The sequence below is a fragment of the Dendropsophus ebraccatus genome, chromosome 13 (genome assembly GCF_027789765.1).
Source record: "Dendropsophus ebraccatus isolate aDenEbr1 chromosome 13, aDenEbr1.pat, whole genome shotgun sequence".
Lineage (NCBI taxonomy): Eukaryota > Metazoa > Chordata > Amphibia > Anura > Hylidae > Dendropsophus > Dendropsophus ebraccatus.
The window spans coordinates 66,923,409-67,064,025 of NC_091466.1; the positions used below are offsets into that span (position 1 = coordinate 66,923,409).

General features: G+C 42.8%; 2 protein-coding genes across 8 annotated transcripts; both read right to left on the reverse strand.

The window, feature by feature from the left end:
• Nucleotides 1–206: 206 nt before the first annotated feature.
• On the reverse strand, nucleotides 207–84,871 carry TRAF3 (TNF receptor associated factor 3). 6 transcript variants are annotated; one of them, XM_069949226.1, is made up of 11 exons: nucleotides 84,830–84,871; nucleotides 21,431–21,677; nucleotides 21,084–21,135; nucleotides 16,171–16,275; nucleotides 13,811–13,978; nucleotides 12,573–12,653; nucleotides 9,764–9,838; nucleotides 8,047–8,139; nucleotides 6,544–6,684; nucleotides 1,163–1,331; nucleotides 207–1,057 (listed from the first exon to the last, which is right to left on the reverse strand). In XM_069949226.1, the coding sequence occupies exons 2-11, from the start codon at nucleotides 21,658–21,660 to the stop codon at nucleotides 486–488; spliced, it is 1,686 nt and encodes a 561-aa protein (XP_069805327.1). In that variant the 5' UTR covers nucleotides 21,661–21,677; nucleotides 84,830–84,871; the 3' UTR covers nucleotides 207–485. The 6 variants fall into 6 exon arrangements, with proteins under 6 accessions (XP_069805327.1, XP_069805328.1, XP_069805325.1 ...); XM_069949227.1 differs by lacking the exon at nucleotides 84,830–84,871 and adding an exon at nucleotides 74,356–74,400; XM_069949224.1 differs by lacking the exon at nucleotides 84,830–84,871 and adding an exon at nucleotides 48,679–48,798.
• Nucleotides 84,872–95,288: 10,417 nt separating this feature from the next.
• RCOR1 (REST corepressor 1) lies at nucleotides 95,289–121,147 on the reverse strand. 2 transcript variants are annotated; one of them, XM_069949213.1, is made up of 13 exons: nucleotides 120,745–121,147; nucleotides 120,588–120,647; nucleotides 107,465–107,545; nucleotides 104,749–104,801; nucleotides 103,849–104,010; nucleotides 103,302–103,420; nucleotides 102,507–102,585; nucleotides 100,730–100,924; nucleotides 100,393–100,470; nucleotides 99,641–99,698; nucleotides 99,189–99,418; nucleotides 98,386–98,472; nucleotides 95,289–95,521 (listed from the first exon to the last, which is right to left on the reverse strand). In XM_069949213.1, exons 1-12 carry the CDS (start codon nucleotides 120,902–120,904, stop codon nucleotides 98,434–98,436), a joined length of 1,314 nt encoding a protein of 437 aa, XP_069805314.1. In that variant the 5' UTR covers nucleotides 120,905–121,147; the 3' UTR covers nucleotides 95,289–95,521; nucleotides 98,386–98,433. The 2 variants fall into 2 exon arrangements, with proteins under 2 accessions (XP_069805314.1, XP_069805313.1); XM_069949212.1 differs by having other exon boundaries at nucleotides 95,289–98,472.
• Between the last annotated feature and the right edge of the window lie 19,470 nt (nucleotides 121,148–140,617).

Here is a 140,617-nt window from a genome sequence, read left to right on the forward strand (position 1 = left end):
GCGGCAAAGTCTAGCACCCAATGGGTTAATAGGAAGAACTTAAGATTAAAAAAAAAAAAAATTATTAAATTTTTATAATGCCTGTTTCTTAAAAAAATTGGATAACAAAAAGAAAATTATTCTCCATTATTTAGGAATTTTGACCCCAGGCAAATCTTTGCTCTATATGTATACACCCCCATCCCTAAATCCCCCCCCCCCCTCGGAAAAAAAAAAAGTTACATTGCAACTTTCACAATGGTCACACTACTCTTAAAGTTTTTAAGAAATCCAACATTCTCATTAACACAACAAAGAAATTTCGATCTTTTGCACGGAAAGTTGTGGCCTCGCGCGCTGGACCCCACATCCTTGTTCCTTCAGCCTTCTCTTCAAGCACCGTCGGGTCCTCGTCTAAACCTGCGGACCTCCCTCCTTCAAGACTGACGTACAAAACACCCCGAAGCTGGTCTGTCTTCTACCTGACAACACCCGGCTACCTACTATCAAGGGTCTGGCAGGTCCGAGGTATCCACTATGACTTTAATAAAAATAGTATCATCTTTAATGTACGTCCCACTCTCTAAGACAGACTGGGCGACAAATACGGGACATCCAGAGGCAATGTTCATTTCCCCGGTGGGTTTTTTGAAGCTACTGCTGTTTGGGTCCGGTTTGAACGCGTCTCCTAAATGACGCCTGGATGGTCCCTGGTCCATGAGCATGAGGCTGACTTTTTGTTTGAAGGGCCAAGGCAGCAGTGCATCGTACTCTCCTCTCATGATGACGAAGAACAGTGACAAGTGCGTGTTCTTCCCCATGCCGTCCCCGTTCAGATATACCCTTGCGCACATCTTATATCCAAAGTATCCAGTGTAAAAGGGCTGGCTGTACAAAGATAACGTCTTCCCCATAACAGCCTCCTGCTTCCGTCTCTTGTAATCCCGGATCTTCCAGATTAGGACTCCGTTGTAACTTGCCGTCTCCAGAACTTGGAACCTGAGATCCATATCGGCCAGGCGAATGTCATGGACGCTCAGCATCTGATCGTGTCTGTTGATTTGAGTCTCCAAGACACCTTAGAAGAGGAAAGAAAGAAACATTTAGGACTCAATGGCCCATGCCAACCCAATATAACTTTCCCCATCACTTTCTTATATAAATAAATGGACGTGACTCTCACCAGGATTCCACGCAGCTGCAGTTTTACTGAGGGCTTCCATTTGCGCCATACGAGCTTTTAATGCTTCCAGGCCAGTTTTCACACCATCGTCATCATCTCCTGTCTGCCGCAAGCTTCGAATTTCCTTGTCCAAGTCCTTCAGTTTGTCTGCTTGGCCTTCAATCACTCTCTGTGCATAGGGAAGAAAAAAAAATTTAAATGTATGTACGCAGTGACCCTACCAGCAGAATAGTGAGTGCAGCTCTGGGGTATAATGAAGGATAAGTAACTATAATATTTTTAATCCAAGTTCATGACAGGTATTTGCACCCAAACCACAGCGGCTATTTCCTGCAAGTTTGGCAGCCAGAAGTAAAGCTCAAATAATAAAGCGCTATAAAAATTTTGTAGGTCAAACACTAATGCACCAGAACTGTGGCCGACGTACATAGAAATATATAAAATATACCAGTATGTCGAAACCTTGACTGTACATGAATTAGATCCCAAATTGCTATCAATGGGGGTCCAATAAACAAAGACGATAACGCTTCAGGTAAAGTGTCCCTTTAAGGTGACATGGAGAATTCTTCAACACCAAAAATGTATACACTCATTGAAGTCACTTACAGACTTCTGGGTCTATAGGAAGAAATGCAAATCTTTTCAAAGAAATTGCCCATTTAAGACAATGTGAAACTGTTATGTCAGAACGAGAAAAGGTTTGAGCCGCGTTGGTTCCTTGTTCTTGCTACTAGCTCATATAATCCCCGGCATCACTACAGTCCTCATAGTGACAGTGATTATGGGGAGGATTTCCAGTGACATAGAAATAGAATAATGTAACATAGAAAGTGGTTGGGGTCAGGCTCGGACTGGCCCCTGGAAATCAAGGGAATTGCCCAATGGGGGCCCCAATGGGCAGGATATGGGCTCCCCTCTTTAGCAGCTCCAGGATGGCATATAATCCCCCAGCACTGCCTCTATAAAGTAACTTGGGGTGTCATCCTATTATATAGACAAACAATATCCTCCCCCACTCCAAGACGGGTAAAAATAGGTCCAATATTAATATATAATAAAATTTATTTACAGAATTATGCCAACGTGTTTCGAGACAGGTCTGGTCTCTTTATCAAGTGTCCTTAGACACCGGGGAGAGAGAGGAGACATTCCAGCTATTCAGGAGCTCGGAGAAGCCTCTTTGACTTTTGGTACTATAAAATAGAGGCATTTTCTATGCTTTGGAAGCACAGACAAATATAATAAAGGTACCATGTGTCTTTTTGACCTAACAGCAGTTTAAAACATGAATTACAGCTGACCAATTTTCAGGAGAGGTCTTGTGAACTTAAATGACAGGCAGGCGGGTGCGGGAACATAAAGTATACTTACAAGTCCCTGCAAAGCCGCTCTCGGGTGTCTCCCACAGGCACCAGAGGTAATTTTCGCTCAGGTTCTGTGTACGTCATAGCCTCTGGTTCTCCATCACGGACCAGTTGATGGATAGGCCGCTCAGTGACTGCAGCGGTGTCCTGTCCCAGTCACTGATTGGCTGAGCGGGTACTCCATCAGCCTAGTATGTGAGGTTGCAACTGGTGAAAGTGCAGAAGGCTGTTGGACATCATTAAGAAAGCACTACGGGGGCACGAGGACTGGTAAGTATACTTTCTTCATTATGCTTGCACACCACCTGCATAGAGTGACTGACAAGTTACTAGCAATGAGCTAGCATCGCTAGTCACATACACAGCTCTGTGCAAAGTCGCTATAGTAATGTGAAAGGTTAGGAGTTGGTTATATCTGGTGTATGTAGGGCAGCACCCTAGAATCAAATTCCCTGGTGGGCCAGAGGTACCCAAGTCCGACATGGATTGGGGTCTATTAGAAATCCACTAATTTAGAAATGCCAGACTATTAACCGATGGCCATTGACTGTACAGTAGCGCTAGACTACAGGGTAGTTTCACTACAACCTGCGCTGGTGTTCGCTGTACTGAATTAGCAGAGATCCCAGATAGATAGATACCTGAGTTCGTTCTATTTATGGGGAACACACTTATTCCAGGCAAATTTTTCAGTCCTTCCTGTCAGTGCATGTAAAGGTCCCGTTTATGTTTTATTTCTTTAAAGCCAAGTCTTACCCCTTTGGGACCCCGTCGTGTTTCTTTTAAGATACTTTCATGTCCCTTTAAGGCCTGGTTCTGTCGGTTACGGACACCATACACGGTCAAACCTGCAGCCCTCCAGCTGCTGCAAAGCTTTTGCTGTGCAGGCATGATAAGAAGTGCAATTTTGCAACAGCTAGAGTGCCATGAGTTTGACACCACTGTTTTAGGACAACGTGCCCTGTCCCTTTAAATGGATAGGATATGGCACCCTGAATAGATTGGGCAAGAAGCCCTAGAAGGACTGAGGGCCCTAAAGCTTCGGGACCTTAAAGCAGGGATGAGGAACCATCGGGCCTCCAGCTGTTGCAAAACTACAATTCCAATCATGCCTGGACAGCCAAAGCTTTGGCTTTATGGGTATTGTAGTTTTGCAACAGCTGGAGAGCCAAAGGTTCCCCATCTCTGCCTTAAAGGGACTCAGGGATTCAGCCTTGCCTTCTTAAGGTCCTATTCTGCCCTGTCCTGCCCAATTTTCTTATGTTAAGGTCTCCTCCTGTCCTTTTAAGCTCCTGTAACTTTAGGGTTTGGTTGCTTTAGGGAGCCCTACCCCATCCTTTTAAAGTCTTCTTCTATCCCTTTAACCCTTTAAGGTCCTGTAACTTTACGGTGATGTAACCAATGACAGTTAATAGCCATGTATAGTACAGCTGACAAATGTATGGTTGCCGTGAGCTCCACCGAACATGTGTATAGAAAATACATTTTATTACTGGAAAAAGATGCAATAACAAAAATTTTTTCCTATAAAACAATCACTTAAAGAAAGATGAAAAAGGCCCCTTAAAATGAGCAGCATCTGAATCTTTTATCTTAGACCCAACTTCCTTTCTCCGATGTTTGATCACCTTTGAACCCTGCTATTACTAGTCTACGATTCTCATCTGTGTAATGAATGGGCCGGTGGCAGGATGAGCCAGTGGGGAACTTTTTGTGAATGAAAGAACAGAAACAAAAATCTAGAAGTGACTGGTCTGAGAATGATCCCCCCACTGCTGAGATCTTCAGGAAGACTAGCAGAAATACTTCTAAGGGCCCTATTCCAGCGGACGATTATCGTACAGATTATTGTTAAATCGTTCGAATCTAAACGATAATAGTTTGGTTAAAATGCAGTTAACGATTAACGACCGAACGAGAAATCGTTGATCGTTTTATAAGACCTGGACCTATTTTTATCGTTGCTCGTTCGCAAAACGTTCGCACTGAATAAGACGTCATTCACAGTAGATACGAAGGCAATAGCGAAGAAAAAAACAATCGCAAATATGATCATAAGTAACGATTATCGTTCCATGGAAAGGAGTGAACGTTTCCAGGTCTTTCACAATAGCAGTCGTTTGAGATCGTTAATCGTTAACGATTATGCAAACGATAATTGTGCGGTGGAATGGGGCCCTAAGACTTAGTGACACAAGAGTCTAGCCCCAACAAAAGGCAGGTAACAGATTCCTGGAGGAAGCGGTATTCATGTGGCAGGTGGAAGCTGGCCCAGGGTAAGTATTAAAGGTTGGCAAACTGGGCAACTGCCTATGGTCCTCTTTTCCTGGGAAAGCCCAGAAAATAGGAAGACATTTTAAGTCGCTCAGTTTTTAGTAGTGTGTGGTAGTAATATTTTTGCTAAGAATTGCCTGGACAGCTTTATGAACAGTTTAGGCCGACAATAAAAGTATCAGCAGCAAGACTGACCGCTCAGTCTCTACAGTCTCTGTGCGCATAGACAGCTTGGCACCAGGGAAAGCATTCAGTTCCACATTTCAGCCTGCACTATTAATCATTAAAAAAAAAAAAAAGACATGAACAACTTGGGCTAAAAATAAAACTCCTATCTTTTCATTTTCACTTTTGGTTTTGAGTTACAATCACTATAATTGTGCAAAAAATATACAAAAAAAGGCTATTTCCAGGTGGGAAAAATTAAAAGTTAACATTACAGACTAAAACTATTTTTAAAATAAATGAATATATTATCCATAAAAAAATAAAAAAAATAATTCCAAAAATTAAGTATATGTAAACCTTGTGAGGAAATGAAATCTTGACTCATACCAATAGAAGTCAGTCTATCTATCTATCTATCTCTCTATATCTATCTCTCTATATCTATCTCTCTATATCTATCTCTCTATATCTATCTCTCTATATCTATCTCTATCCAGTGGCGTAGCTACCATGAAGGCAGGGAAGGCGACTGCTATGGGGCCCCTGCAGGAAAGAGGCCCGAGGAAGCCTGCCCTGCCTTCATGCTAGGTACCGACCACTGTACCCCCAGGGGTCCAGAGAGGAAGAGGGACCCCCACTGCACTGTTCAGCCCCCTCACTGTAGTGCCGGGTGAGCGGGCTGAACAGAGGAGCAGGACCTGCCAGGTCCTGCACGGCACAGGAGAGGAGTGAAGGACCTTTGGGTCACATGACCCAAAGGTCCTGAATACTTCTATGTGAAGATCAGCCCGGACTACAGGAGGAGAAGGGGGAAAGCCTGGGAGCTGTAAGTGCTGTGCATGTGTGTCAGTGAGTGTATATATGTATCTGTGTATATATTTATATGTCACTATGTGTATGTATCTGTGGCTATATGTGTGTGTATGTCAGTAGTGTCTGTAACACTGGTGTGCATGTGTGTGTTTGTGTATGTCAGCAGTGTCTCAAGTGATTGACAGGTTTGCTCCCAAAGATGTTCTGCAGCAGCTTCTAATAATGTTGGGCTCTAATAAAAGAACCCACCACTAATATCTGCTGCATTTTCTTTTATTTCTGGTTGAGTATTTCTTATTACACTGAGATGATTTCCCTGTGTACAGTCTACTCATGGTGTATACATCTGTACTAGTGTAATCACATTATAGTGTAAATGTGTGTATGTCAGTGGCGTATCTGTATATATGTTAATGGCGCCTCTGTGTGTGTATATATGTGCGTCATTGTCTGTGTTTGGCGAGGGGGGGGGGGGGGGGTTGGGGAGAGTACAGGATTCATGGGGCCCCGTACAGTTGTTTTTTTCTCTCTCTCTCTCTCTCTCTATCTCTCTATCTATCTCTATCTATCTCTATCTATCTCTATCTATCTCTATCTATCTCTATCTATCTCTATCTATCTCTATCTATCTCTATCTATCTCTATCTATCTCTATCTATCTCTATCTATCTCTATCTATCTATTTACATACCGACATACCGTCCACTCACTCATTCATTGACTGGGACTCTTAGAAACCAAACTTTTTTGCACTTTTACCTGTAACTGGTGAATTTTTGCTTCATTGTTTCTTAAAAGCTCTTTATGTCTTTCAATCTCTACTTCAAAGTTACACATCTGGTTATGTAATATCTGGATACTTTTATTCTTATCAGAGCTTTCATTTTGTAATTTCGACACCTAGGGTAGAAAAAAAAAAGAAAATTTAATTCTTATTGTTGGTTCACAGCGAAAAATTATAAACATCATTAAGTTACAACAAGCTAATTCCATGTGGATTTAAAAGGGGAGCAGGTTAGACAATTCTAACCTGCTGATAGTTCCCTAGAAAGCACAGGGCCCTGAGGATGAAGGTATGTCGCTTTCTTTCATCCTTGCTGGCACTTCCGTGCTGTTGATTCCGAAACAGTCTTCCTTGTAAGCAGTTAGGAGCACTGCCCCCTCCACTGATGATCATTGGAGGGGGCGGGCAGGCAGCAGATTGCCGCATGGGAGTGGTTGGGATCAGTGCTCAAAGGGGGGGCCCACCCCCAGAGCTCCTGACAGCTTATTGGCCAGAGGATTTCCAAATAGTCAGCACAGAAACATATCAGGGAAGAAGGAAACAAACATATGTTCATCCTCAGCACCCCGTGCCCACTAGGGAGCTTTCATCAGACTACATTTGTGTAACATGCCGATAGTTCCCCTTTAAGGACAACAGGGACAAAACGGAAGTTATTTTCATGGAGCAGACGTACTCTTTCCACCATGCTTTACACAGCTGCCCGATGTGTCTCAAAAAACAAGAAAACTCATAATGGGGTAAAATTTATCATCAATCTTTTCAAAACCTAACTTAAAAAATATATATATATATATTTTATATATATATATATATATATATATATATATATATATATACACACACATATACACACACGCACACACTATTATTGTATTATGAGGAGGAGGCGACAAGTCTGCTAAATGAATGTATTTGCAATAAAATTTACTTTGATGAGTCCTATGCATAACTACACAAGTTAAGATGGGAATATCCCTTTAAATTTTGCAATGTGAGCCGTGTACATTTAACTATTTACTTAATTGATTAAACTGGAGTTTGTTTTCACAACTTTGTTTATATGAAACAAAAAAGAAAAAAAAAAAAAAAAGGTAAAAAAAAAAGAAGAAAACCTAAGAATAAATATCTGCGAGATGAAGAAAAGACATGGTTCCGTATTGATTGTTGTCTTGTACAAACAGAGAACAGGGTTGTGGTCGGACTGGCAAATCCTGGGATTTCCAGTGATTCACAACCATCAAGTAAAAGGAAGCAAACCCCATAATAACAAAGTCAACAAAGAAACAGAAATAACCCCTAAGCATTACGGTTAATAAACTATTCATTTGACCTTTGGTGGGGGAAAAAATGCGATGGCAGCGTTTATACAAGTGTCTCTTCTGCTCAATTTTTTTTTATAATTTTGGCGCATTTTATCAGTACTTCCACACATCGTCTACATCTTTACTGTGAGCCACAGGGAAACTATAAATTACCTTGGTTTCCAAAAAGCTGCTCCATTCTTTCATTAAGTTAACATGCTGTACAGCAGAGCTGGATTCATGAGCTTTAATTTGCTGGTTTGTTCCCTGAAAGCATAAAAAAGGCAAAAAAAATCAAAATAAAATAAATGTTTACACAGAAATTGCTTGCTTTACAATAAAGTTACATTAATAAAGTAATATTCTTGTACATGGGGGCAATATTATAGTAGTTATATTCTTGTATATAAGAGCAGTATTATAGTAGTTATATTCTTGTATATAGGAGCAGTATTATAGTAGTTATATTCTTGTATATAGAAGCAGTATTATAGTAGTTATATTCTTGTATATAGGAGCAGTATTATAGTAGTTATATTCTTGTATATAGGAGCAGTATTATAGTAGTTATGCGGCTCAGGGAAGAAACAGAGTGCTGCACCTCACACCTATGGCTGATACTAGTGCCCCTAGGCTAAATAAAAAACACATCAGAATTTTGTGTATGAATTGATCAAGCCATACTGCCCCATGTACCTGAACCGCATTATAGTAGTTATATTCTTGTATATAGGAGGTGGTATTATAGTAGTTATATTCTTGTATATACTGTAGGAGCAGTATTATAGTAGTTATGTTCCTGTATACAGGGGGCAGTATTATAGTAGTTATATTCTTGTATATAGGAGCAGTATTATAGTAGTTATATTCTTGTATATAGGAGCAGTATTATAGTAGTTATATTCTTGTATATAGGAGCAGTATTATAGTAGTTATATACTTGTATATAGGAGCAGTATTATAGTAGTTATATTCTTATACATAGGAGCAGTATTATAGTAGTTATATTCCTGTATATAGGAGCAGTATTATAGTAGTTATATTCCTGTATATAGGAGCAGTATTATAGTAGTTATATACTTGTATATAGGAGCAGTATTATAGTATTTATATTCTTTTATATACTGTAGGAGCTGTATTATAGTATATTATTGTATATAGGGGCAGTATTATAGTAGTTATATTCTTGTATATAGGAGCAGTATTATAGTAGTTATATTCTTGTATATAGGAGGAGCAGTATTATAGTAGTTATATTACTGTATATAGGAGCAGTATTATAGTAGCTATATTCTTGTACATGGGAGGCAGTATTAAACCAATAATATGTCCAAGAGGTAAGATCTTACAATTAAACTAATGTAGAACAATTCTGGACTGACCAGCGGGACCCAGTAAGCGTAACTTTAATTTGTACATGGCTGAGTAACTGCATGTGTTCCACCACAATTGACATTGGAGCGGCTGTCGTGCCTTTGTAATGGTTGTCTCTGGTTAACATTTCAAAAGGAATCTTACTGGGTCCCCTTGGTCCATCCAGGATTGTCTACATTTCGTTCCACACATCAGTCCTTGTCTGGTGGATAGTGGTCCTCGGAGAGCTGCGGTGGTTTGCAAGGTTCTCAACAGAGTTGTGCCTATTATTGCACAACTATACGGGTTGAGTGTGTACGATTCACATATCACCTGCATAACATCTAGCCTTACTAAGGGCACTAAACCAGAATTGGCTTGTTCTTTTTAGGATCATAAACTGATGGAATACACCACACAAATCATTATTTGTACTGTTTTGGGAACTCTTTTTTTTTTTACTAGTCGTTTTTTCCAAGCAATAAATGCGAACTTGGTGGATTAGCCCCAAAATATACAGAAATACAAAAATACTGACCTTAAAACTGCAGCCATAACGTTTAAAACTACAGGTACTGGGGGCATTCACACATTCTAATAAATGAAGACTCAACTGCAACAAGAGGAAAAGAAATATTACTGATAAAATAAATGCATAAAGTCCACAAAATATTTCTTAAATATGGTCAATGCAAACCCAATGTCACAGATAACACAGCAACTTAATATATAGTTTACGTCATGGAGAGAAAGGAGCGGCTGCACATCCCATCTATGGCTGATACTAATGCCGCTAGGCCTATTTTAAAAACCAACGCCAGGATGTTAGTATGTAATTTGATCGAAAACATATTGCCCCGTGTACCACGTGCAGGTCCCCTGGTTCACACGGGTCCCTACGCTAACTCCACACTGTGTCAGTCAACGACCGCCAACCCTGCAAAGCGTGCACAAACAGGGAAGGGAGGCCATGGAATGGCCCTGCAACCCCAATGTCACAGGACCAAATCCTCCTTTCTCTCAATGTCGTATTAATATATAGTTTCCTGCATTACTTCCCATGTTGTCATTGCGTTTCGTATATACTGCCCAGAGTGCTCAGCTAATAAGCCAAGGTCTCTCAGTATCACCATTGTTATGTACAATGCACCTGCAGGGGAAAGCAGGGCAGGAAACCTGTGGGGTGAAACCTTAGCCAATAGCTGCAGAGCAGGAAGTGATGTCACTTTGCCAACTTCGGCTGTGTTGTCTATTATTGAGCAGCATTGGTTAATTTTGTTGGTGTTAAAGGAGAAGTCTGGCAAAAATTTTTTATTAAAGTATTGTATTGCCCCCAATAGTTATACAAATCCCCAATATACACTTATTACGGGAAATGCTTATAAAGTGCTTTTTTTCTCTGCACTTACTACTGCATCAAGGCTTCACTTCCTGAATAACATGGTGATGTCATGACCCGACTCCCAGAGCTGTGCGGGCTGTGGCTGTTGGAGAGGATGATGGCAGAGGGATGCTCAGTGTCCCTCAGTGTCCCCCTGCAATCATCCTCTCCAGCAGCCACAGCCCGCACAGCTCTGGGAGTCAGGTCGTGACATCATTATGTTATCCAGGAAGTGACATCACCATGTTATCCAGGAAGTGACATCACCATTTTATCCAGGAAGTGACATCACCATGTTATCCAGGAAGTGAAGCCTTGATGCAGTAGTAAGTGCAGGGAAAATAACACTTTATGTCCATTTCCCGTAATAAGTGTATATTGGGGATTTGTATATCTTTTGGGGGGGGGGGGCAGTACAATACTTTAATAAAAATGTTCACCGAACTTGTCCTTTACAGATCTATAGCGTACAAAGCAGCTTGTATTTATAAGACCAGTGTATAGAAAAAAATATATATGACCGCCTCTGGTATATCACAAGACCCTCAAGGTTATACAAATTATTGAAATTGGATTTTTAATTCCACAGCCCAAGCAGAATCTCCCACCACTGGGATCCATTCAGTTACCTGGAAACATTAACTATATAGAATCAGTCAATGATTAACAAGTCTAATGGACCCAGGAAAGGAACTTTAATTAATTTTTCCGGCAATTAGTATTAGTTTGGCGCAATCTCATCGGTTTTAAATGAAATAAATATTTTAAAAGCTTGTAATTACATTTAAGTATGAGATGTGGACTTGGCTTTCATGTAAGGATAACACTCTACGGAGGACGGGGCTTACGAGTGTGGGCAGAATGCATTCACTCCACATCTTGTAACCCTAGAGGTAACTACCAACTGTATATGCCTCATCTCTTATGTATAATACTTATCTGCCCCTTGGGCAGATCATCCGTGTATAGATGATTTTATAATGTATTGCTTAAATCATGCACAGGTTTGCCCGCTGAGTGCACAGTTAGGCTCCCCAAAATTTAATCTAATGAATAGTAGTTAAAAATTGTCATTTTTCCCAATTCCCGGTCAAAGTCCAAAATGAGACAGTCCAGAGCCTTATTCCATATTTCTCCAGGGATTCTGGACACTTGAAAAATGTGTTCCACTTTCAAAGACTATGTGAAGCGATGTCTAATTCAGTAGATTTGATTTTGGTGAATCTTCAGTAGAAAAGTATAGGATCATGACTGACTGCCAGGAAGAGCTGAGAAGACCAGAAAAGAACACTCTTGGTGACCAGGTGACAACAGAACTCATATGGCGGACCAGCTACCTCTCTTTCCAGAAGCTAAACATCTAGGAGCCCTTTTAGTTGGGCCATCAGGGGTCACAAAACGAGCATCGATCTTGCTGATCAGCATTAGTTTGTTAAGGCTTCACAATCATTAGTGCGGCCTGGCCATCCAAACATTCTTGGATCATCCAATCGGCCCTCTAATATCATCAGTCAACATCACATTTCCGTTTGCACTGGAAGATGTGCGACCAACTAGCAATGACAAAAAGACGCGATCCAGGACATTGCAAATAAAGATGGATGCAAGTTAAGAAAAATATTGTCCAAATTATCCAACCATATTCAGAATTAAGAATTTAGAATATATGATCCAATAATGTAGCACTGCCCCAATGGCGCTCTTCTTGTCCACCATGTTTATTGAGCAGCAATAGCAGACACAGGCAATGGACAGGAGTGGTGCAGGGGAAGGGAAGCATTAGATATCATCCCCTTCTGCAGGGTTCAGTTATGGAACAGGTTGATGATGACTTGTTGTCATGTTGCAGAGAAGAAGGCCGGTCAGCTGGAGGTGTCACTACCGAGGATCATAAGCGATTGTCTTTCTTTTTTAATCTTCCCGAAGGTTCAAGACATAAAAGTATATTAAAAGGCAATTCACCTACCTCACTTCTTAGTAAACTTTTTACACTACATTTATGAGGACAGGGCACTACGACTGATGGGCAATCCATGTCTTCATGCTTCTGCAAAAGAAAAAACAACTACATATAAGAGGAGAAAACACATTAAAATATCCCTTTCACTTGCTTTAGCTATGAAATGTCATCAGATTTTATCAGGATTAAAGGGGTATTCCAGTGACAGAAAACTGTATTTACAACTAAAGCTATTATCCTAAGATATATAACTTACTAATATAGTAGTACCACTAGAGCGGAGCGCACCTCGAGCATGGCTATGGCTGCATCCATGTTTTCCAGGATTCCCTAGGGCTGCACCCAATATTTTTAGCCACCGCTAATCCTATGCCACTCACTCAGGTTCTGATGGACCCAAGCATGCTCAGGTTGCGCTCATCTCATGTTACCATAGTACTGGCTTTAGTCTGTTTTTGCTTGGTTTAGTTGTCATTGTGTATTGTCTCTAGCTCCTCCCTCCTTCATGAGACAATGAACCATCATCCTCTGTCTCAGGAGCCTTGGCTCGCCCTGCACCTTGACTGAAGTCACCTCTGCCCAGCCCCTATAGCCTACATTTCTATGCCATATACAGATATATCTCTATATATTTACATACAATATATAGTATGCTGCTTTGTGCTGAACAATGCCGCATACAGAAGGGCAGACAGGTAATGATGTAGCAAACTTGCTGTGTGAAGAGACAGTCTACTGTGTAGAGCATGGGTCTCCAAACTCAGGCCTTGGTTGCAAAACCACAATTCCCATCATGCCCGGACAGCCAAAGCTTTAAATTTGGCTGTCCAGGAATGATGGGAAATGTAGTGTTGCAACAGCTGGAGGGCCGCAGTTTGGAGGCCCATGGTGTAGAGCAATATTCTGCAGCAGATTTGGGCTGGGAACTGGCAGGAGTGCTGTGGGAGGGGAGTAGGCAGGGTGGGAGAGCTGAGGGAAAGCAATGCATTCTGGGCATTGTTGAGGATTACAGGCACCTAAACCAAGTAGATTTTTGGTGGTAGACAGCTAAGCAATGCTATATGTTTCTACAGCATTTACATAAGTTCTAAACTGATATTGGAGTGCCCTCTTAAGTACAGAATCCATTTTGGTTACCATACACTAAGCTAGCATAATGCACAGCTACTATTAAATACGTGGAGCAAAACAAAGTTACAAAACAAAGCTGCAGAGGTGACGTCTGCGTCATCTTACAACTTTACCTGCATTTCTACCAGTGGTACTTGGTTTTTGCAGTACTGACAGGGTGTTTCTCTGTATTTGCATGTCTTCTCTATGTGGTCACTGAGATCCTTGCGGATGACTCTTTCTTTGCAGTCTGCGCGAGGACAAGCGAGTTCTTCGAATTGACAATCACTTTTTAAGTGTATCTAAAAGAAACAAAATAGGAGTAATATTAGAAACCAGTCTCTAGGCCGGACCCTTCCTGCGGCACACTGTTCGGCAGCTGTCTAAATATTATTTTACTGAATTTCTACAACCTACGTTAGGGTATTGTGAATCTGATACCGCCGTGCCAGCTCCTAAGAGAGAAGAGGTAAACTATGCCAGCTGCTCGGACGGGTGATTCACCATTTATACAAGGCTGGTGTGTAAATATTCCTTTAAAAAGCTTTCTAAAGGCCAGCTGGATTCACAAAGCCGGCCTTCCACTGACTCCAGCTTTACTGAATGATTAGAGAGAAAAGCCAACTAGTGACTCAAAATTTTTGTAGAACTACAAATTCTAACATGCCTTGGCAGCAGCTACTTGGCATTAGGAGCTCAGAATGGCTTAATGTGAAATATTTGTTTAAAAAAAAAAAAAAAAAAAAAAGACTTTCTATCCGAAGGGAGTGTAATACCTATGTGAGGGCTTTACTAAAACCTATGGAAGATGTATGGGGGTCACAAAGAGAGACTGGAAAGGGGACACAGACACATAGGTCATAGGGAATGGATGCCGCCTTGTCTGGAGAGAAAGGGTAAGGCTGGGATGTAAGGTGAACGCCAGAAATGCTACTAATACACATTGATGCATCTCTTTCATTACTTTCCATGAATAATTCCTTGGTAATCCCAGCTATAAGGGACAGACTCACTGTCCCATCTGTAAATGTAGAGGCCACAATTCTCGGTAATGTAACTAAATCTTATTCTAGGGATAGACCGATAACATTTCTAAGGTTTAGGGTGTCGTCGCTTAAGGTTTCATTGATGTACGTTTCACTTTCTTTTCTGTCTTCTGTGGAGGACTGAGGAGTACAGGGCCCAATGCTGGGAGGAGGAATGGAACTGAAGAAAGACGGAGAAATGAAAGGAGAGAAGGAAGGAATGAATAAAGGATGGATGGTAATGGGAAGGAGTAAAGGAAAAGAAGAAAGAAGGTGGAAGAAAAGAAATAAAGGAAGAAAAAAATGAAAACCAAAAAAAAAAAAATTGTGTGGAAGAAAAAAAAAGAAGGAAGGGGTAAAAAGAAAAGGAAAAAGAAAGGGAGGCAGATTCACAGTAAGTAAAGAAAAGATAAAGTGAGGAGCAAACAAGCGCTGTCAGCACTCGTTTGCTTCTCGTTCCCCGCTCGCTGCTGCTGCTATTCCACGTGGGAGGGGAGAGCTCTCCGGGGAGAGCTGCGGGGCGGGGGGGGGGGGGGTGTCATCGCTGATCGTCTGGGCAGCCCATAGGATATGGCGGCGGTCTGCTGCCTATTCCGCAGAGCGACGGAAGCAGATCGTTGCTATACAAGTCGTTTGTCTTTCAACATGACAAACTACTTCAACGATCAGCCGACATGAACGATGTCGGCTGATCATTGCCTCCTATTCCACGGGATGATTATCAGCTGTAATGGCCGAATACGGCAGATAATCATTCCGTGGAATAGGGCCTTAAGGTAAAGAAAATAAGGAACAGAAGAAATGTGTGGAATTAAGTGAAAGGAATAAAAAAGGAGAGAGAAAGAAAAAAAAGAGGGGAAGAAAAGAAACAAAGGAAGGAAGGACAGACGGATGGAAGGAAGGGTGGATGGAAGAAAGGGAGAGAGAACGGAAGGAAGAATAGATGGACGGACGAAAGGAAGGAAAGGAGGAAGAACAGATGGACGGATGAAAGAAAGGGAGGATGGAAGAAAGGGACGGAAGGAAGGAAAAACAGATGGACGGACGAAAGGAAGGACGGAAGGAAAGTAAAGGTAAGAAAATAAGAGACAAAAGAAAAGGAAGGGGGGAACGAAGGAGGGAAGGAAAAACAAAGAGGGGTATATGAATGTAAAGAGGGGAGAAGGAACCAAAAGAGTAGAATAGGGGGAGGACAGAAAAGAAGGAGAAAAAAGAAGAGAGATGGGTAGGATGGAAGAGGAAAGAAGAAAATGTAAACAAAAAAGCAGGGACACCAAGAGACTACCATCTCAGCCTAGGATAAAACATTCACAAACAAGCCATTACTCTAGTCGCACTCTTGGCAGGTCAGGTGAGGGCAGGGTGGGAATCTGTGTCTGCGGTCAGGAATACATGGAACCGAGTGCACTTTGTACTGAGGGTAATGACAAGCAGCAATATTTACCACAAAGCTCCCATTTACAGCTCACCAATAAAGTGCCTAGTGTTATTTGCTCCTTGCAGCCTCGGCTCTCATTCCTGCAGTACATCTGAAGGGCGAGCACCTCTCTCCGACAACAGTTATCCTTAAACACCTGCAAATCAAGAGATTATTTTATTGCCGATAGAATTCATTTTCCTTCGGACGCTTTGTATAATCCGGAACAGTCACGCTTATCCCCTTGGAACTAATATGCTTAGCGGCACGGGATGCCAACTCCAGATTTTCCCTCAGCCCACCCAGAAATTATTCACTTACAAAATAAGGATTAATTTTTAGGCACCATGAGCCGGGTATTGAGCAGCGGAGGTTGGAGCTGAAAAGGGAAAACTTTTCTTTTCTGTATTATAGAAAGTCATGACCAGCTTTACGCGTATGATACTGCACCTGGGATCCAGAGACACCAACATGTGGTCCTGACCAATCTCCGCTGCAAAACACCAGACACCAGTGAATAACAATGGCTTCTCAAATAGTTTGACCAATGGTAGCCAATAATATATTACTATGTCTATGCGACAGATGACATGATTAGCAATCAGAACTAAAAGGATATCAACCTGAGTGCTGAAACTTCCATCTATTCCAACGTGAGGTAAAAATATGGAAAATACATCTATGCTAATACGACATGGATCTCAAATAATTTGTTGACCCAACTTGCTGAAAGTTTGGGTTCGCCAATGTTCGTCTGAACCCAAACGCTCAGTATTTGGTCTATGGCTGTACCCATGTTTTCTAGGACTCCCTAGGACCGCATCCAACTTCTCCAGAGTCCAATGGATGAACATTGCCGAACACCCCTTTTCTGGCATTATTTGTCCTTTAAATCTCAAACACCTAAAACTTCGACTCTTGTTTTCTGTCCTTGGTTAAGAAACTGTCGGACAACCATCCATTAAAACCAATATGGGCATACTAGTTGACCACGTGGGCTGGAAGGCCCAGTTTACGAATTTATTAGGAACCGGGGAGCATGGCTAATAAAGCACTACTCCCTGACCAAGACACGTGGCTAGAGGTAGTGATCGTAATATTTGATTGGCCCAGTTGAAGGAAAGTCTAGTGACTATGGATGGTCCGCTTCAGTACCCATCCCCAAATGCCATGAAAACAACAGAGAATGCCAAGGTGAGAATTTGAGACAGTATATAAAGTTGACAACGAGTTGGTCATACTATGACACTATGCATTATTACATGAAGTCATCGTGGAGTCGGGTTAAAAGCTAGCCGCATTTATCACTCATCATCTATGAAATTTCCCTGGCACACGGCTTCCCTTTGTTCACAGCGCCTATAGATACATCTACTATACTCCAAGGAGTTAAGATCAGATTTCGACAGAAATATCCTGTAGACACGCATCCTGTTTCTTGCTTGGGACTTTCCAAACCTTCTCAACTCAACAAGCTTATTCATACAAAACAATGCTGAAGATGTCAACTCTGTCTTGATAATGCCAGCACTCCCCAATACACCATGTACGTGTTTTCTCACATGTAAGTTGTAAGTTACTCGGAACGATGGATCACGCAAGGGACGATAGAGCTTTTCTCGCAATTATCTGGACTTCCCCATATTTCCTACTAAATCCAATTTTCAATGTCAGGAGGGTGGTATGAACCTGCAGGAAGGCACCCCTAACACTTCTAATAGCAGGCACCTGACCAGGAATTCCTCCCAGGTACCCCATACACACGCTCAGTTTTGCTGAATGTGCATGTGCTTTCAATGTGGAGAGGAGAGGAAGTCACTACCAGACTCTCTTGTTAAAACAAACGTATTGGGTGATGGCATGATTCCCTGTCAGAGTTGCTTGACCTCTATAACCATTACATAGTTAGCTGGTTAGGCTAACATTTGTCTAAGGGGCATGGGGGAAATTAGGATATATGCAGTGGACAGATCAGTATCCATATCCAAATACACTTTTCCAGCACCAATTCTTGGCACATTCTCCTTTTTAGATTTCCCCGGTATTATCCTCCTCTTTATTCCTGGGTATTATCCTCATCTTTAAAGGGAGTCTGTCAGCCCTACATCATGCTCAAGCTGAAAGCTATCATCTATTTAATCTCTACGTCGTTTAGCTGAAAATAAAAACATATTGCGTTATAGAGGGAGTGCTGAGCTGCAGCATGCGCCCTCCTCTCTCCCCCACCCCTTCCCGCCCTTCATGACTGATACACAAAGTTAGGTCACCCTTGCTTAAAGGAATGAAAGGGCCACAACAAGAGGTTAACAGCCCTTCTCCTTATACACAGTGTTAATGTTAGATTACTGATCCTCTTTGACCACCTGTAACATTGTTCCTCACTAGAGAATTGTGGTTGACGTCTGAGCATGTCTCATGCTGCGATCACACATTGTTAGCTGGTCTTAGTCACACGCGTGAGCCATGCCGAGACCTCCCAGAACTCGCATTCATGTTTACGCAGGAGGTGCTGACTTCAGTGCTGAAGTTTCTTGGCAAACTCTGTTTTGTTTTGTTTTTTCTTGCGCATCAGATGTCTTCATCTCTTCGGATTCTTCTCAATTATTTGTGAACATAGCACTCGGTGATGAAAGAGTTAACAGTCCCTGCTTAATTGCAGTTCTCCATTCTGCTCGAGTCTGAATGAGTCGCATTTTCCATTCAAACCCTCCCACATTGGCGCCGGAGCGCTGAGAAATTTATACTACAGAAAAGGGAACAATTTACTTAAGATGTTCCTAAACAGTACGAGCAAGATCAGAGACGACTCCGGGACCTGGACCCCCATCGGCTGGTATCAGCACTTCCTACAAATAACCTGGAAAAACAGAATATTCTACGTCTTGAAAGAGTTGGATCCATTTTGAGAAGAGACCTCGTGCCTGTGTTAAGACCTCTATGACCAGCACATCCAGAACTCTTTCCAATTACATCCATTGGGATTGTCTTCCATCACATCCATTAAGGTCAAAGCTAAAGACCTTGGTAAAAACCTACATTATTGTCAACATTGAGACCCATATCCATAGTATTAGTTGTTTTCATGTCTTATTTCATTTGCCATTAACTCAATTGCAATGGTGGGACCACCCAAAGCCAAACTTAATAAGGGAATCAGTAGAATCTGCACTGGTTGCCAGTACCCATCCACCCAACAGTACCCATCTCATACGCCCCAATGGCAGCAACGCCGCTACATGAAGGCAATGCTTCCCTTTTATACAAGTTGGGTATTCATTGTAAGAAACTGGGTGGATCCCATATTGCTGATAAAGAAAACATTGCTGCAATTCTTCAGCCACGTAAACAGTGATCATGTTGCACAAGAAAACTTTCCCACATTCCACCAGAAACCATGTAGCCTTACTAACCGATCGTTGTAACTGAGGTTATTAATAAATTACCAGTACCTGAAGAGATTAATGATACAATAATAATGATGCTAATCTACTAACCTATCCGCTGCCTCCATCTAAGCATTCAATGGGCGGATGCATTGGATTCTATCACTTTCACTGATTTCAGCTGGTGACGTGGCCGGACATGTGTGGTCAAGTCTTCCATGACCACATTCAAACACTTTCACCAACCTACATCAAGTACTGTATGGACTATGATCTAAAAAGTGTACTAGAGAGATGGTCTGCAGAAGGAGTTGAAAAGAGCAGCTCTATCAAGATTTTTTACAGATTGAAGTTAGTCCAAGACCACATGTTGGAATGATCTATTATTCCAGACCAAGTAAGATGGCAAACTAGCCCTATAAGCACGTCTAGCAGAGGCAAGATGGTAGATGGCCCACTTACTGGACAAAGGAGTATACAATGATAACTGTATGGATGGACGAATTCTACAAACATATCTAGCAGAGCCAAGAATGGCCATGGCACCAAATGGAAACAGTGACTACTCCAGCAGAAGACGACGACCTATGGCCTTCTCCTTGGTCACCCAAGTCTTATAAGCATTTCTAGCAAAGCAAAGATACAGCTGGATACAGGAGCTCCACAAACTACAGTAGTGGTGTAAAACTGACCCATAGTCACAACAGGAATGAATTAGTTCTATAAAATATGTCTAGAAGAGCCAATAACCTCCATGGGAACTACTACTGCCCATGGGCTCCTCACTAGACAGAGAAGTCCTATAAGCAGGTCTAGCAAGGCCAAGGTGGTTAATGGCTACCAAATGGACAATGGAGCTTTATAACTTATACTAGTGGTGTAAAGCTGGCCCACAGTCAGCATGGAGGGACAGTAGTCTAAATAGCATAGTCGATGACTCTTCTATGGTTACTACATGGATGGACGGAAGATTTAGCTAGTGATCCCAAGACAGCCATGTTGGAATATCCCTTCAATTACCATGTTCTAAAAAAAAGATGGGGAATAGAGATGAGCGAACCGGGTTCGGGTTCGTGTCAATCCGAACCCGAACGTTCGGTATTTGATTAGCTGGGGCTGCTGAACTTGGATAAAGCTCTAAGGTTGTCTGGAAAACATGGATACAGCCAATGACTATATCCATGATTTCCACATAGCCTTAGGGCTTTATCCAACTTCAGCAGCCCCCACTAATCATATGCCGAAAGTTCGGGTTCGGATCGACTCGAGCATGCTCCAGGTTCGTTCATCTCTAATGGGGAAACCTCGACCTTCCAGCTATTGCGAAACTACAATTTCCATCATACCTGGAGAACCAAGGCCTTGGCTCACCAGGCATGATAGGAGTAGTAGTTTTGCAACAGCTGGAGGGACGAAGGTTCCCCATCTCTGTTCTAAGATTTATAGAATCACTTTATAACCTCCATCTTGATACCTTATAACAAGACCCACCACCCCCTTCAAACCGACTACAGTATTGTTGCATTTTTTCAGAACTCTTTAACATGGAAAAAGTTTGAAAAGTAAAAAATAAAAGTCTTACCTTATCTTTAATAATAATTTCTTCACAAGCCAAACATTGTGGACTGGGGGAGCTGAGGGCAGAAAGATCAAAAAGATGGAATTAATACAAGAAGAAGAAGCAAAAAAAAAAGATTCCTGGGGGCATACCAGGAGGTCAGCATTAAAGCAGGGATGTCAAACTCAGGCCCTCCAGCTGTTGAAAAACCACAATTCACATCATGCTTTAGGTTTGGCTGTCCAGGCATAATGGTAATTGTAATTTTGCAACAGCTGAACCGGTAACAAAATCTGGGACCATAATTCTTTGCAGCAGGCAATTATTGTGAGTGGGTAACATGATAAGTCAGTAGTTGTCACTTTGTTCACCTTATCAGGGAGTTCATGCAGGTCTCACAATAGCGGTGTCCGCATTCTGTCTGACGGGGGTTACACAAGACCAGCCTGCACTTCTCGCACTTGTACTTCTCTTCCACCTGTTTCAGAAACTTTTCCTTGTACCCTCCTTGCTCCGGCACGTAGATGGTTGTGGCGAGACTGCGGTCGGGGTTGGCTCTCTGCTGTAGTGTTTGTTGTTCGATCCGTTTGCTGGCATCCATGATATAACAGCTAAATTCTGCAACGGGAGGGAAGAGAGACAAGAGGCAATCAGGGAGCGGCATCAATAAAGCAGGTACAATCCGAGCATGCTCTCACTTTACAGCAGTCAACGCCAATCAGCGCCATTGTCTGTAACGCCACAATCGATGACGACACATATATTATATATATATATATATATATATATATATATACACACACACACACACACACATATATACATACATACATACATACACACACACACACAGTTGTGCTCAAAAACATCCAAATGACCCTGATTAACATCAATGATAGCTTAAAGTCTCCGGCTCTGCAAATTCCTGGGCTGTCTTGCATGAACTGTGCGCTGGAGATCTCCGCAGAGCGGCTCAATGATATTGAGGTCAGGAGACTGAGATGGCCACTCCAGAACCTTCACTTTGTTCTGATATCAAAGGAATTAATAATGCCAATCAGCAGTGTTTCAACTGTGAATAACAAACCAAACCAGTCAGGTAAACCAACAAACGTTTCGGCCACAACTGCCAAGAAAATTGTTTGGGATGAAAAGGAAAACCCACAAACATCAGTGTGGCCGTTTCAGGAGGCACTTGAAGAAAAAAGGGCTGCAGAAGAAGCCATTACTGCTCAAATGCCACACAAAAGTACACCAAACAGCAATACACCAAACAGCACAGAGACAAGCCTCAAAACTTATGGAACAAGGAAATTTGGATTGATAAAACCAAAATGGTCACAACCATAAACGTTACATTTGGAAAGGTGTCAACAAGGATGAAAGGAACATCATTCCTACTGTAAAGCACGGAGGGAGTCGCTGATGTTTTGGGGGGATGTGTGAGATACAAAGGCTCAGGAAACTTGGTCAAAGTTGAAGAAAAGATGAAGGCAGACGGTTATCTGCAAATACTGGAGGCAAATTTGCACTTATCAGCCCGGAGGCTGCCTTGGACATTGATATACGTTCCAGCATGACAATGATCCAAAACACAAGGCCAAGACCACCTGTTATTGGCTACAGCAGAACAAAGTGAAGGATTTGGAGTGGCCATCTCAGTCTCCTGACCTCAGTATCATTAAGCCACACTGCGAAGATATCAAGCGCTCAGTTCATGCAAGACAGCCCAGGAATTTACAGGAACTGGAGGCTTTTTGACAAGAAGAATGGACAGCTTTACCATCTGAGAAAATAAAGAGCCTCATCCATAAGCTGCCAAATAGTTTTCTGACACCAGTTAATTTGAAATAATATTTTACCACCACAGTATCACTTTAAAAGATGCAGCTATCAAAAGATAAATTGTGGGAAAGAGATGGACAGTGGACATTTTTTGTTGTTTATATGGTTTTACATGGGACTGCAATTGAGACTTAATGAGTCTTAATGAGTTACGTGACAAACTCAGCTCCACTATATCTATATTTGTGGTTTTACACAGGACTGCATTTTGATAAATTAACAGACAAAAGAGTTATATGACAAACTCAGCTCCACTGCATCTTTTAGTAAACTTAAAGAGTCGTTAATTTTCTTTTGCAGAAATCAATAGTACAGATGATTTTAAGAAACTTTGTAATTGGGTTATTATGAAAAAGCAGTTTGAAGCTCTCCCCCCTGTCTTCATGGTTTTCCTATGGAGAGAGGGAGATGAGGCACCAAAACAGGACAACAAAGAGTCAATTTAGCTGTAAATTACCAGGTTCTCTCCTCTGATGTCACCTCTGACCTCTGAATAGCTCCCCCACTGTGTAATCCTTTGTTCTCTGCTGCCGACTAATCTCCTCCCCCCTCCCCTCTCCATAGCACAGACAGGATCCGACTGATAAAAAAACAGTAGAAATATCCTGATAATGAGCAGTGGATGACAGAAAGGAGATGGGGGACCTGTGGAAGGGCTTTTTGAATGCAGATATTAGCATATTAGCCTAATAAACCCAATTACAACGACAGCGACACTTTAAAGGGATTATCCTTGAGAAACAGCTACACCCCTGTCCTCAGTTTGGGTGTGGGGCTTTGCAGTATGGTTACAGTGAAGTGAACAGAGCCAAATTGTAATACCGCACATAACCTGAGGACAGGGGGTTGCTGTTTTTGCAAGAAAGTAGCTGTGCTTTTTCTAACTATAGATGGTAGTTCAATAAGCATAAGCAGCTAAACTATCGGTTCTAAGTAACTTATAGAGATCCTATACCGCAGGGATGGGAAACCTGCGGCCCTCCAGCTGTGGCAAAAACTAAAACTCCCATCCAGCCACAGGGGGGTTGTAGTTTTGCTACAGCTGGAGGGCAGCAGGTAACCAGCACAATCAGGCAGGTTGTTTGCCTTTGGCCACGTATGACAATAGCAAACCCTCGAGATAACACATGTAAGGCCCAGGTACAGGACGACACATGATGCGACTCGCACGTGACCACAGTTTTCTTTGTACTTTCTTCTCCCCACCCTGCACAAATGTCAGGGACAAACCTCAAGTAACATGAGATGGGGAAAAAGAAAAAAAAAAAAGTTGTGCAACTTTTTGAAATATTCCATCTTGCTGCAAAGGAAGTTGTGGGTCATGTGACTGAAATCGACCTGGAGATATTCTGACTAGTATGTAATACCTATTATCTGACACAGACAGAAAATATTCATGACTTACTGCTTCTATCTCTCATGGGTGAAGCAGCTAGGAGGGCGAGTTTCCCAGGATGTGACGGTGTCATCAGGGTAAGAATGAGGCAACGTGTGACATGAATGAATGACGCTACTAATTTCTGTGTAAAGATTGTAAAACCTTAAGCCTACTCATCTTTCTCAGAAATCCATGTGCTGCAAAGTTTGGTATAGTGGTGTGAAAATGTCAGCGATCGCCTCCGCCGTGACGCCCCGTAATGTTATACATAAGAACCGCTAGTCAGGACAAGGCTGTGAAGGGGCGCCGGTGAACACAAGCCCTGACCACGCCTCGTGACTTTCTCCCCCCCCCCCCCAAATTCTGACATTTTTATAACAAAGGCGGCAATTTCGTTTTTACAATGTGACTCAGACGTACAGTACGGACATAGTAAGACTTGTGTGGGCAACCAGGAAAAGATTGCGAATACAAAATGAGAGATCACATTCAAGAAGTACCAAAAAAATAAAATAAGATAAATAAATTTCATACACAGAGGGGGCCGTCAGTACAAGACATGCATGAACACATAAAAATTCAATACAATGTAACAAACATTTACACAATAGAATACTAGGTAATAATCAATATTTATACAATACTTTACTATATTGATTTTGTTGATTTGTTTGTGTAAAGAGAATAAAAATAACCAAACATTACACAATATAAAACAGCATTTGCAGAGAAATCTTGCCCATTCATCATGACTCCAACATTAACATCTACAAGGCAGATGTTCGCTGACTATTATATAGATGTTACACCGAAGAATAACGCTCATCATACAAGTCACAGGCCCCACCAGGAGAGCATTAAGCCCGGCTGGCCAAACGTAAATGACAATGAAGAAACGGGAAATATACGAGATAGAAAGGACATAGACATGTGGAGTCCCACCACGGGTGTTGCTATTGGTTACACCCTTAGTAAAAGCCTGTATTTTTAAGAGTAAGTGGTAATGTAGTAGTACCAGGGTTTTGCCTCAAGAGGCCGTTATTGCAAGTATGTATACCTAGGTATTGCTTGGCTGTACTACTCGAAGGGTTATTGTTTGTTTGTGTACTACATGGATCTGTACACCAATGAGAGTTCATTCTTCTCTTCACCTATCATATCTCTCTTTCCTTCTGCATACGCACTCCTCACCCACTCACAGCACACCTTACATGCCCTGTAGGAAGGAAGTCACATGGGTAGAGGAAGTGTAGGGTCTTTTGTCTTTGGATTCTGTAGAGCAGTGCTTCTTAAACTGTGAGGGGGGCCTCACCAGTGAGGTGCCCCCTAGTTGTTGGTGAGGCCCAGATGGGGAGTCAGTTTTCACAAAACTGCACAGTCCTTTTGCTGTTTGCAAAAATCTCAATTTTAGCAACATTATTAATTTATTTTGTACTTGCTTTATTAGTATCTAGAGCTTGGGAGATAGGTGAAAGGTAGCCCTAGCATTATTTTCAGCTTTTAAATGGACATTCACCACAGATAGCGAGGCCCAGGCATCCTCTTCGTCAGTCTGGTAAGGCCCAGGAATTGCCTTGGTCTTTTAGATGAGGCTCCAGTAGAAATGTGATATGATATAATTATACTCAGTGCATCAGGCATGATCACAGGTGTTATTTGTATGGGAAATCTTCAAAACATGACCTGTGGTGAGGCCTGAGGACTGAAATTGAGAAGCACTGGTCTAGACGGACAGCACATGCAGCTAGACACAGTTTTCTCTCAAGTAACCTTACTCCACACTATGCAGTGTTAAGCTTCCACTAGAGAGGACAATTCAGGAAGGACAAGGAGGAACACAATGCAGGACAGTATCCATAAAGAAGTCTGGAATTGATCCGGATAGAGCAAAGTTGCTAGAAGCCTATGTACTCTATCTCACAGCGCGGGTGCAAGCAGGAAACCCTCAGCATTCCGCTCATCCCAGGTAACAAGGTCTGGGGCTTGTGTCACCTTCTAGAAGGGGTCACTCGACACTGGTGGGCAATAGGTGGTGCAAAGGCCAAAGAGTCAAAACACAGGCACAAGTACTCTCAAGTATTCTTCTATTTCTACCTGTGAAGTTCCGGGAGAGCACAGTACTACTTGGGTTGGGACTCTCTTGACATCCTCCTTTCTACTCTTCTGATCCTCTCTTCTACCTCTCATCACTCAACTCAGTCATCTCAGTGCAGATCTGGACTCTAAAGTATTTCTCAAGTGTAAAGTATTGTATCAAGGCAAAGCTGTATTACCTGCTGCCTACCTAAAGAGACTCTGTGATTCCTTGTTAAGCACCGACACAACACACACACACACACACCTTCCTTGGGTCATCTCCCCTTTCTGTGGGTGGCAGTGCCAAAAGTCCGGGTGGGTCACTACTCCACTCCAGACCACTGTGATAAGTACCCAAGGGACCCCGCAACAGCCCGGCAGGTCACTGTCCACACGAAAACAAGGCATAGCCAGCCCATTAAAATAAAAGCAGGTGTGCCACCATACCTGTGTGCCCAACCGCCACTGGAGTCACAACAAACTACCATCACTGGGCCTGGCTATATGTCGCCCAACCACCATAGAACTGGCGTCTCGCATCACCATCTGGCAAGTGACCGGCCGTACCTCCACACCGGGGGTCACCACAGAATGATAGATAGATAGCTCCAGCTATTACTTACATGATGTATAAGGGTGACTGTACAATTTAAGAGAAGTCCTCATTATTGTCACCTATCACTATGACTCTGCATCCTGACACCGACTGGCACCTTTCCTCTTTACATGAAGAAGAAGAGAACCCAGTCACCATAGAACAGCTATTACAGTGCAAAACACAACAGCTCCTTAAATCTCTCAGATAACTTCTTTTTCACATCCTGTACTAGTCCTGCTCATGTCTGTAGGTTTGTTACAGTGTATTAGTGTAAGGAAGAGCAATCATTATACTATGTGGGTGCATCGCTGTAGTTATGACACTCAGGGGCTTGGGAGAGCCGAGTGATGAGCACCAAGATGATAAAAACGTATATGTACGGCTAATTCTTTTTTTTTTTTCTCACAGGGAAATGATCACCAATGCAAAATAGTAAGACAATATACTGAAAAGGGGAAATTCAAAGTAAAACATTTACATGAATGGCAAAGCGTGGTAAACCCCAAACAGGACTCATTTCAGGAAGGCACAGAGCAAAAACACCAAAGAGTACCTAGAGGGAAGAAGTATAAAAACCCACAAACACACATGTGCGAGCACATCCACAGACTGGGTGTGACTATATAAGTGATCAGGGCCTATAGCCAAAAGACAGATCTAATCCAGAAGTGATAAGTAACGCAAAGAGGGGAATGGCACTGTCATGGGCACCACATCTCCTACTACTGTAATACTATATAACTACTATTATACCAACTCCTATGTACAAGAATACAACTACTATAATACAGCTCCTATGTACAAGAATATAACTACTATAATACAGCTCCTATATACAGGAATATAACTACTATAATACTGCTCCTATGTACAAGAATATAACTACTATAATACTGCTCCTATATACAGGAATATAACTACTATAATACTGCTCCTATATACAGGAGTATAACTACTATAATACTGCTCCTATATACAAGAATATAACTACTATAATACTGCTCCTATATACAAGAATATAACTACTATAATACTGCTCCTATATACAGGAATATAACTACTATTATACCAACTCCTATGTACAAGAATACAACTACTATAATACAGCTCCTATGTACAAGAATATACCTACTATAATACTGCTAATATATACAAGAATACAACTACTATAATACAGCTCCTATATACAGGAATATAACTACTATAATACTGCCTCTATATACAAGAATATAACTACTATAATACAGCTCCTATATACAAGAATATAACTACTATAATACTGCTCCTATATACAAGAATATAACTACTATAATACAGTTCAGGGAAGAAAAAAGAGTGCTGCACCTGACACATATGGCTGACACTAGTGCCTCTCGGCTGCATAAAAAACATCAGAATTTTGTGTATCAATTGATCAAGCCACACTGCCCCATGTACCGCGTGCAGGTATCTGATACACATGGGTCCCTACACTAAGTCCACACTGTGGCGGTCAGTGACCACCACCCCCGCAGGCATGCATGGGCAGGGAAGGGGGGCCATGGAATGGCCCTGCAACCCCTATGCCACAGGACCAGACCCAAAATGCCCCCCCAAAAAACTTTTTGCACTCCTCCTGGTAAGACCCACATGACCGCAAATCAGCAGAAGACACCTGAGTGCATGTGCTTTTATCCCTCCTGTTTGTCCCATTCTATCTGCAGTAGCAATGGTGAGCGCGATACCTTATCTAGACTTGTGCTGTTTGGGGGCAGCTTTCTCCGCCGGTGGTGCTGGCCGGGTTCTGGTGTGGCATTTTTGGGTCTGGTCCTGTGGCATGGGGGTTGCAGAGCCGTTCCATGGCCTCCCTTCCCTGACTGTGCACCCCTGCGGGGGTGGTGGTCACTGACCGTCAGAGTGTAGGGACCAATGTGTATCCGATGGGGCAGTGTGGCTTGATCAATTCATACACAGAATTCTGATGTTTTTTATGCAGCCGAGAGGCACTAGTGTCAGCCATAGGTGTGAGGTGCAGCACTCTTTTCTCTCCTGTATTGCATAACTACTATAATACTGCCCCCTACATACAAGAATATAACTACTAGAATACTGCTCCTATATACAAAAATATAACTACTATAATACTGCTCCCTATATACAAGAATATAACTACTATAATACTGCTCCTATATACAAGAATATAACTACTATAATACTGCACCTATGTACAAGAATATTACTATCATTATACTGCTCCTATATACAGGAATATAACTACTATAATACTGCTCCTATATACAGGAATATAACTACTATAATACTGCCTCCTATATACAAGAATATAACTACTATAATACTGCTCCTATATACAGGAATATAACTACTATAATACTGCTCCTATATACAAAAATATAGCTACTATAATACTGCTCCTATATACAAAAATATAGCTACTATAATACTGCCTCCTATATACAAGAATATAAATACTATAATACTGCCCCTTATATACAAGAATATAACTACTATAATACTGCCCCTATATACAAGAATATAACTACTATAATACTGCTTCTATACACAAGAATATAACTACTATAATACTGCTCATATATACAAGAATATAACTACTATAATACTGCTCCTATATACAAGAATATAACTACTATAATACTGCTCCTATATACAAGAATATAACTACTATAATACTGCTCCTATATACAAGAATATAACTACTATAATACTGCTCCTATATACAAGAATATAACTACTATAATACTGCTCATATATACAAGAATATAACTACTATAATACTGCTCCTATATACAAAAATATAACTACTATAATACTGCTCCTATATACAAAAATATAGCTACTATAATACTGCCTCCTATATACAAGAATATAAATACTGCACCCTGCATAGTCGCTATTTAAATCTAAACTTTTTACATAATCCGTTTTAGGTAAAATGACTTCACTTGTTCCATGTCTATCATTCTTTTTCCACTTTCAGATTACATGATCTTCAAAGAATTTTAGAAATCAAATTAATGTCGCAATGCACGCCCCCCTTGGAAGACATTAGTTTCCACTAAATGCTACATCGCTGACCCCTATATCCTGTGGTCTCAGCTAAAAATGAACCATCAATCAAATCTTAGCAGCTCTGGGGTATAATACAGGATGTAACTCAGGATCAGTACAGGATCAGTAATGTAATGTATGTACACAGTGACCTCACCAGCAGAATAGTGAGTGCAGCTCTGGAGTATAATACAGGATGTAACTCAGGATCAGTACTGTAATGTATGTACATAGTGACCCCACTAGCAGAATAGTGAGTGCAGCTCTGGAGTATAATACAGGATGTAACTCAGGATCAGTACTGTAATGTATGTACATAGTGACCCCACTAGCAGAATAGTGAGTGCAGCTCTGGGGTATAATACAGGATATAACTCAGGATCAGTACTGTAATGTAAGTACATAGTGACCCCACCAGCAGAATAGTGAGTGCAGCTCTGGATTATAATACAGGATGTAACTCAGGATCAGTACAGGGCAAGTAATGTAATGTATGTACACAGTGACCTCACCAGCAGAATAGTGAGTGCAGCTCTGGATTATTATACAGGATGTAACTCAGGATCAGTACAGGGTAAGTAATGTAATGTATGTACAGAGTGACCCCACCAGCAGAACAGTGAGTGCAGCTCTGGAGTATAATACAGGAGCAGGTTAGGATAGGTAATGTATGTACAGATTAGTGATTCGCTTTTGGTATAAATTCTAAACAATTCTGTCAGAAACAAAACCAGCAGAGCAATGTACTGTGAGCAAAGATCACAAGACAAGCTGCTTCTCATGTTCAGTCAGGGGAATCCCATGTTCTAGCCCGCTGGTTTAACAGTAGTCGGCTCCGATAACCTTCCTGTAAGCACGAAAAGGTAAAAGTAAAACAATACAAAACCAAAAGTCTATAGGGGCCGAATGGCTGCACTGAAATCACAGACACATTCAGCAAGGAGCATGGATCATGTACTCAGGTGCTTTGGGAACTCCAAAGATTCACAGGGTCTCCTTATACTAGCCAGGACAAGCTGGGTTTTGTAGTTCATCTTTATCAATCAAGTCTGTATTATACTAGAACACATATAGCTAATGTTTGGTGACTTTATAACATCTTTTAGGATGGAAGGTGTGAGGACTTATGCAAGGACCTCTGGCTTCCCCTACTGCCAGGACAATGTTGTACAAAGTTTTAGACAGATACAGAGATGTAGCAGAGCCGAGTTCACTACAATTGTATTGTTACAGGCAGCCATGAGGCTTTTACTTTAATTCATAGAATACAATGTTAATGCAGTGAAGTGTAGTATGACAAATTCCAGAGGAAAAAAGATATTGTTTTCACAACCACTGGTGTCAGAAAGATTTGTAAATTCAATTCTTAAAAAAAAAAAAACTCCAGTCTTCCAGTACATATCAGCTGCTGTATGCTCTGCAGGAAGTGATGTATTATTTCCAGGTTGACACAGTGCCACCTCTGTCCATGTCAGGAACTAATAAATATATATATATATATATATATATATATATATATATATATATATATATATATTATATTACACACACACACAGAAGACCATCTTAGAGGATAATGCCAGGATCATCCTACTGCCGTTAGATACTGAGATGGATAAAAGAATAGGTTAAAAGCCTTTGTCCTCCTCAGACAATAATCCGGCACTCGCCTCTAATTGAGAGCAGCCTTCGAGGGCGTCCTCGTCACTCTTAAACTCATTTATACAGTAAACATTTCAATGTGTTAAATGCTCGAGACAAGAGAAGAAAAAAGCAGAAGACTCCACATGGAAAGACCTTGTTCTCCCCATATATGTATGGACCCCCCCCCCAACTATACAGGGTCACCGCCCCATACTGGGTGTATCCATGGGAGGGGCTCCTGTCTATATGGGCCCTATGACACCCTGATCCCTGGGACAGAAGGTCACTTTTTCTTCGGAATTCCCCCTCTAAAAGTATGTGAACCTGTTGCCTGGAACATGAAAGGTCACACTGGAGCGGAAATACCATAAAATGCAGAGACAATGCAAGAACCAAATTCCAGCCACTGACTTAGGAGCCTTCATAAAATACTTTCCGCCGTTCGTAGCGGGTTCCTTGGAGGAGTCAACCGGCCGCGCTGTCCTGTATAGGATGTCGTAAAGATGACCGACAAATCAGCTTTTAGGCTAATCCGAGAGTGTTCAATGCAGAGTCAGGAGCACAGCTCTGGAGGCTGAATGAGGAGGGTGTAAGGACATGGGACAGGTGCTGTCTGAGAACCACAAGTACCAGACATGAAATGAGCATCACTCAGTCCTGATCCTGAGTGCTGGTGGGGTCACTGTGTACATACATTACTGATCCCGAGTTAAATCCTGTATTATACTCCAGAGCTGCACTCACTATTCTGCTGGTGGGGTCACTGTGTACATACATTACATTACTTATCCTGTACTGATCCTGAGTTACATCCTGTATTATACTCCAGAGCTGCACTCACTATTCTGCTGGTGGGGTCACTGTGTACATACAATTACATTACTTATATTAATTATCATTTAGATTCGAACGATTTAACGATAATCTGAACGATAATCGTCCGGTGGAATAGAGCCCTAAGTTGACATCCTGTATTATACTCAAGAGCTGTACTCACTATTCTGCTGGTGGGGTCACTGTGTACATACATTACTGATCCAGAGTTACATCATGTATTATACTCCAGAGCTGCAATCACTGTTCTGCTGGTGCGGTCACTGTGTACATACATTACTTATCCTGCACTGATTCTGAGTAACATCCTGTATTAGAGAGATAGGTAGGTAGATCAATGTGACATGGATGGATATATAGATAGAGGTGATATGGATGGATAGATAGAGGTGATATGGATGGATATATAGATAGAGGTGATATGGATGGATAGATAGATAGAGGTGATATGGATGGATAGATAGAGGTGATATGGATGGATATATAGATAGAGGTGATATGGATGGATATATAGATAGAGGTGATATGGATGGATAGATAGATAGAGGTGATATAGATGGATAGATAGATAGAGGTGATATGGATGGATATATAGATAGAGGTGATATGGATGGATAGACAGATAGAGGTGATATGGATGGATAGACAGATAGAGGTGATATGGATGGATATATAGATAGAGGTGATATGGATGGATAGATAGATAGAGGTGATATGGATGGATAGATAGATAGAGGTGATATGGATGGATAGATAGATAGAGGTGATATGGATGGATATATAGATAGAGGTGATATAGATGGATATATAGATAGAGGTGATATAGATGGATAGATATATAGGGAGATGTACATTCCTTCAGCAGAGAATCCTACTCACCACACACACCATATAGCGGCCATTACTGGCCTGACTGCCCCCCTTCTGTCCACCATGGACCCCTCCATCTGCGTGCAGCAGTCTCGTCCTAATGTTCCTTGCAGCAGCTGAGCCCTACACAGCCTCCATGTCCCCTGCAGCTCCACTACTGCCGTCCTCTTCCTCATCCAGCTGTATTACTATGTGTGATGACTAGGGGATTACCTGCATGGAAGATTGCAGAGTCTTTTCTTTTCAGTCCTTATAACAACACACTTCCTCTGCGGAAAGTTTCTAAGAGTTGAACGTGCAATAATATATGACTAGAGTGCTTTTTTTTTATGTATCAAATTGAAAGTGAAATCCTTTGTTTCTTTGTAAAACTTGCAGAATAATAATGTATTTACAGTCAGGGATTGGCTGTGCGCCCCCCTGCTGGACAGCGGCCAGGAGCAGTCACACCGTGTGACCAGCAGAGGACGCTACAGCTGCTGCTTCATTATATACAAAAGTAGACGGCAGCTAGAAAGGCAGAATCCTGCTCGCTCTTGGACGCTTCCTCCTACACCACAACTTTTATTTGTTTCTACGACAAGATAATAAAATCAAACAAAATCTGTTGCTTGGCTGAAAAATCATGAAATTACAGCCAATAGAAGAGCTCCCCTAGTGGCCAAGAGAGAGAACACAGCTGGACGCAAACACTAAATATATATATATTTTTTTTAATTGTTGGTTATGCATATTGGTCTCCACTGTTATATGACCCTATACAATTCTATAGGGCCCTACTATACACCATACAGCTATAGGCTGTGGTATTGAGTACCATTCTCAGTCCATACGTTGCATGTAACATGTTAGTGTACATGCACATGGAAAATGTTTTCAATAACATGAAATACAGGGCAGAGATTCTTCGGGCCCTTGCTCACTATAGAAATCACGCGGATAACCTCAAGCAGATTCCCTGAACGCTCCCGATTAAACACCTGGCCGTCCCATAGGCTTCATTCTAGGCTCAGGCAGATTTCACCATGCACCCAAAGAACGGATATGTCCATTTTATTGGAGGAAGGCGGAATCTGCGGCAACTTATCCGCATGATTTCTGGAGTGTGCAAGGGCCCTTAAAGTGTCACTGTCGTTTACTTTTTTTTTTTTTTTTGCAGAAATCAGTAGTCCAGGCGATTTTAAGAAACCTTGTAATTGGGTTTACTAAACGAAAAAATGCATTTTTATCATGAAAAAGCAGTTTGAAGCTCTCCCCCCTGTCTTCTTGGTTCTCTTAAGGAGAGGGGAGGGGTGGAGGGGGACGAGGCACCAAAACAGGACAACAAAGAGTTAATTTACAGCTACAGGCCATCTCCTCTGAAGTCAGCACTGACCTCTGAATACCGGATTTCACACAGGTCCCGCTGTGTAATCCTATGTTCTTTGCTCTCTGCTGGTGACTAATCTCCCTCCTCCCCCCTCCATAGAGCAGACAAGGCCCAACTGATGTAAAAGAGTCGAGATTTCCTGATAATGAGCAGTGGATGAGATAGAGAAGGGGGGGGGGGGGACCTGGGGAAAGTCTTTTTGAATGCAGATAATGGCAGATTTGCCTAATAAACCCAATTACAAAGTTTCTTAAAGTAGCCTGGACTATTGATTAAAAAAAAAAAAAAAAAAAAAAAGACGGACGACAGTGACACTTTAAGGTTCAACATTACCCTATACAGACTGTATGTGCCGCCATATATCGGCTGTGTGTATAAGCCACCATCACCCTTTGCTTCACCTGTCAGAAGAACTGGCTCCATGCTGCCTTCATCTAGAAGGGAACTGAAAAGACAACCCCCACTATACAGTCCAATGTGGTAACAAGTACCAGAAAGTTCCTCAACCTGTAGCAAAACTACAACTCCCATCATGCCAAGGGTTCCTCTATCACAGAAGATAGTGCTCCCCACCCAGTGGCTCTCCAGCAAATTACAGCTCCTACATGCCAAGGGCCCCGCCAATACCGAAGACGTGTTCCCCAGCTGTTACAAAACTACAACTCCCATCATGCCAACACCGCCACATCACATATGGCCGTGTTCTTCACCATCATTCCGAGGGGACCCACTATCACCTTAAGACATTGTTCCCCAATCTGCGGCTTTCTAGATATTGCACGACTCCAACTCCTATCATGTTCTGGTGTGGGTAGTAGCAGGGTGATAGGGCATAATGGGAGGCAAAGGCTGGGGAACATTGTTATATGCGATAGATGGATCCTTGGTACCATGGGAGTTGTAGTTTTGCAAGACGCAGGATGTGTAACACTAGCTTATGTGATAGAGGAGTCCCTTGGCATGATGGGAGTTGTAGTTTGGAAAGCCACAGGCAGTTTTAAATCTAAAGCATGGATGGGGAACCTCAGGCCCACCAGCTGTTGCAAAACTACAATTCCCATGGGCCAAAGGTTTCCGATCCCTGATCTGGAGGCTTTACACGAGTACCTCTGGGGGGGGGGGGGGGGGGGGGGGGGGCACCATATTTTTTATAACTTTTTTTTTATATCATCACCCTGACAACATGCAGCCATCTAATGGTGCACGCTGCACGTTCTGGATCCGGCCCCTCCCCCACATCCAAACACTGCGGCATCCTGCACAACCCATTGTGAACCCGATAATAGAGCGGGCACGCTGCCCTCTCCCTGTCTTCCTTTCCCATCTATTATGAACAACTATAATCTGCGGTTTTGACTATCGGCCAAGACATTATGTCACTTTCCTTCTCTGCAAAAATTAAAAAAAAAAAAATATTTTTTTTTTATTTAAATAGTCGGCAGTTGTGGAGAGTTGGGCTTGCTGTCAGAGAATAGAAACTGTAGGTTTGTTAAGCATATGACTGAAAGGTCATATAGGGGTCAGTCTAGACCTGGAAACACTGCGACGACCCCTCAGCTGTGAGAAGCATCGGGGCAGCTCAGATTTTCCCGTTCACAGAAAGCAAACAGATCCGGTAGACCAGTGAGGAAATGAAACGCAAAGTAGATGCAGAACTTCTCATCATTGAGTGATTAAGCTTCGCTGACATGAATATGGAAAATCCCTTTAAATCTATTACCAGGAAGGGACAATGTCAGACACAATCCTGCTGGTAAGAGAAGGGGATCCGCTGTGAGCTCAGACCCCCTTCCCCAAACATTCCTAGATGGGAAGACCCCTTAAAGTGTCTGCTGTGACACCCCCAGACACTAGCACTTGGGGTCACCACCATACAGAGCCTCCATTAGGTGGTGACAGTCAGCAGGCAGGGCGGCAGGCGGTGCATTGTCTAGGTGTGAACGGCCACATTCCTCTCATATCTGGTGTACAGTTCCCCATGGCCGGGTTTTCCCAGGTAACTCATGAACCTTTGTGCTTCTTTACAAGGGGGCGATAACCATCATTATTATCACCACAGATAATACACAGGACATGGCACATTTCTATCTGTTGCTTCTCCATCTCCCACCATACCCCATAGCCCACCCGGATGCTAACAGGACCGACAATCATTGTTAAGTAAAGACCCCTAGTCCCCAGTATGGTCTAGTTAAGTGGCCTCCAACCTGCAGAAGGCATGCTGGGAGATGTAGTAAGAATCTGCTTGAAACAGGAGGCCACAGGCCACGGAATTAAAAGGGCACTCCAGCGGGGGGGCACTTTTTTGCTGGGATCGGGGAGGAGGTGGCTGAGGGAAAAGACGTCCACTCATCTCCCAGGTTCCAGGGGCGGGTCACGCATCGCGGCGCTTTGGTGCCCGGTCGCTTCCTGGTGTCTGACGCGGGCCCTGGAAGGAGGCGGGATCCGTTTCAAGTCCGCTCAGATCTCGCCTCCTTCACTGACTGGCTGAGCGGACCTGAGACATCACGTCTCGGGCCCGCGTCAGACACCAGGAAGAGGCCTGAACACAACGATCAGGATAGCAGCGATCAGCTGCCGTCGCCCGTCACTATCTTCTATGGGCTGCCCGGATATAGTGATCCCACGGGCAGCCCCCCCCCCCCCATGCTTGCTGTAAGCGCATGTAATAACACTGGCAGAGAGCGGAGAATAAGGAGCAAGCGATTGCTGACCTGACAGGTTGGTGCTCGTTTGCTCCTCTGCATTGCCCCGAGTAATAGGGGCTTTACTAATATTTTTATCATTTGGATTGTACAGTACAAAGGCAGTACAATTTATTATAATATTCACCTCAGCTGCCACAGAACCTCACACTACACCTCAGCTGCCACAGAACCTCACACTACACCTCCGCTGCCGCAGAACCTCATACTACACCTCCGCTGCCGCAGACCCTCATACTACACCTCCGCTGCCGCAGAACCTCACACTACACCTCAGCTGCCGCAGAAACTCATACTACACCTCCGCTGCCGCAGAACCTCATACTATACCTCAGCTGCCGCAGAACCTCATACTATACCTCAGCTGCTGCAGAACCTCATACTACACCTCAGCTGCCGCAGAACCTCATCCTACACCTCAGCTGCTGCAGAACCTCATACTACACCTCCGCTGCCGCAGAACCTCATACTACACCTCCGCTGCCGCAGAACCTCATACTACACACCTCAGCTGCCGCAGAACCTCATACTACACCTCAGCTGCTGCAGAACCTCATACTACACCTCAGCTGCTGCAGAACCTCATCATACACACAATATCAGACCCCAGCTTTCCCAGGAACAGATATAATATATAACTGATGAAATGTTTCTTATGACAGAAGACGCCATTCACATTAGATGTGGATGGGAATTACCCGTAACGTGTTATTTGCTCATCACTCAGCGCACTATTTAGTAGCTGCAGAGCTTATACCACTGGTTCTTCTTCTTCTTCAGATTGTTGCCTGGGGGGTCAGCTCCTCTTCCCCTTCACAGACAGCATATTCCGGACGTTTCTACATACACAAGTATAACCCCCGGGCACAGAAATAGCATCAAAGTACATTGTCTTCTTCATAAGATCCAGATCGCTAAATAAGTGATCGGTAGCCCGACTAGTATGGGTTACAATGACTACTAGAGAGGTCACCATCCAGCTTTGCTAGAGTTCTGAATGGCAAAGTAAGGCAGCAGTATGGCAACAATGGATATGTTGATGAAAACCTCTCCTGCTCTGAACAGTTCCTGACATGGACAGAGGTGGCAGCAGAGAGCATTGTGTCAGAGAAAATACACCACTTCCTGTAGGACATACAGCAGCTGACAAGTACTGGAAGACTAGAGATTTTTTGAATAGAAGTAATTTACACGTCTGTATAGTTTTCAGATTTTTTTTTCTCTGGAGAATGTTGGGGGGGGGCACTAGTTCCTTTGTGGCAAGGATTATGTAGGAATAAAGTTTAGGGAAGAGGTTGTCTGCGTGGTCATAAAAGAAGAAAAAAAAATAAAAATCTGCATACGCCGAGAAGGGAAATCCCCAGCAAAAAGAACCCAAAAACATCAACACATTAAAATGTTCCTTGAAATTCAGAGAATTTCAAGTTAAAAAAAGAAAAAAAAAAGGTACCAAAACAGTAAACAGTACAAAATCCGTGGGGATTCTATTCTCCCCCATACAAGGTTCTTTTCTACGGAGTTCCACACACACAGAGACAATTCCCCCATTAACTACGTCCTGCTGAGCCCGATGGCTTGGCGGCAGCCCACTGTCTTCACAGAGATCCATGCCTACTCTACTCACAAGCGAGAGTACAGAGAGTAGTCAACGCTGCCCACTCCAATGGAATTGCACTGACTCATTCCATCCATCTCCGACCCATGTAACCTCCGGGTCTACAAGATGTCACTCCAAAGAGTCAAACGTGAAACGCAAGGTAAGGCTAGGTTCACACTGCGCTTTCAGCATCCGTTTAACGGATCCGTTTTTTTTAACGTCCAGAAAAATAGGGTCAGCAACGTTTTTTGGTCCGTTTTGGTCCGCCAAAAAAAACGGATCCGTTTTTTTTTATAATGGAAGTCAATGGAAAAACGGATGCACACAAATGAATCAGTTTTTTGCAATCCGTTTTTCATGCGTTTTTTGCAAAAAACGGATGCGTTAAACGGATGCTGAAAACGCAGTGTTAACCTAGCCTAATGATGAAGATCAAGGCTATGCGTAGAAGGTGCAACTACCTTCAGAGAGATATCTCAGAACTTTCCTCAAAACGCAAGGTACAACTACTCTCAGAACAACATCTTGGAGGGTACAACTACTCCCAGAGCACCATTTCAGAAGGTACAACTACTGTAAGAGCACAATCTCGGAAGAGATTAGTCTCCAGCAGAGAACAAAGGATTACACAGCGGGACCTGTGTGAAAGCCGGTATTCAGAGGTCAGAGAGGTCAGTCCTGACTTCAGAGGAGATAGCCAGGTAATGTAGCTGGAAATTAACTCTTTGTTGTCCTGTTTTGGTGCCTCATCTCCCTCCACCCCTCCCCTCCCCATAAGAGGGGCAGAGCTTCAAACTGCTTTTTCATGATAAAAATGCATTTTTCGGCTAATAAACCCAATTACAAAGTTTCTTAAAAACGCCTGTACTACCGATTTCTGCACTTCATCTCAAATCATCTTGGAAGGTTGACTACTCTTTATGTAACATCTGAGAAGGTACAACTACCCTCACAGCACCTCAAATTCTTGACTTCCGTTAGTTCAGCGGCTGAAGAAGTTGGATGCAGCCCTAGGAAGTCCGGGAAAACATGGAAACAGCCTTTGGCCTATGGTTGTATCCATGGTTTCCAGGACTCTTAGGGCTGTATCTAACTTCTTCAGCCAGTTGCTCTCATCTCAACCCATGGACAAGCTCAAGTGCTTCTAATAACCAAGACTGGATCATCTGAACTATAACAGGAAATAAAGACTGGATACTGGTCGGATGAAGTGGCCAATGTGCAAAAACACAGCCCTCGCTTTGGAGCCCACTGGGCACCCAATGGTTTCTATAGGCTCTGAATTGACCCCAAACTGGTGACCTGCTTTATCCTAATCACCTCTATGGGGGAGGGAGGGTATTTTATGCCTAGATATCTTGCAAACTCTGACTTCCATAGGGCACATACTGGGTCTAAAAGTTGGGGAGAATCCAATAACCATGTCGGGCAGCTGTAGGAGAATGTAATCCCATCAGTAGAAGCAGGAAGCGGCCAGTGTCTGCTGACAGATTGCAGGGGAGACAGGTGTAATGCCACGTTCTTGCCCTATTATTTGCTCGTAAAAGGAAGAAAATACCATAATAGAAGTATATTAGGCAATGCTGATTATGACATAACCAGACATGAAAATGTGCGTTCACCTTTAAGCCATATTAAGACGCACATGGAAATTCACCTATAAGGTGTGATCATTGTGTTCACCACAATCATAGGGGAAAACTGGTGCAAAGAGAAAAGTGGATAGAGGAGGTGCCCCCAGCTTCTATTCCGATTCCTTCTGGTGCAGTATATACAGAGCTGGTGCCTGGTGTATATGTAGTGGGCATGGGCTCAGAAGCTGTATCCATGCTGTTAAAACAGGGTGCCAGCCATATGATGTCAGATATTGTAATGGTTGGGCACTGCGATAGGAAGGGATGATCCCAAAACGTTGGTTGGTTAGATATGGCTGTATTGTGGCTCTGTACACAGAACCCAATGGGCTTTCAGCTGCCTGGTTCTAGGGAGGAGTAGTCAGGCGGCAATAGCAGCTTGTAAAGAATACATGAACGCACAGCAGAGAGGAGAATGCATACGTATCAGGTGACTATGAAAAAGCTGTCCGTCAAATAAGCCCATTTTGTCATCAGGAGTATGGCCGGCTTATGGCCCTCTCCCAAACCTTAAAGTGTCACTGTTGTTTACATTTTTTTTTTTTTTTTTTTGCAGAAATCAATAGCACAGGCGATTTTTAAGAAACTTTGTATTTGGGTTTATTAGCCGAAAAATGCATTTTTATCATGATAAAAGCAGTTTGAAGCTCCCCCCCCCTGTCTTCATGATTGTCTATTGAGGGAGATGAGGCACCAAAACAGGACAACAAAGAGTTAATTTACAGCTACATCACCAGCTATCTCCTCTGACAGTCAGCACTGACCTCTCTGACCTCTTAATACCAGCTTTCACACAGGTCCGGCTGTGTTATGCTTTGTTCTGCTGCCGACTAATCTCCCTCCTCCCCCCTCCCCAGGTTACACAGGACTCCACTGATGTAAAAGAGTCGAGATTTCCTGATAATGAGCAGTGAATGAGAGAGAGGAAGGGGGGTGGGCTAGGGAAAGTCTTTTTGAATGCAGATAATGGCATATTTGCCTAATAAACCCAATTACAAATTTTCTTAAAATTGCTTGTACTATTGATTTCTGCAAAAAAATTTAACAGTGACACTTTAAGATGCCCTTGTTTTTATAAGGATGTGGTATGTGACCACTTTGCACCCTATACATATTGATAAGCATTGGCACTAGATTCAATCCACAATAAGCTGATCATCTGCAATCTGTGAGATCAGCAAGTCCTCACTTTCCCCGCAGCGCCCCTACAGGGGGAACAAAGCATTACACAATTCACACAAGCCATCATCCAGGCCACGCACAGATGTTCTCAATCCTCCAAAGAGAGAGACACTCTTTGTACTTGCTCTGGGTTCGGTATAACAGAGATATATCCTGACCAGGGAATTCCCTCTCTAATATCCATCTTACATCTAGGAAACATCCCGTCAAACTTGTCTCAAGTCACAAAAGACGATTTATCCATTTTCTTTTGAAATCTACACCCTGTTTACTGTTATCGCAAGGTTTTCCTGTTTAGGAGGTACCGGCCCTTTAAGGAAAATCCCCTAATGTTTCTCCATGGCACATGTCCATTGCAACATAGCGATCCCAGCCCTTGTGCACGCAGTGGAAAGCGAGCAAAAGTCACTCAAGCAGCCTGGTCAGGTGGATGCCATAGATTCTGCAAGAGGCAATAATAAAATGCACAACCTTCAGCTGTCAGGGCATGCTGGGAGTTGTAGTTATGAAACGGCTGGAGAGCTGTAGGTTGGAAAACACAGCAATACATGAACTATAAATACACCCCAGCTTGGCTTTCTGCCTATACATGGAAACATTCTATAATCATTCCCTACAATATATTCTATAATGGTTTAAAGGGAAACTAAACCTTTACATGTTAGAATTGGCCCTGACTAAAAATGTTTGTGACGCCAAACAATGGATTTGGCGCTGCTAGGGCTGGAAAAACGTGCTTCGAGTAGAAGCAGAGATCCCTCTATTACCTTTCCCTTTCACTTGTAGGTTTGGTTTAAAAAAAAAAAAAAAAAAAAAAACAGCATGCATCCTGAGCGTAATACAGACTGTGCTGGGGTCTGTATTATGGCCAAACAGGAAGGAATTGCACATGTTTAGAGGGGTAGTCCAGCGCTACAAAAACATGGCCACTTTTCCCCCTACTGTTGTCCCCAGTTCAGGTGTGATTTGCAATTAAGTTCCATTTACTTTAATGGAACAGAGTCCCAAACCCCATCCAATCTGGAGACAAGAGAGGGGCAAAAGCGGCCATGTTTTTGTAGCGCTGGATAACCCCTTTAAGGGCCCTTGTACACAACTGAAATCAAGCAGATAACTTGCTGTGGATTCCGCCTCATAGGCTCCATTCTAGGCTCCGGCGGATTCCGTTGTCCGCACTAAGAATTGACACGTCAATTCATTGGGTGGACGGCAGAATCTGCCAGAGCCTAGAATGAAGCCTATGGGTCAGTCAGATGTTCGAGCGGGAGTGTGCACGGAATCCGCAGCAAGTTATCCACGTGATTTCCATAGTGTGCAAGGGCCCTAAGGGTATGTACACACTACGGAATAAGCGAGGCTTGAGATTCTGCCTGTCCCATTGATTCGAAGGGATTTCTCAAGCGTGATCTGCAATCTGCCCAAAGAATTGATACGTCAATTCTTTGGGCGGAATGCAGATTGCGCTTGATAAATACCATTGAATCAATGGGACAGGCAGAATCTCAAGCCTCGCCTCTTCCGTAGTGTGTACATACCCTTAGGGCCCTATTCCACCGGACGATTATCGTTTAGATTATCGTTAAATCGTTCGAATGCAGTTAACGATTAATGACCAAACGAGAAATCGTTGATCGCTTTATTAGACCTGGACCTATTTTTATTGTTGCTCGTTCGCAAATCGTTTGCATTGAATGAGACGTCGTTCGCAGTAGATACGAACGCAATAGCGAATAAATAGCGAAGAAAAAACTATCGCAATTACGAACATAAGTAACGATTATCGTTCCATGGAAATGAGTGAACGTTTTCAGGTCTTTCGCAATAGCGGTCGTTTGAGATTGTTAATCGTTAACGATTATGCAAACGATAATCGCCCGGTGGAATAGGGCCCTTAGGCTCACCCGAAACCAACATGGTCGTGCAACCCGTCTTTGATCTCAACTTTATTACAGCTGCCAAAGTCTTACATTTAGGTCTATGTTGGCAACGATGACACCATTCACTATTACATGTAGAGATGAACGCAACTCAAGCACCAGTGGCTGAAGAAGTTGGATGCAGCCTTAGGGTGTCCAGGAAAACATGGATACAGCCTATGTTCACACTATGTAAAAACAACGGGCATATTTCAAAACAACGGCCATTATTTGCAGTGTTGGCCAGGACCCCAATATAATGCCTCTAGGACAAGTTAGAAGACGATTAAATATGCAAGGACTCTAATTAAGATGCTGCGATCATTGTTGTTTGTCTTTCAACATGTTAAAAGACAAACAGCAGCAATGTTCAGCCGACATCGTTCATGTCAGCTGATTGTTGCCTTCCATTACACAGAACAAATATTGTTCCGTGTAATAGGGCCTTTGGGTCCATTTACACAGAAAGATTATCTGACAGATTATCTGCCAAAGATTTGAAGCCAAAGCCAGAAACAGCCTATAGAAGGAGATCAGGTCATAAAGGAAAGCCTGAGATTTTGCCTCTCTTTAAATCCATTCATGGCTTTGGCTTCAAATCTTTGTCAGATAATCTTTCTGTGTAAATGGACCCTTAGGGTGCCTTTACACAGATTTATCTGACAGATTTCTGAAGCCAAAGCCAGGAATGGATTAAAAAAAAGAGGAGAAATCTCAGTCTTTCCTTTATGACCTGATCTCTGTTTATAGTTCCTGGCTTCAGCTTCATAAATCTGTCAGATAAATCTCTCAGTGTAAAGGCTCCCTTATACTTCATAATAGTATTCAATAATGGGAAAAGGTTAGAATATCGTATATATTACCAATGACCCAATAGATTTTCAATAGGTTCAGATTACTAAAGCTTTGCTTTAGGCCTCAAGCCCAGGGAATGTGTCCTGTATGTGCCCCTATGGTTCCATATAGCAGACACTATAGAGCAGGGGTAGGGGACCTTAGCTCTCCAGCTGTTGCAAAACTACAACTCCCATCATGCCTGGACAGCCAAAGCTTTAGCTTCGGCTGTCCAGGCATGATGGGAGTTGTAGTTTTACAACAGCTGGGGAGCCAAGGTCCCCTACCCCTGCTCTATATCCTCCCATCCCCAATACAAACTATATATAAAAGCAAATGGGTTTATACGCCACCAACAATCTAGCGAGAACTCTGCTAATGGACACAGATATATATATATATATATATAGGCCCTGGTCTGTGCGTATATATCAGTGAAAAAACACTGGTGTAAAGAGTTGCATGATGGGAGTTGAAGTTTTGCAACAGCTGGGGGGTCAAGAGTTAAGATACACTGCTTTAGGGTAGCTTCACACGTACCGTATCGCCGCTGTTTTTACGCAAGAAAATCGCAGATCCGCCCCTGTGATTTTAGATGCAGAAAAATCGCATGAATTGACCTTCGTATTATGTGCGTCATTTTACGCTGCGTTTTTTATACATAAATAATACGCAGGTCAATTCATGCGATTTTTCTGCATCAAAAAATCACAGGGGCGGATCTGCGATTTTCTTGCGTAAAGTTAGCAGCGATACGGTATGTGTGAAGCTACCCTTACGGTGCAGATGTCTCTTTCAAAGAGCGGCTGAACACAAATGACGGACAATTTTTTAGCTTTACATACAGAGTAAACGCAGACCACAGAGTTCCTGGCCCCAAGACAGTCCAGGGCCACACCAGAGGCCCCCATACATCTCACCGTCCACAAACAATCCCAACGCACATCCTGAACTAGATTCCATTGCTTGCTATGCTAACATGGTCCAGCTATATCAGAAATGACCACCCATGCAGAAGACGCCACGCGCTTACATATCACCACTGACCGCCTCCTGCAGGTTTCATAAACTTAACATCAGAGTGGAAAGAATGTAAAGATAAAAATTCCAGAAGAAATAAAACATCCGGGCAAAAGGTTTCTCAATGAGTGAAGAGGAGGGAACCTTCTGCTTCTCTTAGGGAGACCAGTAAGAATGACACAAGGCTGATAGTAAAGCATTGCACAAGAGCTGCAGGAACGTTACTTCACACGGCCGGCACATGACGTCTGCAGTGACGTGTCCAGAGGCCGGGCACACGCTCTCTGCACAGCTGACACCCTGCCATCCCCATACCAGTGACTTCAGAATTACACAGACCCATGTGAGCCCAGCAACAATCCACAGCTGTGCGCTCTATGGGAACAACTGCAACTACAAAGTATACAAATCAAAACTTATAAGTAATAATAACAACAACAAAACACATAACATCTAACTAAATATTTACGAATAGTAAAAAAACAACAACATGTAATGTAACTAATAGTAAATAGGAAAAAATGTACAACACATACAGTAATAAAACTATATAGCTAATAATATATAACAAAACACATAACATCTAACCTATTGAATAGTAAAATAGTAATAATAGTAAGCGTTACCTTTACACGTACCGTATCGCTGCGAGTTTCTCCCACATAAATGTACAGTAAGGGTATGTACACACTTACTGGATCCGCAGCTGATTTTCTGCAGCAGATCCGCAGCAGATTTTATTTAAATAACTGAACACAGCATCAAATCTGCTGCGGATCCTGTAGGTGTGAACGCACCCTATGGGTATAAATCCACACACCGTATACGCAGCGTATTTTCTGCTGCGATACGCAGCAAATACGCAGCAGATTAGATCTAAATAACTGAACACAGCATCAAATCTGCTGCAGATCTGCTGCGTATACGGTGTGTGTGTTTGTACCCTAAAACTGATTGCTATAAAGTCAATGTATGTGTATTCTCGCTGCGTGTTTGGTGCGATTTTTACATGCGAGTTTTGATTTTAACAGGAGAGTTTAACACCAGAAAAAACGCAGCTACTTTTGTGCGAGTTTCATGCGATTTTGGCGCGAGTTTTATGCGATAAATACGCAGTGATACGGTATGTGTGAAGGCACCCTAAATAGAAAAAAAAAACACATGATATAACTAATAATAAATAGAAAAATATACATAATTAATAGCAAAAAAAAACATAAAAATAAAAAATCTCAAGGCTGTATCCACCCAAAAACTAGTGGCGGTAGAATGCAAAGAAAACAAGAAAAAAAAAAAAAGTTTTGATATAAAAGGAATATCATATACAACCTCATGAAAACAAGTCTATCCAGGGTGAGTCAGGAAGTGGATGATCCAGAGCAAATTATGAATCACAAGGCAGCAATTACAGGTTACTGACTCTCTATAGGTGAGGGGGGGATGTATGGAGATGGGTGTGTATGTGTCTATAGGTGCGTGCGTCTTTGTTTAAAGGAAATTAAACTAGACGCGCGAGAAGTGATGTATATGTGTGTGCGTGTTTGTATGAAATATAGGTGGGTATGTATGAAATATATGTTCATAAATAACATCATATAAATATAGGCATGTATGTATGTATGTATGTATGTATTAAGAAATATAAATATAGGCTCATATATGAATGTATATATGTGCACATGTCTATAACCGTCTAGAAATATAGGCATGTATGTATGAAGGGGTAGATATATAGGTATATATGTATGAAACATGATAGATGATATAAATGTACATGTATGTTGGAAGGTACAGAAATATAGGTGCATATGTATGAATGTATATATGTGCATGCAGGATAGAAATCTAGAAACGTATGTACAATAATATATATGTGCATGTCTGTATGAAGGTACAGAAACACAGGCATGTATGTATGTATGTATAGAAACATATAAGTATATAAGGGTGCATGTGTGAAAGCATATAAACATAAGCATTTATGTATGAGGATGTACGCACATGATATATAAATGCACATAAACATAGGAGGAGTGTATGAAGGAATAAGTGAGTATGCATATATTAAAATAAAAGCATACATGTATATGTGTGTTTATGACTGTCTATAAACATAGTTGTGTATGTATGAAGCTATATATATATATATATATATATATATATATATATATACATATATATGTATAAACACAGGTGTGTATATACTGATATATATGTGTGTGTACATGTCTGTGCATCTATGAAGTTATATGTGTATGAATGAATATATAGGCGTGCAAGTATGAAGATATACATATACCAATGAAAGTATAGAAATATAGGTAGATAAGAGTTAAATGTGTGCTTATAAATGAATACACACACATATGTAACTGTATGGTTGTGTGTGTGTATATATCTATATGGTTGTGTGTGTGTGTGTGTGTGTATATATATCTATATGGTTGTGTGTGTGTGTGTGTGTGTGTGTGTATATATATATCTATATGGTTGTGTGTGTATATATATATCTATATGGTTGTGTGTGTGTGTGTATATATCTATATGGTTGTGTGTATATATATATATATGATTGTGTGTACACATTTGTGCAGTTACTAAAACCCCCATGTGAGTGTGTAAGCCTGTGCACACTCTGTATCTCCCAGTGTATATACATATACTGATGATCCCCCAGGAGCAGCAGGAGCCCCCCCCATACCGCTCATACCTCACATTACACCATCAGTCATGTAGAAACTTTTAACCCTTCGCCTGCCGCATCACAACAGCTGAGCAGGACCCCCCTCATTACAGCCTCACACCCCCATAGTAACACATTAGAAATCCAGGCTCCAAACTTAGTGTGCTCCAGCAGGCCCATCAGCCTACCGCCACCCCCCCTGCAGGAACCCGCAGGGGGACACTGGCCCTTTAAGGCCGCGGTCCTCCCACAGACAGTGCTACATTGTGAGGGCTCGCGGGATGCGTGGGGCGCCCGGCGCGGTGGGGGAGGGGAGCGGGATGCCCGGGCTCTCTCTGTGCAGCCGGAGGCCGGTGGAGGCTACTTACTATTCGGAGGACGCCCGCCCGGGTCACTGACAGCCCCTGCTCACTGCAAGTGCACCAAATCACATTGGGAGAAAGGTGAAGCAGCTCCGGCATGCGGCAAAAAGCCCCTTCCTTGCTGAGTGAGCCGGCCCACTAAGGCTGGAAAGTCCCTGCTGCTACTTCCTCTGCTGCTAGGGATGGAAATCCCCTGTGCTGCTGCCTGCACGAGTGTGCAAGAGCAACTCTGCTGCCCCCTACAATCTCACACCACTTACTGTATATACTACTAATATACAGAGAAGTGAGTGTGCAAGAGCAACTCTGCTGCCCCCTACAATCTCACACCACTTACTGTATATACTACTAATATACAGAGAAGTGAGTGTGCAAGAGCAACTCTGCTGCCCCCTACAATCTCACACCACTTACTGTATATACTACTAATATACAGAGAAGTGAGTGTGCAAGAGCAACTCTGCTGCCCCCTACAATCTCACACCACTTATATACTACTAATATACAGAGAAGTGAGTGTGCAAGAGCAACTCTGCTGCCCCCTACAATCTCACACCACTTACTGTATATACTACTAATATATAGAGAAGTGAGTGTGCAAGAGCAACTCTGCTGCCCCCTACAATCTCACACCACTTACTGTATATACTACTAATATACAGAGAAGTGAGTGTGCAAGAGCAACTCTGCTGCCCCATACAATCTCACACCACTTACTGTATATACTACTAATATATAGAGAAGTGAGTGTGCAAGAGCAACTCTGCTGCCCCCTACAGTCTCACACCACTTACTGTATATACTACTAATATATAGAGAAGTGAGTGTGCAAGAGCAACTCTGCTGCCCCCTACAATCTCACACCACTTACTGTATATACTACTAATATATAGAGAAGTGAGTGTGCAAGAGCAACTCTGCTGCCCCCTACAATCTCACACCACTTACTGTATATACTACTAATATACAGAGAAGTGAGTGTGCAAGAGCAACTCTGCTGCCCCCTACAATCTCACACCACTTACTGTATATACTACTAATATATAGAGAAGTGAGTGTGCAAGAGCAACTCTGCTGCCCCCTACAATCTCACACCACTTATATACTACTAATATACAGAGAAGTGAGTGTGCAAGAGCAACTCTGCTGCCCCCTACAATCTCACACCACTTATATACTACTAATATACAGAGAAGTGAGTGTGCAAGACCAACTCTGCTGCCCCCTACAATCTCACACCACTTACTGTATATACTACTAATATACAGAGAAGTGAGTGTGCAAGAGCAACTCTGCTGCCCCCTACAATCTCACACCACTTACTGTATATACTACTAATATATAGAGAAGTGAGTGTGCAAGAGCAACTCTGCTGCCCCCTACAATCTCACACCACTTACTGTATATACTACTAATATATAGAGAAGTGAGTGTGCAAGAGCAACTCTGCTGCCCCCTACAATCTCACACCACTTACTGTATATACTACTAATATATAGAGAAGTGAGTGTGCAAGAGCAACTCTGCTGCCCCCTACAATCTCACACCACTTACTGTATATACTACTAATATACAGAGAAGTGAGTGTGCAAGAGCAACTCTGCTGCCCCCTACAATCTCACACCACTTACTGTATATACTACTAATATAGAGAGAAGTGAGTGTGCAAGAGCAACTCTGCTGCCCCCTACAATCTCACACCACTTATATACTACTAATATACAGAGAAGTGAGTGTGCAAGACCAACTCTGCTGCCCCCTACAATCTCACACCACTTATATACTACTAATATACAGAGAAGTGAGTGTGCAAGACCAACTCTGCTGCCCCCTACAATCTCACACCACTTACTGTATATACTACTAATATACAGAGAAGTGAGTGTGCAAGAGCAACTCTGCTGCCCCTACAATCTCACACCACTTACTGTATATACTACTAATATACAGAGAAGTGAGTGTGCAAGAGCAACTCTGCTGCCCCCTACAATCTCACACCACTTACTGTATATACTACTAATATACAGAGAAGTGAGTGTGCAAGAGCAACTCTGCTGCCCCCTACAATCTCACACCACTTATATACTACTAATATACAGAGAAGTGAGTGTGCAAGAGCAACTCTGCTGCCCCCTACAATCTCACACCACTTACTGTATATACTACTAATATACAGAGAAGTGAGTGTGCAAGAGCAACTCTGCTGCCCCCTACAATCTCACACCACTTACTGTATATACTACTAATATACAGAGAAGTGAGTGTGCAAGAGCAACTCTGCTGCCCCCTACAATCTCACACCACTTACTGTATATACTACTAATATACAGAGAAGTGAGTGTGCAAGAGCAACTCTGCTGCCCCCTACAATCTCACACCACTTATATACTACTAATATACAGAGAAGTGAGTGTGCAAGACCAACTCTGCTGCCCCCTACAATCTCACACCACTTACTGTATATACTACTAATATACAGAGAAGTGAGTGTGCAAGAGCAACTCTGCTGCCCCCTACAATCTCACACCACTTACTGTATATACTACTAATATACAGAGAAGTGAGTGTGCAAGAGCAACTCTGCTGCCCCCTACAATCTCACACCACTTACTGTATATACTACTAATATATAGAGAAGTGAGTGTGCAAGAGCAACTCTGCTGCCCCCTACAATCTCACACCACTTACTGTATATACTACTAATATATAGAGAAGTGAGTGTGCAAGAGCAACTCTGCTGCCCCCTACAATCTCACACCACTTACTGTATATACTACTAATATATAGAGAAGTGAGTGTGCAAGAGCAACTCTGCTGCCCCCTACAATCTCACACCACTTACTGTATATACTACTAATATACAGAGAAGTGAGTGTGCAAGAGCAACTCTGCTGCCCCCTACAATCTCACACCACTTACTGTATATACTACTAATATATAGAGAAGTGAGTGTGCAAGAGCAACTCTGCTGCCCCCTACAATCTCACACCACTTATATACTACTAATATACAGAGAAGTGAGTGTGCAAGACCAACTCTGCTGCCCCCTACAATCTCACACCACTTATATACTACTAATATACAGAGAAGTGAGTGTGCAAGACCAACTCTGCTGCCCCCTACAATCTCACACCACTTACTGTATATACTACTAATATACAGAGAAGTGAGTGTGCAAGAGCAACTCTGCTGCCCCCTACAATCTCACACCACTTACTGTATATACTACTAATATACAGAGAAGTGAGTGTGCAAGAGCAACTCTGCTGCCCCCTACAATCTCACACCACTTACTGTATATACTACTAATATATAGAGAAGTGAGTGTGCAAGAGCAACTCTGCTGCCCCCTACAATCTCACACCACTTACTGTATATACTACTAATATATAGAGAAGTGAGTGTGCAAGAGCAACTCTGCTGCCCCCTACAATCTCACACCACTTACTGTATATACTACTAATATATAGAGAAGTGAGTGTGCAAGAGCAACTCTGCTGCCCCCTACAATCTCACACCACTTATATACTACTAATATACAGAGAAGTGAGTGTGCAAGACCAACTCTGCTGCCCCCTACAATCTCACACCACTTATATACTACTAATATACAGAGAAGTGAGTGTGCAAGACCAACTCTGCTGCCCCCTACAATCTCACACCACTTACTGTATATACTACTAATATATAGAGAAGTGAGTGTGCAAGAGCAACTCTGCTGCCCCCTACAATCTCACACCACTTACTGTATATACTACTAATATACAGAGAAGTGAGTGTGCAAGAGCAACTCTGCTGCCCCCTACAATCTCACACCACTTACTGTATATACTACTAATATATAGAGAAGTGAGTGTGCAAGACCAACTCTGCTGCCCCCTACAATCTCACACCACTTATATACTACTAATATACAGAGAAGTGAGTGTGCAAGACCAACTCTGCTGCCCCCTACAATCTCACACCACTTATATACTACTAATATACAGAGAAGTGAGTGTGCAAGACCAACTCTGCTGCCCCCTACAATCTCACACCACTTACTGTATATACTACTAATATATAGAGAAGTGAGTGTGCAAGAGCAACTCTGCTGCCCCCTACAATCTCACACCACTTACTGTATATACTACTAATATATAGAGAAGTGAGTGTGCAAGAGCAACTCTGCTGCCCCCTACAATCTCACACCACTTACTGTATATACTACTAATATATAGAGAAGTGAGTGTGCAAGAGCAACTCTGCTGCCCCCTACAATCTCACACCACTTACTGTATATACTACTAATATACAGAGAAGTGAGTGTGCAAGAGCAACTCTGCTGCCCCCTACAATCTCACACCACTTACTGTATATACTACTAATATATAGAGAAGTGAGTGTGCAAGAGCAACTCTGCTGCCCCCCTACAAACTCACACCACTTATATACTACTAATATACAGAGAAGTGAGTGTGCAAGACCAACTCTGCTGCCCCCTACAATCTCACACCACTTATATACTACTAATATACAGAGAAGTGAGTGTGCAAGACCAACTCTGCTGCCCCCTACAATCTCACACCACTTACTGTATATACTACTAATATATAGAGAAGTGAGTGTGCAAGAGCAACTCCGCTGCCCGCTACAATCTCACACCACTTATATACTACTAATATACAGAGAAGTGAGTGTGCAAGAGCAACTCTGCTGCCCCCTACAATCTCACACCACTTACTGTATATACTACTAATATATAGAGAAGTGAGTGTGCAAGAGCAACTCTGCTGCCCCCCTACAATCTCACACCACTTACTGTATATACTACTAATATATAGAGAAGTGAGTGTGCAAGAGCAACTCTGCTGCCCCCTACAATCTCACACCACTTACTGTATATACTACTAATATACAGAGAAGTGAGTGTGCAAGAGCAACTCTGCTGCCCCCTACAATCTCACACCACTTATATACTACTAATATACAGAGAAGTGAGTGTGCAAGACCAACTCTGCTGCCCCCTACAATCTCACACCACTTATATACTACTAATATACAGAGAAGTGAGTGTGCAAGACCAACTCTGCTGCCCCCTACAATCTCACACCACTTACTGTATATACTACTAATATATAGAGAAGTGAGTGTGCAAGAGCAACTCTGCTGCCCCCTACAATCTCACACCACTTACTGTATATACTACTAATATATAGAGAAGTGAGTGTGCAAGAGCAACTCTGCTGCCCCTACAATCTCACACCACTTACTGTATATACTACTAATATACAGAGAAGTGAGTGTGCAAGAGCAACTCTGCTGCCCCCTACAATCTCACACCACTTACTGTATATACTACTAATATATAGAGAAGTGAGTGTGCAAGAGCAACTCTGCTGCCCCCTACAATCTCACACCACTTACTGTATATACTACTAATATATAGAGAAGTGAGTGTGCAAGAGCAACTCTGCTGCCCCTACAATCTCACACCACTTATATACTACTAATATATAGAGAAGTGAGTGTGCAAGAGCAACTCTGCTGCCCCTACAATCTCACACCACTTACTGTATATACTACTAATATATAGAGAAGTGAGTGTGCAAGAGCAACTCTGCTGCCCCCTACAATCTCACACCACTTATATACTACTAATATACAGAGAAGTGAGTGTGCAAGAGCAACTCTGCTGCCCCCTACATTCTCACACCACTTATATACTACTAATATATAGAGAAGTGAGTGTGCAAGAGCAACTCTGCTGCCCCCTACAATCTCACACCACTTACTGTATATACTACTAATATATAGAGAAGTGAGTGTGCAAGAGCAACTCTGCTGCCCCCTACAATCTCACACCACTTATATACTACTAATATACAGAGAAGTGAGTGTGCAAGAGCAACTCTGCTGCCCCCTACAATCTCACACCACTTATATACTACTAATATATAGAGAAGTGAGTGTGCAAGAGCAACTCTGCTGCCCCCTACAATCTCACACCACTTACTGTATATACTACTAATATATAGAGAAGTGAGTGTGCAAGAGAAACTCTGCTGCCCCCTACAATCTCACACCACTTACTGTATATACTACTAATATACAGAGAAGTGAGTGTGCAAGAGCAACTCTGCTGCCCCCTTCAATCTCACACCACTTATATACTACTAATATATAGAGAAGTGAGTGTGCAAGAGCAACTCTGCTGCCCCCTACAATCTCACACCACTTACTGTATATACTACTAATATATAGAGAAGTGAGTGTGCAAGAGCAACTCTGCTGCCCCCTACAATCTCACACCACTTACTGTATATACTACTAATATACAGAGAAGTGAGTGTGCAAGAGCAACTCTGCTGCCCCCTACAATCTCACACCACTTATATACTACTAATATATAGAGAAGTGAGTGTGCAAGAGCAACTCTGCTGCCCCCTACAATCTCACACCACTTACTGTATATACTACTAATATATAGAGAAGTGAGTGTGCAAGAGCAACTCTGCTGCCCCCTACATTCTCACACCACTAATATACTACTACTAATATATAGAGAAGTGAGTGTGCAAGAGCAACTCTGCTGCCCCCTACATTCTCACACCACTAATATACTACTACTAATATATAGAGAAGTGAGTGTGCAAGAGCAACTCTGCTGCCCCCTACAATCTCACACCACTTATATACTACTACTAATATATAGAGAAGTGAGTGTGCAAGAGCAACTCTGCTGCCCCCTACAATCTCACACCACTTATATACTACTACTAATATATAGAGAAGTGAGTGTGCAAGAGCAACTCTGCTGCCCCCTGCTAACCAGCACTACAATCTCACACCACTTCTATTCTACTAATATATATAGAGAAGTGAGTGTGCAAGAGCAACTCTGCTGCCCCCTACAATCTCACACCACTTACTGTATATACTACTAATATATAGAGAAGTGAGTGTGCAAGAGCACTTCTGCTACCCCTACAATCTCACACCACTTATATACTACTACTAATATATAGAAAAGTGAGTGTGCAAGAGCAACTCTGCTGCCCCCTACAATCTCACACCACTTATATACTACTACTAATAATAATATACAGAGAAGTGAGTGTGCAAGAGCAACTCTGCTGCCCCCTACAATCTCACACCACTTACTGTATATACTACTAATATATAGAGAAGTGAGTGTGCAAGAGCACTTCTGCTACCCCTACAATCTCACACCACTTATATACTACTACTAATATATAGAAAAGTGAGTGTGCAAGAGCAACTCTGCTGCCCCCTACAATCTCACACCACTTATATACTACTACTAATAATAATATACAGAGAAGTGAGTGTGCAAGAGCAACTCTGCTGCCCCCTACAATCTCACACCACTTATATACTACTACTAATATATAGAGAAGTGAGTGTGCAAGAGCAACTCTGCTTCCCCCTACAATTTCACACCATTTATATACTACTACTAATATATAGAGAAGTGAGTGTGCAAGAGCAACTCTGCTGCCCCCTGCAATCTCACACCACTTATATAATACTACTAATATATAGAGAAGTGAGTGTGCAAGAGCAACTCTGCTGCCCCCTGCTAACCAGCACTACAATCTCACACCACTTCTATTCTACTAATATATATAGAGAAGTGAGTGTGCAAGAGCAACTCTGCTGCCCCCTACAATCTCACATCACTTATATACTACTACTAATATACCGAGAAGTGAGTGTGCAAGAGCAACTCTGCTTCCCCCTGCTAACCAGACGGGTACAGGGGATACACTACAATGTCACACCACTTATATACTACTAATATATATAGAGAGAGAAGTGAGTGTGCAAGAGCCACTCTGCTGCCCTCTGCTAACCAGACTGCTGCAACTAAATGTATAGAGGGGCTAAACGTATGCACCCTGCTAACCATTTATACCAAACCGCTGTTCTATAAGGTATAGGCAAATATTCTAATAATGTATACAGTACATCTATAAGTGACTGTGAGGAGTTACCTCTTAACTTTGTCACACTAGACTGTGGCAGCCCCATGTATATAGGGTCCTTGTACATGTGCACTATATCAATAGTGTATACACAGGTGACTGTGCAAAAGTACCCTGAGCTGCTCCAATAATTTAGGGACTCTATAATGTATAAGCACCTTTATTACTAATGTATACTGTGCACCATCAGCGACTGCCCTCCTAACCTGGTCATGTTAGACTGCTACAGCTAAATGTATACTGGGGCTCATCTATAATATATATGCACCTCTGTTTATAATGTATACAGTGCAACTACAAGTAAGTATACAACAAAGCTGCCTACTACTAAACAATCCATAGCAGACAAATGCAGATGAATGTATAAAGACCTTTCTATAATGTGTGTGCATTTATATTTATAATGTATACACTGTGACTCAGCTGTTCTATGTATATACATGAAGAAGTTGAGTTGCACTATGTACTGTATACACTATATACACACACACTATGTAATGTATAAGCACCAATGCAATTATTTGGGTGGAAGAGTAACTTTACCTGCTGGAAACCATATAAGTACTACCAGGCTGTTACTGCTCCATGTGTATAGGGGTTTCTGTATATTGTTTATGCACCCATGTTAAGGCTATGTTTACACTACGTAAGTTTCGTAATAATCACGGCCGTTGTTGCCCGATTTGCAACAACGGCTGTGATTACTATGGAATTTACGTAGTGCTGCCCTCTATGGAATCCCGTCCGGAGTGTATACACAAAGTATACACTCCTTCTGGGATCCCTTGGGGCGCCGCAAAAAACTGACATGTCAGTTCAAACCTGTCAGTTCACACAATGGAGCATGCGGCACCAGCCGCACGCTCCATTGTGTGCAGAGGGGAATTTGGATGCGGTTGCACACTGATGTCACGGAACAGCCGGTGGCTTACCCCATGTGAACATGGCCTAATAATGTATAACGTGAGACTACTAGTAAAAGTGACTGCAAGAGTCTGGCCTGCTAAATATATAATACCATATATCTTTGTCTATCATACATATATTGCACTTCCCTGCAGCTCAGCCTCCCGTCTGCCACCATATTTTTTCCTTTTCTATGCTCTCAATCACTTTTTATAGCAACACATGGCAGCGAGAGCCAGCGCCATCTGCACCTGCTGGGGAGAACTTGTGTGAACAGTCCATGCAGCTTCATCATACAGGAAATTCTGGTGACTGAGATGGTGACAAGGAACAGAAAGACAAGTCATTCCCAGGGGGTCAGTACGAGATCACATGACCCAGCAGAAGAACATGTTTCCAGGAATTGTTAGAAATAAATTGATAGATACTACTGTATAGCTGAATCATATATATCATCTGACTGTCATATCATGAATTTCATTTTACTTTTTTTTTTTAACCGGAGTGCTTCTTTAAATAAAACTTCAACCTTTATGTACTGTATATTCATTACTGACAATATAATCTTATACTAATCCTAAATTGCACTCCTAGTGGGGTCACTGTGTACATACATTAAATTACTGATCCTGAGTTACATCCCGTATTATACTCCAGAGCTGCACTCACTATTCTGCTGGTGGGGTCACTGTGTACATGCATTACATTACTTATCCTGTACTGATCCTGAGTTACATCATGTATTATACCCCAGAGCTGCACTCACTATTCTGCTGGTGGGGTCACTGTGTGCATACATTACATTACTGATCCTGAGTTACATCCTGTATTTCTTTTATTAAAATTTTAAACATAACAATAAATAAATACAGAAATAACACACCATATCTCAACAAAACAATAAATAGAAAAATGAAACCATAACATAAACCACAGGTCCATCCCCACTCTCATTCTCCCACACAGACAACCCATATACCTATATACAATATATACACCCATATACAATATATTCACAATATAAACTATTTAGCTAAACATATTAATAAACTATATACACTACTATATACAAACCTTTATATACTACTATATACTATACACCTATACACACACCTATATACACTACTATATACACAATACACCACTATATACTATACACCTATATAAATAACTAAATGTGAACCCTCTGGCCCAGTTGCATTGTGCACAACCTAATACCACAGACATAATGCTACTCAACCCAACACCAACTAAACAAGACATCATTACACAAATAAACTAAAACTAAACAAGACATCATTACACAAATAAACTAAAACTAAACAAGACACGATACAAAATAATAACCTACAACTAAAGAATACATATAATATTTGTTTGTTTGGTTTTTTTTTTGTTTGTTTGGTTTTTTTTTGGCCCTGAGCTGGTCCCGCATCCCATGCCCCCAGTACATGATCACGGACGTCCATGAACCAGCCCAGGATTTTTTATATATATATAAAAGTCCCCACAAAGTCCCACAGAAGCCCCCTCCCCCCTTTTACCCACCACCCAACCTATCACTAAACCCGAACCCCAGGTGCAAACAAAACATATATAATATATACAGTATATACAATTTATACAAACATATAAAGACACAAATACGCAAACTTTTGAAAAAATATATATAACATACTAAACTCAACAATGAGACTTCTCAGCCCCACACACAACCCAAAAACCCAAGTTCAGCGCCTGCAAGCCCTATACTCCAGTATCTCTACAGCACAAAACAATAGACTAAGGTGTTAGCATCAGCGACCACCAGGAGAGGAGACGCAGGCTAAGGAACCTTATAGGCAAAGCCCCTCCAAAGACAAGAGGCCCTACCAGCCCCCAGCCTCTCGTACTCCAGAGAGCGCACCTTCACCAGGTCACCTAGTGTGCCCCTAACCACCTCATCCACAGGGGGCACTGTGCCCCTAACCACCTCATCCACAGGGGGCACTGTGCCCCTAACCACCTCATCCAAAGGGGGCGCTGTGCCCCTAACCACCTCATCCACAGGGAGGATTTTACGTTGCGTCGACACTAAACACCGTGCACTCCACGTGTGGTACCTGACCACTATGCTGACTAGGAATAAAGTGCTCCGGTCCCAGCCACCAAGGTTTCTGAATGCTCCATAGGCCCATTCCGCATAGGAGAGACGGGCCAACCTGGGCCACCCGATGGAAGCGCCCACCCTGTTGTAAACCTCTGTATTAAAGGGACAATGAAGCAGAAAATGCTCCATGCTTTCCAGCATGCCTCCACACTCCTCCCGGGGACATCCCCGATCCTCAGAGCTCCTGCACTTCAGATTGTCCCTCACATACAGTTTCCCATGGAAGCAGCGCCAAGCCAAGTCCCAAAACTTCAAGGGGATCCTGATGGAACTCAATAGGCCCAAACCAACCTCCAGATCCCGGTTTGGGCAATCCTTGAGCGCCAGCGGTTTTTGGAAATGGGATGACAGGACCCTATTGTCAAGGAATTTCCTCGACAGAGTCCTAATCTCCCACATCCCCAAACCCCACCGACGAATGACCTTCAGAACCAGGGTAGCATAAGCCGGAAGATGCCCGTGTGGTGTGCGGAGATCCTTCACTTGCCCTCCTGTCTCCCATTCCTGGAAGAAAGGCCGAAACCATCCCCTACAGGAGAATACCCACGGAGGAGCCCTCTCTTTCCAGAGGTTTGCAATGTTGGTCTTAAGAAAGGTATTCACCAGGAACACCACGGGGTTGACCATACACAACTTCCCTTGTCTCCTCGTACGGTAAGTAACCTCCCTCTTGACTAGGTTCAGTCTATTCCCCCATAACAGTTGAAAGAACACACTGTAGACCCGAGTCCAGAGAGGTTCTGGCAGAGTTACATCCTGTATTATACTCCAGAGCTGCACTCACGGTCACTGTGTACATACATTAAATTACTTATCCTGTACTGATCCTGAGTTACATCCAGTATTATACTCCAGAGCTGCACTCATTATTCTGCTGGTGGGGTCACTGTATACATACATTAAATTACTTATCCTGTACTGATCCTGAGCTACATCCAGTATTATACTCCAGAGCTGCACTCACTATTCTGCTGGTGGGGTCACTGTATACATACATTAAATTACTTATCCTGTACTGATCCTGAGCTACTTCCTGTATTATACTCCAGAGCTACGCTCGCTATTCTGCTGGTGGGGTCACTGTATACATACATTAAATTACTTATCCTGTACTGATCCTGAGTTACATCCTGTATTATACTCCAGAGCTGCACTCATTATTCTGCTGGTGGGGTCACTGCAGGGGCGGGCTGGGCCGGGGGGCAGGGGGGCATATGCCCCCCGGGCCGCTCTTCCCCCAGCTGGAGTCCTCAGTGCCTCCCCTGCTTACAGCCCCGGCCCTCTTCTGTCATATTTACCTGTGGCTGTGGATCCGGACTGTGATGGAAGCGGCCGCTGAAGCCCCGCCCCCCATGACGTTAAGCCCCGCCTCCTTTATGGCCATTATGCTTTCCTATAAGCCTATGAGGCTTATGGTAAAAAGCAAACTGCTGCACGCAGTATCTTCCTCCGGCCACCAGAGGCCGCTCTCTCCTCCCAGCTGGTTCTCCTGTGTCTGGGCTAGAAGAGCCTGAAGACCGAGAAGATGGTGTCTGCAGGAAGCCAGGTACCTACACAGGAGGACATCTACACAGCAGGACATAGGGCAGGGGGAGGGGACCAAGGCTCTCCAGCTGTTGCAAAACTACTACTACCATCATACCTGGGCAGCCATAGGCTTACCATAGATGATGGGAGTTGTAGTTTTGCAACAGCTGAAGAGCCAAGGTTCCCTATTCCTTACATAGAGGATACATATATACAGGAGGATACATATATACAGGAGACCTACACAGGAGAATACATATATACAGGAGACCTACACAGGAGGATACATATATACAGGAGGAGACATACAGAGGAGTATATAGAGGATACATATATACAAGAGGAGACATACACAGCAGTACATAGAGGATACATATATACAGGAGGAGACATACAGAGGAGTATATAGAGGATACATATATACAGGAGGAGACATACAGAGGAGTATATAGAGGATACATATATACAAGAGGAGACATACACAGCAGTACATAGAGGATACATATATACAGGAGGAGACATACAGAGGAGTATATAGAGGATACATATATACAGGAGGAGACATACAGAGGAGTATATAGAGGATACATATATACAGGAGGAGACATACAGAGGAGTACATAGAGCATAAATATATACTGGAGGAGACATATATACAAGGGTACATAGAGGATACATATATACAGGAGGAGACATACACAGGAGTATATAGAGGATACATATGTACAGGAGGATACATACAGAGGAGTATATAGAGGATACATATATACAGGAGGAGACATACACAGCAGTACATAGAGGATACATATATACAGGAGGAGACATACAGAGGAGTATATAGAGGAGACATATATACAGGAGGAGACATATATACAGGGGTACATAGAGTATACATATATACAGGAGGAGACAGACAGAGGAGTATATAGAGGATACATACAGAGGAGTATATAGAGGATACATATATACAGGAGGAGACATACACAGCAGTACATAGAGGATACATACAGAGGAGTATATAGAGGATACATATATACAGGAGGAGACATACACAGCAGTACATAGAGGATACATATATACAGGAGGAGACATACAGAGGAGTATATAGAGGATACATATGTACAGGAGGAGACATACACAGGAGTATATAGAGGATACATATATACAGGAGGAGACATACACAGGAGTATATAGAGGATACATATATACAGGAGGAGACATACACAGCAGTACATAGAGGATACATATATACAGGAGGAGACAGACAGAGGAGTATATAGAGGAGACATATATACAGGAGGAGACATATATACAGGGGTACATAGAGTATACATATGTACAGGAGGAGACATACACAGGAGTATATAGAGGATACATATATACAGGAGGAGACATACACAGCAGTACATAGAGGATACATACAGAGGAGTATATAGAGGATACATATATACAGGAGGAGACATACACAGCAGTACATAGAGGATACATATATACAGGAGGAGACATACAGAGGAGTACATAGAGGATACATACAGAGGAGTATATAGAGGATACATATATACAGGAGGAGACATAACACAGCAGTACATAGATGATACATATATACAGGAGGAGACATACAGAGGAGTATATAGAGGAGACATATATACAGGAGGAGACAGACAGAGGAGTATATAGAGGAGACATATATACAGGAGGAGACATATATACAGGGGTACATAGAGTATACATATATACAGGAGGAGACATACAGAGGAGTTAGGGCTGGGCGATTAATCAAATAAATTTGCCCAGAAGGTTATAATCGATTTCGATTAAAATCATAAATTAAATTTTCACAAAAAATCACTGCAGGCAGAGCAGCGTAGAGTGATGGGTTGGCGGCTGGGCTGGAGTTGCAGGTCAAGCAGGCGGCGCAGAGGTGAGGTGCATGGCGGGCGGCGGTGCGTGGAGTGTCGCGCCGGAGGTGAGGTGCAGGGCAGTCGGGCAGTCCGCCTAACAGAGCCGCGACTGACCTGCCCCAGCTATACATATCACATCCAGTTCCCCTCCCGGCCACACGTGCAGGTCCCCGGTCTCTGGAGGAGGCTGCAGGGACTGTAGTGGTGATAGCGTCGCTTCAGGTCCTGGAGCTGAACAGCGGGATCTGCATCCCCCGATCCCGCTGTACAGCTCCAGTAATGGCAGTGACGCTATCACCACTACAGTCCCTGCGGCCAGGGCCGTATTTACCACTAGGCACCCGTGGTCCGGTGCCTAGGGCAGCACCTTGCAGGGGAGCAGCACCAGGGAGCAGGGGGACAGAAAAAACTAATTCTTTTGTTTTTATTTTTTTAGTTTCCCTTCTCCCGTTCAGACTTGCCAGTAAATCTGGTGTCTTTTCCAGGGGGGTGGGGGGTATGGTGGTATTGGTCAGGTCTGGTATCGCCAATAGGTGCGTGAAGATGGGGCGTCTTCAGGTTTAGTGCCTAGGGCAGCAGCAGCAGTTAATACAGCCCTGCCTGCGGCCTCCTCCAGAGACCGGGGACCTGCACGTGTGGCCGGGAGGGGAACCTGTGTGCCGGGGTGAGAGGAGGAGGGATATGTGCACTCCTGCCCCAATCACGCCCAGCTGCCCCAGTTTCCCCCAGTATGCCCCTGTCACCTCTCATTTATACCTTTATTACTACTACACCCCTCATCTTTACCTGTACTACTACTACTACTTCTACTACACCCCTCATCTTTACCTGTACTACTACTACTACTTCTACTACACCCCTCATCTTTACCTGTACTACTACTACTACTTCTACTACACCCCTCATCTATACCTGTACTACTAATTCCCCTCATCTTTACTACTAATACACCCCTCATCTTTACCTGTACTACTACTAATCCCCCTCATCTGTATTACTAATACACCCCATATCTATACCTGTACTACCTCACCCTTCATCTTTACCTCTACTACTACTACTACTAATGGCCCTCATCTGTATTACTAATACACCCCATATCTATATCTGTACTACTACACCCCTTATCCACTATACCTCCACTACTACACTCTACCTAGATGGAGGCACCATGTGTCCCGCTATCCCCACCCCCACCCCCTCGCTTATCCCGGAAATGCCCCTGCCTGCATGTGTCCCTGCTACATAGAGGATACATATATACAGGGGGAGGCATATATACAGTAGTACATAGAGGATACATATATATACAAGAGTACATAGAGGAGACATATATACAGAAGTACATCGAGTGATATAAACTATTGTAAAAATACAGTAACCCCAGCTTTCCCAGCATCTTATACTCAGTATGATGGAGGTCACCCAGCTCTCCAGCATCTTATACTCAGTATGATAGAGGTCACCCAGCTTTCCTAGCATCTGTCTATGGGACCGTTTCGTGTCATCACTCAGCCGCCCAATAGACTTATACAGGAAAGTGAGTTCTTTCACAGGGCACAGTAGGATATTTGGTCACCAATGACTGGAAGGACCGAAGATGTTATAGGTAAGAGGTTAGAGGCCAGAGTGGTCCTTTAAGGATGGGCTGCCAGCCTGCTACTCATGGGCCAGTGCTGTGTACTTGCCCCCCGGGCTAAAATTTGCCAGCCAGCCCCTGGGTCACTGTGTACATACATTACATTACTGATCCTGTACTGATCCTGATCCCCATTGGTACTGATTGTGCAGTGTCAAAAATTCTCAATTATCTCAGGATAAGTGTAAAGCTTCTTTTCGGTGATGAATAATCATTAGTTACTCCAAAAATGACAGAGTTCGCACTAGAGGTCATTCTTTAGCTGGGAATTCCAGATAGATTCCCGGATCATCTACGGGAATGGAATTGTCAGACTTTGACCCACTGTATAAACAAAAAGACTGTTGATATTGGTCTAGCTCAGGGATGGGGAATCATCAGCCCCCCAGCTGTTGCAAAACTACAATTCCCATCATGCCTGGACAGCCAAAGCTTTAGCTTTGGCTGTCCAGGCATGATGGGAATTGTAGTTTTGCAACAGCTGGAGGGCTGAAGGTTCCCCATCCCTAGTCTAGCTGATCGGTACATGAGCTACACATAATATTACAGCACACATAACATTAGTACTATATCATCACTAAATACTATAACGATTTTCCCGGACTTCCTAGGGTGGCATCCGACTTCTTCAGCAACTGGTATTCAAATGCCAAGTGATCGGACTAGAGCATGTTTAAATTTTGCTCACTTCTAGTGATGTGGTAAGATGTATGAATCTAATGCAAATGTGTTATCATAATACTGAGGGTTAGCGAAATTAAAGCCACTCTGTACCCACAATCTGCCACACAACCCCCCAACCACTTGTACCTTCGGATAGCTGCTTTTAGTCCAGGATCTGTCCTGAGGTCCGTTCGGCAGGTGATGCAGTTATTGTCCTAAAAAACAACTTGTAAACTTGCAGCCCTGTGTCAGATTGGCGAGGCCTAGAGTGTCTGTGCCCTAACCCTGCACCGCCCCTCCTCTCCGCCCTCTTTACCATTAGGAATGCCCCGGGCAGAAGTTCTCCTAATCACCACTTGTCTGAACACCGCACATGTGCCTTAATGATGAAGAGGACGGGTAGGAGGGACGGAGGGGTGGTGAAATCCTAGGGCACAGACACTCTAGGCCACACCTATTTTACACAGGGCTGCAAGTTTAAAAAAGTTGTTTTTTAGGACAATACCTGCATCACCTGCTGAGTGGACCCCAGGACAAATCTTGGATTAAACGCAGCTATCTGGTGGTACAAGAGGTTTGTGGGGAGTGTCATATTGTGGGTAAAGAGTCGCTTTAAACTTTCCCAACTCAGGGGACTCTGGAAAATGTTCTGCTACTAAACATTAGATGAAATAAGGGCATTGGGCGCTTCAGATGATCGGCTCACCATTTCTTACATAAAAAAATTACAAAATATCTCCGATAGGTGGCGCTGTAGCTGCACTTCTCACACTACAAATGTTCAATATGTCCCCCTTGGTTTTCAACAAGGCTCTGCAATCACTAACCCACCATTGAACCCAGTCCACTTTATTGGCTACAACACATAAATGCCATCCTTCGGATAGGACACTGATACAGATCTGTCATAGTAGACCTGGTCCTTCAAGATACCAAATAACCAGAAGTCACATGAGCAGGGACAAGGAGGCCACGCTGTTGGGAAATAAGGGCTGATCACTTATGCATTTCTGAGAGCCTCAGTTAATTCAAATAAAATACTATTACAGCGCCACCTATGGGCAACTTTTTGTACAAAAATTTTTAGCGCATCATCTGAAGAGCCCTGTATCTGATTTTCTCCTCCTCTGCAGCAGCAGAACGTCCCCCGGAGCCCTCTATAAGTTTGGAAGGATGTGGAAACCACTGACTGGTTTCATGGAGACATGTATAGCGCCATTAGATGAATCATAGTGATCGTCTGTGGACGTGGATCGGGCTGTTTGGGGATTTTTAGAATACAGAAAGGAAATTACTGATTGTTTTGCTTGAGATAATCTGATATGGGATCATTTGTCCCTTTTGTCTGGGAGCCGTTCGGTGCTTGAGTCACTGTTCATTTCCTTCCAAATAAGATCACAAAGTTCCTTTGATATTACAGTGTGTGAGATTGTGGCCGTATGGCCAGGGTTGTTTGTGTGATGTCATAGGGGTGGGGCAAGAGGCAGAGGGGGCGTGGCTGATGATGGGAAGAAAAAGAGGAGGCCGATAAAATCTTCCATCCAATACAGGGGCCTGCACATATTGTTTAGACTAAGAACCCCTAAATGTGATTTTTTTTAAATCAGCTGGTGACAGAAAATTATATAGTTTTGTAATTTACTTTAAAAATCTCAAATTTTCAAGTACTTATCATCCGCTGTATGTCCTGCAGGAAGTGGTGGATTCTTTCCAGTCTGAAACAGTGCTCTCTTCTGCCACCTCTGTCCATGTCAGGTAGAGGTTTTCTATAGGGATTTACTATTGTTCTGGACAGTTCTTGACATGGACAGAGGTGGCAGCAGAGAGCACCATGTCAGACTGTTAACCTTAACAACCCCTTTAAATTTAAACAACTAAAAGTAGACTAGGCTAAAAGTGAATATCCACCCTTGAATGCTAATATTTTCTTTTTGTTATGTAACTATGTCAGAAATTCTGCTCTGATAATTTCCATTATATATCTTCATAGAGATCATAGCTCTGCATGGACCTGCCACCACTTCTCTAGAGAAGCCCTGATGATGTTACTATCCATAGACGATTATTATACCATATATGGAAAGTGACATCATCAGAGCATCCCTTGTGGGAGCAGGAATGTATACCTATATACAGCTCCCCCTATTGGTGGCTGATGTCAAGCAGCATTTTATTATTTGTGCCTCAGAGCTTTAAACGTTACTAAATTCAAACCTGCTGAGATCTGGACAACCCCTTTAAGGACTGAGTGACTCCTGCCTTGTGGGTTGATGGAGGTCCCCTGCAGCATGTATCAGAAAATAAACAGCTGATGGGGGAGACTAAGCCGCCAAACACAGGACACGGGAACCTGATAGCTGGCAAAGTGGCAGCCAAGTCTCCTTCCAGGACTGTCGCTATCTTGGTATAGCTCGGATAGGCGGGGGCCTAACCTGGTGGCGCCAATTCTGGGTTTCTCAGCTATCTTTTATTCTCATGAGTGCACTTATTAGAAATAAATAAATAAGAGCCTGGGTTAAGTGTCGTAATGAGAGACCCGCTCCTCCATCTGCCATCTCCTCGATATTTAAAGAAATCTATTACTATTATACCTATCTGCAAAAATAACAGCGACAAAACATATATACAAACATAAGTAAAGATAGATAAATTTAGGTATGTAGCCATTTTTTTACAAATGGGGCAGTATTATAGTAGTTATACTCTTGTATATAGGAGCAGTATTATAGTAGTTATATTCTTGTATATAGGGGGCAGTATTATAGTAGGTATATTCTTGTATATAGGAGCAGTATTATAGTAGTTATTGCGACATGGAGAGAAAGGAACGGCTGCACATCCCATCTATGGCTGATACTAATGCCGCTGGGCCTATTTTAAAATTCAACACCAGGGTGTCTGTATATAATTTGATCAACCTATAATAGCCCCGTGTACCACGTGCAGGTCCTCTGGTTCACACGGGTCCCTACACTAACTCCACACCGTGTCGGTCAGTGACCGCCAACCCTGCAAAGCGTGCACATGCAGGGAAGGGAGGCTATGGAATGGCCCTGCAACCCCAATTTCACAGGACCAGACCCAAAATGCCCCACCAGAACCCGGCCAACACCACCGCCAGGAAAGGCTGCCCCCAAACGACACAAGTATAAATAAGGTAATATACTCACCACTGCTGCTCACACAGAATGGGGAAGACATAAGGTACTGACATGTGAGCACAGGCATATCCTGCTAATTTTGGTCATGTGGGTCTTATAAAGGAGTGAGAGCTGTTCAGAAAAGGGAGAACTGTAAAACACGACATGGAGAGAAAGGAACGGCTGCACATCCCATCTATGGCTGATACTAATGCCGCTAGGCCTATTTTAAAATTTGGGGCATTTTGGGTTTGGTCCTGTGACATTGGGGTCTCCCTTCCTTGCATGTGCACGCTTCGCAGGGTTGGCAGTCATTGACCGACACGGTGTGGAGTTGGCATAGGGACCCGTGTGAACATGGGGACCTGCACGTGGTACACGGGGCTATTATGGTTTGATCAAATTATATACAGACACACCTAGCGGCATTAGTATCAGCCATAGATGGGATGTGCAGCCGTTCCTTTCTCTCCATGTCATGTATTATAGTAGTTATATTCTTGTATATAGGGGGCAGTATTGTAGCAGTTATATTTTTGTATATAGGAACAGTATTATAGTAGTTATATTTTTGTATATAGGAGCAGTATTATAGTAGTTATATTCTTGTTTATAGGAGGCAGTATTATAGTAGTTATATATGTTGTACATAGGAGGCAGTATTATAGTAATTATATTCTTGCATATAGGAGCAGTATTATAGTAGTTATATTCTTGTATATAAGAGCAGTATTATAGTAGTTATATTCTTGTATATAGGAGCAGTATTATAGTAGTAAAATTCCTGTATATAGGAGCAGTATTATAGTGGTTATATTCTTGTATATAGGGGGCAGTATTATAGTAGTTATATTTTTGTATATAGGAGCAGTATTACAGTAGTAAGATTCTTGTATATAGGAGCAGTATTATAGTAGTTATGAAACGGAGAGAAGAGTGCAGCTGCACCTCACACCTATGGCTGATACTAAAGCCGCTAAGCTACTTTTAAAAACAAATACCAGGAGTTTGGTATACAATTTGATCAAACCATACTACCCCGTGTACCCCGTGCAGGTATCCTGGTTCACACGGGTCCCTACGCTAACTCTATACCGTGTCAGTCAGCGACTGCCTCCCCCGCAAGGCGTGCACATGCTGGTAAGTGAGGCCATGGAATGGCTCCGCGACCCCACTGTCACAGGACCAAACCCAAAATGCCCCACACGGACCCTGCCGGCAACGCCGGCGGAGAACGCTGCCCCCAAATGACACAAGTATGAATATGATATTACACTCACCACACTGCTGTATACTGTATAACTACTACTGTTATAGTAGTTATATTCTTGTATATAGGAGCAGTATTATAGTAGTTATATTCTTGTATATAGGAGCAGTATTATAGTAGTTATATTCTTGTATACAGGAACAGTATTATAGTAGTTATATTCCTGTATATAGGGAGCAGTATTAGAGTAGTTATATTCTTGTATATAGGGGCAGTATTATAGTAGTTATATTTTTGTATATAGGAGCAGTATTATAGTAGTTATATTCTTGTATATAGGGGCAGTATTATAGTAGTTATATTCTTGTATATAAGGGGCAGTATTATAGTAGTTATATTCTTGTATATAGGAGCAGTATTATAGTAGTTATATTTTTGTATATAGGAGCAGTATTATAGTAGTTATATTTTTGTATATAGGAGCAGTATTATAGTAGTTATATTTTTGTATATAGGAGCAGTATTATAGTAGTAAGATTCTTGTACATGCCTAAGTGTAAGCATTATAGTAATTGTATTTCTATACAAATGCACAGTACAACAACATGCAGACTTACAATTACTAGCCTTTGACTTTCATGCTGGGAGTTGTAGTTAAGTAATAACTGGAGAAACACAGGTTGCGCATCACTGTACTGGGGGTGATCAGCACTGGGTTATTGGTGGTCTATGATGAATTAACAAACTGATATCACTAGTAAGACAACAGAGGAGGTGGACTCTATCCTTACAATAATCCAGAATTCCCTATAATCCTTTACTATAGTGTTAGGTTACACATATTCTCATTCTGTGCAGATTTCTCAACATCCTATTGCCTGAAAATCCCCTGACATTATCCTCTATTAGGGGAATTACGGTAAGCCTATTCCCTCACAAACACTTAAATAAACCAATGGGGTGAAATCTGCAGCGATTATCTTATCGTTATAATAGTAAACATTATTTTTGGAGTAAGAGGCACCAAGGAATTTGCTGTGATCTTTCTTTTCATGAACTCTCTGGAGTTTCCCCCTGCGGTCACATATGTCAACATAACGGTTCTGCCGGCGACTAAATGAAAATTATTAATAAAAAATATATATATATTTTTTTTTTTTTACTTACATATACACTTCTTAACATTGTAAATTGCAAGGAAAAGTAAGACTTCTGGAAATGACAGAAAGGATACACATGGTAATAATACGTAGAGACCAATGACGACCCAGATTTGTTAGATGACAGACAAGTCTAGAGATGCGGCAGGACATGGTAGCAGGTCTAGGCCAAACACGGACGCTCAGAGTAGCAGGAGGAACATGTGTCTGTTGCTGGCCTAGCTCCCGGGACGTTTCTGAGAAATGGTTTCACGTCAATATAATGCCAAGTTGTAAGTGTACCTGGAATGACTAGAGGGGTCTGGCTACTGATCATTATACCCCACACCATAATCCTAGGAGTAGGACCCATGTGGCGCTTCTCAACAAAGACAAGACGTAATGTAATGGTGCAGAACAAGATGGCGGTAGCAGCTAGAGTGGAGGTCTGTCCTCAGCTGTGAGTCCTGCTCAATACAACTATACCCAGAGATTAAGGATGGTCTGAACCTGCCGAGGTTCGGGTTCGGCATCAGATTCACGCTGTCTGCCCGCTCCGTGCAGCAGGTGGATACAGCGGGAGGACCGCCTGGAAAACTGGGATACAGCCTATGGCTATGGCTGTATCCCAGTTTTCCAGGCGGTCCTCCCGCTGTATCCACCCTCTCTGAGGAGCGGGCAGACAGCGTAAATCATTGCCGAGAGTTTGGGTTCGTACGAACCCGAACATCGGCAGGTTCGGACCATCCTTACTAGAGATCTTATGGACAGCACCATGAAGTGGCCTTCAGGGAACACCACATGGGTCCTACACCCAGGATTTAAATGCGGTCTTCATTACAGGTCTTCATTACAGATACAATAACAACTCAGGATTACGTTAATTTAGTCGTGATACAAGTGGTATGGCCATTTCTCTTCTCTTTTTCAACATGAGAACATGTTCCTCATACAACTCTGACCAACCTGTTTGGCCTAAACCAGGTATGGGGAACCTTCGGCCCTCCAGCTGTTGCAAAACTACAATCCCCATCATGCCTAGACAGCCAAAGCTAAAGCTTTGGCTGTCCAGGCATGATGGAAATTGTAGTTTTGCAACAGCTGGAAGGTCGAAGGTTCCCCATCCCTGGCCTACACAGACTTGTCTCCCATCTAGCACATCTATGGCATCTTGGATGACAATTACAAAGGGAGTGGATATTGATGATCTGCGTTCCCAGCGTGACAGAACACTCCTCAATCAGTCATCGATCACTCATTGATACCATACCATACCCAGTATAGGTATTTCTGCACGTGGCTCTTACACTTGATACTAAATAAATCGAGATGTTTGGAATATATTGAATATTTCTATTGTTTCATTATAGGCATATCATTGATGCATCTATCCGTCCTGTCATATCCATCATTCCATAACTTTTCCATATCGGTATTGCAGGCTACTGTGTTGTAGAAGCAATACAATAGAAATCATCCGTGTATTGTCCTACATGTCACAGGCTCTTTGGAAAATTAAAGGTGGAATCTGATTGGTTGCTGGGGGCAAGTGAGCCAGTTGCACTTTACACCATTTTTGATAAATCTCCCCAAATTTCATAAAATCTAGACAGTCTGATAATCCAGCACAGGATCACAATATCATGTAAAATGTCACCAGACCACAAGCCGATCCCATCGTCGGCCTCAAAGTTCATGTATGAGAAACAGGGTCCAGGACTTGTGGCCACCACAAACACACATTGTACCTAGTTCCCTTTAATTTTTTGCAATTACGACCATTTTGACTTTTTTCCTAACTTTTCCATTGTTCGCTCAACAGAGCTGTATGGGGGCTTGTCTTTTGTGGGACACGTATTAAGACATGAAAACTCCAATCAGCAGGCCGGTACCATTACAACAAATTTATAGAATTTTTGTTAGGTTTTTTACTGTTTAAAAAATAAGAAACTTAATCTTTTTATTTGCTTCGTCCTATTCTGACCCCTATAACTTTTTTTTACTTTCCTGTCTTTGCTGCTGTGTGATGGCTTGTTTTTTGTAGGGTTGATAGCATTTTATGGTAAATACAACTTTTTAATCAGTGTTTTTAGGAGGCGAGGTAACCACTAAACAGCTATTTTGGTTTGGGGACTTCAACAAGCAAATCACTGAACTGTTTGCACAATGCACTGTATTATTACTGTATTGCAGTGTACTGTGTTAGTACAACTCTCCTACTAGACCCCCAGCTTCTATCTAAACTACTCTTGGTGTGGCCAATCGCATTGAAACAAACCCTTAGCTGCGAGATCTATTAGGTGTGTACATGTTTTCAGTCTCCGGATGTAAACAAGAACATTTCCATTCACTAACACAGAGCACAGTATAGTACAACGTTGCACAACTTATCATTATATGGTAATTAGGTAATTTACACAAAACTGGAAAATCCCTAACAGGTGTATGTGTGTATATATATATATATATATATATATATATATGTTTAACTTTTACAGTAAAATATAATGATTGACATACGCCAACCTATGGGCCCTATTCCACGGGATGATTATCGTTCGCATAATCGTTAACAATGAACGATACAAACGACCGCCATTGCGAAAGACCTGAAATCGTTCACCCATTTACATGGAACGATAATCGTTACTTATGATAGTTCTTGCGGTCGTCTTGTCTTCACTATTGCGTTCGTCACTACTGCACGACCGACACCTACACGAACAACATCTTATTCAATGAGAACGAGCAACGATAAAAATAGGTCCAGGTCTTATTAAACTATCAACGATTTCTCGTTCGGTCGTTAATAGTTAACTGCTATTCAAACGAACGATTATCGCTTAGATTCGAACGATTTAACAATAATCTGAATGATAATCGTCCCTAGGAATAGGGCTGTATGTCTATACAGCTCCAGGTATAAGGCTAGGTTCACACTTGGAGCTCCTGAATAAGAATAAACCCCAGACAGAAACCTGACAGATTCCAATGAAGTCATGGGACCTTTCTGGATCTTCAAACAAAGTCTTTATTAAGAAAAACTAAGGGTCATCTTACACAGAAAGATTATCTGACAGTTTATCTGCCAAAGATTTGAAGCCAAAGCCAGAAACAGGCTATAAACAGGCAACAGGTCATAAAGGAGATTTTTCCTCCTTTCAAATCCATTCCTGGCTTTGGCTTCAAATCTTTGGCATAAGAAGTTGAATGCAAACCTAGAAAGTCCATGGATATAGCCTATGGCTACGAGTTGTGCTAATCTCTACTAAGGAGCACAGGGGACGTGTGTGCCTGCCCGCAGATTCTCAGGAGTATAGAAGACATAGCTGAACTTATCCAGAAAAAGGCAGTAAATGTATATCATGTGTGATCCTTCCATATACTGCATACTGTACACACATCTATGTAAGTGCCATACCTGGAGCAGCGCAGGACGACGTTCACCCTCAATGTCTTATCTTGTGTGACTGTGACGAGACAATTAGGTGAAGAGAAAACATGCACAACCATGTAATTACCATTGGGAACAACCCAGGGTGGAATAGTCTCTTCTTAAAGGGGAAATGACTATAAGAAAATTGAATGTAGATTCATATGATGGTATTAATCAGGGATGAGGAACCTTCGGCCCTCCAGCTGTCTCAAAAGTAGAACTACCGTCATGCCAGAACAGCCGGCTGTCCAGGCATGATGAGAATTGTAGTTTTGCAACAACCGGAGGCCGAAGGTTCCCCATCCCTGGTATAAATCCTACAGACACAAACATCAGGGATGAATAACTGCATATATATATATATATATATATATATATATATATATATATATATATGTGTGTGTAACTTTAAGTCTGTACCTTCCACAAGGTCAGCACTACTCTACTCTCCTAAAATAAAAAGTACACTTCTCTCCTGAAATACTCTGTGCTTCTGGGAAACTTTCTGCCATGTCTGTGTAGATCAGCACAGCTCTCTCTCTCTCTGGATTCCTGTTCTACGCTGCCACTAAAGCAACCATTCAGATCTGCATATGCCTCTCCTGAAATACTCTGCGCTGCTGGGGGGATCCTGCTCTTTCCATTATGTCACTTTCCCAGACGATTTAGCACAGTCCTCCCCTGATTCCTGTAGTCGGAGCAGCATGTGCCTCTCCTGAAATACTCTGTGCTGCTGGGGGGGATCCTGCTCTTTCCATTATGTCACTTTCCCAGACGATTTAGCACAGTCCTCCCCTAATTCCTGTAGTCGGAGCAGCATGTGCCTCTCCTGAAATACTCTGTGCTGCTGGGGGGGATCCTGCTCTTTCCATTATGTCACTTTCCCAGACGATTTAGCACAGTCCTCCCCTGATTCCTGTAGTCGGAGCAGCATGTGCCTCTCCTGAAATACTCTGTGCTGCATTTCTATGTAAATAAAATAATCAGCAGGAATGGTGCACGTGCAGTTAGGGTCACCAAGCTGTGATTTCTCAGTTATTGGAAAACTACAACTCCCAGCATGCACAAACAGTCTGTAGTCCCAGGTTGGGGAGCACTGAACTTGAGAGTAACATAACTTACATTAGGGAGTGAAGCCTGTATGGGCATCCTGGGAGTTGTAGTTCTGCAATGAGCTTGAAAAACACTGTCCTAATTGTACAGAAACAGAGGACGGTCACCTATACCCTAACATCTAGCTCTGGGATTGGGAACCTGTGGCCCTCCAGCTGTTGCAAAACTACAACTCCCATCATGCCTGGACAGCCAAAGCTAAAGCTTTGGCTGTCCAGACATGATGGAAGTTGTAGTTTTGCAGCAGCAGGAGAGCCGGGGTTCGCTACCCCTGATCCTGAACCCCAGGGAGGTGCCAGTAGACGGCCTATATTAGATGGTAACCGGAGAAAGCCTGGCTTCCTTCATCACTCACATAAAAGGAAAAATAAAATTAGAGTTGGGTCGTGTAGTGAAGTTAAATGGCGTCGAGCTGGGTGACCTTTTTGTGGAAATCACGTGAGCCGCTTTATTGGAGCCAAAAAAAACAAACAAAAAAAAGCCTTTCTAAAAGCAGAGGCAGAGGTTCAGGAAAGCCCCACGTATGTATTTTAAGGCCGAGAGTCTAAAAAGAGGAGAGAACAGTCATCGCTGGAGGAGCAGATCCGGGATGGGCCGGAGACAACATACCGCTCATACATTTACTATAAGGAAGCAGAGCTGGGGTCTCAAAACCATGGGGGGGGGGGAATCAAACATGGTGTAAGGTGAAACTGGCCCAGTTGCCCCTAGCAACCAATCAGATTCCACCTTCCATAGCTTACAGACTCTTTGGAAAATGAAAGGTGGAATCTGATTGGTTACTAGGGGCAACTGAGCCAGGTTCACTTTACACCATGTTTGATAAATCTCCCCCTATGGATCTGACTGCAGAACTACAACTCCCAGCAAGTCCTGATGGCGGATGCAGGGCAGTGTTTCTCACCTGTAGCTACAATTCCCATTATGCTTGGGCCTTCTTAGGCACAAGGGCCCATAGGGGACTGCTACCTCTAGGTTACTGAACTCCCTGGCATGCCCTGGTAGCCATCTCCCAGAAACCAAAGCAGCAAGGGCGTGCTCTGTACAGACACCGGACAAGCAGGGAGATGTCAGAATCTGCAATGTATTTGCAGCTTTGGATGTGACCAGAGTATAAAATATTATCAGGATTAGTAAAGGGAAGTATTTAAAATATATTAAAGTATATCTGGACATACAATGGGATTATACAGAAAAGTGCACAGAGGAGATGGAGAGGACTGTGTGGCTGTAATTGTACGACCACACACTTTTCTTCATCCCCTTCCTGCACCCTTGTGTATGATCATAGAGAGAACTGAGTGGTCAAACAGTTACATTGGGACAGTCCTTTCTATCTCCTTCCTGAACTCAGGGAAGGGTAAGAGGAGACTGTGCTGCTGTAACTGTATGATCATACAAGTCTCTCTATGATCACAGAGATAAGTGCAGGGAGGGGATAGAGAAGACTGTGCAGCTGTGTATGTATGACAGCACAGTTCTCTCTATGATCATAGAGATAAGTGCAGGGAAGGGATAGAGGAGACTGTGCAACTGTAACTGTATGATCATACAGTTGTCTCTATGATCATAGAGATAAGTGCAGGTAGGGGATAGAGAAGACTGTGCAGCTGTATATGTATGACATTACAGTTCTTTATATGATCATAGAGATAAGTGCAGGTAGGGGATAGAGAAGACTGTGCAGCTGTATATGTATGACAGCACAGTTCTCTCTATGATCATTGAGATAAGTGCAGGTAGGGGATAGAGAAGACTGTGCAGCTGTATATGTATGACAGCACAGTTCTCTATATGATCATAGAGATAAGTGCAGGTAGAGGATAGAGAAGACTGTGCAGCTGTATATGTATGACAGCACAGTTCTCTCTATGATCATAGAAATAAGTGCAGGTAGGGGATAGAGAAGACTGTGCAGCTGTATATGCATGACCACACAGTTCTCTCTATGATCATCGAGATGAGTGCAGGGAGGCAATAGAGATTACTGTGCAGCTGTAACTGTTGGGTCATGTAGTTCTCCCTATTATTATAGAGACAAGCACAGGGACACACTTCACTCTATAATCATAGAGATAAGTTTGACTAGAGGAAACCATTGTCCATATTCAGATCCCTTTCAGGCAGTGTCTCTCCAGCTGTTGCAGCCTATGGCGGTCAGGGCATGCTCGGAGTTGTAGTTTTGCAACAGCCGGAGAGCCTCTGCCTTAAAGGGATCTGAATATAGACAATAGTTTCACCTGACTGAAACCAAAGGTAACAATGAACAGAGATCTATAGGCAGGAAAATCCCCTCTATCATATAAGGAAGGTTCTTTAAGGTCTTGGCTGTTTATACATGTGTACTAAGGTTACCTTTCATAGCTGCTACATTTATGGCAGGAAGAAGAGGAAAAAACTTTCCCAAGGAAGGCGTGACTGGCAGACTATTGAAGCATTATGTCTATAGGTTATATGTACATAGGCAGACATTATTGATATAACTTTTAAAGGGCCCCTACATGACAGTCACAACGCACTCCCTGGCATAGGATAAAGTGACAACTACTGCTCTGCGAAAGAATTGTACCCAGACTGGTTGTCACTTCCCTTCCTAAAAATCGAAGATCAGATCTGACCAAGTCTCACTCACTCAGCAGGACAGTATTGTCATTGAGCAATGTTTTTATAATTTTTACCATTGGTTTCGTCAGACATCATCTTTATATGTTGCCTTAGAATGAAAGAGAGGTTCCCGTATCTTCTCCTTGGAACAAGACTACTTTCATCCAATTCTCCACACTAAGGTGTCAATTCTGCTTTCTCTTTCTTATATGTAAATCTTATTTATTTCTGTCCTGACCCCTTCACATCTACCTTGGTTTACCTGTACGTTCTCTTATAACCCTCCCACTGTAACACACTCAGCGCGGATGTTACTTACCCTCTGCAGTGCCATCTGGGTTCCTGCTCCTGCTCACTCCTCTACTGTGCTCCGTGCTGATCCTGGGCCTGTTCATTCTTGTGTCTTCTGGCATCTTCTTCTGGTTTCTGCTGCAATGAGACCTTTAGGGTGTGTATGTGCTCACATGCTTTGGATTTATAGAAGCAGCTTGTCTGCGATTGCTGGCCCTTTGTGCCAATGCAGCATTACCTGTGCTTCTCTGCCTGAGCATTGTTGCAATTGTGCATTCCAAGCAAAGGTTTCTGTATGCCATTCTGTAATCCTTTGTGTATCCTAACCAATGCCTGTTCTTCAGATTACACATCCCTCTGACCTCTGTCTGTACCATTTGCCTCTCCTGTTGCCCTGACCCATTTACTGTCTTACAATTTATATCTTATCCCCGATACTGCACTGACCCGGCCTGCTGACTATAATTACTCAGCCTCTTCTCTGTCTGGTACTTGGGAAGCAGTTGCCCAAAGCCAAACTGGTTGACTAGCACAGCGGGTCCCCCCACGCTGTCTGTTTCACTCACTTTCTTTAATCTTGCTCTGTGTTTTACACACAGCAGACTTGGAACAACCAACATCTTCTGCCGCACTCTTTGTTGGATTTTTATCCCTTCCACGGACACAAGTGAGAGATATCTTGTTGCAGCCATGTTTTCTGAGCCATCAGCCAAGTCCACCAAAGGTTTGGATGCGCTTTACCCTTTTCCAGCAGAGTAATTTACATTTTGTTTTACACTACAGAGTTCTTGCCTGGGGTTCTATGAGGGATCAGACCTGAGCAGCTGCCGATCGCTGTCAACAACTGGTGGGACAGGAAACTCACTGCATCATCATCATCTTTCCTGGATCATTAACCAATAAGGAAACAACATTTACTGGTAAAATTGAGTGACAAAATAATGACTTAAAGGGATTGTTCAGTCTGATGTAATTTAAGCTTATGGACGGTGTAACAAGAACTTCTGCAACTTTCTACTATACTTTGTGTTTCAGTTCCTAGCCTTTGTAAGATCTCTTAGAACCTTGATTAAGGGGCACAGTGTGTGACAGTATTATATTCAGGAGGAACAGTGTATGACAGTATTATATTCAGGGGCACAATGTATGACAGTTTTATATTCAGGGGCACAATGTATGACAGTATTATATTCAGGGGCACAGTGTGTGACAGTATTATATTCAGGGGCACAGTGTGTGACAGTATTATATTCAGGGGGCATAGTGTGTGACAGTATTATATTTAGGGGCACAATGTATGACAGTATTATATTCAGGGGCACAGTGTGTGACAGTATTATATTCAGGGGCACAGTGTGTGACAGTATTATATTCAGGGGGCATAGTGTGTGACAGTATTATATTTAGGGGCACAATGTATGACAGTAGTATATTCAGGGGCACAGTGTGTGACAGTATTATATTCAGGAGGCACAGTGTATGACAGTATTATATTCAGGGGCACTATGTGTGACAGTATTATATTCAGGAGGCACAGTATTTGGAATTATTATATTCTGGTAACAGTGTGATGCAGAGTTAGAGTCAGGACGCAGTGTGTGGCAATATTAAAATTAGACAGTATTTGGCAGTATTATATTTTGTGTGGCTGTATGTGGCAGTATTATTTATTTGGGGACACAGTAAAGAGAAGGTGAGGATCTGATACAAAGGTAAGGAGCCATAGAAGACATATAGCTGGAAACTATCATATCTTTCTGGGTCTGATGAAGAAAAGAGAATGACTCCCATCATGACATCACCTGTGACTCGCTGGATGTAAAGCTTCTTTCTGTTTCTAGAAGAGTCTGATCGGCGATACAGTCCCTTTTATGGTTCACAATACAATGAAGTCTGGCACAGTCTAATTTATGACACAACAACTCCCAGCATATTCTTACCATTGCTCAGGGTACACTGGGAGTTTCCACATAATAAATAATACCCTGCTACATTTTATGCATCCCATCTGCTACATAGGGAACCTGTTATTATCCCCCCCCCCCCCCCCGTTACTATAGACCATTATTACCCCCCTACAGAGACACAACAAAGAAATCAATCCAGCCAATGCTTAACATCAGCGTTTCTTCCTTTTAAACATCCATCTAAAAATGGCAATGAGCGTGTATGAGTTGTATTGAATATACACAGTAAGGGCCCTATTCCACCGGACGATTATCGTTCAGATTATCGTTAAATCGTTCGAATCTAAACGATAATCGTTCGGTTGAAATGCAGTAACGATTAACGACCGAACGAGAAATCGTTGATCGCTTTATAAGACCTGGACCTATTTTTATCGTTGCTCGTTCGCAAAACGTTCGCAAATCGTTCGCATTGAATAAGACATCGTTCGGTCGTTCGCAATAGATACGAACGCAATAGCGAATAAATACGGAAGAAGAAACGATCGCAATTACGATCATAAGTAACGATTATCGTTCCATGGAAATGAGTGAACGTTTTCAGGTCTTTCGCAATAGCGGTCGTTTGAGATCGTTAATCGTTAACGATTATGCTAACGATAATCGTCCGGTGGAATAGGGCCCTAAGCATCACCAGTTCTGTGATCAATGACAATTGACACTCATTACAACACTGTGAAAGTACCAACACCTTATAAATAAGTACGAGGAGCTGTTCTTATAATATGGCTTGTAGTGGGACACATCATGTCCTCCAGATGGCGCTGCCTTTAGCTGTCCAGGCATGATGGAAATTGTAGTTTTGCAACAGCTGGGGAGCCAGAGGTTTCCCATGCCCTACCCTATAGACATGATGGCTGCTGTATTACAGTATTCCCCCAACCTGTATTACAGTATTCCCCAACCTCTGCCATTATTGCAAAACTACAACTCCCAGCATGCCCTGACGGCTAACATTTTGATTTATGAGCGCCACATATAGAAATGCATGCAGCCACACACCAGTGAGGCTTTTAATGGCGGCCTGAGGCTATTATTTCTGCCGCGCTGAATGGAGATTCGCACTTGGCGACCAATGACATCTCAGATGGGCTCGATGGAAGACAAGTCTGGACACAGGTTTCGTCAACACAGTTACACGAGCAACATGCAGCCTGGCATTGTCACATGGAAAAATGGCTGTACCACTGGTTCCATGACTACTATCAATTAGTGTACATGGAAAGAGGAATCAAAGTGTCCAGCTACTGTACATGATGTCCCAGGAGTAGAACCAGGGTGACATCAAGGCGTGTGGTCTACAGACCAATCTCTGTCTAGCCATGTGTGAGACAAAAGTGAGAGGATAGACTTCCATTGCCATCTTCCTCTGCACCATAACCTTATGGTTTCTCCTTCTTAAAGGAGAAGTCCAGTGAAAATTTTTATTAAAGTATTGTATTGTCCCCCAAAAGTTATACAAATCACCAATATACACTTATTACAGGAAATGCTTATAAAGTGCTTTTTTCCCTGCACTTACTACTGCATCAAGGCCTCACTTCCTGGATAACATGGTGATGTCACTTCCCGGATAATATGGTGATGTCACTTCCTGGATAACATGGTGATGTCACTTCCTGGATAACATGGTGATGTCACTTCCCGGATAATATGGTGATGTCACTTCCTGGATAACATGGTGATGTCACTTCCTGGATAACATGGTGATGTCACTTCCTGGATAACATGGTGATGTCACTTCCTGGATAACATGGTGATGTCACTTCCTGGATAATATGGTGATGTCACTTCCTGGATAACATGGTGATGTCACTTCCTGGATAACATGGTGATGTCACTTCCTGGATAACATGGTGATGTCACAACCCGACTCCCAGAGCTGTGCGGGCTGTGGCTGCTGGAAAGGATGATGGCAGGACGACACTGAGGGACACAGGGCACTGAAGGGACACTGAGCATCCCTCTGCCATCATCCTCTCCAGCAGCCACAGCCTGCACAGCTCTGGGAGTCGGGTCGTGACATCACCATGTTATCCGGGAAGTGACATCACCATGTTATCCAGGAAGTGACATCACCATGTTATCCAGGAAGTGACATCACCATATTATCCAGGAAGTGAAGCCTTGATGCAGTAGTAAGTGCAGAGAAAAAAGCACTTTATAAGCATTTCCTGTAATAAGTGTATATTGGGGATTTGTATAACTTTTTTGGGGGTAATACAATACTTTAATAAAAATTTTCTCCAGACTTCTCATTTAATGTTGAGAAGGGAACGTCACAGCGGTCCTACTCCCAGGATGATGGTGTAATACACTATGGCAGGGGTAGAAAACCTTGGCTCTCCAGCTGTTGCAAAAATACAACTCTTTAGCTTTGGCTTTCAAGGCATGATGGGAGTTGTAGTTCTGCAACAGCTGGAGAGCCAAGTTTCCCTACCCCTGTTTGTGGCTATGTTCCCGCAATGTAAAAATAGGAGTAAATACTCTATGGCGCTCATACTGAATCTTATTTCCATTTTTTATCATTTACATATCATTACCAAGTCTATCCATCCTATGATTTCCATAATTCCACGACTTTTTCCTTTTTGGTGTTGCAGAGTGCACCTTTTTCTGTGTTTTGGAATCGCTCCCGGTTTTTGGCTAAAAAAAATGACTACGAGTAATCCCAGCCTGATTCTGGTCTCACATCGGAGACATAGGTCAGAATATTTGCATCCACATTACCAGTGCCAGTCTTAACTCAACCATGTATCCAATGACCTAAGCTGTCAGTTCTGATCATCAGACCCCATAGTCAGATGAGAACTTGCAGCCGTAATAATGATGCAAATATGTGGCCATATTACGCCATTAAAACTGGCAATAGAGTGACTTCATGCAGGGTATGTCCACACTACGGAAATTACACGGATAACGCGGACACCGCGCTCCCGCTTCACTCTCCGCCTATCTTATAGACTCCATTCTATGCACAGGCAGATTCCACCTGACCATTCTTTGGGCGGATCGCGGAATCTGCCCAAACATAGAATGGAGTCTATGGCACCAGCGGAAACTCAAGCGAGAGCACAGGGAGGCGAGCGACAGAATCCGTGGGGAGTTCTCTGCAAGAATTCTTTAGTGTGAACATACCCTTACCTGGAGTTCTGGGTTTGCCCTTGAGCGTAAGCAATATCTGCATTGTTTTTGCATGCTCTTTCTATGTTCATGCAGGTCTCTCCTGTTTTCTTTATGTCTGTCAGCAGGGATGCGATGTGACCGTAAAGAACATGTTGCCGCTATACACATTTTGAGCACTGAATTTCTCGCAGTCTAGTACAGAAGAACAGGACGATCTTCTCACAATAAAGCAGAGCCCTCTAGCTTCCAGCACGATTACTGCACCCCCCCCCCCCCCCCAATTACATTCTACAACCGTTCCATTACTTCATATAATCACACATCAATACCATGTACCTGCTCCAATGACACCCGGGCATGGCATCCATATTGAGGGGGGGGGGGGGAATTAAGAACCAATTTCTGTATGATCATTATTATCAGTGATCGCCGTCTTTTCCATTCATCCCATACACAGACACCATAAAAATCCTTCATGCCTGTATCGGTATAAGTGATTTATAGGGAAACAAAATTATTAAAGATTATAAAAAATATAAAAGGTTTCACTTTTACAGTGATTTTTTATTTTTTTTTGTGAGCCATTGCTGAACTGCTAGAATAATAGCTCAATAGTCCCTGATGGAATAGTCTGAGCTGATCTATTCCTGATACAATATAAAATCTATTCTTTCATCCCCCCCCCCCCCCCCTTCCTCTACCACCATCCTCGATTTCCTTGGATGACACAGCATCCGGATAGCGCAGCGTTACTAGCATGCTATATCAGGATAAGAGTCATGAATATTTGTGCCATGATCGTTCCTTCCCTGCATGGCACATACCTGATGGATATCCCCGAGCAGCTCACTTGCAGATTTATTCATGCAGTCACCCTGACTAAGCCGTCGTACATTCACACGCTTCCTTTCCCCCCCAGTCATCGAGGATGTGTTTTCCTGCATAGACCAGACATCCAGTGTATATCACTATGATCTTTTCCCGGATATAACACTGCGGTATCATTAGCCAGGTAGCCTGGGGCAGGGGGGGGAGGCATATATCATGATTTTCCAGCATTTTTCTGCAAGGCTTGACTATAGATCCTTAAATAATTCCCAATATTCCTTCCTATCCAGATAGATAAGGAAGCAATAAGTCCTCAATCACCTGCCCCATAGAGTATACCCTGCTTTGCAGCACTCCCCATCTCTGCATACAGTGTGCCAACGTGGGAAAGAGTGCAATTTTGCAGTGAAATGCAATAAAGAAATATGCAAAACCAGCTCATTTTCCTAAAGTGCACCCCCTTCCTATAACCTGATCCAGAGCACTAAGGTCACCTATGTTCTAAGAATAAGAGGGGGGGTCACACTTACCTTTTCCTGACCTTATTGAATTCACTGCTGGTACTTTGCGCCAGGTCTCTGGATTCCATGTTAAGAAAAAAAGAAAAGAAAAGATTGCAAATTAAAAAGCAAGTTGTTCAGGATGGGATGGGATGCAGGTGAGTGGCCAGGTAGGCATGGGCCAGGTGGGCATCTGGCATCTACTAGTTGCACAGGAGCTGGTAGCATATTATCTGCAGGCTGCTGGGAGGAATGAGGCCATTGCAGTGGTGAGGGGTCAGGGGAGGAACAGATGCTGCAGCTGCAGATTCTATAGCAGACAGCATAGCGCCCATAGACTGCTCTACTCCAGCTGGGGGACACCAGTGCACAGGGGTATTGCCTGTTTAAAGAATTGCCTGAAAGAATGAAAAGGAGAGTATAGGCAGAGCTCACCCCCTTTGCACATGCTAATGGTTGAGCCCAAGGAGGAAAAAAAAAAAAAAAAGAATGATCAGACTGGGCAGTTTTGCACAACAGTCTATGGATGGCAGAGAGATCAGCTAGGCATATAAATGTATCCATGTAGCTTTACCTATAATACAGTGCAACAATGTATAAGGGGGTGTATATACCAGAGTGTCGGCTGCACAAGGAGAATGTCAATGAATCCTCAATCTAATCGCATAATGAAATGTCTATCATACAATCGGCCATCGCTGGTCATAAAACAAAGGTCTAGGTAGCTATAGAAGGGCAAGTTTTAGTCGATTTGGGAGAATCCGAATCACCTACAGATCTGCCCCTGGATTTCTGGTATTAAAAGTCACAAAACATACAAAAAAGTCTGCAGAAAACTGCAGAGGGAAGAGGGAGGGGTTAAATGGAGGGGCGTGGCCTCCAAATTTCCATTCATTTGATAATAAAAAATTTTAACTGATATGAATACATTGCTTTAATAAAGTAAGATTACCTAGTAATATAACATTATTAACATAAAGGTATAATTTTATTTATCTACTATTTTATGTTGAGTTGAAGCAGAGGCGACACGGGTCTCTCTGCTGCCACCAACGTTCATCCTGGGAACTGCAGGGTTGTCTAAGCTCTGGCCCCTGCTCTGATCCTGCACTGGCAAATACAGATGTTGATACAAAGTAAATTCTTATTAGAATATACAGCGATAGGGACATGCAGCTTCCCCCCTGTAATAAAATATTAGTACATGGGGAAACCTGCTCTGTATCAATATCTGTATGTGCCAGAGCTGGGTCAGGGGGGCTGTCAGAGCTTGGATAGCCCTGCAGTTCCCAGCACAAGCAGGGGTGGCAGCAGAGAGACTTGTGTCACCACTCAATGTAAAATGTATAAATAGAAAATTATATATTTATTCTAATAAAGTTATATTACAACATAATAGAATAATAGTTATAATAATTATAGTAATATAGTTATAATAATTAGTAATAATTATAAAGTAATATATCTTTATTAAAGCAATGTATGAAAAAAATTGAAAAACTAAATTCTAAGGCCAGAAAAGGCTGCACACAATTTTCTATGACTTCAGGCGTGCACAATTTTACACTATGTGATTTAAAGGGGCAATCCAGCGAAATTTGTTTTCTTTCAAATCAACTGGTGTCAGAAAGTTATACAGATTTGTAATTCACTTCTGTTTACAGATCTCCAGTCTTCCAGTACTTATCAGCTGCTGTATGTCCTGAAGGAAGTGGTGTATTCTTTCCAGTCTGACACAGTGCTCTCTGCTGCCACCTCTGTCCATGTCAGGGACTGTCCAGAGCAGGAGAGGTTTTCTATGGGGATTTGCTGCTGCTCTGGACAGTTCCTGACATGGACAGAGGTGGCAACAGAGAGCGCTGTGTCAGACTGGAAAGAAAACACAACTTCCCGTCGGACATACAGTAGATGTAAATTACAAATCTGTATAACTTTCTGACACCAGTTAATGTGAAAGAAAAAAAAATGCCAAATTGCCCTTTACTCTTATTCCTAAAATGCAGCTTCTCAGCAGATATACAGCAGGTTAAAGTAGCCAATAAAAGACAAAAGCATTATAGTAACTTCTATGTGCCTAAAGGCGCTGGAAACACTTCACGCTCAACTCCAAATTATTGCAATTATAAAATGTAGCCAGTTTGGGTTAAAGGGGTTATCCAGCGCTACAAAAACTTGGGACACTTTTGCCCCTACTCTTGTCTCCAGTTCAGGTGTGGTTTGCAATTAAGCTCCATTTACTTCAATGGAACTGAGTTTCAAAACTCCACCCAAACTGGAGACAAGAGAGGGGGGAAAGTGGCCATGTTTTTGTAGCGCTGGATAACCCCTTTAAGCTTCATTTACTTCAATGGAACTGAGTTCCAAACCCCACCCAATCTGGAGACAAGAGGGGGGGGGGGGGAGGAAGTGGCCATGTTTTTGTAGCGCTGGATAACCCCTTTAATTCATTACAGAAATGTCAGGTGATTCTTCCATCATGTGACTGTGAGGGTCTGTTCACACAGAGTCAAATCGGCCCAATTCCACGTCTGTTTCAATGGGACAGCTCGCGAGCACACCACTGATGTAAGATGTATGGGCTCTGCCTGCCTGGTGTTACCCACATCAGTTTAGAGGCCAGAGCAAGAAGTGGATTTTGCAGCAGGGAATGTTTAAAGGGGTTGTCCAGGCTTAGAAAAACATGGCCGCTTTCTTCCAGAAACAGCACCACGCTAGTCCTCAGTTTGGGTGTTTGTTTTGCAGCTCATTACCATTGAAGTGAATAGAGCTTGATTATAATACCACACACAACCTGAGAACAGGGGTGGTGCTGTTCTTGCAGAAAAGCGGCTGTGCATTTTCTAATCCTTGATAACCCTTCATATTTCTTTTTGAACCCTAACTTTAGCTGGAAAACTGCATGAATGGCTTGAACATCTAAAGGTTGGGTGTGGTATTATAAGTCGACTCCATTCATTTTAACGGAACAGAGCTGCAATACCACACGCAGACTGAGGACAAGAGTGGCACTGTTTCTGGAAGAAAGCAGCTATGAGTTTTGTAATCCTGGACAAACAACTTAAAAGGGCCGGTCTGTTGAGGATAAGAAAGACACAGCCTCTGTTCCTGAAACAATACCACATCTGTCCATGGGTTGGGTTTTGTGCTCCAGACCAGTGTTGGCCTGCAATATAATGCACGGACTGTGGGCTGGGGTGGCGGTATTTGTGGAAACAGCCATACTTTGTTAATGCAGAACATCTGCATTAACAACCAGGACACCAGTGATCATCAGAATAGGGATCCTTTACTGTATATGGAAGCATGGCAAGAGCTGTGATGGTGGCCATATTAGCTGTCACTCAGGTGTGTGGAGTTACACATCTAGTGTATGGCTAACAATGCATAACTGCTGAGCAGGAAGACACAGGCACAACGTCTGCCATATACATACTCTAAACCTCATGTGTCAAACTTGCAGCCCTCCAGTTGTGGCAAAACTACAACTCTCATCATGCCTGGACAGCCAAAGCTAACATTCTATGTATATCACCTCTGCAACGTGTTAAGAAGAGTGGGTGAAGTATAATATAAGTACTGATCCTGAGTTACATCTTGTATTATACTCCAGAGCTGCACTCACTATTCTGCTGGAGGGGTCACTGTGTACATACATTACATTACTTATCCTGTACTGATCCTGAGTTACATCCTGTATTATACTCCAGAGCTGCACTCACTATTCTGCTGGAGGGGTCACTGTGTACATACATTACATTACTTATCCTGTACTGATCCTGAGTTACATCCTGTATTATACTCCAGAGCTGCACTCACTATTCTGCTGGTGGCGTTCTCGCTTTTCTTTGCCTGTGTTCCATTCCCCTTTAAGTAGATGAAGCCTCTGTGTATCACACACACTGCATGCAGATGCTCAGTTTTGGCGATATGCACCCAGATACGGCCTCTTTTCCTTTCCCGTCTGGTGTTAGTAGCTTTTCTTCATTTTTATTCTAGCATGTCAACCACTTTGAACGGCAGAGAAAGTATCAGGATCGGAGGGTAATTGCATCCCCATGGCAACCTGCAGATAAATGAACAACTTCAAAAATAGCAGTGCCCACTCTCCAACACTAGGTGGCGATATAAAAGAATTCAAGACCTGAGATAGATATACATAGATTCTAGAGATGAGTGAACCGGGTTCGGGTTCGAGTCGATCCAAACCCGAATGATCGGTATTTTATTGGCTGGGGCTGCTGAACTTGGATAAAGCTCTAAGGTTGTCTGGAAAACATGGATACAGCCAATGACTATATCCATGATTTCCACATAGCCTTAGGGCTTTATCCAAGTTCAGCAGCCACCGCTAATCACATGCCGAAAGTTCGGGTTCGGATCGACTCGAGCATGCTCCAGGTTCGCTCATCTCTAATAGATACATACACACACACACACACACATATATATATATATACATATATATATATATATATATATATATACACACACACACACATATATACACACACACACACACACACACAGACACAAAACATTTGGCACTAAGTTTTCTTTATATATTATTACTATAGATCAAATTGCATAATCTGATTGGCAAATCATCTGTCCAGACATGGTGGATAATCTGCAAAGACCATATAGTCCCTAGAGACATGGAGAGAGAGGAGCGGCTGCACATCCCACCTATGGATGATACTACTGCCACTCGGCTATGTTTAAAAACCAACGCCAGGATGTTGGTATATACAGTAATTTGATCAAACCATATTGCCCCGTGTACCACGTGCCAGTCTCCTGGTTCACATGGGTCCCTACACTAACTCCACACTGTGTCGGTCAGCGACCGCCACCCCCGCAAGGCGTGCACAAACAGGGAAGGGAGGCCATGGAGTGGCCCTGCAACCCCCTTGTCACAGGACCAAACCCAAAGTGCCCCCCCCAAAACCCTGCAGGCACCATTGGCGGAGAAGGCTGCCCTCAAACAGCACAAGTATGAATATGGTATTACACTCACCACTGCTGCTGCAGACAGAATGGGAAAGACATAAGGTACTGACATATGAGCACAGGTATATCCTGCCAATTTAGGTCATGTGGGTCATGGGGGAGTCCCATTCTGTCTGCAGCAGTGATGGTGAGTGTAATACCATATTCATACTTGTGTTGTTTGAGGGCAGCCTTCTCCGCCAATGGTGCCTGCAGGGTTTTGGTCCTGTGACATTCCATGGCCTCCTTTCCTGCATGTGCACGCTTTGTGGGGTTAGCAGTCGCTGACTGACACAGTGTGGAGCTAGCATAGGGACCCATGTGAACCAGGACACTGGCACGTGGTACATGAGGCAATATGGTTTGATCAAATTATATACCAACATCCTGGCGTTGGTTTTTAAACAAAGCCTAGCGGCATTAGTATCAGCCATAGGTGTGATGTGCAGCCGCTCCTTTCTCTCCATGTCGCCATATAGTCCCTTATTCCCATGCATAGTGATGGAGCAGCCCTTAAAAAATAGTGATATAGACCTTGTGTGTGTTTCTCTGGTCATGCAATTCTCTTATTCTTTGTAGGGTGCCATATGTAGAGCAAACACATGTCCTCCACCGAAACCTATTACAACATATACATAGATATCACTTATAGAGGGTGAACCTGATGGAAACCCTACTGCTCCCTTTGCTGATATATCTGGGCAGTGTATGGATTTTGCCAGAACCGCTCTGAACTCGGGTCTAGTGTTATGGGGGAATAGACTGAACCTAGACAAGAGGGAGGTTACTTACCGTATGAGGAGACAAGGGGGGTTGTGTGTTGATCAACTCTGGTGTTACTGGTGAATAACTTTTTTTTAAGGCCAACCTCTGGAAAGAGAGGGCTCCTCCGTGGGTATTCTCCTGTAGGGGATCTTTCCGGCCTTTCTTCCAGGAATGTTAAGGATCTCCGTACCCACATGGGCATCTTCTGGCTTATGCTACCCCGGGTCTGAATGTTAGAAGATGGTGGGGTTAGGTGATGCGAGAGATCAGGACTTGGTCCTGTCAACCCATTTACAGAGGACACCGACGCTCAAGGATTCCCCAAGCCCATTAATACAGAGGTGTACAACAGGGTGGGCGCTTCCATCGGGTGGCCCAGGTTGGCCCGTCTCTCCTATGAGGAATGGGCCTATGGAGCATTCAGAAACCTTGGTGGCTGGGACCGGAGCACTTTATTCCTAGTCAGGTACCACACGCACAACGTTTAGTATCATCTACCCATCGATGAGGTTGTTAGGGGGACAATCTGACATGGTGAAGGTGCGCTCACTGGAGTACGAGAGGCTGGGGGCTGCTAGGACCTTATGTTGGGAGAGGCTCTACCTTTAAAGCAACTCTGTATCCACAATATAACCCCCTCCCCCCAAACTGCTTGTACCTTTGGATAGCTGATTTTAATCCAAGATCTGTCTTGGGGTCTGTTCGGCAGGTGATGCAGTTATTGTCCTAAAAAACAACTTTTAAACTTGCAGCCCTGAGTCAAATTGGCGTGGCCTAGAGTGTCTGTGCCCTAGGATTGCGTCACCCCTTTGTCCCTCCTCATTAGGAATTCCCCTCAAACTATTTCTCCTATTCATCACCTGTCTGAACACTGCACATGTGCTGAACTGTTAAGGTCCATGTGCAGTATTCAGACAAGCGTTGGCAAGGCCTAGAGTGTCTGTGCCCTAGGCTTGTAACAACCCTCCCTCTCACCATTAGGAATGCCCCCAGGCAGGATTTCTACTATTCACCACTTGTCTGAATACTGCACATAGGCCTCAACAATCCAGCCCATGTGCAGTATTCAGACAGGTGATAAATAGTAGAAATTGTTCTAGGAGAATTCCTAATAATGAAGAGGGTGAGTGGAGGGACAGAGGGGTGTCACAATCCTAGGGCACAGACACTCTAGGCCATGCCAACTTGACACAGGGCAGCAAGTTTAAAAGTTGTTTTGAAGGGGTTATCCAGTGTTAGAAAAACATGGCCACTTTCTTCTAGAGACAGCACAACTCCTGTCTCTAGTTTGGGTGCAGCTCTGTTCTAATGAAGCCATCCCCTTTAAGGGTCCTTTACACAGGAGGCCTGTCGACCAGGAGTGTTGGTAGAAACGCTCCTGTGGCCGATAATTTACCTGTGTAAAAGTGACAGCGATCAGTCAAGGACGGGGCAAACCTCAGCTGATCGTGGCTTTAGAACATGCTTTAAAATGTACTGCTATTACATGAACATCTTCCTGTGTAAACCGTATAGGTGAGGTCAATATCAATAAAGGCAAACTGACAGCACAGATATATGCATGGTGTCAGTTTCAAGATCATACAGTAGTAGTAGTTACATACCTTCTCCACTGCTGCTGTCATCCGGCATTCTTCTGTATATATCATTGATTAAATTGTTAGTGTTTGATCTTGCACCTAGGGTTTGGGTTTAGGGTTATGATTGGGTTGTAGGTTTCTGTGGGACTTTAATATATAGAAAAGTCCTGGAAAGGTTCATGGACGCGTGTGTGTTTTTGCAAAAATGAGGCTGGAGATTTAGAAACTTAAAAAGGACTCTTGGACTTGTATATATTGTACAGGTATAGGTCATTGTCTACTATCCTAAAGTTTTATATAAAACCACAGGATGTAACTCAGGATCAGTACAGAGTAAGTAATGTATGTACACAGTGACCCCACCAGCAGAATAGTGAGTGCAGCTCTGAAGTGTAATACTGGATGGAAGGTTAATTCAATGCTTTAAAGGAAAAAAAAAAAAAAAACACAGAAAAATTTAGATTCAGAGACAGACTCTTAATCATGTATAAAGAATATATTTAATTATGTAAGATCACAAATAAATTCAGCTTCCACTATTTTTTGTACAGTAAATTATTTAAAAAAAAAAACAAAAAACAAAAAAAACGCCAGAGACTAAGCAGGCGTGGTAAGCAATGAACGTTCATCTCACAATGAAATGAAAAAGGGGGAAAAAAAAAAAGGGACAAGTTTACTGACAACATATCTATCACAACACACCATGTTTAACCCTTACTGGGTCTAGTATCATATTTTACACGCCTATTTTTTTTTTCTACAAGTATTGCATGTTGTTCTTATCCTGTAAGTCTGTGGCAAATTGTAAGCATCGGGTAACAACGGTTTAATGGAATTGCCATACACTCCAGTATAAATGCAATTAAATATATGTAAACACCCTATTGTACAACATGCATAGTCTAAAAGCCAGGGGTAGGCAGTGCTTGGCGTGATAATTTGCTGCAACAGTATTACAACCCCCCCCCCCCCCCCCCCCCATCATCCTTTGCTAGCGAATGACCCGGCATTGCACATTAGGGATGCAGATAAAACCAAAAACCATATACCCCTGGTCGGACCCTTACCTCCTGAACAGCTTTTGTGCTTTGCTTCGTATTGAAACAGATTTGATGATTTACCACTGTGATTCCCAACCTGTGGCTTTCCACCTGATTAAATGAACAAAACTACAAGGTCTAGTTTTGCAGAGAAGAGTTGGAGAACTACAAGTTAAAGGAACCTCACATTAGAAGATTTCCATGGGATGCAGGATATGACTAGTCTAGCTTCGGCTTCTGATTACCATTTTACAGTAGGGATAATTGAGCGGCTTTGCAGATTCTGCAACTTACTTTACCTGCCTAGAGTTATGGAATCCATTCCATTTATATATATCCTGCAGGATCAGTGTCTGCACAGATCATGGTCTGTTATGGTGCAAATAGACAGAGGGCAACCACCAGACACCGCACCATGTGCAACAATGACTCTCAGTTGTATCTGTCTAAGCTGCTAACAGGATTCTGAATGCTGCTTTAGACACGACTGGAGTGAAGAGAAACCTCACAAATCAGTGCAAGTAAAAGCAAAACATTTAAAGGGGTTATCCAGCGCTACAAAAACATTGCCATTTTTTTTTCCAGAGACAGCAGCACTCTTGTCTCTAGTTTTGTCAGGGTTTTGCTGCTCAGTTCCATTGAAGTGAATGGAGCTTAATTGCAAACCGCACCTGAACGGGAGAGTCGTGTTGTCTCCGAAAGAAAGTAGCCATGTTTTTGGAGCACTGGATAACCCCTTTAAGTTCTGACCAAAAGCAAAGTTATTCTTTACATATTCATTACTCTCAAAGAGTCAAAACATAATGGCTCCAGCTCCCACAAGCAGAAGTGGGTTTAAATGGGGATCTGTCCCCATATCATGTAATAGGGTAGGAGTTGTCAAACAGATCAATATATAGTTGTGTGATACTATTCAGTATTACTTCTTAATGGATTGCAACATTGTTCAGTCTACGCTTAGGAGTCCAGTTAATGTCACTGATTGGGACCGCCCGCTTGACTCCCAAATGTAGAATGTCCTGGATGAGAATTTTACCACAACCTCACACACCTCCAATAAGGAATGATTACATTAATGGAGTTATCCACGATTAGAAAAACATTAGTGGTTTTTCTCCGGAAACAGCGCCACTATTACACAGCACCTGAAGGCAGGTATGGCACTCTTTATAGATGAAAGCAGCCATGTTTTTCTAATTTGGGATAACCCCTTTAACCGTTCTGCTGAGATGAAGAGGTGGATTACTGCATCAGTAATAGCCCAGTATGCAGTAACTGGCATCTAATAGTGGAGGAGGGCAGACAGAATTGTATACCATATAACTCTATGGTCCTGTCGGTGCCTGAATCATAAAACAAGGCACCTACTAAAGCAAAAACAGATCGTGAAATTCCCCAGAAAGTTGGACCTAAAACAACAAGTTGTTAAAACAGACATTGACCTCTTGTCCTCAGTTTAGCTTTTGCAGCTCACTTACAGTGAAAGGGTACATGCACACTACGGAATCCCAACGGTAAACCAGATGCGGATTCCGCAGCTCGCAGCAGTGCTTCTATAGTCATTGTTTTGGACAAACAGAATGGAGTCTATGGCATGGGCTGCGAAAGACGCAACGGGTTTTCCGTCGGGATTCCTTAGTGTGCACATACTAAAATAGAGCTAAACTGTAATACCACTCACAACCTGAGGACAAGGGTGGTGCCAGACAAACCCTTCAAGGCTGTTTTCACAGGAGGCTGATTTAATGTAAGGAACAGACACGTCCAAAGCAGAGAAACCATAAAATATTTGCACCTTGCTCCTCATGGGAGGAATAATAAATAGGTTACTGCTACTGTAAATAGGTCGGCTACTGTTTTAATGAATTTTGAAATAAAAGGAAATAATTTTTAACGTGAGCTGAAGGAATCTGGCTTGTTCTTCACTGTATATTTATTATATAGTACAACATAAGGTGTGGGGGAGGGGGGGGGGGGACTGAAACGCATGGCTCATTCTCAACATAATCCTTATCTCACATGTTCTTGCATTAAATGAACTGCTGCCCAAATTAAATGAACTGAAAGTTTAGGGGAGAAAATAATATAATATAATATAACTGGTAAAACGTCCGGTCTCCCTAACCCTCATTATATTTTTTTTGCACAATAACTTAATATATTTCCAGCTTTCACTAAAATATATAAATTTTAGACATTCACATTGCTATTAGAAAAAAAAATTGGATGAATATATTAGGTGAGATTTCCCTGGACCCTCATTTCCCTAAAAATGTATACTATTAGGAACTTACATAGATCGAGGGGTGTCAGTCTCAGACCCCTGCACACAATTGTAACTATTCTTTCTGGTGTTAAGAAGAGAGAAGGAAAAATAAAAAAAAGGTCAATCCTACATGCTATTTTATGTGCAATTATTCTCTATATTACAATACAAATAATAAAAACGGGAAGGAAAGCTATTATGTAAAATTATTTAAAAAATAGCCACCAGTTTGATGGGTTTAATGCTAAGCCAATGGCATGATGACCATTTCTGTGGTTCCTTCAAAAGTCTTTCCCTTGTGATAAAAATATTATATCTGCAAATCAGGGCTTCCTAATAAAAAGGGGAAAAAAATTATATATATGTGCAAATCGTAAGGAGATCTGGCAGCTAGAAGCCCATATGTGAGCTGCTAACCACTGTATTAAGCACCAAAAGTCCCAATTTGTGATGTGGGACTGGATCTGTCCACTCTTTAGGCCAGGAGGAGGAGATGCTGATCTTGGAAAAAGAAAAAACTATACAGTATATGATTTGATTAAAAAAAATGTCAGGTAAAATTGTTCTATTGCTGCCAGGAGCCTGCGAGTCCTGCTTGCCCTACCTGCCCATAGAAAGCATGCGAGTCCTACTTGCTCCATCCACTCACAGGGAAAGAAACCTCTGGTACTCATGCCAATAAAGTGATTGGCAGCCTTACTGGTATCGGATTGTGTATACGTATAGCTGTCAATCACCTAGTAGGGCTGGGGCAAAGAACTCCTTTAGTGGTCAGGGTGAGAAGAACTCTCAGGCTTTACCCATGAGTGAGCAGGACAAGCTTTTCATGTAAGTCGATAGGGCAAGAGGGCCAGAAGAACTCACAACCTTTTGCTATGAATGGGTAGGACAAGAATTCACTCCCGGCATCTGGGAAAGTCAAATGTCGCTTTATGGATTCCTGGAAAAAAAATTCCCTATGGATGAATGGGGCAAGGATGACTCCCAAGCAGGGTATGCAGGAATCACAAACTCTCCCTCAACTCACAGGCTTTCGTTATTAGCCTCCCAAAGCAATAATCCTATTTTTTAACATAAAAAAAAAAATTTAAAAGCTTTAAATACTACCGATCCACATCTCCACCTCTTTGACCAGAGGCCTCACAAATCTACCTGTACAGTCACATACATCAATAGAACCCTGGCAAATCTCTGTATCACATTTACAAGAGTCACCTAAATGTCAAATAAATATTAAAAAAAATTCCAGGAGTATGCATACAACAGAAAAAAAAATATATTAAAGTTTTCTGAACCAAATAGTGGGGAAAAAAAAAAAGAAATAAACCACACAACATAGGAAAGAGACACCTTAATATATCTAATAATACAGGATATTTGCCAGTAGTAAAATGCAAAAGGCACATACGACAAGCATTAAGATTAAATAAAAAAAATGATTGACAATGATTAAATAAACATGATTTGGAGAGAAAATAAATTATATACCAGAAAAAAAAATTTTTTAAAAACTAAAATGGTATGATTTCTGGGGCTGGCAAATTAAAAATATACACTGAGGAATCACCTGGACATTGCACGTCTCCTAATGGTCAGACGTTAAAGGGAAATTTCACACATATTATCATCTTTCACAGTTTAGATCTAGGTAGAGTGTTCATTGAAGCAAGAACTAACCTATCCTGATCAGCTACATGTACATCTAATCATAACTGAAGTTGTATTTCAGATTTTATGGGTTTCCTGTAAATAGGATTGTGACATTCTGTCAGACCTAGGCTGCAAGTTCATACTTCATTGGGTTTCATTATTTAAAATGGTTATTTAGAGTAAGAAAAACAGCTACTTTCTTGAGGTTGTGTGAGCTATAACAGCTCGGTTCCATTCACATCAATGAAAGTGAGCAGCAATACTATACACAACCTGAGGACAAAAGTGCCACTTAGATGCCCCAAATTCAGTAAGCGACACAGGTCTCTTAAGCAACCACTACCTACTCCAGAGCTGGTGTACACGTCTTCTATAGGTACATGTGCCACACCCCCTTCTATTTAGGCCCACCCACTTTCCAGGAAAAATCTCAAGAGGGTCACTAAGCAGTGATTTTCTTTTTCGGCAAAATTTGACTTTGCATCCAAAGTATTTGCACACTAATTTGTCACAGTTTGAAGGATGACAGTAGGGATGAGATGTAACATTCTGACAATGTTCGATAGAATAGTATAAAAGAGAATAAGCAGCTATTTAAATAATAAAAAAAAAAATATCTTAAAACAAATATAAATCTATATTAAGAGAAATAAAAACGAACAAATTCCCTAACATTTAGGGAAATTACAGATTCTTCTCCCTCCCCAACTATGATCAACAGAATAACCGGCTTGGTGACATCATCCAAAACCCGGAAATATTACTTGAATGAGATTTTCAATGTGTCCACAGAAATCATCCTCAACGGAAGGAAAAAAACAAGTTTTTGTCCATAAAGCAATAACAAAAAAAAAAAAAATAAAAAATTCATATAAAGGGGGACTGGGGCCGTTCATGGGCTCAGGAGAGATCTTCATTAATGCTAAACTAATTTTACAACATCCAAAAAGCAAAGAACACAAGTTTGTGCATGCAGCAGCTGTACAGCCGGGACCGTGGTCATCAGGCAGCGGAGAACGTATCCGAATTGGGTAGGCAGGATGGGTTGCAGGTTATTTACAGGTTAACAATCACATTATTCCAATGGTGTAAAGAAGTAAATGGATCAATTTTTGTCTCAGTCATCAATAATAGGAGTGAAAGTCGAGTGTTGGATGTGTGTTTTGGGGGGAGGCTGGGGTGACCAGAGATGATTAAGGCAGATATCTTAAAGGGCTGGAAGTTATTTGCCTTTTTGGTAAGTAGCTGCTTGTCCACGAAGCATGACGCGGGTGGCTGGCTGAGTTCTTGTAATACCTGAAAATCTGGGCAATTTAAAGTAGTCAACACTAACAGTTCTTGGTCTCATGAAGCAGGGGTGTATCTGACGTCTAGAAGGGCGGCCTGTGGATATAAAAACAGATCAAAATTACTTAAACTAACCACTAAAGAGCCCCAGTACATAAGCAATCCTTAAGATTTAAATTCGTAAGGCTTTGCTTTTCTAGCATTGCATTAAAACATAGAATTTATATTATACAGCCTATAATACATGAAGCTTTCCCTACCGCCTGACTGCACTAATGATTCGTTGTGATGTCAGAATCACCACCCTTAAATCCTTGTTTTCTAAAGTCTTCACTAATTCAGAACATATGGAAATATTGAACTGCAGTTACCATACTCAAGATCAGTAGTCTGATCCCACTCCCTATGATCTCTTAGGTATGTCCTATTCCATGGACACTGTGGATAGGGCATATCTTGTCAAGATGGAAATACTTTTCCCACTCTTTTGTCCACATTGGGAGGGGTTTCAAACTCCGTTCCATTGAAGTAAATGGAGCTTAATTGCAAACCGCACCTGAACTGGAGACAACAGAGGGGGAAAAGTGGCCATGTTTTTGTAGCGCTGGATAACCCCTTTAAAAAGGCTCAGTATAGGACTTTTCTGGATATGTATACAGCTCCCAAAAGAGCTGTCACCTACTTTAATGAAAACACCCTTCAGAGCATGTATTCACAGCCAGAGCAATATTATCAAAGTGTCAACCCTTCAATCAAACACTGAATTCTAATGTGACATGCCTATATAACAGGCACAAAAAAATATGTCTCACCTCTTCCTCTTCATCAGACATCTTAATAGCAGTATCTGCTAACTTCATTGGCTTCTCAATGCATTCACCGTTTTCCTCGGATTTCCCGTGTTCAGCTTCCCACTCTTGTAAAACTTGGTCAATGTTGAAACGGCGACGATAATTCACAAAGAAATTTTTCACCTGGACCACAGACTTGTTTCCAATCACATCAGAGATTGCTTGAAAGTCGCGTCCGTATTTTCGGATGGCTGTGGGGCAAAACATACCCAAATGTTAAGCATTTGCTCAAATAACCGATGTGAATTATCCACAGGGAGTTCCCATGAAGACAGACAGTTGCCTAGCTAGTTCATTTTGACTCCTCTGTTACAGTATATAAGAGGGCAGCGATGCAGCAGGAAGCAGAAGGTATGCTTCTTATATTGACAAAGATAAACATGTGTACAGTACACAAATGCCATTTTAACTACCTTGTACGGCAAGAAGCTGTTCCTCTGTTGTCCAGCGGGCATTAAACTTTTGAGCCACCTAAGTAAAATAAAAAATACAAAAATTAAAAATAAAAATAAATTAATAATACATAATAAATAATATCATGATCCTGGACATGATCAGGATGGTTTTCAAGTGGCAAATATTGACAGCTTCCATTCAGTGACAAAAATATTCACATACATTAGGCATTTGCATTAAAGGTTGAGGCCAACTTTGATAACACTGAGCTTTCAATGGTATTCCTGCTAGTAAAGCAAGACAAGTAAACAGAGTTTTTCATATAACAGCTACAGGATTGTGCCGATATGGCTCCCAGTTGTATCCTGCAGATCTAGGATGCAGCTTCCCTAGCATACCAGCCATGTCTGCTGGGGTATCTTTAAAATAGTGTTGTTATACTGCAGGGCGCAATGCCGGGAGAGGTAAAATGACTAGTCATCTGGGCAAGAGCTGTCGATGACTAGTCACAGCTCTCTGCCTGTCATTGCCTTTTGCGGGGATGATTGACAGGCAGAGAGACCAATTATTAGTGCCTCTCTGCCTGTCAATCATTTCCACAGAGCACGGTGACTAGTTGTTGCCCTGCAGTGAAACACTTTCCCCACTATATAAAGATACCCCGGCAGACGCTGCCCGTATCCTAGGGGAGCTGCATTCTAGCTCTGTAGCATGCAGCTGGTGCCATATCAGCACAATCAGGCCGATTAATTAATAGACTTATACTTACTTCAGGAATCCTGAACTCTTCAACACCACCCTGTAGCTTCTCCTTAAGAGCGCTGTTCGTCTGTTTTATATTCTGGATCTAAAGAGGGGAGTGAGTACATTTTTAAAATACACTATTGATCTTAAGAGGGTAAATTACTATTTTTTAATTACTAAGTAAAAAACTAAACAGGGAATCAACGTAGCGTTGTAGCAGTGATAAGCAAACTAAAGGGGGCATTGTTTTAAAATGAAGTTGCTTCACTTTATCTTGTATATGCCTTGGGACAATATTTTTTGTAGAGGTGGACTTTTATAGAACGCATAGGATTCCCTGGAAACTTGGCGGTATTACTTGCCTGTCGTTTTATAGAGACCAGTTCCATATCTAGTTGCCTCAGCAGTGTGGTAGCAGCATTGGCATTTGCAGAAACTGCTTGAACATCTTCTTGGGAAAGAAACATCCCTTTGGGAGGTTTCCTCTTCGCTCGGTTCTTGGCCTGTGATGGATGTTTATCTTTCTTCACATGAGGGATGGTATCATTTTTTGGCTCCTGTCCACAGGTTAAATAAACAAAAAGCATTCTATTAGTAGATGCCACAAATGAAAAGCATTACCTTGGTGATTTCTGAATATAAGAGAAATTTCATTTAACGTCTATATGGAACACTAAAGTTGCAGCACTGTCAGTGCAACTTTTGGGTCGAATATAGCTATCAGTAATGTAATGTGGAGTCACTGGGGACATACTAGCAGATCAGAATACAGCTATGGAGTATAATATCCTGTACTGATCCTGACTTAAATCCTGTATTATACTACAGAGCTGCACTCACTATTCTGCTGGTGGGGTCACTGTGTATATACATTACTTATCCTGTACTAATCCTGAGTTATATCTTGTGTTTGACTATACCAGCAAAATGGCGAGTGCAGCTCTGGAGTATCTGTGTTCATACATTACTTATCCAGGTGTAAAGCCTATAATGAATATAATATAGACAGTGACTCGACCAGCAGATTAGTGGGTGCAACTCAAGTATTTACAGTGTCTAAACCTTATGTAGGATAGATTTATATATACAGATTAGAGTTGAGCAAACTTCGAGCATCACACTATGTCTGTCAGCTTGCCTGTTAGAATTATAAAAGGGGGATTGGAAGGCAAGCCTACGCTTAAAAGGTTTTAAAATAAACGTTTTGTGTAAAAGAAAAACAAACATAAAATTGACAAAATAAAACTAAAAATAAAGGCAGCCAAGTAAAACATAGGACCCCGGAGTCAGTCTTCAGCCCACTCTTACATAACAGGGCGATTTTCAGATACTTTTAGCAGAATAAAGAGACAAATTAAAGCACAAAGAACAAGTGCAGCATAATGAGTTTCCTCAGCAGCGACTGATCCTCTAATTCAATTTTAGCTGGTGAATGTACAGCAAGTAGAGAACAGCGAGAGATGAATATTCACCATTAGAACACAAAAGCCGGCTAACAATTAAACACAACACATTTATTTTCCGCATTCAATGCGAGCACTCACGATGCCATTTATAGCGCAATACCATCCCCCAGAAGAGGAACGTTGCACCTTAAATAGGGGCCTTGCTGCTGCCTCCAAGTCTTCAGTATATAAACTTGCCAATGACTAAGCTACTCATGTCTTCAGTTATGAATTCATAGAAGTCTTTATAAAAAGAACATCTTCGTTCCTCTGCCCAGTCTGTTATAAATTCTCATCTGGTGTTGCTATTCCCCTTGTCAGTGGGGTATAGTCAATCGATGCAGGAACATGCCTCTTCAACACACGTTCTGGACGTTCCATACACAAACATTTAGGGCCAGTTGACACGGAGTAAGAGGCGGAATTTCACGGCGGAGAATCCCGCCAGCCTCCATGTCATACAGGTAGTCCATGGGAGGGCTCACTCTCCCCCGCTCAAAGAATTGAGGTGCAGACTGTTCCGTGGCGCGAGCCCTCCCATAGACTACCTGTAAGACACAGAGGCTGGCAGGATTCTGTGGTGGAGAGTTCCGTCGCAGAATTCCACCTCTTTTCCTCCATGTGAACTGGCCCTGACTGAGGAGGACATCTTTGGACAAAAGCTAGGTTTCAGAGCAGATTAAGGATTACTTGCCTCCTTTTTAGGTTCTTTTTGCTGATCCACATCCATGTCAATTGGGTTGTTGCCATTGTTCTCTTCCATCTCGTCTCCACTAATATAAATAATAAGGATAAAAAAAAAAAAGAAAAAAAAAATTAAGTCTCAAGACTGCGCACTTGTGTATTTAGTTAGGCTCACAATAAAAGATGAATTCATTTTTGGTGTTTGTATTACTTCCTCAAGTAATGGCCCCACCGTGGATGTGATGGCCAGATTAAAAGGGATGTTTTCTAATCTTGGACAAACTATTTAGTTTTGTTTTTTTGTTTTTTTTTTTTACTTTAGACAGGTCACACAGATACCTACTATCATGTGTATGGGGTAAGAGCACTTACCCAAATTAGCATTTTAACCTGCCCCATCCAGGATAATAATACTGCCCCTGGTGTCTGGATGCTGTTCTCCCCCTCTGCCGATTGAACTGAATGCCTGTTTATGCCGCGATATTGTGGTTGCCTGAATAAGCATTCGTCCATCTTAAGCCAACATACAAATACATTCAGCACAACTCCTACGTATAATTGACAAAGCCACCAGCCGTCCAAATGATGCTGGTGCTTAGCAGAAAATAATGTTGCTATGGATATTTTCCCCCAGTGAATTGAAGACCATTTTCGCTTATTCCTGGAGTGATTAACAAAAGGGTACTTTCACTGTAAAATACAGGATTGGGAACAGAAAGTACACTGAAATTTCGGCACAGGGACGGGTGAGGGAGTGCATTTTGGGACAGGGATCTCCTGCAGAAATCAGATTACAGTCTCTCACCTTCCCTCGCGTTCGCGCTTTTGCTTGCGTGCATGGCGATCCATCACACTGGTCTTGGACCTGGTCTTCTTCCATGAGTAATAAAATTTGACTAGGCTAGCAATGGATTTATCAGGAAGCTGTAAAAACAAAGATTTAGCTGTCAGTAAATGGCGGACAAAGCTATTCTGTTCAGGTGAGATGACTGTAGCAACAATACGCATTAGTTATAAATTGAGGGTGAGACAATTCTGGGGCCCCTTAAACAGGGACAGGGCCACATGGATATTAGTAGCTATAAGGATGAACATGCAAGCAGCTGTAGGACAGTAATGTGCCAAGTGACCCTAGGCAGCTGCCAGTTCAGAGGCCCAACAACTTGTCCTTATAGACCCTCCGGCTTCAGCTATGAAAAGGTACAGTTAACGTGCAAGCAATGTTTTTAGTCTGCATACAATGCAGTCTTTGAACGGCGTGTTGTATGTCCCCTCATGTAGCCCCCAAAGTAACTTTATCCAAGGATTTAAGGCTTAGATGCAGCAGACAATTTCCCCCGCATTGTCCTTACCATTTGCTGGATCCGGTGAAAGGTTTTTCCGTGAAAGCTGAACGCTTGTTCGAATAGAACTTTATCCTCCACAGTCCATTCATCAGGAAACGGGGTAAAGTTAGGTAAATCAGCCAATGACTTCTCGATGTTGTGCTTGTGCCAGAAAAGCATTCCAAGAGCCTGTGAGGGAAGCGTGTAATCGTGTAAGCCAAAGCGGGAATATGAACGACACTTCACAAGTTAAGCTGCCAACGTTTACATAGACGCTCAGGGGCCACCAGCCCAATGGATTATCTCGGCAACACAACCAACAACATGGGAGGTCACAAACATTTGCATTTCTTAGAAAACTGCTAAATAATGCAACAATGCAATCATTTTATAGGTGATAACGTGTGTGCGCCTCACACCTAGGGGCATTTGGTTTAAATAAATACATACCAACAATCAGCAAAGCTATGCAAAATACTCAAATTTACAGTTCAAAATCAATCATTGCCACTAGAGATGAATGAACTTCGAGTGCCTACTGGGGGCTGAAGAAGTTGGATGCAGCCCTACGAAGTCCTGAGCCTATGGCCTATATCAATCTTTTCCCAGACTTTCTAGAGCTGCATCCAACGTCTTCATCCACTAGTAATCAAATGCAAAGAGTTCAGGTAAAATGGAAGTTTGCTCATCTCCAAATGGAACAGCATGCTGGGAGTCTTGCAACCGCTGGAAAGCGCAAATTTGGAAAAGTAAAAGGCAATGCTGGTAGCTGCACTGGCTACATGAATGCAGAGCACTGACAATAGACTACACATAGCTTTCCATCCTGCAGCAAGCATGGCAGCTGCAAATGTTTATTATACAGGTGTAAGAAAAGGAGACAAAACCTGTGACAGCTAGACAGCAATACTACAAAGAACTCATTACCTGCTCCATGTTGTAGCCATGCTTCTCTTTTGCAACAGAAATATATTCATCCACTGGAAAACAAAGGCAAAGGTTACACTATTGCATATGGTGATATCATATAATGATATATATTCTGCTAGGGCTCTACACAGATGTTTCTGCAGCAACAAACAATGACATCCCCAGTCTGTCATTGGTTTGGAACTTTGGTTAGGATACAGTTTTCTTGTCTGCATAATCCGCAGGCAAATATGCATGCTTTGGTGAGGATTTTTCTACAGAAAGCCTGTCTTGTGCGCATTCAACTGTTAAAAGGAAAGCGAGTCTCTCATTCATATATGTAATTGTTATAGCACTAGTTGAAAGACGCTTCCATCAGTGACCTAACAAAATGTCAAATAGAAAATCAAAATGGAAATTATAAATTGCCTACAGAGGACGATTCAGGACTGAACTGCTGCAGCATGACACCAGTAACTCTACTGGAATTCATACACAGACTCAGACTGCCATCTAGTGGCAGAATACAGACATTTAAGGCCCTATTACACAGAGCCATTATCGGCCGTATTTGGCTTCGTGTGATATAAGGCAACTATCAGCCAACATGAAAGATGTCGACTGATTGTCGGCTTTTTCATTGTCCTTTAACGTGTTGAAAGACAAATGATGGAGGGCAACAAAATGCTGCCATCGTTCTGTGTAATAGGAGCAGTGGCTCCCAGAGATAGCCCAGTGTATTAGGGGCTTAAAGGGGTAGTCCACCCAAATTTTTTTTTCTTTCAAATCAACTGCTGCCATGAAGTGCCAGAGATTTGTAATTTACTTCTATTAAAAAATCTCAAGCCTTCCAGTACTTATCAGCTGCTGTATGCCCAACAGGAAGTTGTATTATTTCCAGTCTAGAGAGCAAGAGAGTTTTTCTATGGAGATTTGCTACTGCTCTGGACAGTTCCTGACATGGACAGAGGTGGCAGCAGAGAGCACTGTGTCAGACTGGAAAGAAAACACCACTTCCTGCTGGACACACAGCAGCTGATAAGTATTGGAAGATTTGAGATTTTTTAATAGAAGTGAATTACAAATCTCTGGCACTTTATGGCACCAGTTGATTTGAAAGAAAATTTTTTTGGTGGACTACCCCTTTAAAGGCCCTATTCCACCGGACGATTAACGTTCAGATTATCGTTAAATTGTTCGAATCGAAACGATAATCGTTCGGTTGAAATGCAGTTAACGATTAACCACCGAAAGAGAAATCGTTGATCGCTTTATAAGACCTGGACCTTTTTATATCGTTGCTCGTTCGCAAATCGTTCGCATTGAATAAGACATCGTTTGGTCGTTCGCAGTAGATACGAACGCATTAGCGAAGAAAAAACGATCGCAAATACAAATCATAAGTAAAGATTATCGTTCCATGGAAATGAGTGAATGTTTTCAGGTCTTTCACAATAGCGGTCGTTTGAGATTGTTAAACATTAACGATTATGCGAACGATAATCGTCCGGTGGAATAGGGCCTTAAGTCTGGTTTATATTCGAAACTAAGGGTCCATTTACACAGAAAGATTATCTGACAGATTATCTGCCAAAGATATGAAGCCAAAGCCAGAAACAGACTAAAAACAGAGATCAGGTCAAAAAGGAAAGACCATTCCTGGCTTTGGCTTCAAATCTTTGGCAGATCAGATAATCTGTGTAAATGGACCCCAAGTAAAATGAACCACAAGAACATTTGTGGTATAAAGATACTCAATATGTAAATAAAAAAAAAATACATGTGCCAAGGAACAATGTAGCCTTTGCACTTGTCCCTCAATAAATGCCTCTCCAATCTGTGGCTTCATAGTGGTTTCAAAGCTGTAGTTTCCAGCGTGCCATGACAGCTGAATACAGACAGAGCATGCAGGGTGTAGTAGTTCTTAGTATAATAATGCATTTGTTAAAAATACAATTCCATTTCCCAAATTGTGGCTGTCCCAGTGCTGCAAAACTACAACTCTCATTATGTCATAGCAGCTTTCATCAGTCACTACATGCAAGGAGCCAACGCACGGCTTCTGTACAGAGAAGGTATTCAGCAACCTGTAGGGTGTTGCAAAACTACAACATGAATTATGCCCTGATAGCTCTAAGCAGTCTAGGCATGATGGAAGTTGTAGTATCATAATGCATTAGTTGTATAGAGAATAGGTGAGCTCAAACCTGTCGTTTTAAGTTCACCTGTCGTTATAACTTTCAAAATCTAAATCAACAGTAGGTGTGATATACAGCTTGCTTGCAACTTTTCTTTTACTCTTGTGCTTTATAACAATGCTATACTTATATCCAGGTCCAGTCTATTGAAGGCAGATTTTTCGTATTGAAAATCACATCCCCTGGTGACCAGTTAAGGCTGGGTTCACACTACGTTTTTGCAAAAAACAGATGAAAAAAAAAAACGGATGCATTTGTGTGCATCTGTTTTTCCACTGACTCCCATTATTTAAAAAAAAAAAAAAAAAAAAAAAAAAAGGATCCTTTTTTTAAAAAAAAAACATACACAAAAACGTAGTAAACCTCGTTTTTGTGTCCATTAAAAAAAAGGATGTTTAGATTCGTTTTATTTTTTTTTCTTCTAATGAAAGGCACACAAAGGCATCCTTTTTTGCAAACAATGTATGGAAAAAAAACTGTGTGTGAACCCAGCCTTGCAGCATGGGTAAGAGTATTATAAAGAATCAAATACTTACATTTGGCTTCCGATAAATTCTGATTAGGCGACCAAACCAACATGCCAAGATTCTCTCGCTCCTGACAGGTTTTTGCCACTTCTGCAGGAGACAAAAAAAAAACAAAAAAAACAGTAATTAAAATACATGCAAAATGGAGACGTAAAATTGCTAGTTTCTCAACAACCTGGGAATAGGACCTCTACATAAAGCAAAAGTATGTAAAACTCAAATCTGTCTATATATCTGTACCATGTTCACAAGAAACCACATCTTCTGCACCTTTATATAGCATATCGCTTTGTTAAAACCAATGTATATTATGAGGTTACTGCATGAAAACAGATCACTGAACTGAGTCCACTAGTAAGTTTAGTACAGCAGTGACACATGATACATCCAGCTCAGCATTTATATTTGCAACATCGTTACACACCATAATGATGCAGAAGTGCAGTGTAATACAGGATATTCACTGTACTAAGGCTATTACTATTCATCTAAGAAATTATGGTTTCCAGTCACATGAACAATGTGTTGAAGTTCCAGTGTTTGCCTATAGAGGGCAGAGTGAATACATTATGGATCAGTAATCAGTGAGTAATGCTGCCTAGTAGGCAACACAAAGGATCAATGCGGAGATGGAAATGCTGATCTGACCATCTGGTAGGGTTGCAGAAGCGAGTTCAGCTCTGAAGTATAATACAGGATGTAACTTAGGATCAGTAAAATATAAGTAATGTATCTACACTATGACTCCACCAGCAAATAAAAGAGTGCAGCTCTGAAGTATATGAAGCGATGTAGTGCAGACATCTTTATAACCAGGATCTTTTAGCCGTTAATACTTTAATGACTGAGATGAGCTAGAAGTTGCAGCACGCACAGGGCCCTTCTGCTGTGTAAATCCCCCCGCTCCCCAGTACTGTACTCCACCTAGGATAAAACATGCTCACACACAACCTATGCCATTACTGTAAGATCGGCTCCTGTGCTTGGTGAGGTATAAGGGCTTGTAAATAATTTAGCAACAGGTCGTCTACCTGATCCAGTAGCAGCTGCGGTGCCTGCTGTCCATCTGCCTATTGTCTGGACTGTGGTATACGGGAGTTTAGAGATTGCATTCTGGACTTTTCAGTATATTTGTTTTTCCAACCAGCAGAATCATAATTCCTACATGAAGACAATGCTGGTAGATAGAGATAGAGAGAGGGTAGGTATAATCTAATACTACCTATCCTACCAGTCCCCATGTGAGGGTCCTGTATGTTGAGGGATATCATCCTGCATCATGCTCCAGCTGTTACAAAACTACAACTCCCATCATGCCTGAAGAGCGAACGCTTTGGCTGTCCAGGCATAAGAATTGTTTTCCAACAGCTGCAGGGTCGTGAGTTTGACATCACTGATTTAAAGGGACATCAACACTAAACTCCATCTTTTCAGACTATGTTAGCCAACCCATAACAATCTAGTGTTCCCTGTTAGCAGCCAGTTCATGATGCTGACTGTCAGGTTTTGCAATAGGATCAATGGCAGGAAATTAACCCCCTCCGCCCATGACTGCTGCAATTCAGCTCGGCTATAGCTCAACCGGACACCCTCTTATGAGGTAAGGAGCCCCAGCGACAGAAGGGAAGTGTAGTGTTACATGGGCAGCCATGTAATAAATTCAGTGACTGATGTTTGCACCCCATGCAAAGGACCCACTCTATGGTTTTGAGAATTTTTGCACAGTATGTGCCCTTTACATACCGGGCAAAAAAAAAAAAAAAAAAAAAAGTAAAATATGGTCGTTCACCCTCTAGGATTGGCTTCGGTTACACACATTTTACCATATTGTGATGATGTAGTAGTCAGGATAGCGAGAGCTCTCCTAGAGATCAATACAAGGAAAAGCAGAGACGCACATTACATCCTCCTAGAGGAACAAGCACTTACAGGAGGACCGGCGAGATTATATACACATAGAATATGCGGAATAATTGTATACACATAGAATATGCGGAATAATTGGCCATCGATTGATATTAACGGCTACCAGCCTCAGCGCCGAATATCAGATGATAGACGCCAAAAACCTCCCAGAGGGGACGAGATAAACGCTGAACATACAGGGATTAGTAATAGACAGGAGCCATACGGGCGCAGTTATATCATATAATTATTGGAACAAAAACACTTCTCAGTTTCATTCCCTTGAGCAACAGGTAAAAAAAAAAAAAAATTATATATATATATATATATATATATATATATATATATATATATATATATATATATATATATGAAACATCCTGCAGGTTTTTCCTTTATAAAAGCCCAAGATGTTATAGTATTCGTAGTCTTATATCAAGTATTAGGTTCTGCTTTAGTTATCTTTATCGCTGGGCAACTTAGCAAAACAGGAAACACAGAGTCATGTGTGTCAATATAAGGAGGATTCCTTCCCGGAATCCAACAGTATGAAGCGTCTGCCCTGCCATAGAAGCACTATGCAGCTCACTCCCATTGATTCCTCCTAGAATGAGAAGGCTAATCCTGCAGCAGAATCCACAGGGTAAGGGCCCTATTCCACCGGACGATTATCGTTCGCATAATCGTTAACGATTAACAATCTCAAACGACCGCTATTGCGAAAGACCTGATATGATCGTATTTGCGATTGTTTTTTCTTCGCTATTGCATTCATATCTACTGCGAACGACGTCTTATTCAATGGGAACTTTTTGCGAACGAGCAACGATAAAAATAGGTCCAGGTCTTATAAAGCGATCAAAGATTTCTCGTTCAGTCGTTAATCGTTAACTGCATTTCAACCGAAGATTATGGTTTAGATTCGAACGATTTAACGATAATCTGAACGATAATCGTCCAGTGGAATAGGGCCCTAAGGGCCCCATTACACCTACAGATATCTGACCGATTTTTTAAGCCAAAGACAGGAACAGACTATAAACAAAGAACAGGTCATAAAGGAAAGACTGAGATTTCTCCTATTTTCAAATACATTCCTGCCTTTGGCTTCTGTCAGATACATTGGCCAGAAATCTGTTGGTGTAATAGGCCCCTAAAGGGGTTGTCCCGGCTTATAAAATCATGGTCGATTTCTTTCAGAAACAGCACCACTCCTGTCCTCAGTTTGTGGGTTTTGTAGCTCAGTTCTATTAAAGTGAATGGAGCTGAACAGTAATATCACACACACACAACCTGAGGACAGGGGTGGCGCTGTTTTTGCAAGAAAGCAGCTGTGCCTTTTCTTTTCCTGGATAACCCCAGGTCTCCAAATCAGATTACTGATCCAAATAAGAGGGAGAAAAAAAAGACAACAGGCATTTCAGATTCTGCATAAATTGATGCATTCACAGATGCACGGGTTATTGTTGTTTCCCCAGAGCATGGTGTCATTGCTCACCTCATCTTGCCCTGTGTGGCTTCTGCATTATAGGATTTCTTAAAGGACCAGGTCTATAATGATAGATCTAAAGAACAGCAGTCATAAGCACGTTTTAGCTATTATAGCCGACTATAATAAAACATGGCTTTGGAATAGACAGCGTTGGTAATGTAGGGGATATACTTTTAATTTATGTTGCATGGTTATCGGTGACTTTGTACTATTTTTTTATTTGATAAATGGCAAGTGCATCATCTGAGGAGCCCGTTGTTTGATCCTATTCATTTTATATACAGCAGCAGAGCGCCCCCTAGTGATCTCAGAGCAGGGACATTTTTCTTAATTTTTAACCCTGTACAACGGATGTCAAAGGGGAGTGATAACACAACAAAACCTAAAAACACCTAAAAAGGAGGCGAGGAACCTAAATGTATAGCAAAGTAGAGGGCTACTTTCTACCTCATTATTTTAATCCTGGATGGGGCGGAACTGCAATACCAGCCAAGACCCAGAGTGGCGCCACTTCTCCTAATCTAATACAAAGTCATTAGAGGAGATGTTGGGAATCTCAGCTAACAGGTCTACACCACAGGAATCTATACCACTGCAGTGCACACTATGACCTCATGAGGAGTCACCGGCAGAAGAGTCTGCTCTTACTCATAACACCATCGTATCTTTCATAGCCGATCTTCAAAGGAGTCCAAAGCCATTAAAACTTAGCTTGTTCTTGGCAACCTCCAGCAAATATTCTCTTAACAGGAAGTTAAAGAGGGGGACTTCCAGGAAACCATTGATTTACCTTTCACCCCTTGCGCGGCCTGACAGATGGTCTATAGATCAGCAGATCCTTGAAAACCTAATTACACCGGTTACCCTGACCAGTCGTCCTGCACCGAGGAGGAATCACTGAATCCGGCTTCTAATTCATGGTAATATTTTGTAATTTTACTAATCCGATGATAATTCCATAACGAGTCCAAGACGTTCGGCTATCACGTCGGCCACATATTGGTAGAAGAGGGGAGGCTGATCAGACAAGTCCAGTGTCTGCTGCCTCCATAGGACTAGAGCTGCTGTTGGGGAAAACAATATCAATAAAGTATTCAACTGAGCAAATGGAGATAAGATAATCTCAAAGTCGCTGATGGCGGAGTCCTGCAGTAACCAAGCTGCCAACACCCGGCTAGATTACATTCTTTTGGTTACTAACAAATGAATTAGATCAACAGTACCAACTTGTTTATAGGCATCACTCAATAGAAAATCTCTATATAAAAACCGCAACAAAGGAAACATCAGAAGCACTGAAACTATCTATATATACACACAGGAGGCTACAAAAGAATATCTATATACACGATGGGAAGAAAATCTAAATACAGATGGCTACAAAGGCTACGCTTTCACTTCACTTTTTTCACATACAGCAGTAACCTGATGACGTTACAGTACAACACTTCCACCACTAGGTGGCATCATTCACGTGGAGCAGCAGCTGATATAGAATAATCTGTTAGCAGGAAGTGCAGTTATTTCAATGGAAAACTAGACCCAGAAGTGGATATTACAGACCGATCTCTGCAGGATTTTCTGCATGTCCCTAATACACACTTGCAGAGAACACAAAGGGTTAATGTCCTCCTGATTCCAAGCATATGGGCTGATAAAAGGACAAGGGGCAGGTCTTTGCATTTCTTGCCTCCTATAGCAGAGAGGAGTGGGGGAGGGCACCCGCCACGGCCATTCATGTTAGATAAAAGTCTGACTAATGTGCAGATGCAGGAGGGAGGAGGGGGATCAGGCAGGTGGGTTTGCAATATGCCAGATCCTTTGTTACTGCCAAACACCTGGTGGCCACACACACCTCAGATACATGCATGCTCAGTTCTGCAGAGTGTGCACTGGTTATCATATTCGGATACAGATATAAGCTGCTGCCAGACTCCTCTAGCAACTTATCTCCCTCGAGAACTATTTATCAGGAATATTGACAATTAACATGACAGATCTTTCTCCTAATCCCACCTGCTGGGAGTTGCCGTTTTACACTATCTGGTGAGCCACAACTCGCACCATGCTGAAAGAACACCGGGAAACATCTCATACATGTAAGATCAATGGCTTTCGGCTATCAGGCCATGTTGAGAGAACAATAAATGGTCAGCCAGTCCCAACTAAACCCAATATACGGCCATCTTTACTCTGATCCTGCCGTACACAGATGCCGAGCGGTAGTTTGGCAACAGGTTAAAGACCATTGATCTAATGTGTATGAGAAAGTAGCCCATTCTGTGTATGCTAGGAGTTGTAGTTATCCCACTCCCGCTGCAAGGATCATCTGACAGCTTTTTTCATGTATTGCAAGTGCATGGGTGGAATCGCAGCCAGCCTCAGGTCTATGAGAGAAAGGGATTGGAGATGAGTACCAAGACAACCTCTTAAAGGAGATATATAGTGTTCCTTTCAGCGGGCCAAAAATGTGACCAATTTCAGCAAAAAATAAAAAAAATTTATTTATTTTTTTATACATACATAATAAATATCAGGAGGCAGATAATACACCCCAGCCAAAGATTCTACATCTCAAGTCCTGTCTTTGTTTTTCCCTATTATATAAATGCATTGTGCAGAAAAAAAAATATTTAAGAATCCACTTATTGGAGAGAACTGCAGAAAAAGCTGTAAAAATAGCCTTTTCAGCGCTGACGGTGGTGCTACCAGGATATCGATGGGTGATGAAAACCGCGTGGGATCAGGCATTACGGCGCAGGGTTCATCTCTCCTTGGGTGTCTGCACAATCCTGGAGGCTGTCTGCCATGATGTGCAACGTTCCTGTTTAACGTCAAAGTCTAGGACACTCTGGTTGTCAACTGTTCAGAAGGGAACACGTCGTACAATGGAAGGACACTATGAAGCTTTAGACTTGTAGTAGAGGTAACATCCAGGGCAAATGATAGAATACAGAATGAAGTGGTAGGATCACTAGAGGGAGACTTTGCCTGCACATAGAGCGTCACTTATCTACTGTACTGGAGATGAGCGAATCTACCGTAGGAACGAACTGGGATAAGTTTCCCAGGACTGGATTAATCTTTTCCCAGCACCCAGGGAGGAGCGGAGCAGACTTAAAAGGCCGCAGCCTGAAGGGCAGATAGGAACAAAGCGCTTCGCTCCCACTGTAGATTCTGTAGGTAAAAAGTCTAATGTCTAGACCATGAATGTCAAACTTACAACCCTCCAGCTGATGCAAGACTACAATTCCCATCATGCCTTTGGCTGTCCAGGCATGATGGGAACTGAAGTTTTACAACAGCTGGAGGGCCACAGTTTGACAGCTCTGGTGTAGGCCATTGTAATAGCTGGAAATACAGGACCATGCAACCTATCAAGCAAACTGCTATCCTGTGTGTTACAGCCACTAATAGCAATACACTGCTCACAGATCTCTGCATAATTCTGCATTAATAACCTCCTATTAGCTGGTGGCAGAGATTTCTGGGACCGACCCATTCACATTCGGGGCTTGCACGGATCCACACGCTTGCTGCACAAACAAGTGCATTTCAATAGGATCAAAAATATGTAAAATATTAGATTTAAATATTACTATGAGAAGGCACACAAATACAGATGTTACGCATTATAGCATAGCTCCTGGACCTGTGGCTGAAGGATGTCAGGGCATGCTGGGAGTTGTGGTTTTTCCCAACAGCTGGAGAGCCAAGGTACCCTCCTTCTAACCTATACTATCCACTCAGCTTTGAGGGGCAGGAAACATTACAAGCTCCCCTATATTGATAGCCGGCATGCAATACCAGGTAAGAGAGAACAATGATCAGTTAGATTACAAGGGCATGCTGAGAGTTGCAGTGCCACAAATTGGGAGCCACGGCTTTACAGCAGCGGGATATCCTTAGGTCACACCGGACAGAAACATACAATGAGAGGAGTAGAAGGCCTGGGCTGGGCTGCTGGGTCTCCAGTCTTCACCAAATGTTACTTTTTCACCTCCAAAATAGAGTGCACTAGTGCAAGTCATGTCATTGTTTGATCACTTAATTCAAGGATTTTTATGGAATGTGGAGGCGCGGGAAAAGACAAGGCAAAAAATTTTTATTTATACAGAAAACTTAAAAGGGGTATTTTCAAATAAACAGGTTTCAGAAAGTTGTAGATTTAATTCCCTTCTATTTAAAAATCTAAAACGTTCCCGTACTTATGTATGTCTCGCAGAAAGTTGTGTATTTTTTCCAGTCTGACACAGTGCTCTCTGCTGCCACCTCTGTCCATGTCAATTCTAACAAGGTATGGTCCATGTCAGTAACTGTCCAGAGCAGGAGAGGTTTTCCATGGGGATTAGCTACTGCTCTGGACTGTTCCTGACATGGACAGAGGTGGAAGCAGAGAGCACTGTGTCAGACTGAAAAGAATTCACAATTTCCTGCAGGACATACAGCAGCTGCTAAGTACTGGAAGACTGGAGATTTTTAAGTTAATTACAAACCTATATAACTTTTTGAAACTAGTTGATTTGAAACTGCAGTATAGCATACATGAGGCTCCTTCCATCTACACAAAAGCAGAAGCCTGACGGCCTGGCCCAGTGTCTCCCCCCAGGCTGACGGCCTATTTGTTCTGCACATGGAGTATGCTAGGAGTTTTAGTTTTGCAAAAGCTGTACCATGTAGGAGGCCATCGATCTACTATGCACTGGACGTTTGTCTAGCGTTCATTTGGCATACACCATGCATGCTGGGAGTTATAGTTTTGCAGAGGGGGCCCATAAGCTGGGAGAACACCGGGCTAAGAAAAAAAAAATAACCATAAATACAAAGAACCAGCTAAATTAGTAAACCGCTTGGCAGTAGTAAATATAGGATCTCTTTATAAATGAGGCAGATGACCGGCTCCTCTATAAGGCAGACAAATGGATTAAAAACAGGAAACTAGGCTGTATGAACACAATGCAGCAGGAAAGTTGAAGGAGCTGCTTTGCTATCAATATTCATGTAATCCTGATATACGACAAAGTAAATATAATTATATAAGGAAGGACACAATGATATAGCTTATGGCGAGCAGCAGAATAGGAAGGGGGAGAAAAAGTTGTAAAGTTATTCACGACAGCAGCCCCCCCCCCCCATCCACAGCTCACGCTCACCATATTGTAAAGTAGGCGGGTGGGTCACAGCTCATAAGAAATACAATGCAGGAGTGTCTTTGCTGAGAACAAGTGATTGAATCTGTCTCAGCCCAGGCATCCACCATTTGCATAGCTTAAAAAGAGCGTCTCGCTGAGCAAAGGGAGGGGGTACAATATGTGCAGGCATGAAATTAAGTGATCGACTTCTCTATATAAGAAATAAAAATAGGGATTTCCAGACTTGAACTGGTTAATGCGGTCAGCCGTGACAATGCAATGAGCACCGAAGAAAAGGGGGGGTGGGGAGGGGGGTGGATGACATGTGTCTGATAGTCATGGCACTTCTCCACATACTGCACCTTTCATCCTAAAAGGTGCTACACGACACTCTGCTTGGCCAGCTCCAATACACTGCGTTAGCACAGTCCAACACACCCGCTCAATAAGAGACTGTACAGCCAGAGAGATTATACGCAGCCTTTCCAATCCCCCAATGGTGGTGCTCTCAACTTAATAGGAAGAATAAGGTCTGGACCAGACAGCACCTTCTGCCAGCATCGTGGCCTACTGTCTGGCACCGCACAGCTCTCATCCGCTCCCAGCCCCCCCGAGCTGCAGCGGTCAGCGACTTACGGGATCTGACAAAAGTCACACTCCACAGAAATGTACAGAAAACTGACGCTTTAGTAAGAACCGGAGTGCACAAATTTCCACCGGGAACTGCAATATACACGTCACGTCATGAATTCGCACGCAGCTTCTAACCCAACACACTGCGGTGAGGATGAGCCAGTCTTCCACATGTCTATATTTGCAGGGCAGATTTTCTTCTTTCCCTCACTTGCTATTCTCTCCCTGGACAGTCAGTGCAGTTATTTTACTTCCTATATCTTTACTTACAGCACTGAAAGAAAAAGGGATGGCCAAAGTATTCGCCTCTAGCAAAAGTTCTCACATGATAGCCTAAAACACTTCGCCAGCATGCAACCTTACAAATGTCAGAAAATAGAAGTCATTGCAAACCGAGGAGTATGCCGATCATATAGACGCCCTATGTAAAATCTGTAATACTAACTCTACAATACTACACCTATGAGAAGGCTGAACCTGTAGACACCTGATGCAAGATCTACAATATTGCACCTATGAGAACAATGATAGATGCCAAATGCCAATCAATGAGTATGCTGATAATATACTGACTATGAATATGTTGAACCTATAGATGCCTAATGTCAAGTATACAATGCTAAATGTATAGACACCTAATTCACAATCTACAATACTGCATCGATGAGTGCACTGAACCCAATATACAATGCTGCATCTATTAGTATGCAGAACCCATAGACACCTAATGCAAAACCTACACCACCACCTATGAGTATGCTGATCTTATATAGACATTTATACACTACAATAATTCACGTATGAGTGGGTATGCTGAACCCATAGAGATGTAATACAAAACTTACAATGCTAAAAGATATGGTGGCTGCTGAACCCAATGTACAATGCTGCATCCACAGACAACTAATGCAAAACCTACAATACTGCACCTAGAAGTATGCTGAATGTATACACACCTAATGCAAACTACAGGAGTGTGCTGATCCTATAGACTCCTGATGGATTTATAACTGAGGCATCTGGAGGAGGAACTATGGGCCCGAGGCACCAGGCCTGACAATCTCCGCACACCCCTCCGCCCATAGCTACAATTACAACTGAAGGCAATGACCTAACACCACTGGTGCGTGAACAGCCAGTCCGTCCAGGGGCACAGGATTCTGGGAAAGCTGGGTTTGCACTTAGCTACAAACCACTACTTAATTATAAATTATGAAATCAATACAATAATAAAATATTTCAGTCAATCAAACATATAGACGACATACACGGAAAAACCTACAAGATGTTTACACCTCCCCTCCCCCCCAATACTTTTATCACCCCTGCTGTGATGCCCAGGGCTTGTCTTACACAACTCTGGGGATAGTGGCAGATCCGATGGACACGTTTCCTGGCCAGAAGGGGGAAGTTCATGTTGTTGTTTCTTATTCAGTCAGTTTACAAATTCAGAATTAATAAAAAAGTAAAGATGGTAGGAAAGGATCTAAAGGAAATTTTCTTTTCTAAGGACTGTGCCCCCTGCTGTCCACTTCTGGGATTACATGAGATAACAGACAGCTGCAGCGTGGCAGCAAGTGCTGGAGAGTTTGAGGCTACCACCTAGCCTGTGTCTTGTGCTCTTTGTATTATTACTAGTGCAACAGATGACTCACCAATCCATATAGAAAGAACACAAAATATACAAATAGGCAATATACCGCAACTGGTGCTGAAAGTAACACTGACATCTTATCCAAGAACTTTAGAAAATTGTAAGACAACCATTTTATCACTAATCCAGTATATCTACTATATAAATATATACCTGTGCCTTTAAGAAGTCACCCAGCTTTCTTAATCATGGTATTAGCAGGAGCAGGAAACCTCGGCTCTCCGGCAGTTTCTAAACTACAACTCCCATCATGCCCGCGTGACTTATGGTTTTACAACCCCAGCTGCTATAGTCTTAAATTCAGATATTGATAACAATGTAGACTCCCCCGTGCAACAACACCTATCACCCAGCTTTCCCAGGCTCCTGAAATACAAATCTGCCCGCTTTTACAGTAACATTCCACATGCACCTCCATAACAGAGCAGAATTAAGGCTCACAAGTCACAGAAAGTGAAGTGACATACAACTACCATAGCATTGGCTGCCACTCAACTTTACCAGAAACAGATCCCCCCCAAAAAATATTGGGGAAACATACTGAACAAGAGCTCGTCTATTAGGAAAAAGTGCTCTGTTGGCCATTATTAGGGATGGGGCCAAAGTGGTCACATCAATGTTAATAGCTGAAGCCCCCCCACCCCATTAATACCAATGCTGCATGGAGTGAATGCATGTGCTGCAATGTATGGGCACCCACATTTCCTAGACTCCTTAATCGAAGAAAGTTGGGTAACTATTCAGCTATGAAGTAAATATGAATACCTAATCGGTCCCATCCCTGACGCTCAGGAGACTAGAGAAGCTGGGTGACTACCTGTTCACCAGCTAGAAGTTATGCGGCTCGGGAGACTGTAAAGCTGTGAGATTATTTTAACCTTTGCAGCTATGATGCTCAGGAAATTAGGAAAGCTGGGTGACTACCTTCTGCTCCCTGGTAGCTGAGGCTCTCTGACTGTCAGGAATCATCTAACCCCCCTCCCCAAGGGCTAAGTGCCTACCAGATCTCATCCTCTTACATATTACTTTTAGGGATGCCCTCCTTATAAACTAATAATCAGGAGCCTGGGAAAGATGGGTGCCTACATATTCTACCTCCTTATAGGTATGAGACTGGCTACATGAGTAATTAACTTATCCATCCCTTGCAGGTGACATTCAGGACACTAGAAAAGCTGGGTGACCAACAACTGATCTCCTTTTATCTACCAAAGCACTAAAAAAGCCAAGTGCTCACCTGATCCACTCCATGTACTAGTAAAACTGAGTGACTTACATTACCTCCCTCTTGTACCCATAACGATCAGGACACTAGGAAAGCTAAGTATCCACCAAATGTTGTATCCATAACGATCAGAACACTAGGAAAGCTGAGTATCCACCAAATGTTGTATCCATAACGATCAGGACACTAGGAAAGCTGAGTGCCCACCTAATCTCATATCTCTCTCTATATAAATAATGTTTGGGATACTAGTAAACCTGAGTGACTACATTACCTCCCTTTTGTACCCATATTGGTCAGGACACTAGGAAAGCTGAGTGCCCACCTAATCTTGTATCCATGACAATCAGGACACTAGGAAAGCTGAGTGTCTACCAAATCAGTATGCATGACGATCAGGACACTAGGAAAGCTGAGTGCCCACCTAATCTAATCTCTCTATATATCTACATAATGTTTAGGATACTAGTAAACCTGAGTGAGTACATTACCTCCCTCTTGTACCCATAACTATCAGGACACTAGGAAAGCCGAGTGTCCATCCAATCTAGTATGCACGATGATCAGGACACTAGGAAAGCTGAGTGCCCACCCAATCTAGTATCCATGACAATCAGGACACTAGGAAAGCTGAGTGCCCACCTAATCTCATATCTCTCTCTCTATATATATATATAATGTTTAGGATACTAGTAAACCTGAGTTAGTACATTACCTCCCTCTTGTACCCATAACGATCAGGACACTAGGAAAGCCGAGTGTCCACCCAATCTAGTATGCACAATGATCAGGACACTAGGAAAGCTGAGTACTACCCCCTCCCCCTTGCAGCTGAGGCTCAGCCCTCCTCCCCCTTACATACAGCTCCCTCTGCAGCACAGACAAGACGCTGCGTTACCGCACGCATCTCCTGCCCATCTGCATGCACACAGTAGGCTCTAAGAGGAAAATAAAAGTTGCTTTCTGTTTCTTCCCTCACCCCCTCTCTATCCACACTGCACATAACACTACAGCGCCCCCTGCAGGCCGGCACAGCACTGGCAGCAGTGCGAGGAGTTTGAGGCTACCACCGGCCATAGCCCATCACTTACCCTGGTCGTAGTCCGGCACCACCGCCTGGTACTGGCTGCCCACCCTCATGCCCCCGCCACCTGTAAGAGATAGGAGAGGACGCGGTCAGTAGGCTGGGCCCCCCGGGGTATAGGGGAGAGTTCGAGGCTACCACCGCTGCGAGGCTCCCACACTCACCGTGCTCATCGTCGCTGGACGAGGTCGAGCTGCTGCCTTCCTCCCACGAGTTGCTGCCATTGCCGTTCTGTGCCGTCAAACTTTTGCTGCTGGCTGCGTTATTCCTGCCCCTCCTCTTCCCCGACCCCTCTGCCCCCTTCTCTATCATGGCTGCTGGCATTTAGAGGGGAGCTCCTCCTGAGGTAAAATATAGATGTAGAAAATATAGGAGGAGAGGACGCAGTAGTCACCAGGTGTGAAGTGTGACTAAATTAATCAAGAACCGCAGCTGCGATAGTAAAGCCCCCGACAGGATGGAGATGAGCAGTCCTCCAATTGTCGCAGCCGCCTCCGAGTCCCCCACAAAACAAGCGACAACTTTCCCGTCACATCGCCGCCCGCACTAAGCCACACTCTGCCTCACAGCCACAGCGGCTGAGAGAGAACCTAACCCGCTGCTCAACCTATTCCCGCCTTTCCCGCATTCCTATTGGACGCTGGGGAATTTTGGAATCGCTCCTCGCTTCCTATTGGTCGAAGCCGCCGTCCATCACAGAAGCCGGCGCTTCCGTTTGCCTGCGTTTGGTTGAGGCGCAGCTCCTCTCTCTCTCTTGTACGTGGGTTTGGGGTTTGCAATCTCTACGCCCCTTGATATCAGGTTCTTTTTTTTTTTTATTGTGAGGGGAGGCTTTTTGGGGTGAAATAATAAAAAATTAGGCACACAGCTGAATGAAACTCAGTGGGAAACCTCAAGGAAAGGAGGCGAGGAGCCTGTGGCGGCTGGAGGAGAGACTTAGAAAGGAATACAAAGAATTAGAAGTGGAGGGGACTATTTTTTTGCTCACTGGGGCGGAATGATACTCGGAGTAGACTTCTTTTATCCCTTATTATAATGAACAGGGATGAGTGATGGGGTGATGATGGGGGTTGTTGTGAGGGGATTGGAGGGGGGCAGGGAGGTGAGAAGTTTTGGGGAGGGGGGTGCAGGGGATTTAGTAATTCTGGGGGGAGAAGCTTCTTATTCTAGGCTGAGGCTCCCACATTGCACTAGGCAGGGCTGGGGACAGCAGGCAGACACTTGTAACTTGTGCAATGAGCAGATTTCCTGCAGCACATCTCCTCCACCTGGCAGGGAATATTACACCTCCATTCATATATATATATATATATATATATATATATATATATATATATATATATATATACCAGTAATGGTGCCTAGGTGGCAATGGCTGCAGTATACAAAGGAGGAAATGGCAACTCCAAGATGTTCTGCAGCTGTTCTTCTCCTTTAAGTTGCATTTGCATCCAAATCCCCGGGGCAGAGATCCTCAGCTGCTCCCTGTGGTCTATAGCTTGTGCAAGACTACAACTCCCAGCATGCCCACAGACATAATTTGTGACAACCCCCCTCTCCAGCACCCCCCCCCCCCCCCTCTCCAGTTGTTGCATAACTACAACCCCCAGCATGCCCTGACAACTTATAAAATATCCTTTGATGTCTTAGATCAGCGTTATTCGATCTTCATCTCTAGAACTACGACTCCCAGCATGCCAAAGGGTGGAAACCTTTGGCCCCCCAGCTGTCCAGACATGATGGGGATTGTAGTTTTGCTACAGACAGCACATGGAAGGTTCCCTATTCTGCACTGGTGCCTTAGATCAGCATTCCCTATTTTCCATCTCTTGTAAAACTACAACTCCCAGCATAATTTGTGACACCTCCCCTCCTGCTGTTGCATAACTACAACCCTCAGCATGCCCTGACACCTTGCAACTGATTCTTTGATGTCTTAGATCAGCATTACTCGATCTTCAACTCTAAAAATACAACTCCCAGCATGCCCTGCAACCCATGGTCTGACCCTTTGATGCAGGGTTGGGAAACCTGTGGCCCTCTAGCTGTCCAGCAATGATGAGGATTGTAGTTTTGCTACAGATAGCAGGCATAAAGTTCCCTATACTGCAAGATGTCTTAGATCAGCATTCCCTATTCTTAAGCTCTTATAAAACTACAACTCCCAGCATTCCCCCACAGTCCTAATTCCGGTGGCTCTCCAGCTATTATAAAACTACAACTCCCATCATTCCTTGGCAGCCTAATCCTGTGATTCCCTAACAGTGGTCTTACAGCTCTTGCAGAACTACAACTCCCAACACGCCCTGACACCACCTGGCTTTTCCAACTGGTGACTCTCTAGATCAGGGGTAGGGAACCTTGGCTCTCCAGCTGTTGCACAACTACAACTCTCATCATGTCTGGAAAGCCAAAGCTTTAGCACTTCATGCATGATGGGAGTTGTGGTTTTGCAAGTTGTGCTAGCTGTTGCAAAACTACAACTCCCAGCATGCCCTGGAAGATGTAAAAATTCCTCAAAGAATCCTGCCATCTGGTAAGTAGAAGCTGCAGAACATCTTTGTTCCTTGCAATAAAGTGAATAGAAGCTGCAGGACATACTGTTTGTCTTTTATCTTTTAGGGCTCAGGAGCCTAAGATGTTCTACAGCTTCTAGTCACGCATGGGTCTCCAAACTGCGGCCCTCCAGCTGTTGCGAAACCACAACTCCCATCATGCCTGGACAGCTAAAGCTTTAGATTTGGTTGTCCAGGCATGATGGGAAATGTAGTTTTGCAACAGCTGGGGGGCGCAGTTTGGAGACCCATCCAGTGCATGTGTCTTGCAGCAATGACCCACATAATAGGAGTGCTTCTCCCAGGGCTGCCCTGCTCCTCTATGGAAGGTGCTGTGGGCCAGTAGCCAGCAGTGACCTCCCTCTCCACGGACAATGCTCCGCCACACTCCTCCGGCCCGAAGGCCACGCTGCACTTTCTGCATTCTGTTATTGTACGCCACACGTCAGGTTTTTCATTGCAGCCTGCTGGGTGGGTGTGGGGCACAGTGGTCTCAATAGACCCCCCTACTACTGGGTGGGAGAATGTTGATTCCATTGAGGTGTGGACACAGTGTGATGCTAATCAGGCTACTCAGGCCATTGTGTCATAAAGTAACCTCATCACATCTGACTCCGCCCAAATTCACCCCAAAGTCCAGTTGTTAGCAATTATATATATATATATATATATATATATATATATATATATATATATATATATATATATATACTGTATAAATGTAAATCTGTGCCTTTAAGGAGTCACCCAGCTTTTCCAATCATGGTATTAGCAGGGGTAGGGCACCTTGGCTCTCCAGGTGTTGCAAAAGTACAACTCCCATCAGGCCTGGACAGGCAAAGCTTCACTACCCCTACTCCTGTTGTAAAATATATATATTTTTTTGTTTTGTTTTTTTACTATTTTCAGGATCTCCGCTTGCTGTCAGTGAACAGAAACATATTCAGAGATATCAAACATGTCTGTGAGGAATGAAAGGTGGAATCTGATTGGTTGCTAGGGGCAACTGAGCCAGTCTCACTTTACACCATGTTTGATAAATCTCCCCCAATATTGTGCTCTCCAAATAAACAAAGAGGTGGCCTTGAGTGTGTTGAGAGTTGTAGTTTCAAAGTAGCTTGAAGTTGGGAGATCACTGCCCAAAGAAGGATGGAGATCACTGTTTTGGGTCATAATAGATGTTGAACAGGGCATGCTGGGAGTTGTAGTCCCAGAAGAGATAGAAGTCTGTGTCCAATCACATTAAACCACAAAATACAATGTTTAATGGGTGCATCTAGTACACCCCAAATCTATACTGTGCCGTTTCCCCATATAGGTGAATTTTGCAGAAATCTGTGAATAATCATCCTTACATTACAGCAGGGGTAGAAAACCTTGGTGCTCCAGCTGTTGCAAAACTACAACTCCCATCATGCATGGACAGCCAAAGCTAAACAGCCTGGACAGCCAAAACAACAACTCCCACCATGAATGGACAGCCAAAACTACAACTCCCACCCTGCATGGACAGCCAAAACTACAACTCCCACCATGAATGGACAGCCAAAACTACAACTCCCACCCTGCATGGACAGCCAAAACTACAACTCCCACCATGCATGGACAGCCAAAACTACAACTCCCACCATGAATGGACAGCCAAAACTACAACTCCCACCATGCATGGATAGCCAAAACTACAACTCCCACCCTGCATGGACAGACAAAACTACAACTCCCATCAAGCTAAAGCTTTGGCTGTCCGTCCAAGCATGATGGGAGTTGTAGTTTTGGTTCCCTACCCCTGCATTACAGTGTATAGGACGGGATCCTTTAACTCGATCTGGACAATTGGGATTAGATGCAAATCTGCTAAGAATCTGCATTATATCCAGCACGTGGATGCAGTGTGTGATATAGGAGACTGGTTCCTGCTCTATAAGCTCCAGCGTTCAGGAGGTCAAACTGCGCTTCTTGTCTCAAGCAGAAATAGAGCGACTTCCTGTGCAGTGCCAGGATCCTGCAGTGTGAGGTCTAATCCACCCTCTGTCTCATAAGGTGACATTGCTGTCACTGGAGCGAGCGCTCTCTATGCAGCTGTCCCCTGTAGACCGCCAAGGGTTAACCTTCGCAGGGCGCCTGCACTGTAGATTAAGACGTTATTTGTTCTTGGTAAACAGGGTAATGCTGAGACCAGCCAATGACCCTCCAGCACTGCAAGAGTTAAATGCGCCCTTTACTGTAAAGCAGGAGTATGTAATGCAAAGGAACATATGGAGCAGTTTAGAGATGATCACAGGGTTATACTTTAGTATGGCGCCTGTTAATGTGTCTTATAGATGACGGATTCTAATTGGCCCGCCATGTCAGACTTAAAGGGGTTATCCAGCGCTACAAAAACATGGCCACTTTTCCTCTTCTCTTGTCTCCAGATTGGATGGGGTTTCAAACTCAGGTCCATTGAAGTAAATGGAGCTTAAAGGGGTTATCCAGCGCTACAAAAACATAGTGGTGGTCAGCTCACCTCTTAGTTGGGTCGAATCGGATCCTCATATGATGGAAGAGGGTGCACGGGTCCGGCTTCGGCCAGCTGCCAATTCATGGAGAAGTAACAGAAAGTGATGGTCCCAGCACTCCGTATTAAAAATATTCAAAAATCTTTATTTCATACCAAAGAGTAAAAACAGCTCATGTGCGGTATAAAAAAAGGACCTACGCGTTTCGCGCATGCGCGCTTAATCATGGTCTGAGACCATGATTAAGCGCGCATGCACGAAACGCGTAGGTCCTTTTTGTATACCGCACATGAGGTGTTTTTACTCTTTGGTATGAAATAAAGATTTTTGAATATTTTTAATACGGAGTGCTGGGACCATCACTTTCTGTTACTTCGCTACAAAAACATGGCCACTTTTCCCCCCTCTCTTGTCTCCAGTTCAGGTGCGGTTTGCAATTAAGCTCCATTTACTTCAATGGAACTGAGTTTCAAAACCCCACCCAATCTGGAGACAAGAGAGGGGGGAAAGAGGCCATGTTTTTGTAGTGCTGGATAACCCCCTTTAATTCTCCACATTGAAACATATAGGACTCCTTCCTGTTATTCATAAACATGCATTCCTCTGTCTACTTGTGTTCATCCTGAGCTTCCTGGTTCATGAATACAATGCCGAAACAGCAGTTAGCACTGACATGGAGCTAGGATGGAATATAGAACAATCTATAAGAATTTGTAGGGAGATTTGTGACAAGCGTTGTGGGCGCTTAGTGAACAGAGAACAATAAGACCTCGCCAGACAGTGGTTTTTCTTCATTATTTACCTGTGAGGTGTTAGACATTTACATAGAGAAGGTTTACCAGATAATGGGATCAAGCTGGTAAATGTTATCTAATGTCTGGCTTAAAGGGATTTTCCAGTTCAGGCTTATCCCACTTATATATTCACTTTAATAAAGCAGCAAATTGTCAACTAATTTTATATTTAAACTCATTAAAATGATCTAGTAATAAGATTTACTTACATAGTGTAGAGCTAGGTGTCGCTGAGTGTATAGCAGCGTGACTGTCCCTCTACTGCAGTGAGTGCTGGAGGACACACATGCTCAGTCACTGACCCCCATCCACCTAAAGAGCTGAGTGCTGGAGGACACACATGCTCAGTCACTGACCCCCATCCACCTAATGAGCTGAGTGCTGGAGGACACACATGCTCAGTCACTATCCCCATTCATCTAATAAGCTGAGTGCTGGAGGACACACATGCTCAGTCACTGACCCCCATCCACCTAATGAGCTGAGTGCTGGAGGACACACATGCTCAGTCACTGACCCCCATCCACCTAATGAGCTGAGTGCTGGAGGACACACATGCTCAGTCACTGACCCCCATCCACCTAATGAGCTGAGTGCTGGAGGACACACATGCTCAGTCACTATCCCCATTCATCTAATAAGCTGAGTGCTGGAGGACACACATGCTCATTCACACTCGCTATCCACCTAATGAGCTGAGTGCTGGAGGACACACATGCTCAGTCACTCTCCCCATCCACCTGATGAGCCAAGTGCTGGAGGACACACATGCTCAGTCACTGTCCCCATTCACCTAATGTGCTGAATGCTAGAGGACATACATGCTCATTCACACTACCCATCCACCTAATGAGATGAGTGCTGGAGGACACACATGCTCATTCACACTCCCCATCCACCTAATGTGCTGAATGCTAGAGGACACACAAGCTCAGTCACTGTCCCCATCCACCTATTGAGCTGAGTGCTGGAGGACACACATGCTCAGTCACTCTCCCCATCCAACTAATAAGCTGAGCGCTGGAGGACACACATGCTCAGTCACTGTCCCCATCCACCTATTGAGCTGAGTGCTGGAGGACACACATGCTCAGTCACTGTCCCCATCCACCTATTGAGCTGAGTGCTGGAGGACACACATGCTCAGACACTGTCCCCATCCACCTATTGAGCTGAGTGCTGGAGGACACACATGCTCAGTCACTCTCCCCATCCACCTGATGTGCTAAGTGCTGGAGGACACACATGCTCAGTCACTGTCCCCATCCACCTATTGAGCTGAGTGCTGGAGGACACACATGCTCAGTCACTGTCCCCATCCACCTATTGAGCTGAGTGCTGGAGGACACACATGCTCAGTCACTCTCCCCATCCACCTAATGAGCTGAGTGCTGGAGGACACACATGCTCATTCACACTCCCTATCCACCTAATGAGCTGAGTGCTGGAGGACACACATGCTCAGTCACTCTCCCCATCCACCTGATGAGCCAAGTGCTGGAGGACAAACATGCTCAGTCACTGTCCCCATTCACCTAATGTGCTGAATGCTAGAGGACATACATGCTCATTCACACTACCCATCCACCTAATGAGATGAGTGCTGGAGGACACACATGCTCATTCACACTCCCCATCCACCTAATGTGCTGAATGCTAGAGGACACACATGCTCAGTCACTGTCCCCATCCACCTATTGAGCTGAGTGCTAGAGGACACGCATGCTCAGTCACTCTCCCCATCCAACTAATAAGCTGAGCGCTGGAGGACACACATGCTCAGTCACTGTCCCCATCCACCTATTGAGCTGAGTGCTGGAGGACACACATGCTCAGTCACTGACCCCCATCCACCTAATGAGCTGAGTGCTGGAGGACACACATGCTCAGTCACTGACCCCCATCCACCTAATGAGCTGAGTGCTGGAGGACACACATGCTCAGTCACTATCCCCATTCATCTAATAAGCTGAGTGCTGGAGGACACACATGCTCATTCACACTCCCTATCCACCTAATGAGCTGAGTGCTGGAGGACACATATGCTCAGTCACTCTCCCCATCCACCTGATGAGCCAAGTGCTGGAGGACACACATGCTCAGTCACTGTCCCCATTCACCTAATGTGCTGAATGCTAGAGGACATACATGCTCATTCACACTACCCATCCACCTAATGAGATGAGTGCTGGAGGACACACATGCTCATTCACACTCCCCATCCACCTAATGTGCTGAATGCTAGAGGACACACATGCTCAGTCACTGTCCCCATCCACCTATTGAGCTGAGTGCTGGAGGACACACATGCTCAGTCACTGTCCCCATCCACCTATTGAGCTGAGTGCTGGAGGACACACATGCTCAGTCACTGTCCCCATCCACCTATTGAGCTGAGTGCTGGAGGACACACATGCTCAGCTCATCAGGTGGATGGGGAGAGTGACTGAGCATGTGTGTCCTCCAGCACTCAGCTCAATAGGTGGATGGGGAGAGTGACTAAGTGCTGGAGGACACACATGCTCAGTCACTGTCCCCATCCACCTATTGAGCTGAGTGCTGGAGGACACACATGCTCAGTCACTCTCCCTGCAGCCAGATCTCTGCATAATGACCCTCTGTTCACTGCAGGGCGGCTACTAGAACTAGCTTTCTGCTTGGCGGGGTAGGAGCGGAGCCTGTGCAGTACATGGCGCCATAGCTGAGGACACACCATCTGCAGGGAAAGTAAGAAGAGAGGAAATGACACTTCTCTGGGTTCTCTCTCTCCTCCTGTATCAGTGCAGAGGAAGTCGATCTGGCTGTTTAGCTCACAGAGCATTGTCTAGACTGGACACAGTGTGACATATTAGTTCTGTACCTGCTTCCAACCTCTAGAATTCACCAAAATGTTCCAATTCAGCCACAGCAAGCAGAGATCCGAGTACACCAGAGCCTTAGGGGAACCCAGTATATACAACTGTACCGAACAATCTATACAACCATGATCTCTGCTACCTGTCAGTGAATGGGGAGATGCTCTTATTTACTGACAGCAAGCAGAGATCTGAGTACACCAGAGCCTTAGGGGAACCCAGTATATACAACTGTACACAACAATCAGTACAACCTTGTAACATACTTCTTCTTCCCTGCTCATGATCTCTGCTAGCTGTCAGTGAATGGGGAGATGTTCTTATTTACTGACAGCAAGCAGAGATCTGAGAACACCAGGGAACCCAGTATATTCAACTGAACAGAACAATCTATACAACCTTGTAGCATCCTTCTTCTTCCCTGCTCATGATCTCTGCTAGCTGTCAGTGAATGGGGAGATGTTCTTTACTGACAGCAAGAAGAGATCTTTAAAGGGATAAAGAATTGATGCACAAAGTGCATTACGGAAAGTGGACCCCCCCATGCTATCTGCTGACAGCTGCCCCTTCGTCCTCCAGGGCTGGCGCCATGTCTTCATATGGGACCATCTTGTGGGTCACCTTGAAGGAGCTTTGTCGCATGACTGAAATGCACTTGGTGAGAGCGGTTTATTCCTCGCCGCGCATTTCCCCATACAATACTTTCCTATGATCAGTTGGAAAACCGTGTGAGCCATTTATCAAAATGTCTCTAAAACAAAAAGAGTGGCGGGGGAGGGGGATATATTGCTGTAGATTAGTGTTTTTTCCTTTCGGTTGATGGATCTGTATTCTTCTTCCTCCAGCCCGGAGATTGCGGTGGATCCTGTGAGTGTCTTTAATCTCTCTTTAGAACGGTGTGATCAGCCAGTAATGGAGGCAGCGTAGAGGACGATGCTATAGAGCGGGCAGTCAGCCCCTGACAGTGACTCCCCCCCCTCCCCAAGCTGCAGGTATACAGGGTAATGATATAACCCCCCCCCCCCCCCCAGCACGAACACACAGTAAGTGCTCAGTTCTCTGTATATACCGTAGCTTCACCTTCTGCTTGTTTCTCACCATTTTCAGAATCTCTGCTTACTCTCAGTGAATAGAAACGTTCTCATTCTCAGGTCCTGTCTATGTCCTTGGAGCTTGCTGTAAAGCGAGTCACTAAATGCTGTTAAAGCGTGTGGGACCGTGTGCTGAAACCGTGCTGATCCCTAAAATGTGGAAGTAGAAGTGATCAGCAGTGCGCTCTTGGCCCCTTCATCTCCGCTCTTACTGTGGACAGAATTATAATGGAACTTCTGGTAGACGCCATTGTTGGAAATTCCATCGGCTCCATTATAATGAGTGGAGACAAAGGGGCAGAGTGCACGCCTCCTTATTTTAGCGATCAGCGGAGGTCCCAGCACCCCGACCTCCGCCGATACAAACTTCTGACATGTTGCTATAACGTGAGAAATTTGTTGAGAAGTGACAGGTACGCTTTAACAGCATTTAGTGACTTGCTTTACAGCAAGCCCCAAGGACATAGACAACAATAGACAGTCTGTCCTCTTGAGATGTATGTAAAACATTACTGAGCATGCTCTGTGACCTGTGAAGAGGTCATTGCACAGGGAGCTGCCACTGGTTCTATTTATTTACTGGTGATCACGTTACACTGTGCACCTCCTTATCATCACAGACACAACAGGAAGCTTAGTGGTAAGGATTAGAGATGAGTGAACATGGAGCATGCTCGAGTCCATCCGAACCCGAGTGTTCGGCATTTGATTAGCGGTGGCTGCTGAAGTTGGATAAAGCCCTAAGGCTATGTGGAAATCATGGATATAGTCATTGGCTGTATCCATGTTTTCCAGACAACCTTAGAGCTTTATCCAAGTTCAGCAGCCCCTGCTGATCAAATACCGAACGTTCAGGTTCGGATCGACGCGAACCCGAACCCCGTTGGCTCATCTCTAGTAAGGATGAAAACTACAAAGTTTCAGGATTAATTTATAATAAAAATAGTAAAATGAAAAATTACAAAAAAAAATAAAAAAATTGTAAAAAAAAAAAAAAGTAACATGAAACCTTGAAAACCAACAATATGCAGGAAGCCAAAAGAAATGTGGTGCAAAATGTGTGTTTTTTTTTCTCATTAAAACAACCCTGTGTTTTTAATGCACTTAGAGCCAAACTATGCCTAAGGGCCCTATTACACGGGACGATTATCGTGCGAAAAATCGTTAAAACGTTCGAATTTAAATAATAATCGTTCTGTGTAATTGCAGGCAACGATCAAAAAAAATCGTTCGTATGTCGTTGATCGTTGATTTAGATCTGAACCTAAAATTATTGTTAATCACTCGTTAGTCATTCGCTGTAATTCTACATTCGCTCAAGTTCCGCGTTTGTTCACTAATCGTTCAGTGTAATTGCACATTGTCCATTGTTTTGCTGGGATCAGAAGGAATAAATGATTGCAGTAAGGGGGCAGTATTATAGTAGTTATATTCTTGTATATAGGAGCAGTATTATAGTAGTTATATTCTTGTATATATGAGCAGTATTATAGTAGTTATATTCTTGTATATAGGGGCAGTATTATAATAGTTATATTCCTGTATATAGGGAGCAGTATTATAGTAGTTATATTCCTGTACATAGGGGGCAGTATTATAGTAGTAATACTCTTGTATATAGGAGCAGTATTATAGTAGTTATATTCTTGTATATAGGAGCAGTATTATAGTAGTTATATTCTTGTATATAGGAGCAGTATTATAGTAGTTATATCCTGTATATAGGAGCGGTATTATAGTAGTTATATTCCTGTATATAGGAGCAGTATTATAGTAGCTATATTCGTGTATATAAGAGCAGTATTATAGTAGTTATGTTCTTGTATATAGGAGCAGTATTATAGTAGTTATATTCTTGTATATAGGAGAAGTATTATAGTAGTTATATTCCTGTATATAGGAGCAGTATTATAGTAGTTATATTCTTGTATATAGGAGCAGTATTATAGTAGTTATATTCTTGGAAATTGGAGGCAGTATTATAGTAGTTATATCCCTGTATATAGGAGCAGTATTATAGTAGTTATATTCATGTATATAGGAGCAGTATTATAGTAGTTATATTCTTGTATATAGGGGGCAGTATTATAGTAGTTATATTCTTGTATTACCCTTATACACCGAGAGTGCGGGCGCTACGTTCTCATTGATTGATCCATTATAGTAGTTATATTCTTGTATATAGGAGGCAGTATTATAGTAGTTATATTCCTGTATATAGGGGGCAGTATTATAGTAGTTATATTCTTGTATATAGGAGCAGTATTATAGTAGTTATATTCTTGTATATAGGAGCAGTATTATAGTAGTTATATTCCTGTATATAGGAGGCAGTATTATAGTAGTTATATTCCTGTATATAGGGGGCAGTATTATAGTAGTTATATTCTTGTATATAGGGGGCAGTATTATAGTAGTTATATTCTTGTATATAGGAGCAGTATTATAGTAGTTATATTCCTGTATATAGGAGCAGTATTGAAGTAGTTATATTCCTGTATATAGGAGCAGTATTATAGTAGTTATATTCTTGTATATAGGAGCAGTATTATAGTAGTTATATTCTTGTATATAGGAGCAGTATTATAGTAGCAGCAATGATTGCTATTCCAATCATCTTCATATTATACTTTATAAATACCGGCACTCTACGTAACTCCGAACCGCTATGCATGAAGCAGGTAAATATCCAGGAAATGAAGGAATCCTGGTATTTACTGGGATTCCTTAATTTCTTGGCCATTCCTGTTCATGTCACTATTACTATAAGGCTCCTAAGGCCTCGGCCACCTTCCTGGCAGTGAATGTATCCAGCAGTGTGTATGGAGGCTTGGAGGGTTATGTCTCAGCTCTGTGCTGTGTCTTCCTGTTACTGTGCTGTGTAACAAAGCTACAGAGTCAGCTCTGCAGGATGGCAGCGTGTTCCTCATGTGTGCTATTACTGCTTGCATACCCTCAGCATGTATCACTGCTGGCGCACACTATACCCCTGTACAGGAGCAGGTGGGCCTGATGATTATTTGCCCTCCCCCAGTATCTTGTAGCGGAGAAGGGCAATGTGAGCCCCGGGCCTGCCCCCTCCCATGTTTGCTAGCATTTCATTGCTGGTGGAGAAGGGAAGCTCTATGCAGGATCACACCACCCGTGGGGGATTGAGCTACATCTCTAGGTGGGCCCCTCAGCAGCCTCAGGGATTGCCCAATTCTGTATACACCCTTGTATCTGTATACAGGCTCGTCTCCAGGAGGGTATTTATAGACACCATGTTGATGGGATAAAGTACATTGAAAAACCTTGCAGCGATGATACTATATACAAAAATAATTGTGGAGGGTGTATATGGGGTACACAGTGTATTCTACATAGCGAGACCCCATTCAGAAGCTGGAACACCTCCCCTTTATCAAATGCAGTCCTCAGCTATAGCTATAAATAGCCAGGATCTGCTGAACCTATACTTACAGTGTTTGTTCACCACTGGAACACAATTATACAGGTTTTATATAGTTATCATTTACATAACATGCTCAGTAACTGAAATATATTCTATTAATGTACTGATCCCGTATTATACTCCAGAGCTGCATTTACTATTCTGCTGGTGGGGTCACTGTGTACATACATTACATTACTTATCCTGTACTGATCCTGGCACTTTAAGAAGGGCAATTATAATTGGTAGTGGTATGTAGGCACTGGGCATGATATAGCAAGTTTAAATGGTGAAGATTGCTAAAATATCAGTGCAGCTCTGGGGTATAATACAGGATCAGTAATGTAATGTATGTACACAGTGACCCCACCAGCAGAATAGTGAGTGCAGCTCTGGAGTATAATACAGGATGTAACTCAGGATCTGTACAGGATCAGTAATGTAATGTATGTACACAGTGACCCCTCCAACAGAATAGTGAGTGCAGCTCTGGAGTATAATACAGGATGTAACTCAGGATCAGTACAGGATCAGTAATGTAATGTATGTACACAGTGACCCCTCCAAAAGAATAGTGAGTGCAGCTCTGGAGTATAATACAGGGTGTAACTCAGGATCAGTACAGGATAAGTAATGTAATGTATGTACACAGTGACCCCACCAGCAGAATAGTGAGTGCAGCTCTGGAGTATAATACAGAATGTAACTCTGGATCAGTAATGTAATGTATATACACAGTGACCCCACCAGCAGAATAGTGAGTGCAGCTCTGGAGTATAATACAGGATATAACTCAGGATCAGTAATGTAATGTATATACACAGTGACCCTATCAGCAGAATACAGGGTGTAAAGCCCATGCATTGAAAGATAATGAATGCAATGTGTACCAACAAACTGCATATGCGGCAATTCCCTGTTATCTACCTATTATAATAATCACTTCCCGTACACATGAGAGCGGCATCTGTGGGACACATTGACTTCATACACACAGGAGTGGAGGGCGGCTGATTGCATCTCCTCTATCTATTCCTATTCTGTGAGGATCCCTGTTGTAGTCTTATTCCTTCTCCTTTGCTTCCGCAGCAATTAGCCGTATTCTCCCGCTGCATACAATAGACAGGAGTATGGGGAATTATTCTGCAGATACTTCAGGACACAAGGTCGGTGGCCAGTCTGTAGGTTAGGAACTGGTAGTCATTTGCTGGCTGCAGAAGGACCAGCGATGATGGGGGGGGGGGCTTGTTTAACTCTTTAGAGTCCGGGAATAGTGGCGCTCCTCTTCTGGGCGGACTGGGGGTGGCTGTAGGCCGGGTGCCAAGGAGCACACAAAGTAGAGAGCCGGGGGACATCTTCTCGCTTCCCACAGATGAACACATGACGATTCGGCCTTGCAGGAGAATCTGACACAGTCTTTGTGAAGGGAGTGGATCGGCTTCTTACAGTCTCCTGATGTAACCTTTATTACCCAGCATGATGCTGCGTTTACACGTAACGATAATTGGCCCGATCGTACGATTAACGATGTCGGAGTAACGTTTTTTTTTCTCATAACGAGCAGCGTTTAGACGGTACGATATATCGTACGGAAAATTCGTTGTGCGATCGTTTTGCGAACGCTTAAGCCTATCTCACATATTGGTTAAATCGGCGAACGACTGTTCACACGGAACGATTTGCAAATTTTTTGCGAACGACGAACGATGATTTGATAACATGTTGAAAGATCAAAATGCGCAATGTATCGTTCGTCGTATGATTGTTCGCTGCGTTTACACGTACGATTATCGTTCGAATTCGATCGTTATCGCGCAAATTTGTACGATAATCGTCACCATTATGGGATACAATGTTACACTCTGCATAACTGGCCTTAAAGGGTTTGTCCAGGCTTAGAAAAACATGGCTGCTTTCTTTCAGAAAACAGCACCACTCTTTCCTTCAGTTTTGCAGTGAATGGAGCTGAGTTGTAAGTGAATGGAACCAAGTTGTAATACCACACACAACCTGAGGACAGGGGTGGCGCTGTTTATGCATGAAAGTAGCTGTGTGTCTTCTAATGCTAAATAACCCTTTGAAGGGGACCACTCTTTCCCTTAGGGAATTGTGTATTTCTTAGTGCCACCCTCACGATTAGTGCCTCCGTAGAAGTAATCACCTTTAGGTTCCAGTTTAAAGGGGTCTGCCTTTGTCTTTGTTCTCCTAACAGACTTAAAGAGTCACTGTCGTATTTTTTATTTTTTTGTAGAAATCAGTAGTCCAGGCGATTTTAAGAAACTTTGTAATTGGGTTTATTAGGCAAATATGCCATTATCTGTATTTAAAAAGATTTTCCCCAGGTCACCCCCTCTTCCCTCTCTTTCATTCACTGCTCATTATCAGGAAATGATGTCTTGTTGCATCAGACATGCCCCTGTCTGTTCTATGGAGAGGGGACGGGGGAGGAGGGAGAATAGTCGCCAGCAGAGAGCAGAGAATAAAGCATTACACAGCGGGATCTGTTTGAAAGCCGGTATTCAAAGGTTAGAGAGGTCAGTGCTGACTTCAGAGTAGATAGCCCAGTGATGTAGCTGTAAATTAACTCTTTGCTGTCCTGTTTTGGTGCCTCATCTCCCTTCACCCCTCCCCTCTCCTAAAAGAACAATGAAAACAGGGGGGGGGGGGGGGCTTCAAACTGCTTTTAATGATAAAAATGCATTTTTCAGCTAATAAACCCAATTACAAAGTTTCTTTAAATCGCCTGGACTATTGATTTCTGCAAAAAAAAAATTAAAAGACAGTGACACTTTAATTAACGGAACCTGACCAGCTGCAAGAGCGTCTCCCTTTGGAGGGCACAACACATCCATTCATCACATAAACAGGTGCTTGACCTTAGTGGACACCATGTAATTCCTCATATGGCCAGCGGTGGCACTGCAGATGAACTCAACACTGAAGGCCAGTGGTTGGACATCCTGTGGTCAGCTTATTGTCAGGGGAGATAGAGATTTACAATGGGGGTTATCCTGGTAACCATTGGCTCTACATCATGGCAGCCCATTGATTTCTAGTAATGACTTCTCACTGGCTCCTCCAGACACGAGGCTATCATTATAGCCTCCTCTGGGTGTTGTTTCTAGTCCTCGGCATCACCTTCCCATCTTCTCGTTGCCGCTCAGTAATCCCCTCCGCTCCGGCCCATTGTGTTTGCACATTTTTTCTTTGCATGCTTCCTTTGTGCCCCTCGTCTATAGTCTATAGCCATTGTGAGCCCGGCAGGTGGATATACCAATAAAAGGGAACAATCAAGTCGACATAGGCATAAAAGTACATAAACATAAAGGAGAAATTTTATCAAACATGGTGTAAAGTGAAACTGTCTCAGTTGCCCCTAGCAACCAATCAGATTCCACCTTTCATTCCTCACAGGCTCTTTGGAAAATGAAAGGTGGAATCTGATTGGTTGCTAGGGGCAACTGAGCCAGTTACACTTTACACCATGTTTGATAAATCTCCCTCAAAGTATTCACTTACTGGATTTCTACTAGTTTTACAGCTTTTGGGGCATTGCTTTCCAACCTGTGTTGCAAAACTACAATCCCATATAGTTTCCAGGCTGTCAGGGCATGCTGGGAGTTGTAGTTTTGCAATGGCCGGAAAGTCATAGATTGAGGAAGGGAGCTGTGTTATGATATATCCAGCATATCCTATTGAATTTTTTATTATTATTAATTATTATTATTATTATTATTATTATTATTATTAATATATTGTGGATTTCCCTATAGATGAAAAATAGTGACCACAGCTTTTACATGCGGTATCACGACCTACCCTAGGCTTAGATACAGGAAATTGCTAACGTGAAATCGAGAATGTGAATTTTCACAGGAGGAGAAGGCATGTAGACCTAAGACCCTGTCCCCGCTGGACCAAACCGGTCGCCTGTCTGAAATTTAGGGAGAAGAGTTGAAGAGATCTGATTGTTCCTGAGAAATAAGGCACCACCATGGGAATCTGGCGGCGGCGGCTTACCCCAAGAAAGTTTGTGCTGAATATGTATGGGGAGACGAACATTGCGAACATTGCTTCCATAATTGTATGGTTGCCTTAAAAATCTCAACACACTAATTTTTTTTTGTTCGTTTGTTTTTTAAAGTGCGCCGCCCCTGTGGTCAGAAGCTCGAACCACACATTTCCATAGTGTTCCATTCAATTGACTGAGCGGCCACATAATACATGTCACTTGCTAAAGAGAAGGGTCGAGGATCATGTGGCATATGGCAGGAGTTGTTTATTATCCCTTTAAGCCCCAGTCCAATTCCCCCCCCCTTCTCCCCATTCCAGGTTTGCTTGTAGTATAGGCTAATACATCTTTGCTGTGTCTCCATTATTATCTACCATGTTAATAGTATAGGTTGGCTCTATATCACGTTCAAAGCTATAGACATGAACAGATGGCTGACGGGGAGAGAAAACTAATGATTCATATATATTTTTTATAGCTGATGTTTTTTTTTGTAGAGATATAAAGTCATGTTTTTCTTCCAAGCTTTAGTGTCAGAGTCTGGGCTGAGCTGCAGCATGCATGCCACCTCTCTCCTCCACCGTTCCCTGCCTTTCATGATTAATGCAGTGTTGGAAGTCAAGCAAAGATGGGTGGGAGAGGGAGGAGGCATGCATACTACAGCTCAGCCCGCTCTCTATTACATTAAAGCTTGGAAGGAAAACATGCTTTTATATCCTTTTTAAGAGAGATCATTTACTGTACGGCAGGGATGAGGAACCTTTGGCCCTCCAGCTGTTGCAAAACTACAACTCCCATCATGCCCGGACAGCCTTCGGCTGTCCAGGCATGATGGGAGTTGTAGTTTTGCAACAGCTGAAGGGCCGAAGGTTCCCCATTCCTGCTGTCCGTCATATAATATACATATGTTATGTTAAATGTGGAGTAATAAGAAATCCTGCAAACATCTGCTGATGGGATTTGAGCCTAGCGTCATAGGGTCTGTCTGCAATAATGTGAATACTGCCATAACTAAGGACCCCTGTGGTTATGGGGCCACATGTATCCCTGGGGCTGCCCGCCCTATAGGGGTTTAAAAGGGCATTGCTTGTAGATCTGAGGCCTGATGCCACAGACCAACCGGGGCCCCTACTCCTATGTCCGCATGCCTCAGCTGACTGAGAAGTCATTCCTTATTAATATTTAAGGATCTCGGGCCCCTATGTAAATGACCCAGAGGCTAGCATAGGGGAGGGGGACCGAAAGGAAATCACGGCTGTCCCCCTGTATGGCCAGCTGCCCCGAAACGCTGCGGAATTAAGGTGCCGGTGCTTGCGGCTGGTCGGCGTCCCCCAGGATGGCACATCGCTGCTCCTCACCAGTCCTCGTGTGACTCCTCTTCATTCCCCCGCTCTGACATGGATCTGGATGTATTCCTGGGGTTTCTGACTAGCAATCTGCCTGGTGAATAATTTACTAGGGACACCAAAGGCAAGTCTATGAAAATCAGCAGCCGGCACGGTTAACCCCTTCTTTGCCGCAACAGGCCACAGACGCCCCTGATCCAGAGAAGATGTAATATTACAGTCTTACATTTAGAGGATCAGGATGGTGCGCGCTGTGTGATAGACTCGGTGCGGCCTACGAGCATCACTCCAATAGTAATCTGCAAGGAATAAAAATATCGCAGTACATCCCCCACATTCCCATCAGCCGTAAACTAGGGGCTAGTTACCATAGAGGCAGGAATTATCCACACAAGGATGGATAGTATTGGTCATAATCTGGTGAATTATCTGCAAGCAACAGGATCCAGTGACTGATCTGATGTGTATGGGGGAGGGATGGGCAAGTATCAGATCAACCAGATTGTACAGACTCATCACTCCATATCCTCTCTGTGGTATAGAGAGATAGATAGAAGGAAGAGAGAGAGAAGAGGTAGAAGGAATAGAGGAAGGATAGATAGTAGATAGATAGATAGATAGATAGATAGATAGATAGATAGATAGATAGATAGATGATAGATAGATAGATAGATAGATAGATAGATAGATAGGAGATAGATAGATAGATAGATAGATAGATAGATAGATAGAGACAAAAAGATAGGAGATAGATGATAGATAGACTGTAAGATATAACTGATAGATAGATAGATAGATAGATAGATAGATAGATAGATAGGAGATAGATAGGAGATAGATAGATAGATAGGAGATAGATAGGAGATAGATGATAGATAGATAGATAGATAGATAGATAGATAGATAGATAGATAGATAGATAGATAGGAGATAGATGATAGATAGATAGATAGATAGGAGATAGATAGATAGATAGATAGATAGATAGATAGGAGATAGATAGATAGATAAATAGATAGGAGATAGATAGATGATAGATAGATAGACTGTAAGATATAACTGATAGATAGATAGATAGATAGATAGATAGATAGATAGATAGATAGATAGGAGATCGATAGATACATGATAGATAGATACATAGATAGATAGATAGATAGGAGATAGATAGATAGGAGATAGATAGATAGATAGATAGATAGATAGATAGATAGATAGATAGGAGATAGAGATAGATAGATAATAGATAGATAATAGATAGATAGATATGAGATAGATAGATAGATAGACTGTAAGATATAACAGATAGATAGATAGATAGATAGATAAACTTCACTAAACTTGGAGTGCCGCAGTAATTTTCTTTTTTCTTAGATAGATAGATAGATAGATAGATAGATAGATAGGAGATAGATAGATGATAGATAGATAGACTGTAAGATATAACAGATAG

What these genes read in the sequence shown, in the direction of transcription:
- TRAF3 (XM_069949223.1), bottom strand. An exon ending in TAACACTAGGCACTTTATTG is followed by an intron (nt 13,979 to 16,170) that starts GTGAGCTGTAAA and finishes TGTTTCTTTTAG; the next exon opens with ATACACTTAAAAAGTGATTG. An exon ending in CAAAAATTCACCAGTTACAG is followed by an intron (nt 1,332 to 6,543) that starts GTAAAAGTGCAA and finishes CCCTATGCACAG; the next exon opens with AGAGTGATTGAAGGCCAAGC.
- RCOR1 (XM_069949213.1), bottom strand. Translation starts at nt 120,904, where the DNA reads ATGCCAGCAGCCATGATAGAGAAGGGGGCAGAGGGGTCGGGGAAGAGG. An exon ending in TTCACCGGATCCAGCAAATG is followed by an intron (nt 103,421 to 103,848) that starts GTAAGGACAATG and finishes TTGTTTTTACAG; the next exon opens with CTTCCTGATAAATCCATTGC. An exon ending in TGGTCTCTATAAAACGACAG is followed by an intron (nt 100,471 to 100,729) that starts GCAAGTAATACC and finishes TCCCCTCTTTAG; the next exon opens with ATCCAGAATATAAAACAGAC.